The sequence below is a fragment of the Heterocephalus glaber genome, unplaced genomic scaffold (assembly GCF_053883595.1).
Source record: "Heterocephalus glaber isolate CG9 unplaced genomic scaffold, H.glaber_assembly_v1.0 deba00000738, whole genome shotgun sequence".
Classification (NCBI taxonomy): Eukaryota; Metazoa; Chordata; class Mammalia; order Rodentia; family Bathyergidae; genus Heterocephalus; species Heterocephalus glaber.
In genome coordinates, this window is record NW_028258161.1 from 3,879,214 (window position 1) to 4,022,415 (window position 143,202).

Here is a 143,202-nt window from a genome sequence, read left to right on the forward strand (position 1 = left end):
AATTGTGTTGTATACCTATAATGTACCAATAAAAGAATTTAATACAAAAACAAAACAAAACAAAAAAAACAAAAACAAACAAACAAAAATACTATCCTTGTAAGAGAGTTAAACATTATTTTCCTTATTTCACAATCAAGGGCTTAATTCTGAAAAGGTCAAATGATTTATTACAAGTTATTAAGCCACTCAGTGATGAAAAAACACTCTAGGGGTTTCTTATTACAGAAAGATTCCCTCAAAGTTAAATTTATGCAAAGGGTGGAGGGGGTGAAGGGATGGCAGGGGAAGGGGAAAAAAAATAAGAACCAAGATACTCATGTAATGGTACAAGATCCCAATGATGAATGTAACTGAATTTTGTACCTAAAATGTACCAATAAACTTAATGGAAAAAAAAAAAAAGTAGAATTTCCACTTCAACATGACGACAACCATAGCAAACCGTTCAATAAACACAAAGCCATCCAAGACTCCTTTCCTTTTGGCCAAGTTCAAATGATCTTTGATTTTTGCCCAAAACATACTTCTTGATGCATTTCCAGTGGGAATTATAGTGGTGTTGCTTTATTTTATTTTACATATTCACAAAGTTGTTACAGATTTAATTTCTTGCAGTTACCCTCAAATGATTTTTTAAGTCTTTTCCCGTGTAGTACACTCACAAAGTGGATTAACCACAACTTTTGTGCACAACTCTGCACAAAACTTCACCTTTCTAGTTTCTCCAGAACCTCGGACGACGTAGTACTCATCACACATGGAGCGGATTTATGACTGGCCTGGAAGGGAGGGCACTTCCGGCTTGGAGCACGCGCAGGAGCAGTAGGGGTGTTTGGGAACGCCCTCCCGGGTGGACCTGAGCCCGACTCTTCGGGCAGTTCCGGAAGGTGGGCGGGGCGCGCCGGGTTGGGCGGGGCGCGCCGGGTTGGGCGGGGCAACCGGAAGCGCGGTCCCCTGAGCGCAACAGGCTGCGCGAAGGGCCGCGGCCGGAGCCGGGCTCGGGATGGACAAGCTGAAGAAGGTGCTGAGCGGGCAGGACACCGAGGACCGGAGCGGCCTGTCCGAGGTGAGAGCCTTGCGGACGCGGGGCAAAGCGGGGACCCCAGACCTTCTCGGGAAGAAGCTCTGCCGCTTCCTTCCTCTGCCCGGGGGCGTCACGAGGACCCCGTCACTCCTGGGGCTCCTGTGCTGTCCCGCGCTCTTCCGCACTCCGTCCCTGGCGATACCCCGGGACGCCCCGCGATCCCAGCCCCGACCTTCTGCAGCTGGCCCCCTCGTCGTCGTGTCAGACTCCACGGCCCAGCTGTGAGCTCGCCGAGCCTCCCTCGTTCACCTGGGTCAGTACCCGGACTCTGCAGGCGCGCGCGTCTCCGGGCACTCCCTGCTGATTTATCAGGAAGGACTGCCCGAACCGCACAGAATGATCTGCTTCCATTCTGGGTGCTGTCACCGTTTGCTTTTGGTTTTCCCTCCTGGAAGACACAATCACGTTTTACTTTGCGGCGTGCTAGTTTTTCCATCTGTAAAATGAAGGTGTCGAGCAAGATGGAAACCTGTCTGGAAACAGGAAACCTTTTCAACTGGAAACCTGTCTCCCCTCTCTCTTGAATTCAGTGTTTCTCCTGATTTTCTCAGCCTGTTGCTCTCACCCACTTTTGTGACTGATTTTATTCTGAGGGTTGTTTTGTTTAATTCTGGTTCCTCCACTGCTTCTGAAATCTCAACTTGCTTAACGAATCTTCACCTTAACACTATAGGAATCAAGTGTTAGAGAATTGAGGCCCAACTTTAAAATATATATATATTTCACAACAGCTTGGTGGGTTCTTTTTAAATTACTGCCTTTATTCATTGGTCAGGGCTCAGAGGTAGTTCCTGGGGTTCTTTTTGATTGGTTTCTGGCCTCTCTGAACCCTCTTGTTGAACTTCAGAGGGGCTGACCGGTTTGACACACCAGTTGACCCTCCTTGTTGTGCCCCATAGACTGCCAGCAAGGTGTTGGGAGCATTCCGGGCTGAGAGAGAAACACTCTACGTTCTGAAGACTCTTGGGGGTCGAGTGTTGGCATTGGGATGATGCAGGCATTGCATATTTAGAAAATCATCCAGTGAGTGCTGTATTACAATTTGAAAACAGAATGCTGTTTTTTTTTTTTTTTTAACCCCAAATGGTGAATACCCATGTTAGATACAACAAAGGGCTTAACTATTGTAAACGCAGGCAGATGTTACATCTATTTGTAAAAGATTAGGCGCTTTTCTCATGTTCTAAAATTCTGCTGTCAGTTTCCTCTTTTCACGTGAGAGTCTTGTGTGTGTCTCACTGGGTGATCCTTCCGGAGTCGAACTCCTGGAAGCAGTTTGCAGCTGACAGGCTTAATTTTCTGGGCTGTTTTGGCTTAGTTTTCACTTACTAGGTTGGGGTTTCCTTTAGAATATTGCGATTAATGTGATCATCTCACATTTTCCATGGTTTTGAGGTTAGCAACGCTGGAGGATTCTGTGGTGGTATTTATTTGTATGGTAAGGTAAGCTAGGGGAAGGGGCCTTAAAAATCTTTTCACATTCAATTATATAACAACCCCCCCCCCGGAGGTTTTTAAAAATTCTTATTATTTTGATGCAAACCATAGAAGTTTGAGTAGTTCAGACCCAGCTCTCCGAGAGGATATAAAGTTTGCGTGGCTGTGACTAATCATAAACAGCCTTGTGAGGAGTTTTCTAATTGGTACTTCATAGACGCACTTCAAGTCCTAGTTTCGCACTTGTTCTTGAAAGGATGTTTTGTGTTTCCTGTGAAGGATTCTTAGGGCAAGACAGGTTTGAACAGTATCTGACCTTAAATCACAGGAATAGAACAGAATTCCTTTTTTCACCTTGTTGTGATTACCAGTCCGGTCTCCAGAACAATTCATAGCTTTACATCTTGGCAAGAACCCTTCTTCCCTCCGAGTCTTGTCAGCAAAGGGATCTTTGTGCCTGGCTGCCGGTCGGACAGCTTGTGAACACATGGCCTGCACCTTGGATCCAGGTACTGTTAGCTCCTCTAATCCTCCCCCCTCAAAACCAAAACCGAAACAAACCAACCAGCCAACCCGCGGGCACTAGTGCAGCTTCTAGCAACTGCGATGTTTTACATCAGTTGAACTAATTTTCAAAAAGAAGTGTTTTGCTTTCACTGAGTCCATTTAAAAGTGGAACAGTGGCTTCCTGCCTTTGACCAAGTGTTCAGGTGAAAGAACTTGGAACCACATCCAGCTGAAAAACACAATGGTGAAATTACCTCCCTCCCCATATTAGCAAACAAAGGGTAACATTTGGATGGATTCATCTGGACAGGCTCATGGAACCAAAGTGTCACTTTCCTTTCTGAAAGTAGAAACTGGAAATACGTTTTTGGTAGAACTGCTCCTTCTTGCTGGTGATTTGATTTTTTACAAGGGCTGGAATCTCACTGTCCCATCGAGATTATTTAGCACTCTGAATGCCAAGGCCAGTTCAAATGTGATATTTAACCATAGCCTGTTAAAAAAAATTTTGAAAAAGGTTGGTCTCTTTGAGTATGGCAAGCAGAGCTCAGGTACCAAATCCAATCTAAGTCTGCTGCTACTTTTTTCTTCCTGCACACAGCTCCATTTTTGTTTCCACCCTGGCAAGGTAAGTTCTTTGTTGGTTTTTGCTCCAGTGGGAAGAGAGGTTTTTCATTTTATCCTGACCTTGGAGGGCGGTGCTGTGGTTGATGAGAAGTGACTCCGTTGGGGCCCAGGACGGACTGGTAACAGAGCGTCAGGTGTCTCATTCTGGAGCCAGAGAGATTTGAAGAAACACTGTTCAAGGCGGAGAGTCCTCAGTGTGGAAGCCAAGCTCCTAGCTCTGTGCCATCCCCGACTGTGCCATCCCAGACTGTGCTATCCCCGACTGTGCTCTGTGCAGGGTCATCTGCTGCCACAAACTCCTGCTGGTGCTGTGTGTGTGCAGGATTGAGTGTCAGGAACCCGTTTCAATTCTTGTGGCTAGATGGGAGTGGGAAGAGAAGCCTTTTGATGACCCACATACCTTTCTTCTGAGTGGGGCAAAGCCATTCCACAGCAGTACCTGCCACACCTGGGGGAGCCTCTGGCCCTTCTCTTGCAGCTTCCGGTTTCACAGGTTGGAAACAGGTCCCTGAGCGTCCCTTGCATTCTCTACCCCCACCACCTTCCTCCATCAGCAGGGTGGGATGTGGCCGGCAGCTTCGAGCCCTTTGTGGGGTGGAGACTGTGCCAGCCCCCTGGGGAGCCCTGGATGAATACGCTTGGACCTGGCTTGGGCTTGGCTGCCCACTGCAGCTGCTTAGATCCAGGTGGGAGCAGCAGTGCCCTCTTGTGTCATGGGGACGCCTAGGAAAGTGGAGGCTTGGTTGTCATCTTTAACGTGAGAAAAGAACCATTGGCAGCTGCTCCCAGGCTTTCCTGGAAATCTTGGTTTCTTCTGAACTTTGCTCTGGGGAGGGGTTCAGTAGGGATTCAGAGGCAGAGTCAGGATGAACGGAGCAGTATGGAGGCTCTGTCTCACACTTGGGTGATTTGCCTGTGCCAGGACCTGTACAGAGGGTGAATGGCATGGAGGCCCCTGGTAAGGATGCCAGGCTTTGCCTTGAGCTCCCACAGATGCTGTAGGAGCAGCACCTGCTGCAGCTGGGCTGCTGGACCTAGGAGAGGATGATGGTGCCCCCTAGGTGCACCCTGTGTCCTGTGGCCCTGCCCGGTGGATCTCAGGCCTTCCCAATCACGGTTCTCGTCCTGCTGGGCTGTCAGAAGGTGCCCTGGGCCTGCGGGCTGGCCTCCCTGTTTGTGCCCGAAGCAGGGGGCTTCAGCTCTGGAGATGCTTGGCCAGAGGCCTGGGGACCTTGTGTCACCTGCTGGAGAAGACAGGTGGTTACAGTTTTGACAAGAGCTGGATTTGATGAGGCCCTGCCCCTGTCAGTTTGTAGGGTTCTGTTCTCCCTGTCCTCCAGCGCAAATTAACACCACTTCTAAGTTTGATTTTGTGCTTCCTTTGTTTTTGGTAAGTATACATATGTAATCTTTGTTTTGACATTTCAGGTGGTTGAGGCATCATCATTAAGCTGGGGTACCAGGATAAAAGGATTCATCGCATGCTTTGCTATAGGAATCCTCTGCTCACTGTTGGTAAGGTTTCCCTTCCTTCTGCCCCTTTCATCAGTATCCTTTTCTCTTCTGTTCTTCACTAAAATACATGGGTAGGAAGGCTGGGCATGGTGGTAGGTGGTACTCGCCTGTAATCCCAGCACTCTGGGAGGCTGAAGCAGGATTCCTGCTTGCAAGTTCAAGCCCAAGCCGGGGAACTTAGCAATTTAGCAAGACTCTGTCTCAAAATTAAAAATAAAAAAGGGTTGAGGGTGTAGCTCAGGGTGAAGGCCCTGGGTTCAATCCATAGTACTGTGAAAAGACAAAAGAAGAAAGAGAGAGGGATGGGGAGGGTTCCCCTGTGAGTTCCTGTGTGTGGTGTGGTCAGAGGTTGCTCATGTGCAAATGCCCTGTGGTTATCTACCAGGGAACTTTTCTGCTATGGGTGCCCGGTAAGGGACTCTCCCTCTTCGCAGTGTTCTACACCTTGGGTAACATCGCATCAATTGGGAGGTAAGCACTTTTTTACCCAATCTTTGCCAGTCGGTAGATGGAAAAATAGATGTGGATTATGTCTGAGGGAAGTGAGGGAGGATGCTCCGGCGATTGTAAGGATTTAGAGAAGTGGTAGTTGGAATGCATGACAGTGGTGCATATTATTTCAAAATATTTTATGTCTTAGTTTGTCTTTAAAGTGCCCAGGGAAAAAGTGGGGAAACACGTCATCGCTGAGACCTTTCATGGGGAGAGCTGAGGCAGGAGCATCTGGGTGGATTCTCCCTGTTGCTATGGTCTCGCTGCCATCAGAGCCAAGTGGCTGGTTCTAAAAGCGCTTGCCTGGTCATAACTTAGCATCTGACCAGCCCAGCCCAGAGTGTCGGCTCACGCAGCTGGGTGCTTTCTGGAGGCGGCAGCTGTTGTGTACACTGGGGATGCACAGAGCCCAGGTCCAGCTCATTCGCTCTGAGGCTTGAGCCCCACCTGTCCCCTCATCTCCAGTCCCACCTCTCTGGCAGGGCATCTGGCCTGGCCTCTGTCTGAGCGGCCCACAGGAACCTCAACTTGGTCATTTTGTGTACAGAAGTCTGGGGCTCCAGGCTGCCCTACTCCCCATGACGTTTCCTCAAGGCCGGGCATTGACCTCACTTACCTAGCTCCGTGTCCTTTCTCTTTGTCCCATGGCCATTTGTCCCTCACTTACTGGCTTTGATGTTCACTGGGGATGCCTTGATTATGCTCTAGGCTCTGAAGCTACAGAGATAAACAGGGCTCATTCCCTACCCCAGGGAGCTTACTGGCCATCCAGGTGGCAGACAGCTGTATAAACTGGTGCCAATCAGGAGAGGGTGAGGGGATGCCAGGGAGGGCCAGCTGGGCCCACTGAGTGGAGTCAGGCAGGGCCTCCTAGAGAAGGTGGTGTCTGAGCGCTCTTAGCTTTGGCCCTGCTCTCTCTCCCTTGAGCCCTGCAGCGTCCCTCTGCTGGGTTTCTGTGCCTCCTTCATTCTCACATCGAGGCCATACCTGCTGGGCCGTGGAGCTACTCAGTTACAGCCCCTGGGCTGGCTGGATGCTTGCTCGTTTGTCAAGACCAGGCTCAAAAGCCACCTCTTCTGGGAAGCTTTTCCTGATTACGTCCTCCTGGCTGGAAAAAGTCAAACAGATGGTTGAGTGCATGACTGGTCACCTTCTTGAAGTTAATTTATTAATGCCAAGACACCAAGGTGCTGGCCCTGAGAGACGTCTAATGTTGCTTCTCATGGTTTCCCAAATACTAACTTCTGGGCGGTTTGCTATAGGCAGACATCATAGTTTGAATGTACAGTCTAGAGTGAGCATAATTACATGGTATGTGGTATAGTCCACAGGAGCGCTGCAGCGAATCCTAAGGAAACACATTCTCACTGCACTGTGTAGGAAGTCATAAAGGGAGAAAGTGGTTATTTCCCAGGAGTAACTAGGGGTTTGTGGTCTTACCTGTAATCTGTACCATTTGTTTTGTATGTATGCGGCATTTAATTTTTTATTTTAATTTTTAAAATTTGTATTAGTTTATGTTTGCAGTGAATGTTTAAATTAAAAAAATTATTGCAGTAAAAGACATTGCCATTAATCCCCCTCAAATACTCCCCTTTCCTTCAAACACACTTATCCCATCATTCTTGCCACTTTCTGGAGCCGTTCTGGAAGTCCTCTTTCATGAGGGTAGGGTCTTTAGTTGTGCTGTCATGGCTGGATATTCTGAATTGATTCAAAAGATTTATGCCATTTTCTATCAAGTAAAAATATTACAGTGTGTCCTTATCTACCTAATTCACCAGATCTGGCACTATGTGACTTCTGGCTCTTCCCCAAAGTCAAAATGACTGTGAACAGTTAAAGACACTCCTGAAAGAAGCCTTCCAGAACTGCTTTAGAAAGTGACAAGAATAATAGGATAAGTGTTTTCGAAGTGAGGGGGATTCATGGTGATGTGTCATTTAATAGAATAAATTTTTTTTTTTGTACTGAGGATCGAACTCGGGTCCTTGTGCTTGCGCAGCAGGCAGCGAAACCACTGAGCTAAATCCCCTGCCTTAATAGAATAAATTTTAAAAAATCTAAACATTCGCTGTATCTTTTGATCACACCCCCTAAGCACACTCATCGTTCCTGCCCATGGGGCACTGTTGGAGTTGATGAGAGTAAAGCAGAGAGGTTTGTAAGCATGGTGTTGGCCCGGAGTGCGTGCTGCTCAGACGTTCGCTGCCATTCCTGCTCTTCCTGCTGCTGGAGCTTGTGTGTGTGTGTGTGTGTGGGTGTGTGTGTGGGTGTGTGTGTGGGTGTGAGTGATGTGCCCAGAGGGGCTGCTCTGCTCTGAGCAGTGTCTGTGTCTTTGCCTCTTAGCACTATCTTCCTCATGGGCCCCATGAAGCAGCTGAAGCGCATGTTTGAGCCCACGCGTCTGATTGCAACGATCCTGGTGCTGGTGAGTTCGGCTTTTCATCTGTGCTTCTTACATGGCAGTTTTTATTTCTGCTGCATGGAATGTTTTCCCTCTTAAACCTAAGGACCTCCTTTTTACCCCTTCTGTCATCTTATTACCCAATTGGTGAAGCCCCATGGCAAGAGGGAGCATTTTGGGGCTGGGGATTTAACTCAGTGGTTTCGCCACCTGCTATGCAAGCTCAAGGACCCAAGTTCGATCCCTGGTACCAAAAAAAAAAAATCAATCATCAGTGAGTCATAAGGAGGGAGCATTTTCTTCACCTAATACTCAGCCCTGCCTGCCACTGCCTTCGTCTCCTTGGTGTCAAGGCACTGCCAGGTCCATAAAGCACTCACAGAGGCCATTACTGACCACACTTGCCAATCCATATGGTAGTAAGAGCTTGGACACCTTCCCACCTGAGCCACATACAGGCAGAGCTTTGAGGGAATAACTTTTTTTTTTTCTTTTTTGTTACCGGGGATCGAACTTGGGTCCTTGCGCTTTTGAGGCAGGTGGCGGAACCACTGAGCTAAATCCCCGGCCCTTTGAGGGAATAACCCAGAAACCCTTGGTTTCATTCTGCAGAGTGACGTCCAGTCATCCAGGATAGGCTTTTTTCCCTCATCATTGTATGACTTTGGGATCTAGATCTTGTTTTCATCAGTCTTGCTGCAGTGAAGGCTCCACCCTGTACCGTGCTCCAATAGCTGTGCCTTTGGTGTGGCCGTATCTTCCTGTCCCATCAGCCCAGAATGCCCCTCCCATTTTTGGAGAAATCTTCCATGTGGCTGTCAAAATAATTTCAGACTCTATTCCCTGGACTCTTGGTATAGTTATCAGCATTGGGACATTTGGACAACATACCTTGAGTTCATTGTGTACAACTCACTTGTTCAAGTAGGTACATTCTCCAGAGCCATGACCACGTGTGCTGTTGATTTCGTGTCAACAAGGACATATCCTGGACGTGTTGGTTGAATGGTTTCTGTCATTGATGGGTAGAGATGGAAGGCACAGCTGGTGGCTCAAGCTCCAGCTGTTCTTGGCTTAGACAGGTGTCTTGCAGAAAGAGCTTTCTAGGAAGGACTTAGAGGAAGGGTCAGGTGACATGTAAACAAGTAACATCTCATGTTGACCTTTGTCCTCATATATCAGAGCCCATGAGGCCTAAAGAGAAAAAACACATTAGAGGCTTGTGTAATTTCAAAGTGTATGGGGGGGGAGGGATGGGAGTCAGTTCCTCATAGTGGGCAAAGACAAAGACTGTCCGAGCTAGCCAGCATTTATTGGGTACACACAGTAATTGGAAGGAGCATTGGGTGACTTAGCAGGCGGTGATCCTATGTGGATGCAAATCTCAAGCTGATGAGGGCAGAAAGGAGAGCATTCCCAGGACAGTAGGTGGCATGAGTTGAGCTGATAAGGAACTCAGCTTTGCCCAGGGGAAACCTTTCTCTTTTATATTACTGCTGGGTTCTCAAGGAACCAAGATGTCTTCAGCTGGTGTCACCTTGCCTTTGAGCAGCCACAGCTTCATAGTCCATTGAGGCCTTAGCTGTGACCGAGGGTAAAACGTAGTTGTGTTTCCCCATGCCATAGCCGGGCCCTGGGAAAGGCAACATGGGGCCTTAGACAGCTGTGTTAGTTACTTTTCTCTTGTTGCTGAGACAAAATACCAGACACCCAAAGTTAGAGGGGAAAGGGTTTATTTGTCTTACAGTTTGTAGAGGTTTCAGTCCGTAATGAGCCGACTCCCAGGCAGGGATGGCAAACAGGCATCACAGAGGAGAAACAATGTGGGACACACAAGGCAGCAAAGGCAAGAAGAGAGTTAACAGCGTCTCCCTGCCCCTTTATTGTATTCAGACTACTTACTGCGGGCAGCACTCACACCCTTAATCCTAGTGCTCTTGAGCCTAGCATGGCACCATGAATCAATTCCAGCTTCACATACTCTAGATCAATCCTATGACCGCATAAGGGCTTTGGGGGGACATCTAGACCCAAACCAAAACAACAGCTATAGTCATACTTTAATCATGAAATGATTTTTCCCCATATTTATGTAGAAATGCTTCAGACACTCGCATGCGCTTTCACACCAGAGTCCAGTGGTTGGCAAGAGTTAAAATACAGAGACTTGTGTTAAGCTTCCTTTATGTCTGAATGAAAACGGGATGGATGAGGAAAGGTGATTTTATTATCTCTCCTTGCCCTGCACGGTTAGCTAGTTTGGCTAGTTTGATATCTGGAGGATTTTAACTCTGTTGCCAATCGTGGACGCTCGGATGGGTTAAATGCTATGAAATGCTTGGTCTATGACCTGAATACCCCGTCTCGTGAGTGTGCTTTTTGCCAAGAGTGCTACATCTGTACAGGGTTTTTATTCAATATTGTCATCGTCATGTATTAATTAATGCTTCATCTCTCCCTCTAGTTGTGCTTTGCACTCACCTTGTGTTCTGCCTTTTGGGTAAGTATGTATTTTCATTTCCCATCACCTCTTTGGTTCATGCCCCTTGTCACATGCTTTTCTATAACTGTATCTTTCTTTCAGTGGAAAAAAAAGGCACTTGCCCTCATCTTCTGCATTTTACAGTCCTTGGCCTTGACGTGGTAGGTAACCTTTTCAGCTGTCTTCCCCCACGTAGACCTCTGACTAACGCAGCCGAAGGGACTAGAAACCCGAGTGCCATGGGAGGGGGAGGATTAGCAAAATGCAGAAGCTTTTCAGGTTAAGAGTTCTCAGCCATGCCAGGGAAGTCCGGCTCCAGAGCAGAGGCCGCTCACCAACAGGGGCCATTCATTGTCTTGAGCCGTCACAGGAGGCTGTGACGGGCATTTTTGCTGAGCTCACCAGTGATTTTGAGATGTACAGATGTTATTCAGCCGCTCGTGTACCATAAGTGCTGGGGCTGCAGGAGTGTTCTGAGGGCTGGTACAAAGAGGCTGTGCGTCAAATAGACATTAACCAAACAAGGAGAATAGTAAGAAATAATGAGTGTCATCTTGTGAGGGAGTGAATCATGAAACAGAAAGACAAGGGGGGCTGTCAGGAGGAGAGGCGAAGCCGAGGCTGAGACGTGGGAAGCCGGGTGGCTGTGGGCTGTGGGACCAGCGTATGCCCTGGGCCGTAGGCTTTGGGAACTCAGGTGAAGCTAGGAGATTGTAACTCAAGGGCCAAGCCTGGTAAAAGGGCTGCAGGAGACGTGGGTTTTCAAAACCTTGAGTGGAGCTTTAGGTTCAGAGCTGCTTCAGATTGGCGCAGTGTCAAAGGGAAAGGGAAGAAGTGTGTGTGGAGTCTGTAGGCCTGAGACATTTCTGTGATACTTTCACAGTGTGAGAGATGTTTCTGCCAGAACAGTCTCAGGATAGCTGTGACTGTGATCTGTTTCGGGAAAAAAATATTTGTTACAATGTGAAGAAAAGAGAGGACTGGAAGAATCAAAGCTCCCCAGGATCAGGGAGCTCCAGTTTGGTATTAGTCGATCTTGAGCTTGTTAGCTTAACTCCCATCTTCCCTTTCGTAATTCTGGACTTTGAATAGATGCTTCAAACTGCCTCTTGGAGTTTACCTTGTTTACACATAAATGAGCTTCTGTGCATGGTAAGGGTGAGATACAGAGAAAGGGGTGCCCTGAGTTCAGGATGACGCACACATAGTGGTAGAAGGTGCTGAAAGGCCTGCTTTGATGGCTGCATTCATAGTTTGGTTTGCTTCAGGGTGCAGAAATTGGTGCCCACCTGCACTTGGCCCTTTTTGCTTATAGAGTGATTGTGCAGAAGTTTTGAAGGCTCAGCATCTGTAGGGGCACAATGAAAGATACTTCCCTTCAACTCCATCATATTCTGACTCTTTGCTCTTTAAGGCTTGATCTCCTTGCATCTTGTCTGACACAGAGCCTACCTGCTTAGTGGTGAAGCAGCTCCCTCCGTAGTCCCCTTCAGGCAGTGTGGATTTGCCAAGGCACCTCGGGGCTTGGGTTCTTCCAGAATTGTAGCTCAGTTACATTTTAATTCATAGAGTAGTTAGAAGTGTTCCATTGATTTATTTTAAAATTAAAAGGAACAGCAGAAATTTATCCTAACTGGTTTGAAGTTACCTTCTGGTGAGGGTTTATAAAATGATAGGACAGCTGTTCTGGATTTTATTTATAGATCTTTCAGAATGGGGCTCCTGTGCCACCTGGATGTCTGTACTCTGCCTATTTTGAGTGGTCAGTGCTGGTGACAGCAGTCTTTTCCCCTAGGGAGGCCGAGGTTGGGCAGGCTGCCTCTCCATTGGCCTTTTCCCCCCTTCTGTGGCCGCCTGGGATGCAGTGTGTTAGCATAAGCATGTGTATGCATGCGCGCGCGTGCGTGGGTGTGTGTGTGTGAGCACGCGCATGCATGTGCGCACCCCACCCAGGCGAGAAGGGCAGATCTGAAGGAATCACTGAAGGCCTTCAGAGCTCAGAAGCCCATTCTGCTGGGTGACCTTCCACGCCTTTCATTCAGTTGATCTCCTTTGCTTTTCTTTGTAGGTATAGCCTCTCCTTCATTCCATTTGCAAGGTAAGACTGTATTTGGAAATATAATTTCTGTCATTTGTGGGTGACAGTATGTTTACACAGGTCCTTTTAGTTTAGAGAGTTAGTTTCAGAGGGTATATCTTATTTATTAAAATGCCTTGAACCAAATAGCCAAAGGTTACATATCTGTTTTATAGATTTGTAAGCTAAGGGTCACCCCTTCACTCACCCTAATTATATAACTCACTGTGGGTGTTGACTAGGCTACCGGTTCCTGGTTTGGGGAACATTCTACCCTATTATCAAGTGAATAAATATATACGTGTACCTTAGCACTCTTTTAACCTGTGGCTTTGGGTGGGTTTCTTCTTCTTTTTTTTTTTTAAAGGTGAGCATCAGTTTAATGTCACTGAGCAAGAGATGGAGGGATCTCAACTCTACTTGCTCCTTTGCCATAGCCCACTCCGGGAAAGTTGCAGATGAGTTTAGAGTGGGAGAGTAAGGAGGACCAGGGCTCTGGAGCGCGGGGCTTCCTCATTCGCAGTGTGGCCCTGGCCAGCTTTCCTGACTACTCAGACCTCAGAGGAGGCATTGATAACTGGAGTGGGTTGGAGTACATTATCCCTACAGGCCCCTTCCTGCTCAGAGTCTGATGCTTCAAGGCTTTTTAAATAGCACCTTTCACGAACAGCCTCTCAGAATTGGCCAATGATTTTTCCCTCATTTTGATGCAGCCATTTAATTTCCATTCTTCTCTGTCATGACCTTTGAACTAAAAAGAAGCTTTTCCTTAATTTTCTTTTGGTACCAGGGATCGAACTCGGGTCTTTGCACCTGGGCAGCAGGTGGTGGAACCACTGAGCTAAATCCCTGGGCCAGCTTTTCCTTAACTGAGGAAAGATCTTGCATGAGCTGGGAAGAGGGAAGAGCAGTCTTACGTTTTCCAAGTCTGTAGCTGACTGATTTGGAGGTGCCGGGGGCTGACTGATTAGATGAGAAGCTGACAGGCTGTCGCATTAAAGGCAGATGGTGGTTTGTGCATAGAGCCTGGAGCACAGCACCTATAAAACATTCCATGCCGGTTTCAGGGCAAGGTTAGTGGCTTGTTTGAGAAGAACGTGGGCAGGGTGTCCTAGGGAGCTGGTGTCTATGTGAAGTAAGCCAGAACCCATCCTATCTGACACCTGATGAGATACATGCCAACCTGCCAGCATTTTGAATATACCTTGGTACCTGAACCAGCTACATAATTTACAGAGATCAGGGAAAAATAAAATTGTGGGTTGCTTTAAAAAAATATTTAGAATTTTGAGATGAAAGTATAAAGTATGGACCCTTCTGAGTGCACAGCCCTTCACAGTAGCATGGGTCTGTCCCGCGGAGCTGGGCTTGCTGCATGTCTCTCCAGGGCTTCTGGCTTGATCTGGATTGGCATGTGTAAACCTAGTGTGTAAGAATAGGTAGAACAATGCAGTTCTTTCTCAAGTAATGAGTTTCATGGGATGAGCAGATGAAAATTTCTTACTGTGAGGAGGGAATCACGAAGCTAGATCTTACTCCTCTTCCATCTGTAGCTTCTAGTGTAGCTTTTCCCACGGCTCTGTGATCAAGTAAGTTTGGGAAATAGGGTAAGCAAGATTAGATAGGATCCTGTTGCCTGCCTCTCCAGATCCTTTAATGGGTTACATGAGCTGCCATGGAGGGGCTGGGTTATTTGGCCCTAAAACCCCTTTTGTGCTGCCTATCTCCCGGGACTCCAGTGCAGTGCATCACTCAAGAAACGCCACTTTAGAGTCAAGCACTGCTCAGTCGAGTGTAGTCACTCAGTTCTCCCTGCCTCACCATAAGTGCAGAGCCGGGCTGAGTCCCCAGTGCCATGCTACACAGCGGTGTGGTTGTGGAGGCGAGAGGCTTGCTTGGAGAGACAGTAATTCGTGGAGGACACACTCTGTCCTCGCGCTCTGCCCTGAATCCCACAGAGCAAATAGAGCCTATTCATCATTGCTCAGTACCTGTGCTGAGTAACTCCTGAGAGATGTCCTTTTAAAAGCTGCCCACTAGGAATGAAGAGGGCCCCAGTGACAGTGACTTAACTCTTTCAGTGCATTCAGTGATTGTGGCTGCTGTCAAAGCGCTGCAGTCCTGACTCATTTCTTAGTTTCCAGCAGTTTGTCCTTCCTTCCCATCTTCCTTTGATTATGATAGCTATAGTTTGTTAAATACCAATGCTCTGCAGTCCCCACTGCTGGTCTGCAGGGTGAGGGGAGACCTCTCTCCCGTGACAGGTGAGGAATTAGAAAGTCAGACAGACAAGTAATTTGCCCAGGAGAGTACTAGGCGTAACTGTTGAAGCTGCAGTCAGGTCCAGTAGGTCTGACCCCACTGTCCAGGGGTTTCCTCTCAGGAGTGTGCCGCCCTGGTGCCCAGGAGACTAAGGAAGGTCTTCCCCACTCAGAAGTGGAGCCTTTGGCGTGGGTGAGGATGACCCATTCATTCTTATGTTTTTCCTTCCTAGGGATGCTGTGAAGAAGTGTTTCACTGTGTGTCTTGCATAATTCACTGCCAGTTTTGCAAACCTCTGAAGGCACCATGGCTGGAAGTTGGTGGTCAGCTTTGTAAATATCCTCTCAACCTCTGTCTTACAGACATGTGCCTTGTATTTCACACTAGGGTGTCGCCTGCAGCTAGAACATTTGAGGGTGGCCTTTCAAGCATCAGTAGATTCCCAAACCCCGTGTCTCTTAACACCGTATGAGAGGTGGGTTCTGTGTCTTAATGGAGCAGAATCTTCCTCCCACAACTGTTTTCTCTTGGGTTGTTGTCCCACTGAATTCTCATAAATAAAACTTTGCTAAACAGCAGCAGCCGAGCCTCTGGTGGAAGCAGGCAGCTCCATTAGAGGTCACAGGGGTGCCACAGTGAGGGACACAGAATTTTGGGGTCAACGTGGACTTTGCATATTTGTCCCTCCGCATGGAGGCCACCGCCACTACCCCAATCAGTGGGACACACTTGTACTCCAGTGTCTGAGAACAAATGATTCTGCCCACCCCAGGCTGGGGGGAGCCCGGCCAAGGGGCTCAGGAGAAATAACACCTTCTGGTGATTCGTGTTCTTTCCTGATCTGGACCTAGGGTCTGCTGCAGTTCTGAAACACGCCTGACTGTGGAATGTGTTTCTGGTGTTCAACGCAGAAACTTTTTTTCTTGCTTTGTGCCCCTCCCACCCATATCTTTATTTGTGACCTTACGCTAGGTCAAACGAGATCAAAGTTGCAGAAAACACTGTTCCTTCCTTTTGGACAAGAGCCAAAAGGAGGTGAAAAACCTTGCCGCTTCTTCCTGTACTTTTTCCTTTTCATTATGTATAAATATTTGCTTTCAAACTGATTGTATTTTCCGTTCTTCCCTGGACTAGGGCCAGGGAGAGTGGGTAGGAAGACAGATCCCTGGTGTGAGCCAGCAGGAAGTCGCTGCCCCTGCCCAGTGACCTCTGAACAGTGCTGGCATTCAACGTGGGGCCGAGCAGGGACAGAGGACACTGAGCTGCAGGTGGTCACATCGTGGCCGGATGCCTGGCCCCACACACAGTGCTTTTCTGTCCCCCACCTTCCTTCGCCCCACAAGGCTCTTCCTCTTAGAAGAACCAACCTGGGAAGCCTAGACTTAGGGGGAGCAGGGCTTGTTACCCTGCTGTGCAGTCACGGAAACTGAGGCCCAAGTTGGTCTCCACATCCACCCAAAGCCACGGCTGTGGCCAGGCTGAGCCCAGAGCCCAGGGACCCCAGCTTGGCCTCCACTGTGACTGCTTCTTGGCACGTTTCCGGTCGTGCCCGGGTAACCTCTTGGAACTCTTTTCCTTGTTGCTGTCAGCCTAGCTTGTGCCTTTTCTGGTTCCTGTCTTTACGTCGCTTGTGCCATCTCCTACCTGCTCCTGCCTCCACCTCTTTTTTTGGCAGCTACCTGCTGGGTCTGTAGAGGGTTCATGGTTCCTTGTATACCTTTCTAGCTGCTCCCACAGCTTCCAGCTGCATGGAACCGTGGGTTGACATGCTCCTTGCCCCGGGCTCTTGGCTCTGTGAGCTTTGGGAGGTTGCTGCCCTCCAGATGGGTCCCTGCGGCCCTCTCCCCCTTCTCCATGCCCTGAGCCTGCTTATTGGCTATTAGCCAGATTAAGAACTAACTCATGATTTCCTCTCCTGCCTCACTAGCTGAAAGGCTTCTCCTTTTGCAGAGTGAACTCAGGGGAGCCTTTAGTTCTTCAGCTCCTCTGTATGGCTGCTGCTCAGACCCAGCTCGAGGTGTCTCGTTTCTGGGAAGCATGAAGCATGGCCCCTACTTGAGCATTTTCCTGGTGTGGTTATCTCCGTGCTGCAACATCTGACCTTACCCTTGTATGGTGCCTGAGCATTATCTGCCTGGCTGCTACTTCCCTTCCACCTAATCACTGTGTGCTGAGAGAACAAGAAATAAAACCATGAAATGCATTCCAAATACAGTTATTTTTGATACTGCCATTAGAATAATTAACAAGTAGAAGATACCTTTAAACAGTGTGGAGGGCTGGGGATTCGGCTGAGTGGTGCCACCGCCTGCCTTGCAAGCGCAAGGTCCTGAGTTCGATCCCCCGTACTGCCAAAAAAAAAAAGTAGAGAATTTGGCTGGTTTGGCTTCTGCTTCTTTAACCTAAGTGATGAGAAATAGTGAATTGGGAAGTTGAAGCACAGCTCTGTCTACAGACTTTGTAATCTGTGGGGCAGCGGACACCAGGCCTTTATCTTCTCTTGTTAGAGAACTTCTGTCTAGAATCAATTGCAGAATTATAAAAACTAAAATTCACAGCCTAGCTAAAAATGTCCAGAAAATTAAAAGTAATCAGTGTTTAAAGGTATATTAAGTAATTTGCTAGAATTTTTGGCATACTTTTTAAATATTTCAACATCTAGGATTTTTGGGGTGTATTTAACACACAATAGTTTACCGATAGCATTTTAAAAAAATGAATAGACCTGCAGTGGAAATTAAGTATAGATTATGTCTGTGTAACTCCTGATATAAAAAAAAAAAAACACGAGAAGTCTAAATTGTTTGGAAGTATTTGCTAAAATCAGCAGGTGACCTTAAAGGACCTCCAGACTCATACTTTATGAAGTTCTGGGATCTTGTGTGCTTTCAGTCTGGTGAAGAAGAGTGTGGTGGTTTATTTGATCCCAGGTCGCTTGGGACAGGGTATTTGGATCCAGTTTGGTCGTTCCCACTTCTACTTCAGATGCATGGGTGGCGCCCAGCACCTGATAGTCAAGCTTTGCCGTTGGCTCCTCGGGCTTCTGCTGCTGTATGATGGGTGGGGAGTAGCGGAGCCTTCGCTAGTGCAAGTCAACAAAATAAAATCACATCCTTCCCAGCAGGAGTTGAGAACTGACACTAGACTTAGAAATGTACCAAATTATTTTCTCGCAACTTTTTGTTACTGTTTTTAATGCCGGGGATGGAACCCAGGGCCTTGTGCTTGCTAAGCAAGCTCAACCACTGAGGCACACCCCCAGCTCCTGAAAGTGGTTTTCTATAGACTGGCTGATCTGAAACCAGCGAAAATGAGGCCAGTAGACAGGAGAAACTTTGCTCTTTGAAGTGGAAGTTCATTCCACAGCATTGTGACAAACAGTAGTGATGTATATAGTCACAATGAAGTAATGCCATTGTATTAATAAATAGCCACCAAAAAGCAAAGCAACAGCAAAAGAAATACTGTCTCTGATCTAAATGGGCTGGCTGCTTCGACATAACATCTTCGTGAGGCAACCTTTGAGATCAAAAGGAAATTGGAATCTGGACCAATGTGCCTGTCGAAAGTCCATGCTGCAACAGGAAGTGAGGCTGGGCTAAGGAACTATAGTTTATATTCAATTTTGTGGTCTTTCTGCTATGAAAAATGTTCATTTTGCCCCCCCCCCAATATATTTGCTTGACTTAACAAACTTGAATAAGGAAAGGAAAGGAAAAAAATAACCCTCTGAACTTTGATCTTTTGTAAATTCTAATTGTGAAGTTGGGTGTAAGGACATTCAGAAGCTTATGGTGAGGGCTGGGAATGTAGCTCAGTGGTAGAGCACTTAACTACCATGCCCGAGGCCCAAGGTTCCATCCCCAGCACCAAGAAAATTAAAAGCCTATGGTGAATTTGTACAAATACTGTGCCTATTGAATATGATGAACTTTTTAAAACACTGTTAAAATGAGTCACTTTTTGTAATTGTATAGATACAACTAATTTTGAATGCTACTGATTGCATAATGCAATTTTGTATTACAAAATATATTCTTGAGTACTACTTATCCTTTCTTGTGAATCTATTTCATATAATATTGTTTTCCTTTACTGATTTCAAAGAAAAAGAATGTTACTGGTAACTAAGCTGTCTATTCCCTCCTTCCTGTCACATTATTTTTTGCTTTTTTTCCCTTCTACAATAAATGGTAGTATTACAGTCTTTAATAAATCTAGTGTTGTCTCTTGTTCATGTCTCTTTTTTCCAGGAATCACTAAGCCAAATGGAGGTTGTACAATTAAAAGAAAAGACCATATTTTTAATCTGACTTCCTAGTGTGTAACCCACATTGCAATCATTTAAGATTTTTTTCCCCCTAAATTGATAATGTAATCCTCTTTTTCAAATGAGTTGGGGCTGGAGATGGGTCTAAGGACAAGGTAAGAAATTTTCTTAAGTGTTTATTTTAGAATACTCCTGTATACCTAACTGGTTTTGTTATCTATAAACTAGGTTGTCAAGTTAGTAGGCAGAAAGTTTATAATATTTCCTTATATCTTAATATCTGAGATTTTTACTTATTTGTCTTTTTTCATTGCTAATTATTTGTGCTGAAAGAAAAACAGACTGATAGTAAAATTTACTTGAAGAAAAAAATTGTAGAACTGGGCAGCATTCCAGCCCAAAGATGTACCCCAGGTACCATGGATGTACCTACCATTCCAGCCCAAAAAAGTGACACGTAGAATCACCTTGATTGGCTGTAGTCTTACATTTATATGCCTTATGTGAATATGGTTTAACACTAGGCAGCCTGCGATTGGCTGAAAGTTGCTTGTTTATAATGTTTACACATTAAGCTAGGGTATAATTCACTACATGTGGAGACTACTTTGGGCCAAACTTACTGGTCAAGTACAGAAGCTGATTTAGGCTAATCCAGTTCAACATTGGTAATTTAAGTCATCTCTCTTTTTTGCCTTGGATCAGTGTAGTTAGAAATTTTATCTTTTATTTTATTTTTTTATTCATTTTTTGGTACCAGAGATCAAACTCAGGTCCTTGGCCCTTGCGAGGCGGACTGCGGAACCACTGAGCTAAATCCACGGCCCTATCATGTATTTAACAAAGAAAAATATGTGAATGGTCAAAAAAACCCCTAATTACTATATTGTTGATGTATGAAATTTTTTTTTTTAGTTCTTTTATTGGTACATTTTAGGTATACAGGTCATTTACATTTATCATTGGTTGTTTGTACCTGTACATGATGTATCTTGGTTCCTATTTTTTCCCCATTAGCTGTGTGTCCTTCACCCGCTCTGCCCTTCCTTATTTACATAGATTTCATTTCCATTTTTTTTTCTTTTCTCATAGTTTTTCCTTTCCCTCTTTTCCTTTCCCCTTCCCCTCCCTTCACTCCTTTTTCTTTGGACCTTTTTCTATTTCAAATTATCAGTTATTCATTTTAATCATTTTAACCCTTGTTTACACTTTCAGTTTCTCACACTAGAGAAACTTTGGTATTTACACATGTGTGTCCTATTTATTTCACTTAAGAGTATGGCCTCGATATGCATCCATTTAGCTATAAATGACTCTAGTTTTTCATTCTTTATGGCTGAGTAGTACTCCATTTTATTAAAAAACCACATCTTTATCCAGTTTCCAGTTGATGGGCACTTGGGCTATTTCCAAGCTTTAGCTATTACAAACTGTGCCGCTATAAACATGGATGCACATATATCACTGTGGTATGATTCTTTTAATTCTTTGGGGAAGATACCCAGGAGGGGAATAGCTGGGTCAAATGAGACCTCCAGTCCTAGTTCTTTGAGTTATCTCCATACTGATTTCCACAGTGGTTGCACCAGTCTGCACTACCACCATGAAATTTAAAAGTGAAGGAATTCAACTTTGGAAATGAATTCTTAGTTGGTAAAATTGTATGAAAAGCAGGTTATTTGCATAAAGCTTAGAATAGGGCTGACACATTGGGAGAGGGCACGGGATGGGAGGGCACTTCTGGGGCATGTCTTCCTAATCACTTGGTAGTTACATGGTATTTGATAAGTCAGTACAGATTTGGGTTTTTTGTGTGTATTTCCAATGTGTTATGTTTTACAGTAAAAGCTAATTTCATGATTTTAACTCTTGATGGTTATTTGATTTTTTTCCCCCTCCCCGTAGTCTGCACATCCTCTTTTACCTGCCTCTCCCTCTCCTGTTTGCCAAGTTGCCTCCTGCTTAGCCCTCAGATTTCAGAGTAAGCCTCGAATCCTCAAGGAAGCTTTCCCTGACTCCCTGGCTCAGTTCTGCTGTCCTCACCTGGTCTACGGTCTCCTGTGTATGTCCTCCCTAATCAGTTTCTCCTGCACTCAGCTCACCACCTAACTGAGGAGAGACACCTAAATATTTGCCGGATGAGTCAAAGTATAAATGAGCAAAGGACACTGAGCAGACAGACTTTAGCCTGCAGAGATGATGTTGAAACTTCCTTGTCTTCTGATGGCCTTGGGTGGACGTGTGCCTTTTCCGCCTGTGTGACCATCACTTGGTTGTTTGTGCTTAGCCACAGGAGGGCGAGGTGATGTAGGGTGGATAACTACAGACTACGGGGAAGTCGAGGGTCTTTCAACTCTGTCACTTCCTGCTCATCATTTTTAGAGACCACACTGAGCTGGGGCTTTAGAATGATATTCTCATAGATACCTAGAAGCTCATTTTTTGTACAAAATCATCTTCATGGGATGTTTCTGGTTTAAAAAAATAATAGCTACTTGGGGGTCTGATATGTAGCAGGTTGCCAAAAGGCTTGCAAGATCTAACCTTTCGGACACCGAGAGGGACATGGTGTTGACATGAGAGGACATCTTAAAAGGCTCCTAGGATGTCGTATTGGAACTGACCCCAGACACTAATGAAAGAGTAATCCTCCCTAAATCACCCCAAAGCTAGTAATCCCCCTGGCTGCATGTGGGTGATTAGAAAAGAAAGGTAAGAGCAGCTGTCTTTTTGTTCAGTTTAATTATGTCCGAGGGCCACGGTGGGTGTTAATTTCCTGGTGACACTGCTGTGGGTGGAGAGAGGTGTTAGGTTTCTGCAGGCTGCAGGGACTGGATGTACCAGTGTGGCTGCTGGCCTCTGTGTGCCCGGGAGTTGGGCACAGCTCAGGGAGCTCAGGTTTGGGTGCTCACATGGTGTGGCTTCTAATTCCTATCCTTTAAGTTGGAGACGTGGGTCGCCATGTGCAGAGGACACAGCGGTGCTCTCAGGTGTCAACCTGACTGCACACCTTAATTAATAGCACATCATCCCCCACCTCCTGCCTTCCCAACAAGGAGCAGCAGGCTGGCTGTGAGATAGAAGTCAAGTTGTCAAGCAGTGGGGGACATTCAGCCCTCCTAATCCCTTTAGCGTGTCTCAAGGCCAGAGGTCACGGAACTGGGCCCCCCCCTTTCTGGGCTTCTAGTTCCAAATATTCAACTGGGGCCCACAAATATGTTTGCTGCCTGCCTGTGACCTACAGACTTAGCAGGGCAGGTGCCCCTGGCACAGCTCAATGGTAGAGCATTTGCCTGCCATGGATGAGGCCCTGGGTTCAAATCTAGTCTGAAAACAAAACAAAAGCTGAATGTCTCTGGACATGGAGTGTCATTCCTCCCAACTTTTTTTCCTTTGTGTATTCTTTCTACTGTACAGTGGTCCTGTCATCCGTCCGGTTGGACACCTTAACAACCACCTCCGATGTCTTCTCTCTCACAAGCCATATCCAGTGGTGACAACTCTGTGCCTTCTACCTTGTTAGTGGCTGTCCCCTCTGCTGTTCCCTTCCACCCCCTCAAGGATCAGTATTGCTGCTTCTCTACACTGGCTCCAGAGCTCTTCCTAAAGTACAGAACCGATCAGGTTGTCTGTGAGTTTAAGATTATCCAGTGGTTCCTCACCGCCTAATCTACTATCATCTTCTGCTCACCTTTTGTGATTTTCAAGTTTTACCTCCACTATTGTTTGATTGGCATTTTGATTTGAACTGTAGCTCTCTTTTTCAGGTTTATTGTTTACTTTATCTTAGGCAATACTATCTTTTAGGGCACGAGTTTCACAGGCTAGTTGGATTTCTCAACTGAAGCTATTACATTAACAAATGTTAGTCCATATGCCACCTGAAATTATTTCCTTGTGGGAAACACTGAACTTTTGAAGTCCTTTGTTGCTTCCTCTTTAGTCTAACGTCTCCCCTGCTCAGCGTGCTGTTATTCGAATACCCAACACTTTTGGGCCTTTTGACCTCATAAGGAATTTCCTCTTTCTGGAATGTGGTTCCTCCCTGTGAACAGGCTGACCTTCTGCTCCTTCAAAACTCAGCTTACGTTTGCTGAGTGACGTTGCTTAAGTTTTCTGCTCTGTGAAGGTGTCGTCCCCATCTCCTGAAGGGAAGGGTAGACTTTCTCGGTTCTCGGTTCTGTGCCTCTTTAGACAATTTCCCTTCCTAACTTCCCCCACTTTCCTTTCCCCACTGCAGGGAACTTGTCTGTCCCCCAGCTATGACTCTCTCTGCAGTTGAATGTGGTGCCTTGCCCAGAATAAGCGCTCCAGGATGTCCAATGAATGGATGAATGAATGAGTGAGTGAGTGAAATGATGCCAGAGAAGTCGCCTGTCCTTGGCATCATGAGACCCACTTGTAAAATCAGACCATATCTGAGAGATCTCAAGTATTTCCTTTTAGCTCCTTCTCACATGAAAAAAGAGGTACACTGACATTAATCGTCCTTGGACATGGGGTAGTTTGTGGCAAAGGCTAGAACCCGCATGATTTCATTCTTCCCTGTGGACCGCAGCATGTCAGATTACTGCTGACAAGTGGCCCACTGTAGAGAGAGGGTGCATACAGGCCCAAGCTAGACAGCAAAGTCCCCAGGAAGCGGGCTTTCCTGGCCCTGTCTCCACCCTGTCCCTCACTAGCTGGAGCTCTCAGGATAAGCAACTGAAAAAGCAACCTCGATATTTCCCAAGTAGCTATGCTTTTACAGGAATGAAACTCAGTGCTGAGTAGGAGAATCATACATTTGGGCTCTAGCCCAAATATTTATTGTCTCGAATTTTTATCTAATTGTTTAAAATTATAAACATGGAAAATGTAAAATAGGAGAGTGGTTAAATAAAACATGACCCATCCATAAGACTGAATATTTTTCAAATGTCAGAATAATAATGTAGAAAATTACTTGATGACATGGGAAAATAGTCTTCATATATTGTTAAATTTTAAAAATTAGATTGCAATATAATCTTATTAGTGTATAATTTACTTACATGGGTAAAAAAACTTGCTATAAGAAAAAAATAGCATTCGTCTATCCATTCCTTAGAGTCAGTTTCCTCTCTTTTTTTGCTGTTACTTCTGCCATTTGTAGATTTCTAAACATTATATTTACACTGCTATTTCTTGATTTTTCAATTTTTGACATTATTTACTATCTCTCTACCATGGGAGATGAGAGCTTAGTACTCTTTTTCTTTGCAGTGCAAGCTTTCCCTTATTTCATGACTTCCTTCTTTCAAATATCATGATTTAAAAAAAACAATATTCAATATATTTTTACAACTGTGTTTCAGGTGGTTGAACTGCCGTATACTGTGATTATGTTTTCTCTCTTGGAAAACTTGCTTTTCCCTTTGCAGTTCGTAATTGCTTCAGTGTTTTGTTGACTTTGCTTGTTTTTAATGTCCTCTGGTAGGCAGTCTCAGCTGGTGCCCCCATTCCTGTATGCTGATGATGTGCCCTGCATAATCCTTTCCTCTTCAGGATTGGCAGGATCCCTGAATGGCATGGGACATCCCTGCTGTGAATTTGTTAGGTCCATTAGGTGGCAAAAGGGACTTTGCAGACATAATTAAGTTTCCTAATTAGTTGACTTGGAGTTAGTTCTGCCCAAGGCCCAGGTGAGCCCATAGGAGGGACCAGAAGCAGCCGGAGCACTCCCCTCCTGTTCTGGAGGAGAAAGTGAGCAGCCAAGCGGAAGCTGCTTATGGAGGTGCCAACGTCCTCAGGGAGCCTGGAAGAGGACTCAAGCCCTGGGTGAGAGCACAGCCTCAGCTGGCACTTTGATTGCAGCCGGTGAGACCCAGACCAGAGCCCTGTGCCGGGACTTCCAACCCCTGGGACGGTGAGATAACAACGCTGTGTGTTGTCAGCTGCTGCACTGTGGTGATTCCTTAGGGAGCAACAGATAATGAATGCATGTGTCTGTCACTAGCTCAGCCGCTCACTGTCCACCCAAGCTAGGAATATGCCTTGATCAAGTCAAATGCGTCAGGTAATTAGGTAACTCCATTTTTTAAAGGAAATCCCCACCCCCACCCCCATCATGTCGCTTCAGCCTGGGCTGGATGCTTTGCAGGTGAGTTGCACAGTTGTTAGAGGATAATTTTTATGATTTATTTATTTATTGGTGCTGAGGGTTCTAGGGCCTTTGCACTGAGCCACATTCCCAGCCCTTTTTACTTTTGTGTTTGAGACAAGGTCTCACTAAGTCACAAAGCTGTCCAGGGCGGGGCTTGAACTTGTGATTCTCCTGCCTCAGCCTCCCAAGTGGCTGGGATTGTAGGATGTACCACGGTGTCTGGGCGGGGCTAGTTAACATTAATAAGACCCTCAGGGATGTCCAGCATCCTGAACCTGGTCTAGTGCACAGTGCAAGTTGAGAAATGTCCTTGACTCAGAGCTGGTCAGCCCGGGGCTGCAGAGGGTGTGAAAGTCTCCTGTATCTGCAGGAGCATATGGCCCTGGGCTATCCTGGTGACCCTATACTCCACTGTAGTGCGGCTGTGTGACCTCCAGAGCACTGAGGTGCCCTGGCATTACTGTGAGTGCGCATAGCCCTTCTCTCGCGAGCCCTTACCCGTGTGAGCAGGAAGTGTAGGCTCCAAGCTGGGATACTCACACCCTCACTCTGTATCAGCGCTGCGTCTGATGGGGCAGAGCTTTAACATGCAGACACTTGCCTCCTGTCTGTTCTGGGGAATGTTGCTGACCTCCTCACTTCATGTGCTCACTTTCTTTTGTATTGCTTCAAGAAATAAATTATGTTTGATTTGCAGCAGTCTCCTCGTCTGTGGGAGATATGGTTCAAGACCCCCAGTAGGTGCCTGAAATTATGGATAGTAACTGTGTATCCTGCATATGCTATGCTATTTCTATCCATACACAAATATGATAAAGTTAATTTAAAATTTAGACACAGTGAGAGATAAACAATATTTAATAATAAAATAGAACAATTATAATAGTGTACTGTAATAAAATTACCAACATCACTACTCTTGCCCTTTGGGACCATGAGTAAAATATGGGTTACTTGCACATAAGTACCATGGTACCAAGATATCATAACAGTTAATCTGGTAAATGAGCTGGCTGCTGAGTGATTAATGAGCGGGTAGCATATACAGTGTGGATACACTGGACAAAGGGATGAGTCATGTCCCAGAAGGGATAGAACTGGACAGCAGGAGCAGAATGGCATACAGTTTAAAACTTGTGAATTGTTTATTTCTAAAAATTTCCCTTTAATATTTCTGGACCATATTTGACTCTAGGTAGGTGAAACTGGGGAAATGCAACTATGAATAGGAGGACTGCTATATCTCAATGGGCTCAGTGTCTGATGTCACAAATCCTTGCCCACTATTGGCATGGTCCATACAGTGTCACCCAGTCATCACTGAAGAGGATCCCCTTCACCTCACGCTGCATTGGGTCCCCAGTTTCTTAGGTGTCATGTTTGGTTCTTTTATCAACTTACACCTTATTTCGCTTAATAATTTTTTATTTCAATTGTTTTTTTTTAACTTCTGACCAAACTTGTTATTTTTTCTTTTTTATCCAAAATCCTCCCCTCTAGCTTTTTGAAACACACAGTGCATAGCAGTTACCCTACTGTATGCAACAGCACACACGAACTTCTTGTCCTTGTCTAACTTAGTACCCATCAATCACCCTCTCCCTGTGCTTTCTTCCCCTACTCTCCCAGCCCTGCTAACCACCATTCTATTCTCAACTTCTGTGAGATCAACTTTTATACTGCACACATGAGTGAATCACTCAGTACTTCTTTCTGTGCCTGGCTTATTTCACTTACCATGATTTCCAGTTCCATGCGTGTTTTTGTAAAGACAAGATTTCTTTCTTTCTTTCTTTTTTTTTTTTTTTTTCCAGTACTGGGGATCCAGCTCAGGACTTTGTGCTTCCAAGGCAGGTATGGCGCCACTGAGCTAAATCCCCATCCAAGATTTCATTTTTTAATGATGGAGTAGTATTCCATTGTGTATATGTATCATTTTCTTTATCCATTCATCAGTGAGGCTTAAGAACATTTTATGATAACTTCTGAGAAAGTGTATGGAGGTAAGGTTTTTGAAACCTTGTAAGTTGGAAAATGTCTTTATTTTAGTTTCACACTTGGTAGTTTGGGTTGGTAGAGTTTTGTTTTTGCTGTGGTGGGGGTAGGGCTGGAACTCAGCCTCACCCTGTAACACTGAGCCACACCCCCTGCCCAGGAGATGGTGTTGATCAATAATCTCTTCCCTATGACCATTGTGGAGATACTAATCAATTTTCTTATCATGCTCCGGTTGCTATTGAGAGGGCAGATAGCATCAGTCTTTATGATTTTTTTTTTGTCTGTGTGTATGATCTTTTTTTCTGTACATTTTGTGATTTTTCTATTTATCCCTACTGTTTAAAATATCAGGATGGTGTAAGTGCCTTAGAGTAGGTCTTTTTCATTCATTGTGCTGGACTTTTCACTTCATGGACCTCTCAATCTGGAAATTCATGTTTTTTTTAATTCTGGAAACTTTCCCTGCATTGTTTCTTAGACACTTTCTGGCTCTTTATTTTTCCTGTTTTTTTTCTTTTTGTAACTCTATGTCAATTTGTTTTACTTTTAAAGAAATTTTTTCAATTCTATCTTCCAAGCTGTTATTAAATTTTGAATTCATGTTTTGATGTTTTTAATTTCCAAGAGCTCTGTTTTGTCCTTTAACTCCTTCCTCCCTTCCTTCCTTCTTCCCTTCCTTCTCCTTGTCTTATTTCACAAATGCAACATTTCCTCTTTTCTTTGAATAGATAATAATTACAGTTTCTTATTTTTTCTCTTGTTACCTCTGTTTCCTGTGAGGACTGTTTTCTCAGAATTTCTTGTTAAGGTGTGTTTGTTTGCTTTGGTCTCCGACTTCCACATCACATGTCTGATGATGCCTTACCGTGAAGCCTGTTTAAGGTTAAGACATTTACACGTACCCATGGAATGAGTGGGCTCTACAAATGTTAGCTTTCCCCGCTGACTGGTAGCTGGGGAGTGGGTCAGTCCATTAAGGAGTCCTCAAATCCTTTACCTCAGGAGTATGCCATGGTTTAGATCTAAAATATTCCCCAAATTCTCCTATGTGCGGAAGGTGACTGGATCACGGGTCTCTATACTCATCCGGGGATTCATACACTGATGAGTTCAGCGGCCAAATGTGCTGTTAGGAAGAGGGACCTGGGTCACTGGGACCTCGAAGGGTGTGTTCCTGTCCAGGTTCCTTCCTTCTCTGTCTGCTTCCTGGCCTTTAGGGGTTGAGCACCCTTTCCTCTGCCACGCCCTTCTGCCCATCTGTGGCGCTATTTCTATCTTGAACTCTGTCTACCACGGAATGAAAGTGTGACTCAAACATCTCTTTCTTTAAACTGTAGGTGTCAGGCATTGGTCCATTGGCCGGGAAGTGACTAAGAGTCAAACTCTTTATCTTTAGTGTGGTCCTCCCCCTTCCCTCTGTCTCTGAGTTCAAACCTTCTCAGGTCCACTGTCTTACGAAAACCAGTCTCTTGTTTTCTGCCTGGCTGAGGGATGGAGACCTCAAAGGCTAGCTGTGTCTTACACAGAACGTAGCACTTCTGTTTGGTCCTGCTGTTTGGTCACCCCTTCTCTTTCAGAGCTATATGATGCCTCTAATCTCTGGGATGTTTTGGAGCTCTGTGGCATAAATTGACTTCTTTTGACTGGATTCTTTCCCGAAGCCTAGGTTTCTGCTCCACCAGTTACGCCTTACCCATTGGTTTGTCGGTTTCCACAGTCTCGTTGACATTTCTTACCTGCTGATGCTCCCTCTCCTATGCTCTACACTCGGCTTAGTGCCATTTTAGAGAGGTTTCAGGGGAGTAGATGTAAAAGTATGCATTCAATCTGCCATGAATGATCAGAGGGCCACTTTTTAAGGAGAAATCATGCATATATCTACAAATGACAAAAATGTGCTAAATTTTTTTTAGCAGAGGTCGTTTCTGGGTGTTGAGAATTTTTTTTGACATGTCAAACCTTTATTCATTTTAATGGCGGGAGCCATCTGATTATTAGCTTTTCATTGAGGCAGTTTATTTGCAGTTGAAAAAATACTTTCACCGACCAAACTCCAAAATATCTTTTCCCTTGTCAGCAGAAGTGCCTAGTATTTAGTTAAAATAGATTCTTATAACCATAAAGGATTGAATGAATGACTTTTAAACCCATGGGTAAAATTGGTTAACTGATAAATAATTTAAGGACTAAAGTTATCAAAAACTTTTGAAACCACAGTTCTGCTTGGAGGGCTCCACGGAGGAAGGTCCTCACTTCCAAGAAAGGAATGCCGTTTCTTTTGTTTTCGTTGGACTCTTTCCTACCTTTCTTTCTTTTCCAGCCATTTATCATATTGATTGATGCCTTGCTTATCTGTATCATTTTTCTCAGCTCTTTTCAGTTCTTCCATTCGTCTCTCATTTATTTTCTCTTTTCCCTTTTGCTTAAAGCTTCCTTTTTTCATTCTTGTTTTCAACAGCAGTTAAGTTTTCTTTCTTTTTCTCAGCAACAGTTTCCTCTTCTTTATGTTTCTTTGCTCTTTCATACTCTTTCTCCTTTTTATTTCTCTCTTTAAGACAGTCCATCTTTTTCTCTTTCCATTTTCAAATGCTTGCAGGGCCTCTTCTTTCCTCCCCGCATTCTCTTCTCTTCTTCAGCTTTTCTCTTGTTTTTTTCCTCAAGCCTCTTTTTCACATCTAGTTTCTTTGCTTCCTTTTCTTTCATAGCTTTCCAGGCCTCAAATGATGCTATTGCTTCTTCTCTCTTAGCAGCTTTTTTCTGTTCATTTTGGATCCTTAAATTTTCACTTTCTATCCTTTTTATTCTGTTCTTTTTATGTAAATATACATTTTTCTTTTCTAACCACTCCTGGTCAGCAGCTGGCCTGATGTGATCCGTTGTGTCGGGCTCCAGGTTCTGTTTCTGTGAAGGCTTCTGGTCCAAGACTTTCAAAGTCCCTACTTAGGGGAAAGGGGTGGAGGAGCACAGAGCTCGCCCTGCAGAACTGGATTTCCTCACCAACTCAAGTCATTAATCTGGCAGGTGCACTGGATACTCTATCATTAGTTGTTGACTTTTTACTCTTCATGTTTCCATCTTCGATTGTTTTCTGTGCAGGTGCCACTGCACTGGCAGGCACTGAGGCCTCTGGGATTTGGGCAGCAGGGGAGCAGCCACTCAGTCCTCCTCTGGGCTCGGTCCTCCTCTCTTCTTTAAGGTCATCAGCAGCCAGCTCGACTTCCATCAGTTTCTCAAGTTCAGGAGTAACACACTCTATCAAAACCCCATTCTCTGCATTTTCATTTAATTTCAAGGAATTATGGGTTTCAGTGAATTCTCCATTCTGATCAGAAGAGGTGCATTTGATTGGAAGAATTCTGGGTTTCAGTTTTATTTTAATTCTCGCGTTTTCAACTTCTTGATCTTTGTTGTGAGATTCAGAGAAGGAATTTGCAACCGTGTCTTCACAGACATCTGGCGTCCGTTCTTCACTGTTCTTGACAGCAACTTCTGGCTCATGTCTGGTTTCGTCATTGTTTGATTTCTTTCTTTTCAAAAAAGACATCGTGGAGAATTCTCTTCTTCATCATCTGATACATGAAAATCATTCATTTCTTTTCTTAACTAAATTTTCATCTACTGAGGTATCGGAAAAATCACCTAAGGAAACAACATCACTCTCAAAGTCATCTGAGTATTCTGAACTCCTCTGTCTGGCTAAATGCCCTGTAATTACTCTTATGAGTTCATCCTGGAAAACAGTTCTTTTGGTAACTTTTCAACTCTTTGTATATGCCAAAGTTGTGCTGGAAACTTCGTCAGCCACAGTGTATTTGTCCCTCTACCTCTATTAAATAGCTAATAAAGAGTTGGAATAATTCATTCAACCTGTGATGATGGCTGGGGGCCTGGGGAGCCCAGAGCGCCGTGGACCCCTCGCGGGGCCTGTTCCGTGCTGCCTAGGAGCCGCCTGGCCCGGTGGGGGCGACGCCCTCCTGGGGCATCGGGGCGGGGTGTCGGTGGGTGGAGCAGCGCGAGGGAGACCTCATCCAGCGCAGCTGCGGGCCTCCGCCAGCCGAGGTCTCCCGCTTCAGTCCCCGTGAAAAGGGCTAAGCGAGGATCTGGTCACCTCGGGGGTCGCCCCGCACGGATCCGCGGTGCTCCGGCCGGGCCCCGCACGCAGGCCCAGCGGAGCCCGCCTGGCCAGAGCTGCCTCTCTGGGTGTTGAGATTATGGCTTTTCTTTTAAATCTTTTTACCCTTGCTTCAATTTTATCTATACTAATATACTTATAAACTAGAAAATAATCATCTGTGCCAAAAGATAACATAGATGTAGTAAAGGACTTCGTATTATTGATATTGGTTTCACTGTATGACATTGCTGTTTTGCAGGTGAAGGAAAGGCTGAGTGTCAGCAATTTCATGTGGTTTAATGTGACATATCTAATTTAACGCAGAGCCCGGAGGGGATGCTGCTGGAGAGAGGAGCCATTGTCTAGACTGGCCAGTCTGTGAAGAGAGCACAGACCAAGCTGTATTTCCAGAGGGTTCTGTCTTAGTGTTTGCTACATGGCCAGGGCCTATGCTGGTCTCTGTGGGCTTTTCCTGGGCTCACAGGTTGAAATGACTCACATGCTAACCTGGTTAACAGGATGTCTTAGTTGCTTTCCTGTCACTGGGACACAACACCCAACACCCACAACTTACACAAAGAGAGGTTTATTTCCCACCCCCTCTTTTTTTGTAGTAGTGGGGATCGAACTCAGGACCTTGGATTTCTGAGGCAGGTGGTGGAACCACTGAGCTAAATCCCCCACCTGAGGAGAGGTTTACTTTGACTCAAGTTTCAGTCCATTGTCAGCTGGCTCCAAGGCTGGAAGGACATGGGGGAAGGGGCCTGGGCCAAGGAAGGTGCTCACATTATGGTGGCCAGGAAGCAGAGAGAGAGAGACGGAGGAGCCAGACAGGGAGATAGATCCTTCCAGGTCATTCAGCCAGTGACATGTCTCCTCCTGCCAGACCACCTCCTAACAGCACATTCCCCCTGGGATTCATCACAGCATAACTCACTCATGAGTACAGAGCCCTCTTTTGGAAGGTGAAGCCCCACATCTGGACGCATCAGGCTTTTGAGGGACAATCTAGATCCAAACTTTAACCCAGGAGCACACTGCTTGGTACATAGTTGGTTAAAAAAACCACATTACTTCCTTCATTTCTCTCTCTGGTGCTTGTGTATTGGAATTCCCTAGGCATGCCTTTTTCCTCCTAGAGCAGTGAGTGGTGGCAAAACTATGGCACACGTGCCACAGAGGGCTGTTTATCACTGAAAGCTCTAAAAGGTTTGCCATCACTGTCGTAGAGTGTAAAACTACTTGAGGGGACTCATGGCTGTTTACTGCTATGTATGCCCTACGTAGGGGCGTGCTACAGTTTAGATATGAAATGTCTCCCAAAGGCCCACATGTTACAAGCTTGGTCCATAGTCTGTGGTGCTATCCAGAGGAGGTGCATCCTTGGGAGGTGGGGACTAGTGAGAGGAAGTAAGGTCATGGGGAGTGGCCTTGGAGGGGATGTGGGGACCCTGGACCTTTTCTGTCTCCATCACTTTGCACTGGCTGTGAGGTCAATGGGCCTCTTCCACCACCCAGTCACTGTGATATGCTGTGGTGCCACAGGCCGAAAGGCAGCAGGGCCAGTGGCCATGGATTGGAACCTCTGAAACTGTGAGCCAAAATAAACCTTTTCCCTTTTTAAGTTCATTTACCTCAGTTATTTGTTATAGAAAAAGAAAGCTGACTAAAACAGGGGAATCATTATTCGCTACACCAGAGTATTTTTCATATAAAGATTCATGGGAGAAAGTTCCCACAAGCAAATGGCTTGTTTTTATTCTAGGAATACAGTGGAAAGTATGCTAAATTAAATTCTCCCTTTGCATTAGCTACTAGGAAGCTCAGAGCCACAATTTTGCCACAGTTCTAAGCAGTGCACTCTTGAAATTTCCACTTAGGTGTCTTATGGTCTTTCCATTAGTTTCCTATTGTTCCTGTAACAAATTACTAACTTAGTGGTTTAAAATACTAAGGATTTATTATCTTACACTCTGGTAATCAGATGTTCAAAATCAGTTTCACTGGGCTGAAATTCATTGATTGGGAGGCTCTGGTTCCTATTGGAGGTCTATGGTTAGTTTGAGATTATGGATAGTTTTCTTTTCTTTTCTTTTTTGAAGCAGTGAGCCCATTTTCCTCCCTTTTCCAGCTCTGAGAGGCTGGTCACATTCACTGGCTGTGGCTCCTTGCTGTATTTTTGAAGCCTGCAGTGTAGCATCTTCTCTCTCCTTTGACTTTTCCTTTTGTCCTTAATTTTCACTCTCCGACTTTGATCCTCTTACCCTTCTCTTATTATAAAGGCCCTTAGGATTACATTGTGCCCACCCAGATAATCCAAGAAAATTGCCCCACTTCTAGATTCCTAATTTAAACACATGTACAAATCCCTCTGGACCGTGTGAGATAATATATCCACAGGTTCTGGGGATTAGACATGGATTTTTTGGGGTGAACTTACTCAGTTGATCACATTCTTTTCAATATGAACTGCATAAAATTGAAATTTGGTTCTCTTAATCAAACTGTCCCTCTGCTTACCTTTCTGTCCTTCTTTTCCCCCATCTCAGTCGATGGCTTTGCCATTTACTAATCGTTCACATCAGGCACTTGGTTCCTCAGTCTCCCTTATATCCACATCCAGCACCTCATGCCATCCTGTTGTATTTCCTTCTAAGCTTGTTATGGTTTGGATCTTAAATGGCCCTCAAAAGCTCATGTATTGAATGCTTGGTCCCCAGCTGGTTGTGCTATTGAAAGATACTGGAAACTTTAGGAGGTGGGACCTAGTAGAAAGAAATAGGTCCTTGCAGGTATGTTTTGGAAGGACTCTGGCTCCTTATTCTCTTGCTGCTTTTTTGCTTCCTGGCTGCCATGAGGTGAGAAGCTTTCTTCTGCCACAAACTTCTGCCATGATGTTTTGTCTTACCACAGGCCCAGAGCAATGGGACCAAGTGACCATGGACTGAAACCTCTGGAACTGTGAGCCAGGATAAATACACTGTCTGTTAAGTTGCTTATCAGGTATTTTGTCACAGTGGCAGGAATCTGACTGATACAAAGATGTGTCCAGAATCTGTGCACATCAGTTCCTGGCTGCTGACCAGTTCCTGGCTAAGCCACCTGCATCTCTTATCTGAACTGCTTTCATAAAGCTCCCTAATTTGTTTTTTTACTTCAATGCTTGCCTTTTCTGGAGTCTGTTCTCTACAAGTCAACCAGACTTTTAAAAGGCACAAAGCAAATCATGCCATTTTCCTGCTTAATATTCTCCAATAATTTCCTGTGTTACGTTGAAGAAAACCTAAATTGCATGCTCTTCCTAAACTTATCACAGTTGACAATTACTGAGCTGTTCTTTCTATCATTCATTTTCCCCATCAGATTGCTAATTCTCTGAAGGCACATTTCTGTCTTGATTGTCACTGTGAGCACCTCCTAGGTATGTGGCACTTAATAGGCTAAATACATGTTCCGCATCTTCCTCACCCTAACTTTACCTTAACTTCTTGCTTTCATTCTTCATTTATTCTGATTTTCTTAATTTCTATTGCAATGAGAGGAAAAAAAAATCCCTACTCTACTCAGGACTGGAGGTTGAGCTACCTCTGCTCCCTGTCCATCAGTACAGCGTGGCATGGGTAAAATGAAATTATTCTACTAGCTGTATCTTCCCAGAAAAGGTGGGGATTCATCCCAGAAGGCCAGAATAGGCTGTGGGATGTCTAAAAAGAAAGCTGTTTGGGGCCAAAGATTAAAATTGCTTTGCATAGTCATGTAAAAAGTTTATTTTTACCCATTGGGAGCAGGGTGTCTTCTTTGAGAGAATAATATAGTACTGACTGCTTTTTCTCCCTCCCTCTGGCTAGGCTGGAGAGAGGGAAAATTTGGGCTCTGGAATCTGGGGAGCAAAGACAAAGTTCAAAGCTCTTCTGTTTGTTGGAGGTGACCAGGGCCCTTGAGATGAGTAGGGTGTGTGCGCACAGGAGAGGGATAAGCAGAGGAAAACACGCTGGGAGAAGGAGGTCCTTAGCTCTTCCCCTTCTCCTGAGCTTGGACCCTAGAGCAAGGGCCGCAGAGCATCCTAATTTATTCTGGGCAGAGTGTAGTCTTGTTTCTTGGTGCAGTGCCTTTGACCTGCCATCTCTGCAGCTCCATCCAAGGCCTCAACCTTGGCCCGAGGTGCTGAGCACCACTGAGGGATCTAGGCTTCTTCGCTGTCTCACCACAGCCCGGATTGGCTCCAAGTTGGTCAGTTTTCCCCAGGACCTCCTTCCCTGTAGGTGCCACGTGTCTGATTTATACACAAACATGATTTGCCTGATTGTTGCAGTCTGGGCCTGGAATAATTTTAATTAACGGGAAAATGGTCCTCAATACACCGATTAGACCTCTTCAGGTACAACAAGATAAAAGCCTGATAATTTGGATGGAGTACTCTTCTTAAACGTCTACTCTATGCACAGCAGCCAATGGGAAAGCCGGGCTCTCTCCCACCTGATCCAATGAGTAATTAAGAGAGGGCTTTTTCTTCCCTACCTCTCCTCTCCCTCCACCCCGCTCCCCAACTGGAGCTTAACAGGTTGGTGGTATAATTTGGAGACTTTAAAGAGTGTTACAGTAGGAGCTTAGGCAAGAGCCAGGGCATCTCCTTCTGGCTCCCCAGGACCAGCTGGGTTTGGAAAGCAGGCAGGTGAGAGAAGGAAGGAGCTTGAAGCAGGCAAGGTAGGTGACGACGCTAAGCAAAGTTTTCGAGGGACCTGTGGCCATGAGTGAGCTGGGCACACACAAGGCCAGCGAAGGTACCGTTTCTCGCCTGCTCAATGTGGTGGAAAGTGAGCTTCAGGCTGGGAGGGAAAAAGGTGACCCTACAGAGAAGCAACTTCAGATCATCCTGGAGGATGCAGCCCTGTGGCAGCGATTCAAAGAAGTCACTAATGAAATGATCGTGACCAAGAATGGCAGGTGAGTTTATCTGCCGGCCTGGCGGGGCTGGACTGGCTGGGCAAGGGAGCTGAGACCCCCTGAATACTGAAGAGGCTGCCGCTCTTCATGCGGGTGGCAGGGTCTGATTAAATGCGCAGAAGGACCGGCTCACGTGGCTGTCCCCCGGCCAACTTAATTAATTCTCTGAGATCATCAGAGAAGTGGAAGATGAAGCCACCTGCTTTACATGGATTCAGAGTGGAGAAATTCTGAGACATTACTGTAAAGGGGGCACATGCCCCATGGGTTGGGGAAATGCACTCAAATGTCAGCAAATAATATGAATTTTTGACTGCCTGATTACCCTGGAGCAGACTCACGCTCCAACTCTGCTCAGATGAGTCTCAGTTCTATTTGGAAACTGGATGGTTTCCTCCTCAACACTGCCAGGAATTTTTGACTAGTTGAAGATTGGGAGCAAAAGGGCAGATTTAATCTCATTGCCTCTCACTCCATCTGGTTTCCAGTGTGTGTTTGGGGCACGTGTTCGTTTTCGAGTGTGTTTGTGATTATGTGAGGGCCGTTGTTGCAGGAACAGGGAATGCATTCATAATCTACCACCCTGGAGAAGAGAAGTTGCCTTCTTTTTTTTCCTTACTGAGACAAATTAGGGATGAATGGAAACTGAACTCTTGACATTTCTCAGATTCTATTAAATCTAGTCTGCTAATTGGTTGTCCAGGTAATATTAGAAGCTTTTTCTTCGCGGAGGAGTTGCAAATATTTTGAAAGAAAATCTCACTGCTCGCAGCTTGGCCTCATGGCTCCCAAAGTTCGGCTGATGCTCATATATCTTTTGGTTCACATGGGTGCATAAGTGCAAAACACTAACGACATTTCCTGCAGGGTGAGTTTGCGTGGGGCTCTCCTTGAGACACAGAGAAATTTTGCTAAGAGAAAGTTGGGGCCAGCTGAATTTGTGGTGAGCTTTTGACTCTAGGCAAAATGCCCCTCTTCCTGATGTCTTGGCTTTCTATTTTTGAATAGAGCACAGTACAGGAAATGAACAATTCCTTATCCATCTGGGGGAATTACGAACTTGAGAGCTGTCAAATGACACTGAGGTGCTTCATACGTGAAAGCTGTATGTGAAATAAGGGGATTTTGATAACTTGTGAGTAGACTGGCATTAGGACTCTCAACTAGCCTGAGTTTTACATTTTTCTCTCTAACTGCATCCCATATTTATGTCACAGAGGAAATTTATTGCTTATGATTTATAGAATTGCAATTACGCTTGTTCATTCCTCTTGATCCATATTTACACATCATTTCTTGCCCCTTTGGTTGAAAGAAATATAAAGCTTTTCTTTTTTGGTGGGGGGAGTACCAGGAATCAAACTCAGGGATTCACACTTGCCAGACAGACACTGCGCTGCTGAGCTCCATTCTGGTCCTAAAGCATGTTTTTAATTTCAAGGAATTATCCCGAATTCTTTCTTGAATCCACAGCCTTTGTACTTAGCCACTTCTCCAGCCCCTCCCCCTTTTGAGACCGGTTCTTGCTAAATTGCTACGTTTACTTGGATTTAATTTATTTTCTTTCAAAGATGAGTGATGATACAATTGTAAAAACTTTATTATGTTGGAGTATAGGTAAACTTTGGTTTCTTAGTTTTTGTACTTAGTAGTTATGCTAATACCTAGACTCATGCTGTCTATTTGGCTGTCAAAGTGGCCATACATTACGATGAAATAAGTAAAATCACCAATTTAAAATACAGCCCATCAATTTCAACAAGGAAAAAGTAAAAAAAGTTTCCAATATGTTCTGAACCCAATTAAATAGTAAGTTATATCAGAATGCACTTTTACCACTTAAAAGGTGTTTTTTGTCTTTTCTCATCTGAATAAAAAATTTCCCCATGTTTAAAATAATTTCATATGAGCTATGACATGGGTCAGCAGCAAGGAAGAGAAGATTTTCACTGGAAAGTTCCTGTTTTGCTCCCAAATGGGAATCCTGATGGGGCCTTAGCTCCTCCCCATTCTTCCCTCCCTCGCTCCCTCCCTCCATCTCTTCCTTCCTGTCTTCTCCCGCTTGTGCCTTCCTGTTCTCTACTCTCTGGTCTCCTTTTGAGATTAGGTCTCCACGGCCTATGTTGCCCAGGCTGGCTGCACCTCGCAATGTTCCTGCCTCAGCTTCCCAAGCAGCTGGGATTATAGACATGCTTCCCCCCATGCTGCCTTTCCTTCCCCTCTTTTTTTAACTGAAATTTTTAAAACTTTTTTTTATTAGTACATATTTGTCATACATCTCGATCACATTTTCGGGGAATTTGTACCTGTATGCAATATAGCTTAATTCTTTTTTTCCCATTCCTCTCCCCTCCTTTCAACCCTTCCTTCCCTCCCGATTTATACAAGCTTTGTTTCCACTTTTTTCCCTTCCATTCTCTTTTTTTTTCTTTTTCCCTTCTTCCCCTTCCCATGCCTTTAACTGCACTCTCCTGGCTACTTTGATATCCTGAAACAAAAAAGCATTTGCCTTTCATGGTCATTCTGACTTTGGGGAAGAGGCAGAAGTCTCACGGTGCCAGATCCAGTGAATGAAGTGGATGAGGACACAATGTCTTGTTTTTAGGAGCCTGCCTTTCCATTGGATGGCACTCGGTGGCATTTGCTGTATTTTTATCACCCCTAGTAAAGACACTCATGAAAGAGGATTCCAGAACTGCTTCAGAAAGTGGCAAGAATGGTGGGATCAGTGTGTTCAAAGGAAGGGGAAGGATTTTGAGGGGGATTTGTGGCAATGTGTCTGTTACTGTAATGCCTTTTAAATATTTACCATATATTTCCTTCATACCTCATCCTCCCCTTAACTCTGAAAGGTCCAGTTAATCTCTGACGACAACTCTACTTTCCTTGAGAAGTGGAGTTGTTTACAATTAAAACTTCCTGAATTTTGCTTTTACCCTTCTGCTCTTTCTCTCCCTGCAAAATCAGCCCATCTCTGCCCTCTTTCTCCCTACATACCTCACAAGACTCTTGGCTTCTCTGTGGTTAAACCAGCTACACCTTGGAGGGGGAAATGGGGACAAATCAACTTGATGGGAAATGCAGTTCTTCCGCTCAAGCCTGGTGCTGAGTGGTGAGCACAGGTAAATAGTTAAATTGTCCTTAGATAATGCATCAGGGTCACTGCAAGATGAGACAGAGGGAGAAGTGGGGTGGGAGTAGATACTTGGCTTTGAGGCATGCCCAGTCCCAGTTACAAGACCTTCGGCAAGTTTACAGGCCTTTATTTATTCTTCACTGGCATAATGGATGTTAAAAAGTACATGGCATCTCTTAGTTGATTCATGTAGTGATTAAGAAAACTGGAATACTTTAAAAAGTCCTAGGCAAATGGAGTACCAAAGAACATAAAGCCATTAATCATTCTATCATTTTTCGGATATGACCTCTTCTAAGAGACAGAACACTCTGGCTTTTTTGCTTTTATTAATAGCATCACTGTGATATAATTCACATCACATCATGAGTCAGTGGTATTTAGTGTTTCCCAGAGTTGTGCTCCCATCTCCATGAATAATTTTAGAATATTTTCATTACCCCTACAAAGGAACCCTGTCTCCCTTGACCATTTTCTCCTTTCCCCAGAACTTCCCACCTACTTCCTGCCTCCATAGAGTCATCTGTTCTCCTCATTTCCTATCAGTGGGATCATAAATATGTGATCCTTGTGAGCGGCTTTTCTCACTGTAATGGTTTCCAGATTCATCCATGTTGGAGCATGTATAAGTACTTCATTTCCTTTTTGTGGCTGAATAATATACTACTGAATGGATCTAACACATTTTGTATCCATCCATCAGTTTGTGGACCTTTGCATTTTTCTACCTCTTGACTGTTATGAATAATGCTGTTATGAACATATGTGTGTGTGTGTATGGACACATGTGTGTGTATTTATGGTACTGGGGACTGAACCCAGGGCTTTCACACTGAGCTACATCCCTAGCTCTTTTTATTTTTTATTTGAGACAGGATCTTGCTATGTCATTAAGTTGCCTGGGCTAGGTTCGAATTTGTGAACCTCCTGCTTCATCCTCTCAAAGTGCTAGGATTACAGGCATGGGCCAGTATCCTTGGCAGTGTACAAGTTTTTGTGTGGGACTATGTTTTCATTTTTCCTACACACCTATTTAGGAGTGGAATTGCAGGGTTAGTAACTCTGTTTAATAAGATGAGTAACTGCCAGGCTGTTTTCCAAGGACACTGCACCATTTTACATTCCCACACCAGCAAGGCGTGGGAAATGTCCCTGTATCCTGCCAACACTGTTATTGTCTGGCTTTTCTCTTACAGCCATTCTGCATGCTATGAAGTGGCCCTTGCTGCAATTTTGTGTTTTTCTGACGCTAGTGATGTTGAACATCTTTTCATGTGATTGTGGCTTCCTTAAAACACCTAGGATCCGCAGGGTGTAGTGGAGCACACCTGTAACCCCAGTTCTCGGCAGACTGAGGCAGAAGGATCCCAAATTTGAGTCCAGCTTGGGCAACTAGTGATTTGACGAGACCCCGATTCAAAATGAAAAATAAAAAAGGGCTGAGGGTGAAGCCCACAGTGAAGGCTCTGGGTTTGATCCCCAATAGTGGTACAAATAAACAAACAAAAAGCAAAGTAGAGCTGTGTATGCAGAATGAAGGAAGGAATGCCATGAAGTGCTTTCTTATCCTGGATTGGTGTCATGCTGCGTCCTCCTGGGACTCAGTGCAACAGAGCTGAGGGGGCAGAGGGCCCCTCTACCTACTGGAAGGGAATGGATATGTGAGTGTTTCCTTCATCCGCTCTGGCCTTCTCACTCAGTTTATCTGGAGACCGGCCTCTCCACCCCCAGGCCGTTGTGTGTGCTCTTCCTTTGCAAGCAAGTGCAGCTCCTGGGGCAGCTCGCTTGACATTTCTTCTTATTTAGGTCTGAGCTCCAGTATCACTCCTGGACTTTCATCTCTTCAGATCTGCTCACAGAGCTCTTCACCCTTTACGTCCTGTGTGACATTACCAGTTTGGATTCCTGACAGAAGAGTTCATGCACTTTTGCAAACTAAAATGATCTTATAAACTGGGCATGGTGGTGCACACCTATAATCCTAGCTCTGTGGGAGGCTGAGACAGGAGGATTGAAACTTTGAGACCAGCTTGAGCAACTTAGTGACTTAGTGAGACCCTGTCTCAAAATAAAAAATAAAAGGGGTTGGGGTTGTAGCTTAGTGTGAAGGTACCCCCCCCACATTATCTTATACATTAACAATAACAATTCATTTACATTTTTGTTGTCTGATTTCTTTGTTAGAATACAGGCGTCATAGGCAAGAAGACCCTGGACTTGTGATTGTTTTGGTCATCATAGAACAGTTTCTGGCATAGAGTAGGCATTAAAATCGTTCCTTAAATAAGTAAATGAATCTCCAGCTAGGTATTGAGATTTGGGAAAACACGGAGGGGACTTTTTTTTTCACTGTGGTTCAACTATAATAACTTTCTAGAAGTGTCAAAAAGAGAACATAAAAAAACCGTGTTGTGAATGTAATAGAAGAGGAGGCACTAGGGCTGAGTAAACTGGCACATGCTCATTCTTCCTGAGTCTGAGTGTCCTCCTCTGTGAAAGGGGCATGAGATCGGCTTCCTTGGGAGGAAGTAAGGCTTAGATGAGGGGTGACACACCCAGGCCTAGGTGCAGAATAAACTGCTATTGTTGGAAAAACTATTTTGCATTAAAGCCATCTCTTAGATCCGAAGTCAGAACTGTATGAAATTTCCCAGTGTTTTGTGTCATAAAGACCCCAGCCTTGCTGTCATCTTGAGCAGTCGCATTGTCAGGCTGGGAGCTTAGTGCACGGGGAGTGAGTGTGCTTTTACAGCTTCCTTCCTTTCTTTTTAAAAATTTACATGCACTGCATATTTTTATTGAGAACAATTTTGACGCTTTTAAACTTATTGTGATAAATGACAGTTATACATGTGTCACTGTTGTGTTTTTATAAAGTGAAATAAAAACAAAGTAAAGTTTTTAACACTTTAGACAGACTGTTTCCCTGTATACCTCCTAGAAGCAAGCTGGCACTTGGCTGTCAAGATGACCCCATGCGATCCCCATGACAATTTCTGATGGCCACATTTGCTTTTTGTTTTTTTTGGTACCAGGGATCGAACTCGGGTCCTTGCGCTTGCGCAGCAGGCAGCGAAACCACTGAGCTAAATCCCCAGCCCTGATGGCCACATTTGTGATTGCAAATGGCACTTGTGTGTCCAGGGGTTTTCTGTTGTCTACACTTGGGTAACATGATTAAAATAATTGAAAATGGTAAAATATACAGTAGAGAAAAATCCTTCTGTTGAAGAAAGCACAAAGGAAAATACAAGGGGAAGATTTTGCATTATAAACACAGCCTCCCTAAGGGAGGGTCCTCACTTCAGTTCGTGTGAAGATCCAATCATGTCTGTAAAGGAGAGGGTGTAGTTCTCAGCCAAGACTTCGATTTGGAATGAATCATCAGGTGCAATTTCCCACCTAGAAATTTCATTTAATTCACACACGTGGCCTAGTCTATTTAAACCACATTGAGACAGTTTCGTAAAGTTGTTGAAAGAACTCAGTGAGTTACTTCTTGTAAGGTGCTGTTGCTGGGATCACAAAAGTGCCCTGTAAGTGTCAGTGCATTGCCGTTATACCCCGGCCCTTCAGCCTGCCAGCCCTGCTTCTATTCTGCAGTCTCACCTTAGGAGTGACTTTGGAAGCTGGAAGTACACGGGACATCAACTCCATCTCCTCTCTCCTGCCTGGCTGGCAGATCCACTTTCCTCTGCTTTGCTTTCTGGAAGTAGTCTAGGTAGAATGAGGAGTGACTGCTCCTGGCTGTCGGTTTCTTTTGAGGGTGGTAGAATTGCTCTAGAACCAGAAGCCAGCCATCTGGGTAGCTTCTCCAAATATTTGTGCCAGGAACTTATTGGTGTTATTCTAGAGGGTGGAAGAGGACCAATGAGTCCAGATCTGTCTATCTCAAAATGTGATTCTTGAACCCAAATTCCCACAGAATGCTCAGAGAAAAGCTAGCTCCATTGGCTCTGAGCAGTCCTGGAGAGAAGGAACTGGACTGCAGCTCCGGGCCCTGTAGATGTGGCTGAGCTTTCAGGCCACTCCATGGCAGCTCTGCCAGGGCTGACCCTTGGGCAAGGCGAGGAGGTTCTCTAACATCCTTCCGGGCGCTAGGTCTCTGCCTTTTCTTTTAGACGGATGTTCCCTGTCCTGAAAATTAGTGTCACAGGACTGGACCCCAACGCCATGTACTCCCTCCTGTTGGACTTTGTCCCTACGGATGGTCACCGCTGGAAGTACGTCAATGGGGAGTGGGTGCCTGCAGGCAAGCCAGAGGTCTCCAGCCACAGCTGCGTCTACATCCACCCGGACTCCCCCAACTTTGGGGCCCACTGGATGAAGGCTCCCATCTCCTTCAGCAAAGTGAAGCTGACCAACAAGCTGAACGGAGGTGGGCAGGTACGTGCCACCTCCCCACAGTGCCAATCAAGAAATATCAAGGGTGCATTTAGGCAATTAGAGGGGTCCTCACCAACCTCTTCTCCCACAGAAGCCAATTATTCCCTGGAGTCCAAATGTAAACAGGAATAAACAGCTCTTAATTGGTGCTTTCAGTTTTTAATGGACTTCCTGATGTGAAGAGAAAGAGAGAGAGCAGTTGTTTACTTAATCATCAAGCCTCTTTTCATAGTTTTGTCTTGTGTGCTTTTTACCAGGCCCCAGGAGGGAAATGTTTGTGGGTACCAGGGTTTTGTTATTCTCTTTCCCCTTTTCTGGTGTAAGCGGCATGTTGGCAGTAGACAACTCCCTTAATAAAAAGCTGCTCCTAAATGAAATAATTACTTCCTCCGCTTGGGCATTATGATAATTATCAATAGAATATTGAATCAGCTTTGGTTTTTCAGAAAAAAAAATCCAAACAGACCTTAAATAAGGAAGGTTTTATTAAAGGTCTCCAATTACAGTAAACATGATTTGGGCTTTTTTCTCCTGGTTTCTGTGGTAGGGCTGTGGATACTAGTCTCCCGACCAGGTTGTTAGTTTCCTTATAAAATGAGGCTGTGTTGGGGGACCAGAGACTTGGCTGAGAGGAAAGGCCTTCATTCTTTTCTCTGTCCCACATATTTGGCTTCGTGGGACCTGTTGCCCCAGGCTTGGGCCTGCTCCGTTCTGTCAGTGCTTAACTGTCAGGCAGCAGGAGTCTCTTTTCTTAGGAGAGGCAAAGAATACCATGGGAGTCTGTGATTCCAGAAGGTTCTAGTAGTTCTTCATTAAAACCAGAAATTGAAAAGTAATTGTTATTGCCTACCAGACTTCACAGCAGGAGACTTCCAAAGCCTTTCCTTTGAATCGTAAAGAGTGGATTGCACCTAACCAGTGAGTGTCAGATCTCTTTTAGTCACCAGTGAAGTGCAGCCACCATTTTGAGTTGTTATTCTTCATATGAGATAGAAAATGGGGTAGGGCTGGGGATTTAGCTCAGTGGTTTCGCCTCCTGCTGTGCAAGTGCAAGGACCCGAGTTCGATCCCCGGTACCAAAAAAAAAAAAAAAGAAAGAAAACAGAGAAGGAGGAAAATGGAGGGCCGGACACGGAACACTTAAGAACAACTCCTGGCTCATAGGCCTCACAGACCCCTGTGTTAGCCTCAGTGCTCCATTCATTGTGAAAAGCGAGCCTCGTTCCTTTCTCAGTGGTGCGGAGCAGGTGACCCAGGACATCAGCCATGTGTCCCTGACCGGTGGGTAGGAGCTCACCACAGGCGAGTCTGTCACCTGCCGCACTCCAGGCTTCTCTGCATCTTCTTTCCCCTCTTCAACAGATAATGCTGAATTCTCTGCATAAATACGAACCCCAGGTTCACATAGTGCGCGTGGGAGGTGCCCACCGCATGGTAATGAACTGCTCTTTCCCTGAAACCCAGTTCATAGCTGTGACTGCCTATCAGAACGAGGAGGTAAGAGAGAGAGAGAGAGAGAGTGAGTGTGTGTGTGTGCTCACGCGTGCCTCAGGGAGAGCGGGCAGAAGGGCCAGGGGGATCCTTTACTGCCACGAGCAAGCGCAGATGAAAGCTACATTTTCCAGGATTCAGACTCTCGAAGCAGCGAAGTTCCATAACGGGGTAGCTGCTCTCCCCTCGCTCTTCTAGTCTGCCGAAGACCCGAATGTTCATCGGCTTTATATCACTCTCACCAATGCCTGGTGTAGTCACCTCAGGAAGAGAAAGGGTTTATTTTGGCCTACAGTTTTGGTTCTGGGCCTATGGTGAGGCAGCACCTCAGGACAGGTACAAAACCACTCACTTCCTGGCCAGGGAGCAGGGAAGAATGAGGATCAGCTGTGTGTGGTGGTGCAGGCTGTAACAAGTAATCCCAGTTACTCAGGAGGCTGAGGCAGGAGGATTGCCAGTTCAAGGCCAACCTGGACAACTTAGACTGTCAAAAGAAGAAAGAAATTAGAAACAGTCCTGGGTTCAATATGCAGAACACGCTCCCCTTGTGCACAAACACACACACACACACACACACACACACACACACACACACACACGAGTGAGGATGGACCAGGGCCTCACAGTCTCCTTCAAGAGCCCCTCACCCCGGGGCCAAGTGTGGACCCATTGTATGGACCCCTGGGACACGAATATAGCAGCAGCCCAGTGGATGCTGTTCAGGTATCAATAAGACACCAGTGTCCATTTAATAAAACTCGAGTTTCGTTAAAACTCAGGAATTTTGGGGGGTCCTGGAGGGCCCATGGCCTGCACAGAGCGGGGTGAATCTGGCGTGGGTATCACCTACTCCCTCCAGCTTTGGAAGCTAGTCTGTGGAAATCGATGCCAATGTACTCCCTTGTTTGGGGGTTTGTGATGTGACCTGTCTGGTTTGTTAATTTCTGAGCACTGTTAGGTCTTTTCCTGCACTGTAACTTAACACTGTGGCTGAGTAGTCAGAATTCGCGATGTCAATTGGGTGTGATGGCACACTCTGAGAGGCTGAGGCAGAAGGAACTCAATGTGTGCCCAGTCTGGGAAACTTAGCAAGACCCTCTCTCAAAATAAAAAATAAAAAGAGTTGGAGGAATAGCTCAGTGTGAACTCCCTGGGTTCTATCCCCAGTACCACACCAAAGAAAAAAAAATTCGTAGTCTTGCCTCTCTGAGAACTGGTTTGGGTCCATTCACATCCTCAAGGTTTCCAGCCCTGCTGACCATCAGGAGCACCTGGGGAGCATTGGATTCTTTCTGATTAAACTGAAAAAAAAATTAAAGGTAACACATGTTTACTTAAAAACCTTATGGTAGACTAGTAGCACAGAAGTATGAAATGATCTCAGGATCTCACTGACATAAATATTCTTTCCAATATTTATTTATTCAACAAGTGTTTGTTCACTATTGTTCTGGATGCTGGGAAGAGAGCAGTGGGTCAAAGAGATGAACCCAGACCTCAAAGCGTCCTCATTCCATTGAGGGCAGAGGGAAACAATATTCTGTATCTGGCTCTGTCCCTGTCTGACCTTGTCCCTGTGTCAGATAAGGCTGTGGGGGCCAGACAGTGAGAGTTCTTGGGAGTGAGGGTTTGGTTTTCAGACGAACAGTCCAGAGGGCGATTATTTAAGAGCCAGAGAGTCAGTGCCAGACTGTGCTCTCCATCTGGGATGGGATCCCGACCGGACTGCTTTCCGCTGTGTCCCAAGTGACAAGAAAAGGAGCTTACATGTAAGTAGTCAGTGCTCGGTGACTATTGAAAAAACGCCAAACCAATAAAAGGCTCAATGCCAGGTTTGCGCAGGAGGGCTTGGCTCATTTCTTTTCTTTCTTTTTTTTTTTTTTGTTAGTTCTTTTATTGGAACATTTTAGGTATACAATTCGTTTACCTTTATCATTGCGCGCTTGTACCTGTACTTGATGTATCTTGGTTCTTATTTTTTTTTCCCCATTACCTGTGCACCCTTCACCCCCTCCGCCCTTCCTTATTTACATAGATTTCATTTCCATTTTTTTTCTTTTCTCATAGTTTTTCCTTTCCCTCTTTTCCTTTCCCCTTCCCTTCCCTTCACTCCTTGTCTTTGGATCTTTTTAATTATTTCAAATTATCAGTTATTCATTTTAATCATTTTAACCCTTGTTTACACTATCAGCTTTTCACACTAGAGAAACTATTTGGTATTTACACATGTGAGTCCTATTTATTTCACTTGAGAGTATGGCCTCAATATGCATCCATTTAGCTATAAATGACTCTAGTTCTTCATTCTTTATGGCTGAGTAGTACTCCATTTTATTAAAAAAACACATTTTCTTTATCCAGTTTCCAGTTGATGGGCACTTGGGCTGTTTCCAAGCTTTAGCTATTACAAACTGTGCCGCTATGAACATGGGTGCACATATATCACTGCGGTATGATTCTTTTAATTCTTTTGGGAACATACCCAGCAGGGGAATAGCTGGGTCAAATGGGACCTCTAGCCCTAGTTCTTTGAGGTATCTCCACACTGATTTCCACAGTGGTTGCACCAGTCTGCACTCCCACCAGCAATGGAGAAGGGTTCCTTTCTCCCCACACCCCCGCCAACATTTGTTATTGGTTGATTTCTTTATAGCAGCCTTTCTTTCTGGGGTGAGGTGGAATCTCAGTGTTGTTTTCATCTGCATCTCTCGAATGAACAATGATGTTGAACATTTTTTCATATATTTATTTGCTTCTTTTATTTCCTTGTCTGAGAAATGTCTGTTCATTTCAGATGCCCATTTTTGAATTGGGTCTTTGAATTTAGGGGGGGGGTCTGATTTTTTTCAATTCTTTATATATTCTAGATAGTAGTCCTTTGTCTGAGGTACAGCTGCTAAAATTTTTTTCCCATATTGTAGGTTGTCTGATAGTTCTGTTGGTGGTTTCTTTTGCAGTGCAGAAGCTTTTTAATAAGATGAGATCCCAGTTGTTGATTCTTTCTGCTAGTTCCTGTGCTGCTGAGGTTTTGTTCATGAAGTCTTGTCCTATGCCAATGTCTTCAACAGTTCTACCTAACTTATCTTCCAGCAAGTTTAGTGTTTCTGTCTTAATATTTAGATCTTTAATCCACTTTCATCTCAGCTTAGTGCATGGTGGTAGGTATGGGTCTAATTTTAATCTTTGGCAGGTTGAAATCCAGTTTTTCCAACACCATTTATTAAATAGGCTACCTTTCCTCCAATGAGGGTGGTTGGCTCCTTTGTCAAACAGGAGGTGGCTGAGTATGTCTGGAGTTGCTTCTGTATCTTCTAATCTATTCCACTGATCCTCAGGTCTGTTAATTTGCCAGTACCATGCTGTTTTTATCAGAGTGGGCTTAGCTCATTTCTAACGCTTTGCCAATTCTTTGCTCACTTTAGATGCCACTTAGCACTTTCTGCTTTTTTGAGACAGGGTCTCTCTTTGTAGTTCAGACTGGCCTTGAACTCATCATGTAGCCCAGGCTGGGCTCCAATTTGCTGCAATCCTTCTGCCTCAGCCTCCCGAGTGTGAGATTACAGGCATGTGCCACCTGCCTGGCTGCCACTTAGCATTTTCACTGTGAGCCATAATAAAATATCCTTTGCCAGGGACAGTGCATTAGTGATTTAGTGCAAGAGTAAGTGAAGAAACATGGGGAGAAAGAAAAAAAAAGGAGAGAGGGAATTACCCTATTTTACAGAAATTTGCAGATGAAGATGGAAGGTTCTGTCTGCTCATAAGTGTTCCAGTTTGCTAACACCTCTTGTCTTTGCAAATGCAAGATCACAGCTCTCAAAATCAAGTACAACCCTTTTGCCAAGGCCTTCTTGGATGCCAAGGAAAGGTGAGTAGATAAATTTCGGGAAAATCTTATGAATTCATCTCTGAAGTGTGAAATTTGTGTTCAGTCTAAAAAGAACTAGCCTGGTGGTACTTGCGTTATTTTTAATAAAAATCTGGTTCAGGATTCAATTCAGTGTTCAACAGAATCAACAAAATTCAACCAAATTATAATTGTTCCCAATAACAGTGCTTCAGAGCATCTAGCTGGCAATATTGTGTCAGTCTTGGGTTTTTTTTACAGATTTTTGAAAGTAGCACAACCACATTAAAAAAATGATTTAGACTTTCAAGAATTCACTCTGTCCTTTCCCTGTTACCTCTGAGTGATATGGTTTTAATAAGTTCTGTTTTTTTTTAACAACACTTAGCCTAGAAAAGGTCAGTTATGGCAGGAAGTTCCTATTTCCCAGCAGAGACTTCTGGGGTTGCCATTCTATCATTTTGGGTCATTGAGCTGCCATCTCTAGCTTTCTTTTCTATATTCTAGGACAAGATGAAAGATACTGGTGCTTATTGTTGACTTTTCTCTTGACAAGAGCTAGAGTGTAAATATATTACCTTTGTAATGTTCAGATTTTTTTGCCTGAAGTTTGAATCTTTTCACTTATTTTTATAGCTGTCTGATCTTTCTTTTTTGCCTTAAAGACTGTTAATTAATAGACAGATATTTATAATGATTTGTCACATGAATCTGTCCTGTTCAGTATTTTAATAAATATAGACAAGGGCCGGGAATTTAGCTTGATGGCGCCATGTCTGCCTTGGAAGCTCAAGGTTCTGAGTTCGATGCCTGGTACCACCAAAAAAGAAAAAAAAAAAAATGATATGAAGAGCATACTTATAATTTTTCAGATAACAAAAACCCTAAGGGAAAAGCACATAAGTGAGATGACAGAATCTAGAGTCAAAATAATAGCAGCATGATACCACAGGAATTCAGAGCTTTGAGTAAGATGTCCTGAGTTTGAGTACTGACCGTGCAATTTCCCAGCTCTTTGACCTTGCAGAAGTCAGTTTACTTCCTGAGATTCACTTTCCTAATCTGCAAAGCGGGGATAGCAATATTTCCCTCATAGGGTCATTGGTGGACCTAGCATGGCACAGCTGTAACTGTGTTCTAAAGTCCCATGCAAGGCTTAGCTGTTTTACTATTGCCTGAATCTTGGCAGGCAGGAGCAATAATCACAAGTCTGTAAGATCAAACTAAGCAGGGGTAGCTATAAATGTGGGAATGGGGGTAAGAGTAAAACTGCAGCTCACAGAGCAGTTGCACAAGTAGAAACTGTCCTGGGGAGGGATGGTAGCTTTGGGAAAAAAGGTTTGGTGTTCTCATTCCCATAATTTATTACTCTCCAATGAGAATTTGGGGTGTGCTTTATCCTGGACTTGTACAGTGAGCTGTAACTTCATTACTTTTCAGAAACCACCTAAAAGACATTCCAGAGGCTGTTGCTGAGGGCCAGCATGTGGCCTATTCTCACTGTGAGTTGGGGGGACCCTAGGTGGGCTGTGTGTGGGGTTCCACATTCAGACTTTTTACCTTCGTGACTGCTTAGGGCCTAGGCCAAATCAAGACCCCAAGGTATTTCTTCTACGTACCACACACTTAGGTCCTTCCCAGAGTTCACAGGGACAGCCGGCATTCCTAGGCTTAAGGGGCCCCAATACATCTTAGCAGGACACAGAAATGGCAATGATTAATGTGACCTTGTTTTCATGTGAGTGAGGCTTAGAGTGTGCTCAAAAGTGCATTCTGGGCTTATCTCCTACCTTCCCACTGGCTGTCCTGGATTTCCCCCTGTTCTCAGTGTTTGTGAATTTTGGCATCGGTCACCATGGCACTGCCTCAGGGAGACTGTGGCCTGGCATGTAAGAAGAGTCTGCCTCTGTCGCCTGGCAGGCCACAGGGAGAGCTGGAGTGGTACTGGGAATTCTGAAGGTAGAGCTGAATGTCCTCAGCAGGTTCCACCTTCTCTGAGTCCTCCTGGGGGAGGGAGTTCCCTGGAGCTGTAGTAGGAAACCACGGCCAGTGACCTCAGAGTAGCAAAATTAACCCTGGCATCTGGCACACTCTTTAATTTACATTATAGAGTATTGCTAAGATTCCAGCTATGGAATTCTTCACTTCCTCCTAACCCTTCATGCATCTTGTATGCCAGGAATGGCCAAGTAACCATATGGAGAAGCTGCTCTGGAAGAACACTTTTAAAAGTGACCTGGAATAAAAATTCCCCCTGTTTAGGTTAGGACCACACACAGAGACACACCTTCTCTGAGCTCATGTGTTGGAGACCTTTCAGCAGGCTTCTTGGGGTCTGTACATTACATGTGACAAAGCAAATGGTCCTAGGGCCTCTTGCCTGGTTTTGCCCATTGGACACTTGGATCTTGATTTTCTTAATGTGCCCGGAAGTTTTAAATGTTCTATTTTCCCTCTTGAAGTTTGATCATTTTAGTCTGTGAAACAAAATAACAATAGAGTAATAGAAAACAAACATGCCTGTTTATAAATGTGCATCAACACGAGAGTCAGACACAAAGTATGAGACTCAAAGACAGTGCCAGATGATTGATGCTTAAATAGCATTTGGAGATGCAGGAAGAGTAGGGGCTTGAGGCTACTGCTGGTGGGGGAGATTGTGATGTGGATTATGGAAGAGTGAGGGAAAGATGCGTGGACAGAGGCTCTTTATTATGCAGATGAAGTTGCACCTCAAAGACTACGTGACATCAGGCAGAAATCTGGATAAGGGGAGCCTCAGACAGCCTGTCTGCGTGCAAATCTCCCCTGAGAAAGGAAAGCTTTTCTGAGCCACTCCTGTGTTACAGCCTTGCTGAGTACCATCTCATAAAAAGCTGAAGAAATGTATGTTGGGGAGCCTTGTTTTTGGCCCTGGGGACTGAACTCAGAGCCTTCACACTGAGCTACATCCCCACTGCTTTTTAAAATTAAAAACAGATTTTTGAGACAGAGTCGTGCTAAGTCGCTAAGTTGCCCATGCTGGGCTGGAACTTATGAACCTCCTGTCTCAGCCTCCTGGAGTGCTGGGCTTACAGGTGGGTACTACCACATCAGGCTGCCCATTTGGATCTCCCTTACCCAGCAGGGACCACTTTGGTCCTATGTTTATACAGCAATAGGAAAACAAAGATGACAAAAGTGTTTGTTGGGAATGAGTGGGCCCGCACTTTGTAACATGAATTCTGTGCAGTTTCTATTTAAGCAGTGACAGCGGTTCTAACTCCAAGCTCCAATTTCTACATTGCTGAGGTTCAGGGAACCATCCTGGAGCAGCCCAGGTTCTGTCTGACTCCATGTCTGTCACCTCAGCTGACATCTCGTGGAAGGCCATGCCTCTGGTTTTAGGAGCCTGCATTTGCATGCCTGCATTGCAAATAGCAGCCTTTGCCCGGGAACTTACTGGAAGTAGTCTTCTGTTCAGGAGCTTCACTAATTCCTATGAGATATTTTGTAAGCTTCTAAAATATTCTGCAGAATCCTTGCTGCCAAAATGCATGAGTCCAGCTCCCTTGTTCTCTGTGCCCCCCAGAATCCTCTTTGGGGGTTGGTGGTGGGCAGTGTCACTTGGTATTTCAGACTCCATGACTTGACTGGGCTTTTAGAGGTCAACCTGAAACTGCCTGTCCACCAGCACCCCGGGATGGGGTATTCTCTAATTGTTAGAAACCAGGAGACTGCGTGTTTCACAAGATCACCACAAAACACCGAAACTGTTTCTATGATATTAGGGTATAGTATTCTTGTGTGACACAATAAACAGCCCCTGCCGGTTGTGGCTCAGTGAGTTGCATGTACATCTAAGGCTTCCTAGACTGACTTTTTCTTGAATTAAGCAGAAGCATCTGAGCTTTTGCATTTCTATGGGTTTCTGCATTGAGGCTGTATTTTGTGCAGCTGTCTGTGTTCCAGTGTTCAGAAGAGGCTTCCCACACTTTGCTAGGACCTACGTATCGCCCATCTGCAGGTCACTGCTCATGGGGAAGGGAATCAGCAGTGGGATGGTGGTGGTGGGGTCATCTCTAAGGGGGCAGGTGTCAGCGTCGTTCATAAGACATGGCCGTGCAAGGTAAGTGTCACCTGACTTTGGTACAAAGCCCCTCTGTCCTTCTCTGTCTATCCTAGTGGGAGGCTGGATCTTCTCCAACCCGGATGGTGTGTGCACAGCGGGAAACAGCAACTACCAGTACGCAGCTCCTCTGCCCCTGCCTGCCCCCCACACTCACCATGGCTGCGAGCACTACTCTGGCCTCCGAGGACACCGGCAGGTGCCCTACCCCTCTGCCTACGTGCACAGAAACCATTCTCCCTCAGGTGTGTGGCTCTGCTAATGAAGCCCTTGGGATGGGCTGGGTTTGCAAGGTGGTGGGAGGAGGGGGGAGTTGGGGAGAAATAAACAGCCAGTAAAAATCAGTATCTGAAGATAGAACAGCTTTCATCTACTGTACATGCATGACAGTGTATGTTACTATTTTGTGTTATTTCATTGTTATTTTGTGTACTGCTGTTTGATGGTCTACTTGTAATAGTTTTGGCGTTTTGTGGTGATTTTGTGAACCATGTAGTCTCCTGGTTTCTAACGATTAGGGAATATCCCATCCCGGGGTGCTGGTGGACAGGCAGTTTCAGGCTGATCTCTAAAAGCCCAGTCCAGTTACAGGTCTGAAATACCAGCTCACCGCTTTCACGTGGCTGTTTCCTACGTGGCAGTTGTGGCTGGGTCCAGGGTTGGAGGACTCTTAGGAAGGTCTTGGGAGCCACATCCTTGTATGTTTAGGTCTTAGTTTGACTTGGTGGGAGTAGCCCAACCTTATAATGTCTGCAGTGTGGTTTTTTGTTTGTTTTACATTAGTGCTGTTATTTACATGCTTTGTTTCTCAGTTACTGCTGTCTTGTCTTCTTTGACCTTTTGATACTCTGACTGTGGTTATTTATCAATTTGGTAAGAAAAAAAAAAAAGAAAGACTAGTGGTATAGGAGGCATAGCTCAGTGGTATAGCACTTGCCTGTTATACTTGAAGCCCTGGGTAATAGAGAGAGAGAGAGAGAGAGAGGATATATGGATATATATCATTGAGGATCAGGCTCTGTTTGAGCCACATGGACAAAATGGTCAAATACCCTAATATGCAGATCCTGTTCTAATATGGAGCGATCGATTCTAAATAAAACAAAGGTAAAGAGTTCATGGGTCAGGAGGTGGTGGGGATTGTTTAGATTCCAGCCTCCTTCCTTCCTCTGTGACACCCTCAACTCCACATTTCTGTAGGGCTGTCCTGGATATCTGTTCTTGTCCTCCTCAGCTGGTGGCTTCTGGTAGCCTCAACAGCTGCCCCCAGAAAGGGAGGACATGTGGCTTCATGAGAGGCCACTCAGCAGTGCCTTACTCTGCTTCCTGCTCTTTTTCATGTGAAGCATCTGCCCTGCACACTTGCACAGGGAGGTGATGGAGACATATGAGGGGTGATCGAAAAATACAGTGTGGATTTAAATTAAAAACAGTGGATTACAGTGAAAGACACATCGCCGTGAATCCCTGTTAAAATGCTCCCCTCCTTTCAAACACTCTTATGCCACCGTTCTTGCCACTTTCTGGAGCAGTTCTGGAAGTTTTCTTTCATGAGTGTCTTTAGTTGTGCTGTCCTGGCTGCGGTGCTGTGATGTCCTGAATTGATTCAGAACATTTACCCTTCGTGGTCATTTTGACTTTGGGGCAGAGCCAGAAGTCACATGGTGCCAGATCTGGTGAATAAAGTGGATGAGGACACACAGTGATGTTCTTACAAGACTGCCTTTCTGTTGGATGGCACTTAGCAGCAGCATTCACTGTATTTTTCGATTACCCCTTGTGGTTTCTTCCCAGGAGGGTCTAGGGGGTATACAAATACATGTGTAATTAATCATCATGCAGTGCGGTGAGTTCTCTGATGTGGCCTGCGGATCTGCAGCACCCCCTGGGAACTTGTTAGAGCTTTTGACTCTCAGGCTTTACCCCGGACCACAGTCTGCACCCCAACAAGATCCCCGAGTGACTCAGAGGCACATTAAGGTTGAGAAATCATCGAGATCACACACAAGCCAGGGTGCTGTGGGAATGAAAAAGCAACTAAATCTGCCTGGTGGGTCAGAGAAGGCTGCGCTGAGGGTCAATATTTAGATTGAGCCTGGAAGGGTGATAGAAAAGGACAGGAAGAAGTGGGCAGGAGGGGCGGATGCACGGTGTGTGTCACAGTGGAGGCGTGGGTGTCCCAGTGGAGGGAGCGAGGATGTGGAGGATGGAAGAGCTGGAAGACCAGAGCTGCGCCCAGAGAGGTGGCAGATGCCACTTCACACAAGGACGCGACATGGCGTCTTTGCTCACTTTGTGCCTCTGTAACAGAGTACTGGGGACGGAGTCATTTGTAAAGAACACATCTATTTTATCACAGTTCTAGGGGTGAGGAAGCCCAAGATCAAGGGACTGGCATTTGGTCAGGACCTTCTTGCTCTGTCGTAAGAAGACAGAAGGCATCTCTTGGATGGCAGAGAGGGAGGGGGCTGAGTTCATCCTTTCATGAGAAACCCACTCCTGTGCCACACCCAAAAGAATGGGATTAATCCAACACTGAGCTCTTAAGGGTCCCCCCCTCAGCACTGTGTCACTGGGGATGAGGTTTCTAGCACATGAACTTTAGGGAGGCATTCAAACTCAGCACCCGGGGTGTATATGGGATTGTCCTCTCTCTCTTCCTTCTTTCCTCTTCCTTTCTTTCTCTCTTCTTCTTTCTTTATATGCATGCTTTATGCAAATGAAGGCTCAAAGAAATAGAAAATGCTATCCCTTTCCTTCATTTATGTGTACAACATGATCTATCATCTATCTCTCTATCATCGATCTAGCTATCAAAATTACTACTACAGCAAGCATATCCATCTCATGTAATTATCATTTCTTTTTAGCTGAGAGCACCTGAAACCCACTTCCATAGGACAATTTATTCTATAGCACAATATTATTAACTATATTCCTCACGCTGTATGCTACATCTAGACTTACTCATCCCACATAACTGCATCTTTGTGTCTTTTGACCCAAGCTCCTCACCCCCCCCCCACTGTTCCACCCTCTGCTTCTATGAACTCAGCTTTCCTAGATTCCACATACAGGTGGGGTCCTGTGGTCTCTTCCTTCCCATGAGAAGATGCCATTCTTGAGATGTTTAAATTCACCTGGGGATCATTGGGGGAATAAAGTCTTGGACCTCAGGAATCTCGGCTGGGCACCGGTGGCCCTTAAGCCCAGCTTGAGGGAAGGCTGTTCCAGTCCATTCTTAGAGGGGAGAGAATGTGGCAGTGGGAGTGAGACAGGTGGGTCACAGGGAGCCAACATCCCCCTTACCTGAGCCTCCTGTGTGAGCTGGAGGTGGGCAGTTGTGAAGACTGAACTACCAGCCTTGCCTGGCATGTGGATGGCATTCAATCAGCCTAAGTTCCTTCTTCTTTTCTGTTTTCCTCCAAAAGAGCTAGCAAACTTGGTTATAGACTAGCCATGGTTATATTCTGCCCTTGGATAATGCTGTTGGTCACTACCTTCACAGGTTTTGTGTGTCCTGTCCATTGAACTGTTGTTATTTTTCCTAAAGTGAACTTGATAGAAAGTTCAAGCAGCAATCTGCAAGTCTTCTCAGGACCTGACAGCTGGAATTCCTTGTCCTCCACTCCCCACGCCAGCATCCTGTCTGTACCCCACACCAATGGACCAATCAACCCAGGGCCCAGGTGAGACCAACACTGTTGACTTGCTCACAGGTGGTCCTGGAGGCTTCCGGTAGTCCCTCCCGGACACTCAAGTGCATTCTTCTCCTAGGATGGCTGAGTCTAAGCTATTGTCCTGACTCCTAAGCTACTAGGAAGTGAAGGTGACCACAGGATGACTTTCGTAGCCGGAGAAAGGGAGGCAGGGAAGCACCGATTCAGCTCCATGCTCTGTATTTTCCAGTGCTGGCATTTCATACTGAAAAGGGAAAACACCATGGCCTGGGGTCAGTGGTCTTGAGCCAAGCAGAGTCACTTTAAACTGGGGTTGTAACAAATAGACACCGAATACTGGGACACCAAAAGGAAATATACACAAGAAATTCAGATTCTTGATCGTCCATATTCTCATAAGTCTTCCCCTCTAAAAAGCAACCCGTTGGGTACCTGGCTCACAGCCCCGGTCATAGGGCTGAGTGTAGCATGTGGGACCCATGGCATAATTCTCACACCAGAGACCTGCATTTAGCACTGACTTCCGGAAATCAGAACATCAGCATGGTGGAGAGGAGAGAGGAGGCCCCTTGGAACCTGACAGGTAGGAGCTGGGGTACCAGTTCCATCTCATAACGACTTTGTGTCTTTGGAAAATATTCTCAGCTTTACTGAGCTCCAGATTTCTTATCTGTAACCCAGAAATAGTATGGTGAGCACCAAAATGAGAAAAAGCTTTGTGAGCAGTCATATTCTGTGGAAGTGTCAGCTACTATGTTCAGTATGTACATGCAGAATTCTGAGCAGGTCCAAAAGGGATTCAAAATTGAAAGATGGCACCTGAGGAGACATCAGATGATGACGACAACTTGTAGGTCTAGAGAAAGTAGGAGAATATGATGGCTTTTGGTCAACAGTGGGGCTTTCATAATTTAATGTGTCCCGGAAGCAGGCTGTAGTCTTGGCTAGGGCCTGAGCCATTGGATTTCTAACAAGACTTCAAGTGTTGCCGATGCTGCCAGGCTCACAGGGGTCTAGAACTGTGCTGTCTAATGTAGCAGAAGCAGCCATTGCGCTACTGAAGACCTGAAATGCAGTTTAACCATACTGAGAGGTGTGGGAAGTATAACAAACACACAGGATTCTTAAGACAGTATGAAACAATGAATAAAAAAATATCAAATTTTTTGACCTATAGTGCCTATTGAAATGATAATATTTTGAATATTTTCAGTTGCTCAGAATATTAACAGGTTCATATCTTTCCTTTTTCTAAATGCGGCTACAAGGAAATGTAAGCCTGCATGGTGGCCGGCCCTTGTGCCTCACATCCTGTTTCTGTTGGGCAGTGCTGGCCTGTGGGACTTGAGTAAGCAGCAATTTGGGCTGTGGTAGGAAGTGGGAAAGAGAATGAGCAGGGGAACCCTGAGGATGTGGAACAGGCATGCGTCAGATGCTGTGCTAGATGCTTAAGGAAGTCAGCTGTATTCCTCGAAGACATCTACAAGGCAGGTGTTAAAACCCCTACTGTCCAGGGCTGGGGATTTGGCTCAGTGGTTTCGCCGCCTGCTTTGCAAGTGCAAGGTCCAGAGTTTGATCCCCTGTACAAATAACAACCCCCCCCCCAAAAAAAAACCCTCCTACTTTCCAGATGAAGGCACTAAAGCTCAGCAGCACTGAACTCCCCTGAAGTCATGCAGCAGGTTAATGAGGAGTGCATGTTTCTCCCACGGGCTGGGAGGCATGGAGAGGTTTCTAGGGAATACGGTATGAGAGCCTCTGGTGGAGGGCATCATATGGTTTAGCGTCCAGCAAGAGGGCAGCTCAGAGAGCCAAGAGGAGGGATCCCTGCAGGTTCCCATGGTCCCAGAAACTACACAGCCCCTGCTGTGTGGCACAGGGTGCAGGGTGGTCTTGCTAACTGGGTTTCCTTGTTGGCGCGTTTAACCCATTTTTTTTTTTTTTTTGGTTTGGTACTGGGGATCAAACTCAGGACCTTGCACTTGCAAGGCAGGTGGCGGAACCACTGAGCTAAATCCCTGGCCTTTAACCCATTTTTGACACCCTAAGAACTTTGTTAGAGGAAAACAAATGTGTTCAGTACTGTCATGGACCAGGAGGCAGCACCAGGCAGTGAGGAAGCTAAGAAGTCAGGACCTAGTGACGACCGAGGCGTAGATCATTGGCGGTTATTCTGTTTCAACTGCAGTCATGTGCATACGGGCTCTGTATTAATGTGCAAACTTCACCACACATAAAATCAACTGGGAAGCTTAAAAGAATTCCTGAGAGCCCGGCTGCGTGACAGACCAGTTAACCAGAAGGTAGGATGTGACCCAGGCATCTGCTGCTGTTTTTAAACACACTAAGGGGTTCCAGTGTGTCACCAAATTTGGGAATCAGTGCAACAGCCGTGGAGAAGGTGGAGAAAGTGGCCCAGCTTTTATGGCAGGGACCCGAGCTGACAGGTGGAGATCAGGGATGGGAGAGTTAATTATAACTCCCACCTACTGTGTGCCACCTTCAGGGAACCATACTCACCCTCTTATTTCGCCTTCACAGCTGTCTCCAAGGTCTGTAAAATATCACAGCAGATCTTGAAGAAGCTGACTCACATATGCGCTAACTTGACGAAGGCCCCAGAATACGTAGCAGAGATAGGATAGAGATAGTAGAGATAGGATGCAAACCCAGGACTTCTAACACCGAAGTCCCAGTTCTTATGTCTTCTTTGGGACCTTGCACTTGTGAGGCAGGCAGTGGAACCACTGAGCTAAATCCCGGCCCTCTTATGCCCTGTCTTGGCCAGGGAGACACCAGACTCACAGATCATGTGGTTCAAGTATCTACTTTTCACTGCCTTATCTACTTTATACGGGCTGCAAGGGTGATGTTCCAGAGAGTGAAATGCTATGTTTCAGATCCAGCCCCAGAACCCAGGTCACAGGACGGGTGATTTTATTCTCTCCTGCCATGCCTCCCTGCTTCTCTCGGCTTTTCTGCAGGAACAGGGCCTGTCTGGGCACTGCTTTCTTAAAGCATCACCAAACATCCCCCTCTCTCTGTGTCTTGCAGCCCCTACCCATGCCTGTGGACGATCAGCAATGGAGGCGGAGGTCCTGCAGGCTCGGCCGCGGAGGTCCATGCCAGCGGCGCTGGGGCCTTTCTCCTGGGAAACCCAGCCGTGACTTCGCCCCCCTCAGGGCTGCCCACGCAGGCGGCCGCTTCGGCAGGTGTGGAGGTCCTGGGAGAGCCCGCGCTCACCAGCATTGCGGTGTCCACCTGGACGGCGGTGGCCTCGCATCCCTTCCCAGGCTGGGGTGGCCCGGGTGGGGCTGGGCGCCACTCTCCCTCCCCTTTGGACAGTTAGGAAGGATCCGAGGAGCCCCTGTTGGCGGAGGACCCCGGATGTGTGTAGTCTGAGAAACCCCATCTGCCGACTCCAGCGCCTCCAGGTCAGCGTGTCCTGGAAGTCCTCCCCGAGATAGGCTGGTGTGGAGGATGCGAAGCACATCTCCCCTCCACTTTCCTTTGCACTCGCATGTTCTCTAGGCTTCTCCTTGCTGCACTTAGGCGACGAAAATCCACCAAATCACTTCTTGGTTCCCTGCCCCTTACCTGCAAGTGGTTGCTGAAAGCCTCCCTTCCTTTTCTCTGGAAGTGGTGTGAAGCTGTGAGCTCAGAGTTCACCCAGCAAGGCCACTCTGTCCTGTTTTGTGCAGCCCTGGAAAGTGTGTGGCCACGGGGCCTGGGCTGGCTTCTGCTCTGGGACTGAGACAGATGTGAGCCTGCACAGTGGATGAGAAGATGTAGCAGATCCTGTGCTACGGCGGTGTGCGTGGAACTGAGGAGATGAGCCCGCATCACTCCCCTGCTCAGACACCCGAAGCAGCTCCCCATTGCCTGCAGATCTGCTTCTACTAAGGAGATTCTGGCTCTCACCCTTTTTCCAGCCTTGGTTCCCTCTGTCAGCCTCTACTTCCTGTTCCACCAAAGCGTTTGTGTTCACTGCCCTTTCCTTCTGGACGCCTCCCCTGTGCCTGGGGGTCCCTCTCTCCCCAGTTCACCTGTGTGGCCCCCCTCCCCACCCGGGGTCCCTGCGAACTGCACTTCCGTTGTGAATCATCGGAGCTGGCGAATTTCACCTTTCCCCAGCGCCTGCTCTCCCTGCTCTATCTCAGAGCTCACCTCCCTCTGTTTTGAGTTTTTGTTACCTGTGAGGTTGCTGCTCCCCACCAGACTGTGAGCCTCTCAAGGGGGAGGCCTGGCCTTCCCGTCTTTGCGCCCTTCAACACTCTGCACTGTGCCTTGCCTGTTGTAGGTGCCCAATAAATGTTTGCTGAGCTGAATTGAAGTGTGTGTGTGTGTGTGTGTGTGTGTGTGTGTGTATGACAGGGTGGTCAGGCACAGTGAGCACACCTCTCAGTACTTTGGGAGGCTGAGGCAGGAAGATCACAAAGTTCAACCCAGCATGGGCAACTTAGCCACTTAGCAAGACCCTATCTCAAGATAAAAAATAAAAAAGGGCTGGGGATGTAGCTCAGTGCAATGGCCTTGGGTTTCATCCTTGGTGTATCAGTCAGTGCTCACTGGAGAAACAGATTTAAATAAGATATATAAATATATCTGGATTTACTGGGTGGGCTTACGATGGCCACCCACAGTCAGGTGTGGGAGAGTGCAAAGGGCTGTCTGCGGGCTGGAGATCTGGAGGACCCAGTCAGAGCTTATAGGGCTGGCGCTCACTGTAGAGTCCTGTGCGAGTCTGTATCAGGAAGCTGAAGAGTCTGTGCTGGAAGCCAGGAGAGGGACATCCCAGGTGAAGGGGAAGAATGGAGCTCTTCCAAAGAAACCAAAGCGAGTTTCCGTCTTCTTTCCCTTTTTATTCCATCCAGGCTGCAAGCCTATTGGTCGGTGCCACTCACACCAGGGTGGGTCTTCCCTCCTCAGTAAGTCCATCAGCCACACCCAGAACTGTGCTAAGCCAATTAGTTGGGGGAAATACCAGGACAGCATGGAGCGAGCTCACCAATGCAGGCTCCGTGACATGGCACCACACCAGTGTGGGAGCTCTGGGACACACTGGTGTCCCCTCGGCCTGCCACATGAGGCACAGCCACCTCTCGGTGGTTGATAATTTATAAGGAGGTAGGGTGTGCTAGAGGTGTTACTCCTTAACATGGCTTCTTGGACCCTCTGGGCTGGGATTGCCTGGAAAATCTGATAGGAACCCAGATTCCTCAGTGCACCCCTTACCTGTTGGGTCAGAACATTTGGGGTTGAGGTTCAGAAGTCTCATCTCAGATGCACTTGAGCCTCTACTATCCAAGGTTATTGCTATAACCAATGAACCAAGCTGTTGTTTCCTCAGTCTTGGTTTTTCCTTTTCCACCACCACTGGATGTGCCCCTAACCGTGGGAGGGGGGCTTCCAGACTGGAGTGGTGAGCAGCTTGCCCAATGCTGACAGTGCAGCCCCCTCGGGCTGCCACAGAAGGGTCAAGGAACTTGGGGTTTCACTCTGTGCCTGGGCTTGATGGCTTCCATTCCTATGTCATCAGCCGAGCCCAGGGAAGTATGCTCCTTTGTTTAAATAAAAATGAATTACAGTAAAAGGCACATTGCTACTAATCCCCCTCAAACCACTTCTCCGCACTTTGAACACCTTTACCCTGTTGTTTTTGCCATCTTCTAAAGCAGTTCTGGAAGTCCTCTTTCCTGAGTGTCTTTAGTTGCATTGTGGTGAGTGACTCAATGTCTTGAATTGATTCAAAACATTTACCCTCGACCCAGTTATATCCCTTCTAGGTATCTTCCAGAGAGTTAAAGACATCATATTTCAATGATATATGCATATCTATATTTATAGCAGCACAATTCATAATAGCTAAACCTTGGAAGCAGTCTATATGTCCATCAACAAATGAATGGATAAGGAAAATGTGTTTACACACAATGGAGTGCCACCCTGCCATAAAGAAGGATGAATTCAAGTCATTTATAGTCACTTTGAGACCATAATGCAAAGTGAAATACATCAGACACAGAAGGCTAAATGTCACATGGTTTCTCTTATATGATCGGTGAGTGAAAGACTGAGGCTCACTGTACTATACAACCGTTCTCTGGGAAGCTGCCTGGACAGCGTGTCCCCCACCTGTTCCTGGTTGCTCACTCCCTCTGTGATACCGTTAGAGGCCATGAAAATATTACCACATTAGCATCTCTAATATGTACCTTGGTAAATTTTAAAATGTGGCCCTATCTCATTCTGTTAGGAGTTAAGGATTTGGTGGCCTCCAGCTGACTGGCAAAGCACTTGCTGCACCAGTGAGTCACGTGCCAAGTGCTTACTCAGCAAGTGACATTAGGTCTGGAAAACCCATCCATAGCTTTGCCCTTCACACTGCTCCCCCAGCCCGGAGCAAGCAGAAGACTTAGTCCAGAGGCTCAGGACAGAAAGAAGCCAGTGGTCTTCATTCTTTTTTGTCATTTATGCTGCTCAGGTGGATTGGGCTGGGTCCTCTGCAGAGCAGAATATTAGCTGCCTCTGGGTGATTGTGTCACATCAGTTTTATGGGATGCTTAGCTTGGAATCTATGAAGATTCTTAAGCACACAATGTGATAATCTGTTCTGCATATTTGCTGTTAGGTATTCATCTAGAGCCATTTACTCTCTCCAAATAGTCTTTTTTCCAAATAGTTCAGGGGTAATTTTCTAATCAGAAGGAGCAACATTAATGACTTAAGTCAGTTTAAATAAATGACTGAATCTTTGCTGTGCTGGGCAAACTTTGGGACCCGTATCCCATCTCCTTCCTCCTGTATCTTCTTTACTCAGCTTGTCACAAAACTAAGACAGTGCCCCTCTCAGTTTTCAGGCCTCTCCCATGACATGGATCCTCCTTCAGGGACAGGAGTCATGCAGTTCTTTTAGCCAGATGGTGAGATTTCAAGTCTCCATAAAGCCTTGTCTATTTGAAGAATTTTTCCTTGTTGGACTCGTCTTTGGGTTTTGTGACCATGCCAGCTCTTCCTCCTCAGGAGAGCCAGCCTCGTTGTCACCTACCTCTGCCCATGTCCCAGAGCCAGATGCCTATGGGAGGCTGTCACTTGGTGGGACCTTTTAGGATTAGGAGGTAGTTGTGCAGAGGTGGTGATATGAGGGGAGCGATGTTTGCATTATCTGCACTGTTAAGGAAAAACCTTAATAAAAGATATTTGCCATTGGCACGTGTTTGTTACTCTCTCTCAAGACTAGAATAAACATAGGTGAATATGAACAAGTTGAAATAATGCATTCATGAAGAATATGAGCTCTATCTTATGAATTGTGGGTCTGTTAATGTTGGGGAGTGGTGACTGGGGTGTTCAAGTGGCATTTCTTTCAGCTTCCTCTTAATTTTCATCCCTATCCCCATGGAGGCAAAAGAGAAGAGCCTCATGGTCTGAAGATGCCAGAATGTTTCCACCATCTTCACTGTGCAGACGTCTGTGATGTGTATCCACTGCCCTAACTTTCTTCTGGGAGTAGGACTGCCCTACACACTTTCAAACTGCCCCATTCTCCCACATCTGTGTCTTTACTGGGGACTGTCACGCTTGGACTTGACCCTGCCCCTCTGAGCAGTATCCATTGTTCAGAGGTTTGTGTCACTTGCACTAAAGAGTCCCATCAGCTATAGGAAGAACAAAGGGCCCAGCACCAGGAAATGCACATGGGCCCATTTGCTTCAAGTTTCACATGTGAAGGGTTATCTGAGACCCAAGGAAATGTACTGAAAATGGAGGCGATGGAGTTGATACCCAAGGCTCATTATAAAGCAAACCTCAACATTATCATCATCATCATCATCATCATCATCATCATCATCATCATCATCATCATCATCGTCATCATCGTCATCGTCATCATCATTGTCATCATCAGACCATACAAATGGTCATTTGTGGGGCTGGCTGGGCGGGGATGAACTCTGTAGGGCAAGGTCAAGCAGGAGCTGATGCTGCTGTCCAAGGTGAAGTTTCTTCCTCTTCAGAGAAAATTTAGTTTTGCTCTTAAGGACTTTCAGCTGGGTAAGGCCCACCTACATTAGTGAGCGTAATTTTCTTTATTTCAAGTCAGTTGTGATGGTTAATCTTAACTGTGAAGTTGATTGGCTTGAGATCTGCCTAGGAAATCAGCAAAGCACACTTCTGGGTATGTCTGGGTGGGGCATAGGCCTTGGTGACTATGTATGGTGGTCTCTTGTCTCTTCCTCTGTGGCTCTTTCCCTGCTCTCTGCTTCCTGGATAGGATGATGTGAGCAACTTTTCTCCACCATGCAGTTTATGCTGTGGGGCCAGTTGGCCATGGACTGAAACCTTTGAAACCATGAACCCAAATGAACCCGATTTCCTTTAAGAAGTGTATGTCAAGTCTTTTGGTCACAGTGATAAAAAACTGACTAATACATCAATGGGCAGTAGATGTTGATCACATCTGCAAAATACCTTCGGCCTAGAACGATTGACACATAAAAATAACCATTCCAAGAACCCAAGTTTATTGTTCATTACCTTTGCTTCAGCAGAGTTGGAGAGAACATCCCTGGAGCATCACTTATGGAGGACAAACAAAATACTGTGAAGATTTGGATAAAAGTCTTTGGAGGAAAGTCTGCCTTTTGGTCCTCTGAGAGTCAGTGTAGAAATTGTCCACAAGCAGATATTGTTCAGTTCCAGAGGCGAAGGTACAGAGGTGCCACCCTTTGCCACAGGCCTGAGATGAAGGAGGACCAATGCCGAGGACCCGGGCTACTGATGGAAAATTGGAGTCTGGAAAAGCTGGAGGCCAGAGCAGCTTATCGGACCCACATTAGGACTTGGATGGAACTGCCGGGGACGGAGGTGGGAAGCTAGTCAAACGTGCACTCTCAAAATGGCGAAATCTGAGATTCACATTCCCTGGTTGTGAGCACTCTAATTTGGAGTGCCTTGTAGGAGTAACCTTGCGTGGGTTTAAGCGGAAGTGTGTGCATGAGTGTATACATTTGGTGAGAAGTTTTCTGTCCCAAGAGAAGTCAGTAAACCTTTGGGATAGAATCATTTTGTGTTGGAAGAGCACTTTTTTTGGGGGTCGGGGGGATGAGGTTGTGTGGAAGAATGTAACAGGGAGTTTGGGGTGAATCAGGGCTGTAGATAGACCTGTGATACCTCCCATTCATCTGTGAGATAGGGAGACCTTAGAGGTTGCAAGAGGGGTCAGACCTGTATAGTAAGGAACATAGTGATGTCTTCTTAGAGGGAAAGGGACTCAGATTTTGACCTTTCCTCTTGGTGGTTCAAATTTAGTTGCCATGTAATATTCCATTGTAGCTAGGATCACAGGCGTGTGCCACCATGCCTAGCATTTGCATGGAGTCCTGTAATGTACGGTCTTTTGCAACTGGCTTCTTTCACTTACAGTATCAGTTTTTTTGTTTTTTGTTTTGTACCGGGGATCGAACTTGGGACCTTGTGCTTGTGAGGCAGGTGGCAGAACCACTGAGTGATATCCCCGGCCCTTACAGTATCAGTTTTGAACCTCACTGATGTGATTTCATTCCTTTTGGTTTGCTGGTTGATCAGATGATGGGCATGGGGATGTTCCTATTTTTTGAACATTCATATGCAGTTCTTTGTGTGCATCAGACACTACTATTATTCCCATTTTCCAGATGAGGAAACAGGCTCTGAGGGCTTAACTGGGGTTTCCAATGTGACACGATTGCTAGAGGGCAGGATTTAGACCTCTCTGATGGTAAAGCCACGCCCCTACAACTCCATGGCACTTGGGTACTGAGAGTGGACCCGACCTTGGCTAGGTACTTTATTCTGTTGGTGCCTCCCTTGGTGTCACCAGGTCCCTAGGACTGCTGTGGCAATTATGCGTAGGGTCTGTGCTCCTGCAGGGAGGAAGCTGGTGGAGGAAGCAGGGAAGGCAGGACAGGGAGAGTGGTTCTAGCAGAGCCACAGGGGCCACAGTACCAGAGGGCTGGTGGCAGATTGCTGATCTTCCAGGAAGGAGTGGGTGGCAGGGAAACATTCGAGGGGATTCCCAGAAACCCTTTAACACAGATTCTGTGAATAAACTGAAGTTTCCTGGGGTAGTAAAATGTGGGTTGGAGTCCATTATAATTTGGATTATTAATGAAATGTGTTCTCAAAGTCTGGTGAATCCTGGCAAATATTGTAAATAGAAAAGAAGTGATTGATTTTAGGGTAGATTTTTAAAAAGTGCACTTATTGACACAAAATAAAAATAAATAAAAATAAAAATGAGTCAAAGCCCAAATCTTCAAAAGTCTATGAATTAACTTAACATTTTAGGAATTCACAAATGTGATGAAATGGAGAAGGACGTTGTATTTATACTGAGTAGAGTTTGGGGGCCTGTGCTTAGCAGTCCACTGTGGTGAGCCTGCTGCCAGGACGGACAGCCCCAGGGGGTGAGAAGCGGACCTTGCCTTTCCCATGAGAAACCAGGACAGCCTGGCCTTGCCGAGGTGACTCTGTCAGCCTGTATCCCTGGGACATCGACTCGCGGATCCTGCTGTTTTGATCACATGGAGGATGAATGGTCTGGAATGAAGCAGGGCAGGACTGAGCAAGAAGGAGTAGGAAAGCTAACAGGTGACTTACCCCGCCCCCCCCCCCCCCCACCTTACTGCTGCACTTTTCTCAGGGTCCAGCAGGTGGCTCTGTGGTTCAGCCACACCGCTGCCGACAGCAGCTGGACGTCTGGATACAGTAAAAACAGCTGCTTGCTTATGTCAGACAACCCTGTCCTAGCTCTATCGAATTGTACTTATTTCACTTTAAAAAGTTTTAAATTTTCTTTTAGGAAATATTTTAAATTGTCAAATACTTAAAACATTTAGAAAAGTACATATAATAGTTTAACATGTATATATATATGTCACCACCAATATTAAGTAAGTGTTATCATTTTGTTATATCTACCTCGAATAATTTTTATTCTCTTTTAAAAAATATTTTCTCTCTCTTTTCTTAAAAAAAGCAGAGATTCAGCTAAGGCAGCACACTTCAATCCCTTTCTCCCACTTTCTCTCCCTGAGCTAACTGTAGGGAGAGGCTGCTCATGCTTCTGCCTATCTTGTGAGCAGAGGCCCTGGAGGCTTCTGTTGCAGACTGTCAGCCTTGGAAGGTAGAGCTAAGTTTCTCCCTTGGAGCAGCGCAGGTTTGTTTACTGTCTGCTTTCAGGAAGATAGTGTCTCAGTGGAAAAGGTTCCTTGCAGCCCATTATAAAAGCCTGGGATTTCTCAGCTCCGATACAGATACGCTGTGTAAATAGCATCTGCCTGGCCACTCTGCAGCAGCCCCTGTGGGGCTTGGGGTAGGAGCTGAATTGAAATGCATGCTGCCCGTGTACTGCGAATAATGAGGTCCTTTGTCTCTGACCCAGGTGTCTCGTGTCTTTTGCCAGGATCTGTGAAATTGTGGCAGGCTAACCTATGAGCTTGGAAGGGGGGCGGAATCTTAGGTCTTTCACAGTTCTTGGTAGTAACTGAAACCTTGAGGTTGCTGCTTGTAGTTCTCTTGTAAATATTCTAATACATGTAAGTCTACCATCAATTTGCATGATCAGGTCTTAAATTACGGGTAACTTCTACATGTCATGTTTAAACTTATTTTTTCAATTCTTCAAATGTTTTCCAACTATATTCATGTTTATAAACCTTGTTATAGTTAATTCATTTTAATTGTTCTAGGATTATCTTTAGCTTTTCATTTTATGAACATGCTTAGTGTGTGTATTCCCTTTCCTAAAATAGTGAGTTCACTTCCACGTGTTCTCTGTTACACACAGCTGCCATGGCACCCTTGCACACATCTGTGGTGACTGTGTGTGACTCTGCAGCACAGGTATCTCAAGGCAGAATCCCAGTATTGGGATATATGCAGCCCAGATTTTGCAGGTGTTGCTAAGTTGTTCTCCAAATTGGTCATATACATTTGTGATCCCAGCAGTAACATGCAAGTTTCCAACCTTGCTGACACCTTATGTTGCTCAGCCATTGCTATTTTAAAATCTGAGTGGTATAAAGTTCTATCTGGTTGATTTGATTTTCATCTTAGGTGAGGATGAATATTTTTTCATCGCTTTATGGCCTTTGGGTCCTCTCTTCTCAGAAGCCTCCTCATTTCTTATGGTCATACATTTTTGAGTTGTGAGTCTTTCTTTATAGGTTGTGGATACTTCTTTATTGGCAGAGATGTGTCCAGTGGAAAGTCAGTGGAATAGCTTCAGGGCCTTTGGCTTGTTGCTGTTCTTCCAATGCCCTGGGAGGGATCCATAGCAATAGGCTTACATGAGTCTATATTTTAAAAAATTTGCAAAAGAGAGCTATTTTAACACTGTTCAGTTGTGACTAATATTCTTATTGCTCCTACTTTCCCCTGTAACACCTCTTGATGTTGGGTGATGGGACGTTTGGAATCTGACTTAGGTGGGAACTGAGTTGGGGATGCATTTAGTTTGGATTTAGTGAGATACGTTCACGGGGTTCTCAGTCTATGCTACTACTGGCTCTTCCACTGTAGAAATGCTTCTTGTGACATAGTCCTGTGGCACCAGAAGAGTCTAAGTGGGGAAGGTGGAATTGTATAAGCTCCAGAATCTGCAGTGAGGGATTTTATTGATGTAATCATCCAATGTGTAAATCTGAGAACTCAAAAATCATTGACATTTTGTCAAAATGGAAATTATCTCCTGCCAGGAGTACACCCAACAGAGCAGCAAATATAGTCACATATACACCTTACTTTATTTCTCTCTTGATGGGAATTGTCAAAATGGAATGTATTACATTTTCTGTTTGTAAGGCATAAGCCTGTAGCAGTTCCATAAACAGCAAATGCATGTGAGAATGACTCAGATGTAAAGGAAAATTGATACAATTTCCACATGTTTGACAATTCTAGATATTTACATGGTAAGTAGTTATGAAGCAGGAAGAAATTGTTCTAAAATATAGATATCAAAACCCTCCACAACACCAAATTTTGATTAGTCATGTTAGAGAAAAGATCATTGCTCCAGTTTTTCTATAGAAAATGGTATTATAAAAATCATTGTATGAAGAAAAACAGCATGGTACTAGCAAAAGAACAGACATGAGGATCAATGGAACAGACTAGAGCATGCAGAAACAACTCCAGACACACTCAGCCACCTTATCTTTGACAAAGGAGCCAAACACCTTCATTGGAGGAAAGATAGCCTCTTTAATAAATGGTGTTGGAAAAATTGGCTTTCCACTTGCCAAAGATTGAAACTAGACCCATATCTTTCACCACCACTAACCTAAAATCAAAATGGACCAAAGATCTAAATATTAAAACAGAAACCCTAAACTACTGGAAGAGAGAATAGGTAGAATGCTTGAGGACATAGGAGGAGCTAAAGACTTCATGAACAAAACTCAGACCTCACAGGAAATACAACAAAGAATCAACAGCTGGGACCTCATCTTATAAAAAGCTTTTGCACAGCAAGAGAAACCACCAACAGAGTGAAGAGACAACCACAGAGTGGGAAAATTTTTTTACCAGCTATTCAGATAAAGGGCTATTATCTAGAATATATAAAGAACTTAAAAAAAAAAAGAACTAAAAAAACCCAAAAACAAAACCTAAAAAAAAAAATCAGAGTCCCCAAATTTAAAAAACTAATGCAAAAATGGGCATCTGAAATAAAAAGACACTTCTCAGATAAGGAATTGGAAATGGCAAATAAATATATGAAAAAATGTTTAACATCATTAGTCATTCAAGAGATGCAAATGAAAACAATGCTGAGATTCCACCTCACTCCAGAAAGAATGGCTGCTATCAAGAAATCAACCAATAACAAATGCTGGTGGGGCTGTGGGGAAAGAGGAACCCTGTTCCACTGCTGGCGGGAGTGTGGACTGGTGCAACCACAGTGGAAATCAGTGTGGAGATTTCTCAAAAAACTAAAACCAGAGGTTCCATTTGACCCAGCTATACCTCTTCTTGGTATCTTCCCGAAAGAATTAAAAGCATCATACCACAGTGATGTATGCACTCCCATGTTTATAGCAGCACAGTTTGTAATAGCTAATTCTTGGAAACAGCCCAAATGCCCATCAACTGATGAGTGGATAAAGATGTGTTTTTTTTAATGCAATGTAGTAGTACTCTGCCATAAACAAAGATGAGCTTCAGACATTTATAGCTAAATGCATAGACCTTGAGACCATACTGTTAAGTGAAATAAATCCGATACATGTATTTAAATACTGCATTGTTTCTCTGGTGTGATAAACTGAAAGAGGAAATAAGGACTGAGATGTATAATGGATGTTGGGAAATGGGAAGAAAGTGTTCAAATGGGAAGGGGAACAAGGGAGGAAGAGGGAGAAAGGAAGGAAGGGACAAGAAAAAAAGAAAATGGAAGAAAAAAATGGAAACAAAGGTTTTGTACATAGGGAGGGGAGGGGGCTTGAGGGAGGAATGGGATAAAATAAAATAAAATTTACAAAAAAATCATTGTATGAAGAAGCCATCAGAGGTTATATCTAAAAGTAGTTATAGCTATAAGTACTTAATGTAAACATTGCATCATTTCTGGCAGTGTAGAATCAAGGCATCTCCTGCAGATGTGTGTGCCCACATAGCTAAATTCTGTCCAGCACGGTATGTGTTGGTTTCTTAGGACTTCCATCATAAAGCTCCACAAATTGGATGGCTTAATGTAAAAGAAATTTTGCTTGCATTGTTCTGGAGGCTAAAAGTCTGAAATCAAGATATTGACAGGGTCAAGGTTTTTCTGAAGGCTCTAGGAGAGCATCCTTTTATCCCAATCCAGTATGCTCTTATTTTAACTAATTACATCTGCAAAGCTTGGGGGGACATTACTCACATGGTTCAATTCAATACAGGGTGTAAGCTAAGTGAGTATTGCACTATTCAGAAGAGCCAAATGCCGGGGCTGAACCATTGGAAGGTTTTTCCCTCCCATGTCTGGTGGTTAACACTGAATAATGTCATCTGGGACCTCAGCTGTAGCTGTTGGCTGCAGTGTCTATGTGTGCCCTCTTCCAGGGATGGCTGGGTTCTGAGTGACCATGTAAAGAGGACCCGGGAGAGAGCTTTCATGCCTTTTATGTCCTGCCCCTGAAAGTCATATGGCATCACTTCTGTCATGGCCACAGCCCACCCAGGTTCAAGGATATGTGTGAGTGTGTGGTGCACACGTGTGTGCATTCTGCCTTTCATTGTAGGTGTATCAGTCTTTATTACAATATAGATTTTTTAAAAATCATGGTTTTAAAAATAATTGCCTCAGTTTTATTTTTTAAAGCATCTGTCTCCTTCACTGGATGAAGCTTCCAAAGGCAGGTCTGTATTGCCTTCATCTTCAAATTTCTCGCAAGTAAACACGTGTACCCATTACACAGCGGAGGCTTCGTGAGTGTCTCCACTGTGAACTAAACTGACCTCCCTTCTGTTTCGATATCACGTTTCTGTCCATTCACTTCTGGTGTTGGAATTATTTCTGAAGTCATTTGTTGTTTAAGGGCTCCCTGTGATTCCTGGAGACACAGAGCTATAAATGTCCAATAAATTAATAATGTTCTGAGTTTAGCATTTATATGATTCTTTGTATTTGCAATTTAGCAAGCATAAATATTTTAGTGTAATGGACTTCAAAGTCATCTCCTGGTTCTGTGCTCCTATGGAGTGATGTTTCCATTCTTGTTTCCGCCCAAATACCAAAGAAAACACATCTTCCATCCTCCTTCTGATCTACCCTCTATAGACACTGGAGGTCTTGTAAAAAAGGCCAGGCTCTCCACTACTGTGCCAGACTTAGGGGTGTAGAGTGGTTTCCTCTCCATCCTGGCTGAGTGCTTCAGTTGTAATTTCAGCAAAACCACAGGATGTGTCTTTTATGGTACAACTTGTGAATCTAAAAAGCAAAGAAAGGGAGGATGGGTGAAGTTAGGAGAAGTAAGCAGCACAGTGCATTTTAACTAAAATTGTATGAGCGGTAAAGATATGATCACCCGGGGCAGGGGATTTAGCTCAGTGGTTCCGGCGCCTGCCTCGCAAACGCAAGGTCCTGAGTTTGATCCCCAGTACCTCCCTCCCCCCAAAAAAGATATGATCACCATTATTTATGGGTGAATCTTCTTTTCAACAATTCTTTGCACATCTTTCCATGTCTATCAACTTCTCATGTTTCCTCTGGTTCTGAAGTGGCTAACTCTGAATTTTCCATATAATGGAGAGAATGGAAAAGTTAAAAAAACTGATAAACCTCACTCTAGTCAACAGTTTAGGCTTTTCCTCCATCTCCAACTTTTTAAAAACAGATTGCCTGGTTAGACAGTAGACATTGGCTTATTGGAATTTCATGTCCTTCCTTTATATTTATAATGTTAATAGCAATAAAAATAACAGCTGCTATTTGTATTGTGCTTTGGTGTTTCAACACATTTTCATGCTATCTTGAAGGCTGAGCTATGAGCGGCCCATAGAGAGCTGTCTTGCAGTACTGGTTTTGCTCAGATGCTCATGACACGGCCTTGGGTTGTGCTTAGGGGTTTCCTTCCCTGCCTGTCAGGTTATTAGTGTCACCTTCCTTAAGTCCTGCTCAAAACCTGCAATCAGTCACTCAGAGCAATGCAAAGGTCAAGGGCAAATTCCTTAGTCTGCTATTTAAAACTTTTCAAAGTTGAAAAGGTACCACTCCAGTTCAATCTCCTGTTTTGTTTTTGCATAAAATGTTTGCTCTATGGAGTACTATTCTGGTATAAAAAAGGACAGGTTTGAATCATTGGTAGGAAAATGGATGCAACTTGAGGTCATAATGTTAAGTGAAGTAAGCCAGACACATAAGCTTAAATATTACACGGTTTCTCTTATACGAGAAGCCCAAAGCATAAATAAGTTAAAGAAGAAGATAGAAAGCAGATAATAGGAAGTGGGAAGATGGATCTTTTGCAAATGGAAGGGAGACCAAGATAGAGAGGGAGGGGAGAGAGAGGGAAGGGTGTGAAAAGATTGCGGTGTGTTGTGTTCACACACCAGCTCTCCGCAACGAATGTACTCGATGCGTACTGCAAACAAGTCCTAACCAAAATAAGAAAGAAAGAATTGCTGGGTCGGGGATTTAGCTCATGGGTGCTGCACCTGCCTTGCAAGCGAAAACTCCTGAGTTTGATTCCCTGTAGGGGGCGCGGTTACAGAAAATTAGGCTCCAATCAATCTACTGCGACCCTTTTCACATCTTAGTTTTGGGTGTTATTGTTCTTTTCACGAAGGTCTCTCTCTCTCTCTCTCTCTCTCTCTCTCTCTCTCTCTCTCTCTCTCAATATTTTCCTCTTAAAACCTCATCTTTTTTCACTGACCTACATCCCCAGCTCTTTTCCCCCAACCCATTAAGTTTATCGGTACATTTTAGGTATAAAGTACAGTTACATTCATCATTGGGATCTTGTACCATTACATGAGTATCTTGGTTCTTATTTTTTTTTCCCCTTCCCTTGCCCTCCCTTCACCCCCTCCACCCTTCCCTATTTTCAAAGACTTTGTTTCCATTTTTTTCCTTTTCTCACATTTTTTCTTTTCCCTTTTTTCCTTTTCCATACCTCTTCCACTTCCCCTGCTCCTTTAGACCTTTTCTTCCTGTTACACAACATCAGTTATACATTTTTCAAATTACAATATCAAGATCTAGGAGACATTACCCCAGATTTTACAGAATTTAAAAGGATATAGAAAACATATCACAAAAATCTGTTTTGAAATAAATTTGACTTCTAAGAAGTACCTTGGAAGACAAATTAATGAAACTAACTTTGGAGGAAATATAAAATTTGAATAGCACCTATTAAAAGAAAGTATATCCCTAGCTTGAAAACCTATCTATATGACAACAGCAGGCTTGTGTACATTTTAACTGATAAATTATATCAAACATTTAAAGCAGAAAAAAAGAGAAACACTTCTCCCCTCATTTTAGGAAATCAACATTGTGCTAATCCTAAAACTGGACAAAGATAATAGAAGAAAAAAGTATGAACATAGATAGAAATTTGTTTAACAAAACAAACTATTATTAGAAGTCAGATCTGGCAAGATGTAGACAGTGGTTTTGTTATAGGGATGGCAGTGTTGCTTCAGCATTGGAAGATCCACCCCCAAAAGCCATCATTTTAACAGAGGAAAGCAAAAAGCCATATGATCCTATCATTAGTTGGAGAAAAAGTATTGGACTAAATTCTACAGCTGTTCATGGTAAAAGCTATCAGGAGACTAGAAGTAGAACAGAACCTTCTCAACAGATTAAAAACATGTACTCCATACTTCCAGCAAAAACGCCTTATGTGAGTGGAGAAGATACAATGCTTTCTCCCTAAGGTGGGGAACAAGAGCAGATATGCTTACTCTTTATCTGTCCATTAAACTTTGAAACATAGGCCCAAACCAAAACAGTCTGGCAATAAAATGACACAATTAGGATGGGATTGGCAAGGTAGAAGTAAAATCTTTACATGTAGATGAAATGATCATCTACACAGAAAATACTAAGAAATCTCTAGGAGCCCCTAGAACTTGTACTTGAATTTAGCAGGATTAGAAAACACAAGGTATATATAAAAATTCAGGTCTGTGTATACTTGCTATAAATGAAGAATTTGATATTGAAATTTGAAAGTTATGTAGGAGTACAAAGGACCTAGAAAATTAAAAAAAAGAAGAAAAGAAAACAGTGTTGGAAGACGTTTAGTACCTAATTTTAAGACTTTCTCTAAAGCTACAGTAATCAAGGCCGTGTTGGTGTAAGGAAAGACATATAGATCATTGGAATAAAACAGAGAATCTAGAAATAGAACCACACATATATGGTCCATTGAGTTTTGAAAGATTATGTAACATTAACATTTTATAGAATATAAACTCAGTTCAAGCCCAGCTCTTTTTTTATGTTTTATTTTGAAACAGGGTCTCACTAAGTCATGAAGTTGCCCAGGCTGGGCTCAAGCTCAGTCCTCCTGCCTCAGCCTCCTGGAGTGCGAGATCACAGGTGGGCACCACCATGTCCCCTCTGCGGCACTCTCTTTGATGAGAAAGCAGATATTTCTTTCCTTAACGCACGCTGCCACATTGCTCATATGATCTCTATTTCTGATTTTTATAAAAAATAATTTAAAGTATGTTCAATTTCTCCTACTATTTCATACAGGTGTGTATCTTTATTAAGGGCCCTACCTGCTGTAATAGATAAAAACCCGACTCTCAATGCCTTTGCACAATAAGGCTTTAGTTTTATTTATTTACGTGACCTTCTCATGTGGCTTTTGGTTGAAAGAAGTCATTTTTTTTTTTTTTTTTGGTACCTGGGATCGAACTCGGGTCCTTGTGCTTATGCAGCAGGTGGCGAAACCACTGAGCTAAATCCCCGGCCCCAGAAGAAGTCATTTTTAACAAAGGCTCTGAAGTTCCTAGGGGTGCTGGGGAGTTTTTCTCCCTCTTGTCAGCCAGAGGGGAAGCACATGGACGATTGTACGTGGATGATTCTTAGCAGCCCAAGCTAGAAACACTACACACTGCTTGTTCTCATAATGCAGTAGAAGTAGGCCCCAGGCCACAAGATGGGACAGAAATGCGCAGGTCTGCGCTCACAAGGAAGAGCAAACAAGTCTGGCAAGCAGCTTCTTATGGGGTCTCTACCTCAACTACCAAGTGAGACAGAAAACAAAGGCACAGAAAATGGTATTGTGGGGTGACACGAGCAGTAACAGATGGGAGCACAGAGGCTGAGTGGGAACATGAGGGTTGTCTGGTGTGGATGGAGGACGTCAGGAAGGTCTCCCAGAGGAGGGGAGCCCGAGCGGGGCCACTGGAACCTCAGTGGGAGTGGCTTTGAGGCCATCCTGACTTCCTGACAACAGTCAGGATCCTGTGCCTGTGAACTCTGCAGACGCTCAACACATACTCAGGACCTTGGACCAATCAGAAAAGGCTTGGTTGGTGGGTCTCGGGAACTGCACTAATACACATTCCTTGCTCTTCAATCCGACCTCCTTCTTCTAGAAGGGTGACTGATTTTGTTCCCACAGATCTGACCTCAGCTTGATGAATAAATAATGCAGATCATAAGGTAAATCCCATAAATGATAGTTTCTTTTACCCCAGTCTTGGCTCCCTGCAGCCAAGGAAATTAGTGAACAGAGTTGTTGGCCTGACGCATTTACACATGCACAGCCAGGCCATCCTGCCAGTCCTCCTGACTGCTGTGTTCCCTGACTGGGCAGGAAAAGGGACTACGGGGTGCACCATAGCAGGTCAAGTTCAAAGGTCACCATATCCAGCGGTTCTTCCTAAATGCTCGGACACACAGCGAGCGCCTGTCCTGGTGAGTGACACAATACCAGAAGGAAAGTGTCAGTTTAGATTTTCCCCAAAATGAAGAAGGACTTTTTTTCTGTTCATTGCTGCATCTCCTGGTTCTGGCACGTAGAAGGCCCGCAGTGCACATTTGCCAAATGAATGAATGACGCAGGAAACTATGTCACCCTGAGTAGTCTCTTCATGAGCCTTTCTGTATGTTTTGGTCTTAAGAGACCTGGCTTGTGAGAGAGGAAGGGGCGGGAGGTGCCTGTTGACAGCTTGAACTTGGGACTGTGCTTGCATAGGCTCAGGGCGGAGTCTACCCCTGGCCAACCAAGGGACTTAAGAAAGTCAGTGAACCTTTTTCATGCCTCAATGTTTTTTTCCAAAATTGCATCTGAATGTCATTAAATGAACTAACACTGTTAAGCGAGAAAGAGTTCTGGTTACATAATAGAAACTATTTGCTAACAAAAATTAAAGTGTTACAGAATGAGAAGTATGTGCTGCCCACTCCTCCCACACGTGGCATTATTATTATCTCATGTAGCCCCTAGGGTCAGGGAGGCACTTGGGAAGTACCCTGTACTCCTTCTTTATGACTTCCTTAACCATTACTCCTCACAGAGCATGAGTTCTAGTCTTACTCAGGGCTTGCTTTCTTTAAAACATCTCTGAAAGTTACTGTGACAAATGGCAGTGAGATGGGGTAGGTGGCCCCATCTTTGGCAAGGAGGCAACTTCTTTTTTCTTTTGGTACTGGGGATCAAACTCGGGTCCTTCCGCTTGCGAGGCAGACAGCGGAACCACTGAGCTAAATCCCCGGCCCAAGGAGGCAACTTTCGAATCGCACCCACTCTGGTTCCCTACCTATGTGAGCAGAAGCGAGGTGATTCTATTTGTTTTGTTTTTTTGGTACCCGGGATCGAACTCGGGTCCTTGTGCTTGCGCAGTAGGCGGTGAAACCACTGAGCTAAATCCCCAGCCCATAAGAGAGGTGATTCTAATGAGCTCTCCTTGGTCACCCTCCTTGGCTGTTGATATTGCTGAGCGTAGGCTGGGATTCCTCTGCCATTGAAACTATCAAGAGAAGGCCAGTTCTTACCACTCAGAGCCAGATGGAATAGGGGTTGCATCTTTAGCCACTTGGAGAGTAGAACTGTAAACATGAAGCAAATCAGCAATTTAATGAGAAAACAAGAGAGCAAGACTCTGGGGTGTTGAGTGACTGAATGAAAATTTAATTAAAAGTGTGCTGTAAATAGTGATTATATCAAGAAATATCCCACTTGATTGTGTCTGGAGGGTGTTAAAAGCTTTTTGACAGTAAAGCTTGACTTCCATGATAATTAGTATAGTGACAATTACAGAAACAATCATCAGGTGGTTGGATATTGCCTAATTCAAAAATCATTGATTTTTTATTTGAATATAGTTTCTTTTACACTAAAAGTCTAACTTCAACTAACTGAACAAGTAAAAGAAACAAGTCCTGTCCCTCCTCCTGCCCCTCAATAGATCAAAAGAAACAAAGAAGTAAGAGAATTATTTCCTAGAGATCAAACTTGAGTGAAGCCACTTTTTGAGTAATGGATCTTCCTAATAGGCAATGATAATTGCATGATTTTCTTCCTTATTCTATAACTAGCACTTTGTTATGAGGACAAGTTGAAAAGTTGATACAGATCTTGAGTCACCTTTAACTCAAGTTTAGAGAATCATTATAACCTAGAACTGAAGAGTGATAAGCGTAGTTTTCATCTCTGATCAACACTGGCCAGAATCTCACCCACCATGGATGCCACTGAAGAGAGACCCAGTTGGGTCAGGATTAGAGCATCAAGGATATATTACCATTCCCTATATAATGATTAGGGCTCAGAATCATTCTTAATAATAAATATTTATTAATTACAGCATCTAAATGAATATGAAAGACGATAAAGACAAAAATACAATAACTTCACTCATGCAGCACTTTCGTGAAAGGTGAAAACACCCTAATTAGTCCATGGCCCTGTGGGGGACATGAGCTAGGCAGCTGTGGAGGGCACAGGATGCTGGAGGGCCTCTATCAGGCCAGGGTCACCGCTGTGTGGGTGGTCTGCTGGGCTCCTGTAGGGCTGGTCTGCATCCTGGTGCTGGACCTGCTGTCTACGCTTTTGACTGCTGCTTTCACCCACTTGTCTTGTGGATCAGCACAGACTTTGAGGCCACGCCTGGTAATAAAGCTGCAATGCAAGGAAAACACATGGTGTTAGCCACATTCTCCAAGCCCGGGGTAAGGAGCTCAGATTCGACCACACACAAGGAGGCTTGCCCAGAAATTAGGCAGAGAAAGAATCCTTGAGAACTCACAGACCGTCCTTCTGCCATCATTTTAACACAGAGGAGGAAAGTCTCCAGGTAGATTCTGCTACTTTGTCCCCCACAATTTACAGACTCTTTTCACCACCAGTTCTGTCACGTGTTGTAACTAAACTGGACAATTAAGGCCATCTAGTTCAGCTATCCTACATATCCTATTCCTTTTCAAACCTAGGCAAACTTATTTTGGGATTCATTTCTTAGGGTAAAGCCTATAAATATGTATTGGGGGAGCTGCTACTCCTAAAAATGAGATCAGGAAGGAGAATGACCATTCCCTCCACAGCCACCTCCTGGCACTGCATGCTCTGCCCTCTACCTGGCTCCCACCCTCATTTGGCTCTGCAGGCAAATCCTGGCCTGGGCAGCCCTGCCTAAGCCCCCAGCTCTTAACTGGGCACCGTTTTCCTGCGGTTACCAGCCAGACTCTTCTGTTAGGCAAAGTCGCAAGAGAGGACTTATATTCTTGATCTGGAGGCTGAATTTTGGCAATAGTCATTATGTAGGAGGGCTGCATGGAGACAGGATGTATAGGGAGAAGCCAGAGGGCTGGAGGGTTTCTTTCCTCCAGGCCGACCCATCCGTCCTGAAGGGGGCAGCATTGCTCTCTCCTTTGTCCTCTGTTTCTCTACACCAAGCCCAGCCGTGGGGAGACACTCACATCACCGCCCTCATGGAGCCCTCCTTGATGGTGTAGGTCTTGATTCTGCTCACTGGCAGTCGCTGGGTTGTTAGACTCACACAGATACTCCTTTCTGGGACTTCACTGCCCACACCTGGTTACAGGAAACATGAATAAAAATGCAAGTTAACAATGACCAAGTTCAGGAGAACCATCACCTGTTAAATGACTATAAGAATGTTGGAGGAACATCAGCCACTGTTCCCTTTTGGGAGAGATGGTTCTTATTGGCATCCTCAGTCTCCTGTACATCATGCAGGCTTAGTCAGTGTTTGACCGATTTAAAATATTAGATCAAGTGCATAGCTTCAGGCACCTCGCCGTGGTGAGACAAAATAACAAGGCATTATCCGAGCTTGTATTTTCAAGACCTCCGCGATGGGGGGCCGATGCCCCCGTGGCACTCGTTCATTTCTGCAGCAACTGCTTATCCCGTGCCTGTTGTGCCCTTAACACCAAGGCTCTCATGAGGACGGACACGGGCCTTGCTGCCCTGGGCACGTCTTCTAGTGAGAGTCAGGGCAGCAAACGAGTGGAGGCCGGAGACAACTTCAAATAGCAAGAGTGTCACCCTCCGTGCTATAAATGAGAGAACGTGATGGAGAGTAATTTGGCCAAGGCAACATTCAATGGGGGAAGCAGCTCACTTCTGGCTGAATAAATCAAGTCTTCTCATTTTAATGGTAAAATGTGAAGTATATAAAGGGAGGGTTTCCTGGAGTGCTCATCCTCAAAGGAAGGGGCCAAGGGAAATTAAGCTGTGAAGTTGAGAGAACCATGTTACATTGCAGAAGGGAAAAGTGCTTGAGGGAGTTAATAATATTAAGGGTTTGGCAAAATCTAATCCAACTTTCCAAGCACTGATCTTCTCCTTAGCTTCAGACGCTGGCAATGATGACCCAGTTTGGTCTGTAATGTTGCTGTATCAGAGGGCATTTTTAAAAGCAAGTGGCCAAACAGAAGTTGCTCCCCAACACTGCCTCTCTCCCTTGCTCCTTTCCGCTGCCCTCACTGTCAGTCTGCACCTTCTTCACCCTCTGCCTTTGCCAGTTCATTTTCCTGTTGAGCAGGCTCTGGACTCCCTGGAAGGGAGCGCTGGCCTCTTTTCTCCTTCTCTCACTGCTTAAGAAACAGCGCTTCTCTGACTACCTAACACGGACCCCACCCCAGGCGCCCGCCTGTACCCCAAACCCAGTGCTCATCCTGCGAGTCTGGGAGTCTGTGCCCTCAGAACTTTGCCTTGGCACCGGGGGCAGAGCTGAGTGGAAGCAAAGATTGTTGCACCCCGGTGTCTCCTAAGAAGCTGAGGTCCACTGGGGTTTATAAAGCTCCTTCCTGGAGCAAACCTGAGCCCTGGACGCCAGTGGCCGCAGTTCTCAGAGGCTTGCGAAGCAGCACTGTGCCCGCCCCGCCCAGATCTGGGTCTGCGCCTGGCCGCTCAGCAGAGACCCAGCCAGGCCCTAACGCCTGCCCAGCTGCGCCGTCCTAAACTCCTACACTTCCTCGCTTCATCAGCATCCTTTACTTCGCCCAATCACAGAGTTCCAGACTTTGCCACTTCACACTCCGACCCTCTCGGGATCCGCTCAAGTCACGGTGCTGTTGCCTCAATCTGCGCAGTGACTGCAGCCCGCGGGAAAAGCGATCCTTAAGAAAACTCCGCTGAAGGCTCGGGGCGGGCTCAGCGGATCTGGATCTCACCAGGGTGTGGCGAGCAGAGGAGCAGAGTCATTCGACTGTGGGGAAGGTGTTGCTCTGTCTGTTAACAGCTGTTACTATGCGATCTCTTACAAATTCAAGAACTCCATCATGAGCTGTGACATTCACGGCAGTAATAACAGACTCCCGCACTTCCTTGAAGGTACTATTGATTCTGGATATGAAAGTATGCTCTTCCAGTCATTTTTCATTTGAGTTTTAAATAGAAAACATTGATTTGCTTCAGGACATACATCCTCTAACTCATTCCCGTATTGTGGTGGAACTTTCAAAGATTTTCAGAATTTATCACAATCAGCATTAAACGAGCAAAACCCACAAATGCATTTATCATCGTCACCACCACCCTATCACTAACAATGATTTTAAAAAGTTACTATTTGTAAGATTTGATGTGATTAAATAATCCATAAATCCATAAATCAGAAAATGTATTTCATTTTAATCCTGGTAGCGTTTTAATATTGATTTTATAGATGAATAAGCATAGGCCCCGAACGCTAGGAAATGTACCCCAAAGCACCCAATCAGGAAGCGCTGAGCGGATGCTGACCCGGTTCTCTGTCCGGGAGTCCACCCAGCCCGGCGTCACACTGCCATTCCCAGTGCGCACTTGGGGCTCCCAGGCTCACCTTGGGGTGCAGTTTCCTGCAGCCAAACTGAGCGAACCCCAAGCCCGAGAGCCACCTGCCTCGCACCCCTGCTGCTGGTCTCGGAAACAGCGCCTCGACTTACCTCCCACGAGGCAGGCGGTGAGGCAGCAGGAGCCCAGCACGGCCAGGAGCAGAAGTCTCATGGCTGAGGTCCTGCTGCGCTCTGAAGGCCGCAGTGATCAGGGCCTCCTGGCCGCGCTCTTTTATTCCTGCAGGGTCAGCGCGCTTCCTGTGGAGAGAGGGGGCTTCCGGGTGGGTGTAGAAGAAGGGCGGAAAGTCTTCGCAAGACTCATGCTCTTTTCTTGAACAAAAAGTTCCTATGCCCTGCTCGTGCTAAGCCCGCGCTTTGTGGCCTTCTCCTTCCTCTTCCGTGGTGAATGTGTGAATGATACTAAGTCTGTGCATGAAGCAAACGTGGTTGTCTCATCTCCAGCCCCCAGAGGCAGACCTTCCACTGCAGATGCGCCCACAGCCCTGTCAGTACCGCGGCCCTGCCTGGGGACAGTGGAAAGGACGTGAGGCTTGGGGGTCACCAAGGTCCGTCCCACCTGCCTCCTATGTATATTTAAAGTGCTATCAAAAAGTTGTCTTACACCAACTTCATTTTTAAAAAAAGAGAGAAAATTCTCTATAACCTTGCCATTCTGACAATTTTCATTTTTAATGCTCTTCCAGATTTATCTGCTCATATACTTATATTATTATGATCATTACAAATAATGTTTTAACATCAATTTAAATATCCATGTTTCTTCAGTGTTCATCTTTCCACTTTGAGGAAATATATTCACATAAATATTAAACTATCTCATTATGGTAATATACATCATATTTGTAAGGTCAATTTTCATGACTATGTACTGAATTACACCCCTCTAATAATCAGGAGTACTGGTTAAAATCATATAATATCTCTGTAATTCCTGTGTTTGCTATACAATTTTACCAAAATGTAGTTTCAATTTGCAGTTCCCCAGCAGGATTTCAGTATATCAGTTGCAACCTTCCTGGAACTCATTTTTTTGTTTTTATTACACATAAATATCAATAAAATATATTTATTGGATATATGTGTAGTTAAAGGATTTGCCATTACTACTACAAATATGTAAATAAATTCCTTTTTCCATGGTAATTACAGAGATTTTTCATTAATGACATTTAAATTTCTAACCAGGCTTCACTCTAAACTTTAGAATGGGTTTTATGGGCCAGGGATACAGCTTAGTGGTGCTGGGCCTGCCTGAGCTGGATCCCTGGTACTGGAAAAAAAAAAAAGAATGGGTTTTAAATTATTTCCACCTCTACAGCATTGGGTTTTTTTTTTTTTTTTTGGTACCGGGGATTGAACTTGGGTCCTTCTGCTTGCAAGGCAGGCAGCAGAACCACTGAGCTAAATCCCCAGCTCCTATAGCATTGAGTTTTAACCTGTAACTATGTCTTCCATTCGAACTGCTACTTCTCTTTAACATGGAATAATACTCTCTCTTCAATCCAATTTCCAAATCTGATGGAGATGTGGGAGTTGTCTTACACTTGCTGAAGAGTTGGACTCTGATACACTGGTGGGAATGGAAATTAGCATAGCCAATGTGGAGGACAACATAGAATTTTCTCAAAAACCCCTAAAAAATAGAGCTACTATATGATCCAGCTATCCTAGTACTGGGTATATCTCCAAAGGAAAGAAAATCAGTGTGCTAAAGAAAATTTAGAGATTTGTTGGACTTTTATAAATTGAGTACAATCTTTTCATCAAACTACCTGTTACAATAAAGAATGACTTTATAAAACTATCTGCAAAAATATTAAAGGTTGCACCAATATAAAAAAGTATGTCAATACATCCATTATGTTTTCCAGTTAACATAGGAATTACCAGATAAATACTGTTAAACTTTTGTTCAGTAACAAGAGTTTATTTATATGGGCAGTATGATTTATTGTTTATTTTTTTAACCAAATACCTCCTCAGTAATTTATAATGGCTTTGCAGTAATGTGTATCAAATAAGCACTGGAAAACGGATTGTCTCTAGGATGATATGCATGTTTCAAGTGGTATTGAAAGTCGCCTTGATGGATATGTAATAATAAACATATCTGTTATTAATATGCTAATGACTCTGCTCATTTAATGAGAAATAAAAGTAATTTATGGATGGATACTTTAAAAAAAATAAAAGGGATACTAGCGTGTCCAGGTTTATTGCACCACTATTCACAACAGACAAGATGTGAAACTAATCTGTGTCATCAGTGGATGAAATAAAAAAATGTGATGTATGTACACAATAGAACACTATTCAATCATAACAAGTAGAATATCCTGTCTTTTGCAACAACATGGTTGAAACAGTAGGGTATTATGTAAAGTGGAATAAGCCAGGCAAACAGAGACAAATGCCACATGTTCTCACTCGGATGTGGAATATAAAAAAGTAGATCTCAGGGCTGAGGATGTAGCTCAGTGGTGCTGTGCTTTCCCAGCAAGTGAAAGGTCCTGAGTTCGATTCCTGGTACCAGAAAAAAAAAAAAGTGACTCTCCAGAAGGACAGAAGAAAATGGTATTTACCAGGGGCTGAGTCAGGCAGGGAGAAAGCCAGAGGGCAACATTAGTCAAAGGATAACAAACTTCAGTTAGAAGGAAGAATAAGCTCAAGAGATCTGTTGTACAAAGATAGCTATATGAACAACATATTGAATTCTTGAAAAATGCTAAGAACTGTGAGGCATATTCATTAGCTAAATATAGTCTTTCTACAAATGCCATACACATATACTTCAAAACATTATGTTGTACATGATAAATATAATTTTGTCCATCAATTTAAATAACAAATAAAAGAAATGGTAAAAAGAAACAAAGTGAAGAGATTATGGCTTTGACTTCTTAGACTTTCAATTAAGTAGACAATTTGACTAAATGCTGAATTTTTATTTAGCATATTGAAAGGAAATTTCCTAAACTCTCAGTGTGACTTCTTCACTTTCAGTTTGTCAGCACAAAGAAGATTGTATTAAATTAAAACTAGTGCACATAGGTATTCTGAGGTTTGAAACTACATTTCAACCTTAATAGAGTTCCTGATTTTAAGCACTTGATTAAATGGCTCCGCATCATGGCATCTCCTATTTTAGTATATGTGCTGCCGAAGTGAGCAAATCATGGCATCTCCTATAAGCCCTGTCAATTCCTAGTTTACACCTCTAGAGCGTGGAGAAATCAGATCGCTGGATTATTCCTCTCTGTAGTTTTCTCCCACTCGTTCTAGGTTGATCCAGGGGAGCATATAAAGTACAGGTGATCCCTTCCCGGTGCTTGAAAATCAGCCTCCTTCCTGAGTTCTCTTTGTTTTAGGCCAAAGCTTCCAACTTTTCATCCGTCCCTCTGAGATATTTACTACCTAGGGGTGGAATTGTATTCTTTGGTAACATTTTATTATTGAGAAACCTTACTTACTCCCATGGAGGAGTAAGGACAGCATGAGAATAGGAAATAGGGAAACGTAATCTAAATCTGTGTCTCAAGCAAAGAGTAGATAAAGTTTACCATGTCCTGCCGTAGCTGGATATTCATGATTAATTTAGTTATTCTCCTAAAGTTCAACTTTTTTGTATATCCTTTTACTGGTACATTTTAGATATACAATATAATGACATTCATCATTGGAAATTTGCACCTTTACAATCTCTCTTGGTTCTTATTTTTCCCCCTTCCCCTGCCCTCCCTTCAACCTCTCCATCCCTCCCTATTTACACTTTGTTTCCTTTTTTTCATTTTCTCATATTAATTCCATTCCCTTCTTTCCTTTCCCCCACCCATCCCACTTCCCCTTCCCCCTTGCCCCTTTTCTTCCTATTTCACATTATCTATTATACCTTTTAGTGCTTATTTACACTTTCAGCTTCTCACACTAGAGAAACTATTTGGTGTTTACACATGTGTGTCCTATTTATTTCACTTAAGAGGATCACCTCAATGTGCATCCATTTAGCAATAAATGTCTCTAATTTCTCATTTTTGATGGCTGAGTAGTACTCCATTTTATTAAAAAAACACATTTTCTCAATCCAGTCTCCAGTCGATGGGCATTTGGGCTGTTTCCAAGTTTTAGCTATCACAAACTGTGCTGCTATGAACATGGGTGCACATACATCACTGTGGTATGATTCTTTTAATTCTTTGGGGAAGATACCCAGCAGGGGAATAGCAGGGTCAAATGGGACTTCCAGTCCTACTTCTTTGAGGTATCTCCATACTGATTTCCACAGTGTTTGCACCAGTCTACACTCTCACCAGCAGTGGAGCAGGGGTTCTCTTTCCCCACAGCCCCGCCAGCATTTGTTATTGGTTGATTTCATGATAGCAGCCATTCTTTCTGGAGTGAGGTGGAATTGCAGCATTGTTTTCATTTGCATCTCTCCAATGACCAGTGATGTTGAACATTTTTTCATGTTTATTTGCTATTTCTACTTCTTTGTCTGAGAAATGTCTGTTCATTTCAGATGCCCGTTTTCAGGTTCGGTCTTTAAATTTGGGAGGTCTGATTTTTTTAAGTTCTTTATAGATTCGAGATAGTAGACCTTTGTCTGAGGGACCGCCAGTGAAGATTTTTTCCCACATTGTGGGTTGTCTCTTCACACTGCTGGTGATTTCCCTTGCTGTGCAGAAGCTTTTTAGTAAGAAGAGATCCCACTTGTTGATTGTTTGTGCTAGTTCATGAGCAACTGAGGTTGTGTTCATAAAATCTTTTCCTAAAGCTCAATTTTTTAAAAGAATAAATATGAAAGAAAGATTACTGTGATTATTATTTTCCCTGAGACATGCCTAAATATAGTATGTCTTAACAATGTAGTACGTTAGTTTTTTCCCCTAAATTAAAAGCTCTGCTGTGTTTTTTTCTGGTAGAGTGTTATTATTGTAAAGAAATTTAGACACCACAGGAAAGTGTTTTTTTAAGTGACATTCACCTAAATCCTGTTCCCCAGTGCTAACCACTATTCGTGCTCATCTCTGAGTGAATGCGCTGAGCATCTTCATGCCGTGATTTTCTCCAGTGGCCCATGGCTGTGGGCATAGTGTACAATGCACGTCGCGAAGCTTTGCGCTAATGACCAACGGACATCAACTCGTTTCATCCTTATAACAACATAAAATTAAGTAAATTATTATTTACATTTGGTAGGTGAGAAAGCTGAGGGTTGAAAAGGTCGAGATTGAGGGACTCACTCACACTCACACTCACAAAGCTTAGTGAAGTATAGTGAAGATCTGAGCCTAGGACTGCAGACCCCAAGGCTAAGCTATAAGCAGTGCCCTGTACTGAGATAAGCTCTGCACATGCCTAATCCCCTACGGATGGATCCTCAAGGCCTTTCTTTTTGTCAACCTGAGCCACACAGCATCGAGCATATGCATTTCTTTGAACTTTTTCTTCTTATCTGTACATCTTTTCAGTGTAATTTCTAACAGGAAGTTTGCTCAGAGTGTCTGTGTCCTCCACTCATGTGACTCTCTCAAAAAGGGTTGAAAATGTTGTGCGAAGGTGAAGCTGGCTGGCTGTATATAATGCATGGAGTTGCAGTTTACAGTAGGCCAAATAGGAACCATTTTAACACTCCCTCCAATAAGAAATAAAAGCAGCTGTTTTCCCAAATTTTTACCAATATTTGGTTTCACCAATCATTTTACCTACTGCCAATTTATGGGTGATAAGTTATAAGATGTATCTCATTGTTGTTCAATTTTATAAGCTTTGGTTACAAGTAAAGCTAATAATTTTGAAAATGTATTATGAATTCCATGTTTGTCGTAATGTTTGTTCCTTTCTTCTTCTTTTTGATAACTATTTTTCTATTAAATTTCCAACAGCAGCAATGCTAGTAATACATAAAAGTGAAGGTCCTAGGTATAAGCATGTCAGTGCAATTCTGACTTTCATCATCAGGAGATACGAACATATTCTGCAAACAGGAAGTGTCAGGCTTGGTGTCTGGTAGTCCTGGGTTCAAATCTTCACTCTACCTTCATTTTCTATCACTCTATCTTTAAGCTTTGTGCATGTGAGTCCCTTAATCTCTTAACCTCGTCAAGCCTTAGCTTTCTCATCTACCAAGTGTAGATAATAATTCTGCTTAATTTCTTATATTGTTTTAAGAACAAAATAGGTCGATGTTCATTAGTAATTAGCACAAAGCCTTACACATTGCATCTGTACACTATGCTCATTTTCCTCAAGAAAGTCTGTTCTAACAGAGAACTTCGACCTTAAAAACACAGATGAAATCTTTTCATTTTCTTGTTTCTTGCCTAAGATCTAGACTAGAGAATTCTGTAAAACAGGAAAGGATCCTGCGTCTCTGACATCTGGGGGAAGATTCCCATCAAATCACTAATGAATAGAAGACTGCTTACCTACTCAAGGCCCTTTTCCTGTTAGTGAGTAGGTGACTCATCACAAAGGACATTGCTGAAAAGGGAGGACAAGAAACTCTCTGCCACGGACACCAGGAGAAGTTCTACCATGACCTAGCTTCTTGGAATCAGCCAGTCAGCTTTCAGCGACTCTGTCCTCACGCATTTATATTGGGGACAACACTTGTCAACCTCATGGAAAGCGAGAGCTCATAATATTGTGTCTGCACAGTACTCGGTAGTGAGATAATACAGGAGCACATCAGTTTGCAACCATGCTCTTTCGCTTTTACCGTGTAAAGTAGACCACAGACTGTGTCAGATAGACAACGATGCAATTGAGGAAATGAAGGTAAGAAAATTGGGTTGTTTGTGGATTTATTTTTATCTTCAAGTTCAGAATAACTAAAAAGCAAAGGAGAGAGAGAGACAGAGAGAGAGTGAGGAGAGGGAGGAGAGAGGAAGGAAATGGGAGAAAAGAGAAGAAATAAGATCTGCTAAGAATTGAGCAAGTGGCCGGGTGTGGTGGTGCCCATAATCCCAGCACTCAGGAGGCTGAGGCAGGAGGACTCTGGGAGTTTGAGGTCAGATTGGGCTACAAAATGAGTTCAAGGCCAGCCTGAAATGCATAGTGAACCCTGTCTTAAAAAGACCAAAAAAAAAAATTAAGCAAGTAGCTCATGGAACATGTGTTCGATACTGTCTTAGACACAGTAAAAAATAATAAGGCATGACTCACGCTCTGGTGAGTGAGATACATATACATATATATCCTATAGTAACACAGACTATGAATGTTATATTAATATATGTCACGAATGTATAATATTTATATGCATATATGTTCACTGTAATGTGACAAGTGCCACTGTAGCTTCACTGATTACTTGAAATGCAGCACCGAATCTGTGAGATTTTGGGATGATGAGGCGTAGACTTGCTCTTGGGCATCGACACTGGGGTCTGGTTAATACTTGGATAATAGATTGTCACCTTGTGGAGCAGAGAAGGAACCTAAGGGAGGACGTGGGGAAGCTAAGGACATGGGGAAGGGTGGATCAGTCGGCGTTTCCCAGGAGTTTTATATCACAGTCCAGTCCTGCAAGTGGGCTAGGTTCATTTCTAAGGAACCTGGGACACATCCTATGTTATGAAGTCATGGTACACCTCACCATGTAACTGGGTCTGGGAAGTCTTGCAGAAAGATTTGGTTAACTCAACATCGCCCTGGAACAAGGGAGATCAGAAATATTTTGATGGTGAGCTCAACACAGGCGGAGACAGCTTGATGCTTGGTAGAAATCCAATTGGATTATACATTTTTCAGTGGAATTCTCAGCCTGAGATTTTGTGGTACTTTTCTCCATGATTATCATTCTGCTTTTCCTTTTTTTGTCCCCAACACTAGGTAAAGTGTATTTGTCTTTCTTGTCTCATAGTTTAGAAAAAAAGTCTAGTTTTACTGTCTAAACAGTTACAGCAGCAACTGAAACTGTTTAGTTCCAGAAAGTGATATTAATAAGTGATTTGAACATTTATACTTTGATTTCTTTTTACTTTTACACACGATACTGTGCAAAGACAATTAATTTTTTCACCAAAAAAAAAAAGAATCAAGAGCCATATAGACGAAAAATGAAATAACAATTTTGTTGTCATAGACTTTGACTAACAAGAGTCAAATCTGTAAAATTATTTTTAATGACTTGAGTCACTGGATTTGTTTAAATGAAGTGATGATATCTGTATCTGATAGATGTTATCTACAATAAACTCATACTAATATGAGCAGAAGTTTCAGCCTCCCATTTTTTTTTTTTTTGGTACCAGGGATTGAACTCGGGACCTTGTGTTTGCGCAGCGGGTGGCGAAACCACTGAGCTAAATCCCTGGCTGAGCCTTTCATTTTTGCAAATAAAGTTTTATTAGAACCCTGCAAGTCCATTAGCTTACCGATCAACTATGGCTGCTTGTACACTACAACAGCAAAAAATTTCTGCCACCTCATTCATAACAGGAAAAGTTTGTTGATTTTTGTTATGTTCAATAGGATATCAACTATGTGAAATATGCAAAGAGAAGAAACAGACTTAAATAAATATACCAAACAGTTACAACTAAGAACTCCCTTAGGAAGTACCCAAGTTCATGGTGAGGCTGGAGGAGGGAAGGGAAAATCCAGTCAAAGCTAGCTTCTCACATCGTGCATTAGCTGATTTAGTGACTTATTCCCTGTGAGTGGAAGTATAACATATTAATATGAAGGTGCTTTCTTATCTGGTAAGTGCATAGTTACCTTGGTTTTTTGATAAAGGGTCCACAGTCACTAACAAAGAACTCAAAGAAATTTCTAAAAAGGTTTGTGGTTATCAAAATGTTCAAAACTGGCCAGGGATTTAGCTCAGTGGTTTTGCTGCTTGCCTTGAAAGCACAAGGACCTGAGTTCAATCCCCAGTACCAAAAAAACCCCCCAAAACAAAAAAAACCCCAAAATGTTTAAAACTATTGCTCTGCATCGTGTAGGTATGTATTACTCAGGGCCAGGAACGCACAGGATCAAGCGGAAATGCTGTGTGTTGACCACTACAGAGAAGCTGCTTAAAATAGCCTTGGTCACATTGTTCACATCAGTGGAGAATTGGAACACGTGATGGAATCAAGGTAATCTACACTTCATGGAAGGTTAGGTTGGGAAGAGCAAAGGCACCTAGCAATTGATGTCAATCCAACCACTTTGTCCAGACATTAATTTTGTAAGTAGAGGAATATTTTTCTCACAGGACTTCCACTTGTGCCATGAAGTCTACCTTAAACATGAAATGCTCTGTGGTGCATGATTGAAAGCATTTCCCGATTCCCTAAACCTGGTATCAGTGAGACTCAAGCCGTCTGACAAGGGAAGATGCAGCAGTCAGCACCTGACACTGACATTCGTGGGCGGGAGAAGTCCGAGGAGCCAGTTCTGGAGAAGCCACGTACTGCACGGGGACCCCGACCTGCGCAACCGGATCAGCCAGACCCTGGCCTGGCTCAGACCACTTGAGGAGAACCGCAGTCATCCCTGCTCACAGCTCCCGGATCAGGGACAGAACGCACAGCTCGTCTCTGTCATAGGAGGGACTCAGTAGATGCAGTGACTGTACTCACAGACAGACCCTGCCACCAGCAGACCTAAACCCGCAGCCAAGTTGGGGACAAAGGAGCAACACATAGTTTTCGTCAGATGACTTTTTATTTTTACGAATAATTTCTGATGTTTTGGGAGCCAGCCAGGCCTATGGCTCTCTGCTTCCCCTCTCCTGGCTTCCCGTGCATATCTGCAACACCCAGAGGGTGAGGCAGAGGCAGGCAGGGCACTGCACACCTGTGACCTCTACCTGGAAGACCTTCCTGTCCTCCCAGTGAGGAGATCAGTCACAGACAAGACCGCCTGACTGCAGAACAACGAGGGCACAGAGAAGTGGGGACCACCCACTTTCAGGTGGACTAAAATGACTTTAAAAATTTTAAAATATTTATGGGAAAATTTTCAGTGTGTTTCTTCCTAGTAGAACAGAGTGGAAAACCATGTAAATCTTTGATGGCAGATGGTTCCCTCGTTTTAATGCCTCACCAATCACCTGGTGCACAGATCCTTGGGCTCTCAGAGCACATGTGTTAACTTGAAGGGTGCATGACCCTGGGCGTCTGAAAGAGACCCCAAAGTTGATACTGGAGTCAAATTCATCAAATGTTGCCTTCTGAGAAGCCTCCTCACTGCCTGGAAAACAGCAGCCCCTACTCACTCCTCAAGTTTCCAGTCAGCTGCTGTGCTGTAATTCACAGCTCTTATGATCACCACCCAACTGCTTTGTGTGCTGTACCCCGGGCACCGCTGCTCTCTCCCTACTAGAATGTAAAGTGCTCGAGAGTTAAGACTTTGCCTCAGTACCGAGTCCTCAGCGCCAGTGTAATGCAGGAGCTCACCACGCATCTATTGATTGAATAAAGATGGACCACTTCCGGGCCATTTCCCCTAAGAACTAAAAGCAGAAACAGGGTTCAAAGCACTGTTTAGTTTCACTGGGCGTTGCCCTTGCACAGATATTGTCCTAATATAACAAAGAATAAAGAGGCAAAAGGCCAAAGGACACAGGAGCTACAGTGGAGCTTAAAAATTACCCAGTCAACCCACCATCTTCTAGAGACAGAGAAGAGAGTTGCAGGCAACACCACGCAGCAAATGTCTGTTCCGTCACATCCCCGAGGGGCTCAGTGCCAGGCAGAAGGCAGACGCCAGGGCACGCGTACAGCCTCTGAGGAGAGGGCGAGGAGCCTTTGGGCTTTGCTTTCCCAGCCACTCGGGGCACAGCCTGCTCTGGAAAGGGGAGAAGGGAGGATCCCCGCGCAGGCCGTGGGCCGGCCGGGGAGTCGTCGTCATCCGCCTTGGGCTCCTTTGCTGCGGGGCCTCCCCGCGCCGCGTGGCCGGAACAGGCCTTCGAGGAGCCCGGGGGCGGCCCGCACGGTGACCCGGGGGACCCAGGGGTCCAACGCTGCCCTTCCTGCGTTCCGCGGTGACTCCACTCAGCAGGACCTGAGGAGCTTTTTAAGGAACTATGCAGTGTCTTCCTTAATTTCATCATAAGGTATCTTATTATCTTTCTCAATGAACCGTAGCTTGAAAGCTGTATCCACACTAGCTTCCAACATCTGTTAATGTTCCGTATTCTTCTTAATTCCTTAGGCTGAAATTATAAACATCTTTCTTTATCTCTCTCTTATTTCACACAGCCCAGTGTCCTCCAGGTTCATATATGCAATCTATGTCTATTAAATATATATGAGTTATATGCATCATTCATACCGCATATGGTATTTATCACATACCATGTGCATCATATATTTACCATATATCATATATATCAGATGTATAATATATAGCAGACAAATATATGTCGGTTCTAGCTCAGGAACAATAGAGAAGATAAATATTTTAGGGGAAAACCAGGACTTTTAGCATAAGTAAGCTGAATTTTTTGAGTAGTATCAGCTTAATAATTTCAAGATAATTATATATTAGTAGCACATCCAATCCAAAGAAAGGATCAGTAGACTGTGCAACTAAAATGGATCCCTGTAAATTTTGTGATTAATCTAGGTACTGTTGGAAGAATTTCCTGTATAGGTCTCAGTTCATTAAGGATCACTTCATGGTGGAAATGGTATTTCTAGTAATAAAGATAAAATCTACTTACTTCTGATAAAAAATAGCTTTATTTTTCCTTTTCATAGGAACAGTTTTTGACCATTAATTATAGTAATTTAATTAAGGCTCAAAATGTATAATAGATAATATGGAATAGGAAGAAACGGTGCAGAGGGGAAGGGGAAGTGGGAGGGATAGGGGAAAGGAAAGAAGGGAATGGAATAAATATGAGAAAAGGAAAAAACGGAAACAAAGTCTTTGTAAATAGGAAGGGGTTGAAGGCAGGGCGGGGGAAGGGGGAAAAATAAGAACCAAGAGAGAGTATGTAAAGGTGCAGATTTCCAACGATGAATGTCATTATATTGTGTACTTAAAATGTACCAATAAAATTAATTTAAAAAAATTCTGAAAAAGATTATAGTAATTTATTGATACACAGATAAGCAAAAAGTGAAACTAAAATTAGCAATAATTCTACTGACCAGAGATAGCAATTCTCATCAGTTTTGAATGTCTTTTAATAATATTTTCTATACCTTTATGTACAGAGAGGAAGATGCAAAAAATGAGAATAAACAATATAGAGAGTTCCTTAGCCTGTTTTCCTTTCACCTAAAAACATTCATGAGCCTATTATAGGTCTATAAATGTACAACTCTATTGTATTCAACCACCATAGATAATTCCCTTAAAATTTATTTAACATCACTCCTACTGATGAACATTTAAGTAATTTCCATTGGTGGGAGGAGGTTCTTCCCGAGGCCACAGTGAACTCTCTTCCCCATGTGCCTTTGTGCATTTCCACTCGTGTCTCTAGGCAAACTCCGAGAAGCACAACTTCTGGGTTAAGTAGATGGTAGATGTTGGTTTCCATAGACAAGAATCATTACACTCCCAGTACTAGCCTCAGGGAAAAGGAATAAAATAAGTCTCGGTTTGTTTTTGAGAAAGTGGCACAAAATCATGGTAGAAATGGGCATACTAAAGCGCTGGCAGTATTACTACAGCCTGGTTCAGCAATATGGAAGCAAGTCAGCTGTTTTTTTTCATGCGTCTCTCTCTCTCTCTCTCTCTCTCTCTCTCTCTCTCTCTCTCTCTCTCACACACACACACACACACACACACACAGACACACACACACGCACACCTCCCCTGTTGCAGTCTTGCTGGGATGTGCTGTGTTGAGTGCTAACTGCATCACAGTAGTGGAATCCACAGCCGGTCTGTGTGGTTTATTGAAAGTAACCAAAGCTGCAGTGAAATTTCGTCACTACTGATGATGAATACTTTCAAAACCACTAGGCCTAAACTCAGGCCCCCATCAGACGCTCCTCCAAGGCTACACTGAGTCACATGTACCCAACTTTCTCCAGCCATCGCTCGCAGTGAGCAGTAAGCCAGAGTCCTTGTCTCAAATTATCTGCTCCCCCCAGGCATTTCTGTAAACTGTGATGTCAGGTAATAAAGCAGAAGTTAAAACAACCTGTTCAGGTGCAAAAACTTCCTTTGAAAAGGGAAATCTGAAAAGACAAAGGGGGAATTAATTGAGGAAAGCACCTTAATTTGGCGCACAAGTAGGTAAACATAAGGACTTAATGATTTACTTTCATTATAACATCTCGCCCTCTGCAGCTCTGCTCAATCCGGTCCCTGCACGGGAGAGCGAGCGAGTCCTCCCGTGTGCGAGCGCGGAGGTGGGAAGCGACTGAGTCTCCAAGGCCCCTGCTCAGGTCCCAGGAGGCCCTGTTCTGCCAGCCTGTCGGGTTCTTGCTGAAGCTGGATCACAGTGAATTGCGCCACAGACTGGAGGCGGCCGGCCGGCCCACCCACGCCCGAGCGCCCGAGCCGCAGCTCGTCCCCTTCCGGGCTGCCTGTGTGCGCAGGTTCCCGCCCCCAGCCGCTAGCCTGCGCTGCTCACCACGGAGGTCGCTGCCTCCACACTGTGAGACCCCTGGGAGTCAGGTCTACAGGCCACGGAAAGGAAAGGTCTCGGAGATAGGAAGCCAGTGGGCTCTGTCTCCTTTCCAGATGTGAAGCTGTGGTGGACCCCAAACAGCACAGAGGTCGCTTTGACCCAGCTTTCCGAGTAGATTAGTAAATAAATTATTTGTGAATACCTAGAAAAAAGAGCCACGATTAGCAGAAATCAGATTAGATTCACTAAAAATGTCACACCAGCCTAATTATATATCCTTTAGAGATTTTCACTGTAACATAAGAATGTCATTTAAAAAATGTCAAATAGTGCTTAAAGGCAAAGATTTATAATGAAAATAAGAATCTATTCTGCTGCTCCCATTCTTGCTCCTGAGAATTACATTGAACTCTTTTAGCTTCTTCTTCTACAATTATAACCTCTCTCTCTTGCCCTTCCCCCTTGTACTTATGTACTCGACTTATATTGGTATTTTTCCAATGTAAAAACTTTAGATATTGTCTATTGATTTGCTATTGTAACAGATTAGGATTTCCTTTTAAAAACTATTTGCATTACTTTTCCTTTCTGTACTCTATGTCCCCAACAGGGAAATATATGTTGATTCAGCAATTAATGTTTATTTTATTATGAATATGTAGGCATTGTTAATGTAACGAGAAACAATGTTCAATTATTACATTTCTTTCCAGTTTAGGGTTTTTTCCTTGGAGCTTTTAACTGCTCTTTCTATTGAATTTCTCCTGTCTTACGTGCAATCCATTAATCCCAACTTTCACCCAGTGTTGACCGTTCAGTTATCCTCTCCCTGCCTCCACTGCTCCTCAGGTATTATTTTGGGACTTCCCATTTCTGGCATGTGGGATTCAGTCACTGTTTCATGGGACCTACATCTTCTTCTTTCATTGTTTACTTCTTTGTTTTTCTGGAGTCCTTCCTCAAAAAGATTGGTAAGTGTACATTCATGGGGAGAAGGAAAAAAGATGCAAGGTAGCTATTTCTGAGTTGTTTTCATGAAACATCTCTGCAGTAGTGGCTTAAGTATCTTATGCTGGGAGTTACGGCTTTTTGTGAGAACACAGTGAAAAATGTGAGGTGCTGTGTTCCACTTAAACACAACATTACCAAATTGTTGCCATCCTGAGATGCCAATTTCTAACATTCTTAACATTTCTATAACTGGGATCCATCTTTACATATTCACATTGTGTGTGTAGCACCCTTTTTTCCCTTAAAAATCCCATAAATTATGTGTCTTAACCATTGGTTTTACTTTGGAATGAGACAAAGGTGACATTTTAATGAAGCACTTGTACACTTTGGAGCATGAAGAGCCTCTGTGATTCTCCTCTCAGCCCCTCCAGCCAGCCAGGCCTCAGAAGTTGCCCCACAATGTCAACAGGGGCCCGAGGTGAAAACACTTTGCAAGTGCAAAGAAATCAGGTAAAGAACAGAAGCAAGTAACCTCACTTCTGAAACCAGGGAGTTGAGTGACAATCAGAACCATTGAGAATGCAATAATAGAAAACCCAGTTGAAGTAATTTAGAAATTAATACAAGGGCATGACAGTAGCTCAGACATCATGGGCAGAGATGCATTCAGGCCCAGGACATACTTTGAAAGCAAATTTGAAGCAACTGGGAGACCTGAGGTATCTTCTCTCTTCATCTCAGTTCTCTCACAGCAGGGTACCCCCTTTCCCCTAGACAGGCCACGTGCTGTATCACAGCCAACCTGGTTTCTGTTTTCTCTGTTGAGGTCCCAGCCAGGCTGAAACTGGAAGCTCTTGGGTTCCAAAGTTCCTGTGAGTCCCTTAACCAAATACTCATTCCTGGATCAGTCAGCTGTTGCCAGGGGACTGAGAACTGAATCTTAAAAACATGATTGCTTGCTGGGGATTTATCTCAGTGGTTCCACCATCTGCCTTACAAGCGAAAGGTCCCAAGTTTGATCCCTGGTACCAAAAAAAAAAAAAAAAAGAAAAAGAGAAAAAAAGATATGTCACTGTCCTCTATGAACTTATAAACTGGTATATGTGATAAGTGCATGAAAATAACAAAAGGATAAATGGTATGATTCCATGGCAAAAGGTAGCACAAAAACATGACTGCTCTCATGGAAACATTTGTATAGGGTTGTGGGATAGAATAATTTTTAAAATATTGGAAGGAGAACCAAGAAAACAAATAAATATACAACAAAACTAATTTATTAAAGACACCCCAACTCCACAAAATCAAGGAGGATCATAAAGGCACATTCTGAAACTCAAATTCAGATATGCACAGATTCATCATGTAACAGACAGCCACAGAGCAAACCCTTCCTGCCCTTCCCTCCATAAAATAAAGGCAATCGGAAGGTTGATTTACTTCAGAAGAAATCAAAGGTGATAAATGTTTCTGAACCATTGTTGAGAGTAGGGGAAGAGAGAAGGTTAGGAGGCCAAGTGGAAGGGTGTCAAAATCTTTAACCCAAGCTCTGATTTGTAGGCACCTCTTCTCAAAAGTTCATCCATGATCCCGTCCAACTAGGAGGGACAGAATTAACTAATATATTTTTAACTTTGGAGAGAACTTCTTGTCCCAGTGTCTAAGGTTCATTGCTTCTTTGGATCAGAGGTTGCTTCTAGACATTGTTCTCTGCTCACTGAGAGCTTTCTGGAATCCTGTTCCCTCTGCCAGGATCATCCTTCTCTCAAGTGGCCCCTGTCATGATGACCTGCTCCACAGTGAGTACAGTTGCCCAGAAAATAGGACGATCACTTAGTGTCCAAGCCCACAGCCTTGAAGAAGTTGTACCCTATACCTGTTAGGTCTTAATCATACCTTAAAGCAGCAGTCCTCAAACTTTTTGACACCAGAGACTGGTTTCCTGGAAAATATATATATATATTTTATGGAACCAGGGTCAGGAGTTGGCAGCTTGGAGATGTTTCAAGCTCATTACTTTGTGGACTTCATTTCTACTATTATTACATTGCAATATGTAGTGAAGTAATTATACAACTTTCCATAATGTAGAATCAGTGGGAGCTCTGCAGCTATATGGTCCCATTAACACACTTGCCACTATAAATTCTGCCACCAGATGCAGCTTAATTGTTGCTTACCATTCACTGATAGGGTTTTTATCTGAGTCTGCAAGCAATTGATTTATTATGGTCTCCATGCAATCAAACCTCCTTGGTAATGTAAATTTGTATATGCAGCCACTTCTCAGTGCTAGCATCTCTGCCTCAGCTCCACATCAGATCATCAGGCATCAGATTCTCATAAGGAGCACACAATGTAGACCCCTCAAATGTGTAGTTCATAGTTCATGCTCCTATGAGAATCTAATGCTGCTGGTGATCTAACAGGAGGCAGAGCTCAGGCAGATGAAAGGGCTGGGGAGCAGCTGCAAATACAAGATGAAGCTTTGCTCCCTCACCTGCTGCTCACCTCATGCTGCGCAGTCCGATTCTTAACTAGCCATAGATTGACAGTAGTTCATGGCCTAGGGTTTGGGAATCCCTGTTGTACAGGATTCCTGTTCAGTAGTGCCCCCAGTTCCTAAGACAACCCCAAAGACCATGTAGAGTGGTTTTGGACTAGTCGAGAGCCATTTCCTCTCAGTGGGTACTTGAAAGAGACTTTCCTGTTCCCTCTGAGTAGGTGAGCTCCCTTGTTACATTATTTCACATCCACTTACCAGAGTTTAAAATATTTACTTTAAATATATAACTGTTTAAAATATGAAACATATATATATTATTAGCTTGATATTTGTGTCCCCCATTGGAATTTAATTTCCATGAGGGCAGGTGTGAAGGAGTAAAGATAAGGTCCTTGTGTCTTATGGAGTCTTAAAGAAAATTATAACAGAAAATGATGTGGGTTTTATAGATACAGAAAAATTTTAAAGGCAACATATATAAATCAACAACTTCAGAGGACTGTTGTAACATATATGGTTGTATAAGTTTTCTGCTGTCACAAAAATGCTGTGTGATAAGCAAATCATCCTCATACTCCATGGTTTTTTTGGTTGAATTTTGTTAGTATATATTTGTAGTACACAGTGATTGCATTCACTGTAGTGGGCAAACTCCACAGTTTAAAACAAAATCCACTTGTTATTGCTGTGGTCTGTGGCCGAGTGGATGGCTCTCTTCTCACACGGCCTCACTCATGCAGAGTGCTGGGTGGCTCTGGTGACTAAGCTCCGTTTCCTCTGTGTTAGAGATCAGCTAGATGTCATGTGGCTTGGGATGGCTCTCATTTCCCAGCAAGCGACCTTAGTCTTATTCCAAGAGAGCAAAAGTAAGAGGTCTCAACACGAAGTGGCCACATCACACCTTTCTCCACATCCTGGTGGCCACAGCAAGTCACATGTAGCCCAGAATTTAAAAACTGGTAGGAAAGAGGCACCCCCTCTTAAAGGCAGGGATCACAGTGTTATACTGCAAGGCCTATGGACACACAGAGGGGTGACAAATTTGGGTCATTTTTTGTTTACAAAATCATTACCTTTTACTTCAGTAAAACAGATATAACAAACTTCTCTATTTTAATCATTTTAAAGCATACAGTTCAGTGGTATTAAATACATTCATAATACTGGGCAATCATCCCTGCCATTCATCTCTACTACTCTTTTATTCTTGCAAAACTAAAACTCTGCCTCCTTACATCATGATTTCACATTTCCCCTCCACCTAGCCCTGGAAACCAACATTCAACTTTCTGTCTCTATGATTTTGACCACTCTGCCTCATATGAGCGGAATCATATAGTGATCGTCTTTTTGTGACTGGCCTGTGTCCTCAAGTTTCATCTATATTGTAGCATGTGGCAGAATTTCCTTCCTTTTTTAAAGTTGGAAATGTTCCACTGTGTGAGTATACATTTTTATATAGCACATTTTGCTTGTTCATTCATCTGTGAATGTCAATGGGCACTTGGGTTGCTTCTACCTTTTAGCTATTGTAAAGAACACAATTGTGAACATGGTGTGCAAATACCTCTTTGAGATCTTGCTTTCAGTTCTTTTGGGTAACTATCTAGAAGCAGAATTGTTGAGTCATATGATAGTTTTATTTGTAATTTTTTTGAGGAGCTGACATACTGTTTTCCATACCAGTCGCACCATTTTACGTTCCCACCAGTAGTGCACCGGGTTCCATGTTTTCCCAATCTTTGCCAGCAGCTCTTCTTTTCTTTTTTTTTTTTGGTACCGGGGATTGAACTTGGGTCCTTGTGCTTGCACAGCAGGTGACAAAACCACTGAGCTAAATCTCTGGCCCCAGCAGCTCTTATTTTCTGTTTTGTTTTTTGCAGTGCTAGGGATTGAACCTAGGGCCTTGTGCATGCTAGGCAAGTGTGTTCTACCACTGAGTACCACATCTCCAGTTTTTTGATAGTTATTGTAATGAGTGTGAATTGACATCTGAATGCTACTTTCATTCAGGTTTCTCTAATGAGTGGTGATGATGAACATCATTCCATGTGCTAATTGGCCATTTCTATATGTTCTTTGGAGAAATATCTATTTGTATCCTTTGTCAATTTTTGAATCAGTTTGGTTTTTTTTGCTAAATTTGGGTCACCCTAGTTCTCATTGTATTGTAGTGAGTATGCCTCACATCAAGAAATTTAGCAAAGGTTCATTCATGTGCTCGTTTTGCAACTGAGGCTTCCTCTGTTCTTAGTATATTTTCTCTGTCCCATGAAAGGTCTTTGCTCTAAGCTACTTGGCAACTATTGTCATTACAGGGTTTCATAAAGAGCAGCTGCAATGGTGACAGGACCATAACACCACTTGAAATACAAACTCCTGGAAATAAAGAGGAATGAGATCTAAGTGGTTTGTAATATCTCCACTTGGAGGCCCTTCAGTCCTAACAGAGGAATGGATGGCTATCTTCTCGTCATGGTAGTCTGGTCTAGGCAACAGTGACATCAACTTGAAGTGTCTTCCCTACAACCATAATGGATTTTCCTATAGACCTCTGCCCCTCTCTCTGTAGCCATTAGAATCTACTAAAAATGCGATCTACTAAAAAAGGACTGTGTTTTGTGAAGAATATTATTTATTTGTCAATTCATTGTCCAGTGGCCTTTGGAGACGCCATAATTAGTGTGAAATTCCAGAAAAGATTGAGGCTTTTTGATCCTGAAAGGGGAAAGAGTTGGGACAGAGTTCATTTCAATGAAGCATAGCTTGTAAACTGTGGACCTCACAAAAAGACCTCCAAGGTAAGCCTCGTATGTGTTGCAGTAAGGGAGTTCACCATCCTGGCAGCATTGTAGCAGGTTCTCCTAAAAGAAAGGTCAAAGGCACTAGCTGTGATTTGAGGGTGTGGTTTAGGTTGTGTGTTTCAATGATCATAACAAAGATTGGGAACATTCATGCTATAACAGTGTAGGGTTGGCACTTATAGTGACATGAGGGTTGTGAAGCAGGTTTTGAAGAATAAACGGTTCAATAAACTAGTGTTAGCCTGGTTGCCTGGGCAGAGGGCTATTTAAGGGATCTATTATTCAGATGCATGGATCTTTAGGAAGCTCCTGAAACAAACAGTAAAGGAATTTGCAATGTTAACCCCCTGGGAAAGGGATCTTGGACCAGTAAAATGATGCTAGTGTGGAAACTCTTAGTTTCTGATCCCAACATGCTGGGCCCTCTTCTTCAGTACGATGCATATTTACTGAACATTGATCTGCACCATCGATCTGCCCCTGAGTGGAAGAAGACTGGAACAAATGGATTGGGTAGCTTTCATTAACAGAAGAAGAAATCTCTTTAGCAAGCTGCATTGAGCTCTAAGGAGATGCACAGGGACTGGAAATAAAGCTGGTATATGTACAACTTGTAAGTTGGCATCTCTTGTTTAATACTCATTTCAGCTCAGTGCAATACAGTAGCGTACATGCCCACTGGGTACTGGGTCTGCCAGGCACAGTGCTAGGGATACTGAACTGAAAAAATCCGACCCTCTCCCATGTGGAAAGAGAGAGGCACATACATGATGAACATGGTGTATCAGGTCTGGAGTTGATCTATGTGCCATATGGTGAGTACTAAAGAGGGGAAAACCAGGAAGGCTGCCCGTCTTGGGAGGGTGAGATTCACCCACACATTTCTAGCCACCAGATGGACATGTTAGCCTGAATATCAGCCATCTAGGTGGTCAAAAATTCTAACATCTGGAGGGTAAGGGGGTGATTATCGAAGATCAAAGCCTAGTTATGGCCAAGGACAAAATGGACTTCTCATGGGAACTTTGAGAAGGGAGTTGAGATTTTATGGGAGGAATAAAGGAGTTATAAATGAATTGAGATTTGGATCTATACTCTTTTTTTAATCTATATTTTTATTGAACAATCCCTCAAGGATTTTCTGTAGCAGGAACCCAGTGAGATGGTTTGCATGAAGTGCTTTTGATGAGCAACTACTCTGAAACCTCCTGGAGACAGGAACCATGCCTCTTTGTGTCCCCAGGTGTCCCATCAGCATTCCCTGCACAATACCCAGGGCCTTTGAATCCAGCTGGAAAGGCATTCACGGCAGGAGAATCAGGCTCTTTCCCCAGTTGTGTTGTCCCTTGATGAAGTTCCAGTCATTGAGCAATCGCTTTAGCCTTGGTGCCACAGGGATTTGGCACTGTCCCAGCTTTCCCAGGGTGCTGGGGAGGACCAGGCATAGGTCAGTTCCTCAACTGGATGAAGGTTTTCCATGAGCTAGGATGCTGTTAGCATGGGGAAAGGGTCAGCTTTATATATAACACGCTGGTGTCCTGGGGAAAGACCTGGCAGGTTCTCTGCTCTTAGGCTGCATCTACGTGGGTGAATTGAAGACAGAAACCAAGAGAGATCCAGGAAATGTGTCCGGAGCGGTGGCGGAGATTCCGAGGGCTATTAGGAGGGTTGGCAGTTGCATAATGAGGGGAAAAGAGATATGTGAACCTAGGGTGATTGACAACTTGAGAATGAGCTTGATCATCTCATGAGTTTAACTCCTGAGTCTGTGTAATCTTTATGTTGAATATTATATTCAGCTCTCCCCTTTGGCAATGTTAGAAGTCAACTATGGTAATGAGAGATATTTTTTTCTCTGCTTTTCTGCTCCCTTCTTTCTAAGTATCAGGAGCCCTGTATGTCTGATTTCTGAGGGAATGTACCTAGAGTTAACAACGCTGGGGTGAGATTGTATAACATCTGCCCCTAAACCCCTAGATGATCTCTGATTGAGCAGACTACAGTTGTGAGGTTCTTTGTTTCATCCCCACAATCCCTGAAGTTGCCACAGGACCTTTGTGACACGAATCACTCTCTCTGCCCCCTCACTTAACACAGAACAAAAGCCAGAGTGCGTGATTCAAAATAGGCCTTTACAACTAGTAAAAGGTAGGTTTTTTTTTTTTTTTTTTTTTTTTTTTTGAGAGGAAAGGGTGTTTGACTTGAAAAGACCAAAAGACGACTTAACTGACCTTGGTAGATAGTGAGAGGTTCACACTGATTGAGACAGGTCTCACTTTAACTTGGTCTTAAACATCCAGCCAAAAAGAATAACCAAAAGAGGTATAAAATAATGCCAGAGTAATAAAGCTAGATGTAAAAAGGGGCTCCAGTCACCGACCCCTTCTGGCAGTTTCCAGCTCTACCAGTAGCTGACCATGATTATGGATCATTAGAAAAAAAAACTATGGTAAAATCTATAAGAGCTCAGCTAGGGTTTTATATTTCTTAGTGGAATTTGTTCTTCAAATTGTCTCTTTTCTTCTTACAGCTGAAACTAGAGAGGCTTATGACAAAGTATCAGACTTATAGATAACCTCATCAATAAAAGAATCTAAGAGTCAGCAGGTTACAATCACTATTTCAGTTTCTAAGTGTGACTTTCTCCCCAACCCGCCCTTCCATTCCAGTGTGCTCATGCTTAGATTTGCTCTAATTTCTTTAAAGTTTTGCTTATTCTTGCCTAGAGGCTGCCAAACTCCAAGCAGTCATACAAATGGAACCAATGACAAATGTGCTAGACTTCTTTTACTGGGATCCACCAGATCAACCTTGTTGACAGCTCATATTCTAAACTATACAATAGGACTTCTGTGTTGGATTCTGAGTCCCCTGGACCTTCTCCTTATCCTCTTTGTGGGAGGCTATTACTAGTTCCTCCCAGTGGAGACTCTTGTTGGTTATATTCATAGCAATCCTGCTGACCTTATAATTTGGCCCATGTATTAACTGTTTCTTTGGCTTTGTCTCCTCCAGACCCAAAGCTGTATGGCTCCCAAGATGACAATGCCTGGCACCTGTTGAGGGCCTTTAGGTAGGCTCTCTGGAGAGAGAGTAACTGCGATCACAACTATGACCCTCTTCAGCAGGAAGTAGCCAGAACGGTCTTCGCCCTTTGCCCCCTTACAGCAGTTAGGGGTAATTCTTCAGAGGGGGCAATATTGTAGATAGGTAACTTAATTAGATATCTTGTAGGCAGTTAGACAGGGCCAGCCCAGGAGGAGCCAACATGGAGGACAGTCAAGGAGCCAAGATGGAGGACAATCAAGACACATTCACTGAAGGCCAGAATTGTAAGAGGAGAGAAACTACACACCCTTGTGGTTTCCCTGGGGATAAACAGCAGTGATTGATATTCTAAACAGGGATCAATCACCTGGATGGGGGGTCAAGGTCTTAACCCAGCCTCTCCAGGAAATATCCCTGACCCTCCACCCTTACTGAAAATCCTTGTATGCTTACTACATGACTTGCTCCCCCATTTGACCCCCATTTAATCAATATAACCTGGATGACTGTACTTGTAATCTTATTGGTTGGTCATGGTTTTGTCCCACCTCATGCCCACCTTGGAAATTTCCATTGGGTCTTATAGTTTTGTCCCACTTTGTACCCGCCTCACCATATAGCTTTGCTGTATAAAACATCTTTGAACCATGGGGTGGGTGGGCAACCAACTTTCTGGTCCCCCTTCTGTCTCTCTTAGGCAGAAGCTTTCTTTCTTCCAAAAAATTCTTCCTACTCTTAAAAAAAAAAAAAAAAGAAGACCAAAAGACTACAGCATCACCATCTATATCATGAAAGTTAGTCAGGAAGACTGGACAGAAATCACACAGAGTGGACAGACAACGTCGTTCTGAGAGGAAATACTTATCAACTGGGAGGGGAAAGGGGTAGAGAGGGATCATCTAGAAGGGGTCCCAGATAATGGTCCTCCCCCAGGGTTGAAACTCTGAGGAGGGGGTCACCGGGCCAGCCAAATACCTTCTCGGAAATAAAGTCCTGATTTGCCTGTGAGGCAGTGAGATGTTCTGCCTTGGAAGGCATCAGATGATTCTTTGCTCCTGGCTGCCCTGAGAGGCCAGCAAAGAACACAGTTCAGCCTAAATGACTTGTCTCTCCTGGCTGAGGATGTGCCTCGTGCCCTTTGACTCCTTTGTTCATGGTGGAGTTAGGAACCCTGGACAGTCGCTTCTCGGCCTTTTGGCTAAGATCAAGTGTAGGAACCCTGTACAGCCTTGTGTCTGCTACATCACCTTCTCTGGTCCTCTTCATCCAGGCTAGGCTGTTTGCCTTCTTGTTCCCAGGAGTTTGGAATTAGTGTTCAGATTCCAGTCCGGTTTCGGCTGGCCTATCGTGGGAAGAGATCAGCCTTGGTTGCTGAGAAGTGGCCAGCCTCTCTGTCCCCGGGCCCTGCCTCATGTGGACTGGGATCTGAGGCAGAGAGCTCCGGTCAGCTGGGAGACAAGCAGAGGAAGGGGGTGGTGTGTGAGATCCTGAGAGCCTTGTCCATCCTGGTTGCTGTCCCTTGTTGGAGATCAGAGAACCCCTGACAGTGGTCCAGGCTGGCCTTGATCTTGCAACTGTCTTGCTTCTGCCTCTGGAGCAGAGGTACAGTCGTACCTCACCATGCATTCCTGATCTTGGCTTCTAAGGGATCCTCCTGAATCCTTAACCCAGTTTAAACTGTTTTCTTTTACTCTTCACCAAAGACTCCTAATACCACCGGTGGAACCATTCCATACACTACTTACGCATTCCAGGCACTCTTCTAAATACCTTACATGTATTAATGCATGTAATCCTCATAATAAGCCTGTGAGGTAGGGCTATTATGATCCTCATTTTACAGATGAGGCAAAACACAGAGAAGTGGATTCTATCAGTAGCAGAACTGGGCCTGAAGTCCAGACAGTCTGGGGCCCCAGTCTGTGATCCCTCGCTCTGGGCTATAAATTGTCTTCCCATCACTTTTGGGGAGCTTCAGGTCATCAACTCTCAGTGCTGGTGCTGGAGTTCACCTATGGACACTTGCCAACCTGACAAGTATCAGACACAGTACTCATGTTGTCTTATTTAGTTGTCACAACCATTCTGTGACATTATCTCCATCATTTTCTTATAGGCCAGGAAACCAAGGCTTAGAAAGGCTTCGGAACTTGGGATGACAGGTAGTAATTAGCTGAACCAGTCACAGACTTTCTTGGGATGTGTGCATGTTATAGGCCAATCCCTAACCCAGGGCACGAATCATTTTTGTGACATCACACAACGGCTAGGTTCTGCAACTCTGTGGTACCCTAACTCCCACCCCTGCTTCGTCCCAGTGTGATTTACTTGAGTGTTTGAACAACTCTATCAGAAAGTTCTGTTAAAGATTTTTAGAAATGATAAAGTGAGACTGTTAGTCATGATGTGTCAGTTTGGATGGATTAAGATCTGCCTACCAAATTAGACAAGAGAAAGAAATAAAAGGAATAAAGATAGGAAATGAAGAAGTCAAATTGTCATTATTTGCAGATGACATGATACTCTATATAGAAGACCCCAAGAACTCCACCAAAAGTCTTCTAGACTTAATACCCAAATTCAGTCAAGTAGCTGGTTGCAAGGTCAACACACAAAAATCAATAGCTTTCCTCTACACCAATGACAGACTCACTGAGAGAGAAATAGGGCAAATAATTCCTTTCACAATAGCATCCAAAAAACTGAAATACCTAGGAATCAACCTAACAAAAGAAATCAAAGACCCCTTCTCTGAAAACTATGGCACCCTGAAAAGAGAGATTGAAGATGATATCAGAAAATGGACAGACATCCCCTGCTCCTGGGTAGGAAGGATCAATATAGTGAAAATGGCCATACTTCTAAAACTGTATATAGATTCAATGCAATTCCAATTGAAATCCCAGCAGCATACTTCACGGGCCTTGAGAAAACAATCCAAAAATTCATTTGGAAAAAGAAGAGACCCAGAATAGCAAAAGCAATTCTAGGTAACAGAGACATGGCAGGAGGTATCACAATCCCCAACCTGCAACTATACTACAAAGCTACTGTGATAAAAATAGCATGGTACTGGCAAAGAAACAGACTTGAGGACCAGTGGAACAGATTAGAAGATGCAGAAACAACGCCAGACACACTCAGCCATCTCATCTGTGCTAAAGGAGCCAAACACCCTCACTGGAGGAAAGATAGCCTCTTTAATAAATGGTGCTGGAAAAATTGGGTTTCAACTTGCCAAAGATTAAAACTAGACCTATATCTCTCACCATGCACTAATCTAAAATCGAAATGGATTAAAGATCTAAATATTAAAATAGAAACTCTGAACCAGTTGGAACAGAGGTTAGGTACAAATCTTGAAGACATCGGTGTAGGAAAAGATTTTATGAACAAAACCTCAGTTGCCCATGAACTAGCACAAGCAATCAACAAGTGGGATCTGTTCTTATTAAAAAGCTTCTGCACAGCAAGAGAAACCACCAGCAGTGTGAAGAGACAACCCACAATGTGGGAAAAAATCTTCACCTGCTCTTCCTCAGACAAAGGTCTACTATCTTGAATCTATAAAGAACTTAAAAAGATCAGACTTCCCAAATTTAAAGACCCAGCCCAAAAATGGGCATCTGAAATGAACAGACATTTCTCAGACAAAGAAGTAGAAATAGCAAATAAATACATGAAAAAATGTTCAACATCACTGGTCATTGGAGAGATGCAAATGAAAACAATGCTGAGATTCCACCTCACTCCAGAAAGAATGGCTGCTATCATGAAATCAACCAATAACAAATGCTGGCAGGGCTGTGGGGAAAGAGGAACCCTGCTCCACTGCTGGTGGGAGTGTAGACTGGTGCACGCACTGTGGAAATCAGTATGGAGATACCTCAAAGAACTAGGACTGGAAGTCCCATTTGACCCTGCTATTCCACTGCTGGGAATCTTCCCCAAAGAATTAAAAGAATCATACCACAGTGATATATGTGCACCCATGTTCATAGCAGCACAGTTTGTGATAGCTAAAACTTGGAAACAGCCCAAATACCCATCAACTGGAGACTGGATAAAGAAAATGTGGTTTTTAAAATAAAATGGAGTACTACTCAGCCATCAAAAATGAGAAATTAGAGACATTTATAGCTATATGGATGCACATTGAGGTGATACTCTTAAGTGAAGTAAATAGGACACACATGTATAAATACTGAATAGTTTCTCTGGTGTGAGAAACTGAAAGTGTAAATGGGGACTAAAATGTATGATAGGTGATGTGAAATAGGAAGAAAAGGGGCAAAGGGGAAGCAGGTGGGAGGGGTAGGGGAAAGGAAAGAAGGGAATGGAATTAATATGAGAAAATGGAAAAATAGGAACAAAACCTTTGTAAATAGGGAGGAATGGAGGGGGTGAAGGGAGGGCCGGGGAAGGGGGAAAAATAAGAACCAAGAGAGATTGTGTAAAGGTGCAAATTTCCAATGATGAATGTCATTATATTGTATACCTAAAATGTACCAATGATTAGAATGAAGAACTGATCATGTAAAATAGGAAGAAAAGGTCCAAAGGGGTAGGGGTAGTGGGAGGGGCAGGCGAAAGGAAAGAAGGGAAAGGAAAAATGATGAGAAATGGAAAATATGGAAATAAAGTCTTTATGAATAGGGAAGGGTGGAGGGGGTGAAGGGGGGGCTAGGAATGGGGAAAAAATAAGAACCAAGATGCATTATGTAAAGGTACAATTCCCAATGAGAAATGCAATTGTGTTGTATACCTACAATGTACCAATAAAAGAATTTAAGAAAAAAAAAAAGATCTGCTTACCAGGTTAGCAAGGCACAGTCCTGGCCGTGTTTGTGGATGATGGGTGTGTACACCAGCAGATGAGGAGGGAAGATGCCCCTCAGCTGTGGGTGGCACCAAACAGTAGCGCTGAAGCCTGGAGGGGATGAAACCGGAAGAAGGAAATGTGCCCATTTTGAAGCCCTCAGTCTTCCTGAGTGGGCCCATCCTTTGGTGCTGTCATCTTTGGACGTCATTCTCTGATTTCTTCAGCCTTGCACTGGCGACTCTTCAGTGAGCTGCCAGGCCTTTGACCTTGTACGGGTGCCACATCTTTGACCCCCGTTGTTCTTCAGGCTTCCATCTTCTTGGCTGAGAGGCCACTGGATCCTTCAGCTCCAGCACACAGCCAGTGTGGATCCTCCTGGCTCATCCTACAGAGGCCACTGTGGGTTATCTTGCCTCTAATCCTGCAAAGCTACTTAACCAATCTCATTGCATAATGATACACATCTTTTCTTTTGATTCTGTTCTTCTAGAGAACCTTAACTAATATAGGAGGTCATATTAGGCTGGGTGGTCCCAGGGCTTAGGTTCCTACATAAATAAGCAAACTGATGTCCACCAGAAACAGTAAAATGATGGGAACTTTAAATCAGAAACTGCAAGGGCCGGGGATTTAGCTCAGTGGTTTCACTGCCTGCCTCGAAGGCACAAAGACTCGAGTTCAATCCCCGGTACCAAAAAAAAAAAACCTCAACAAAAACCAAAAAATCTTTGGACTGGGGATTTAGCTCAGTGGTTCCGTCGCTTGCCTTGCAAGTGCAAGGACCCAAGTTCAATCCCTGAAACCAAAAAAAAAAAAAAAGAGAAAAAAAAAGAAACTGCCTTTTACTCCATATCTATGGTCTTCCCACATGCATTTTCCCTGGGCCTCACAGTACAGGCTGCTGTAGAGCTCTCGGAACTTCTTCCAGTTCTAAGTACTGACCAAGTCAGGAATGTTTTTTGCTCAAATAAACTCTAATAATGTTTTGTTGAAAGTTCTTTCATAGTTCCAAATGTATTCCTTTCCCATGACAATAGTTCCCATGTCTGAATATAGCTCATTTGTTTCCTTGGGGTCTTCCATTCTTTCTAAAAGGCCTCAGAATTCCTCACATGACACAGTTTGCAGAATTTCCCTTAAGTGTGGCTCCCTTCCTTCTGAGCTGATGCAGGTAGAACTGAATGCAGCATTGCAGACAAGAGTTCACTCTTGCTCCAAATACTACCTTCTTCTACTGCTGTTGCCAAAGACTGTGTTGGCATTTTTGAGGGCAGACATACTGGGTGACTAAGGATGCCTGGGTTTTTCTATACTCACTACCATTAAACCAAGTTTCCATATCCTGAATCTGTGTGGGGAACCTAATAAAAAATTGCTCCCAGGACTCTGGTCCTGTAACTTAGGCCTGTGCACTTATTTTGGAATAAAATTCTGTCACCTGGTGCATTAACAAACCATCCCAGCCTGTGCCGTGTAAACTGACAAGCCTGTCTCAAAGTCTTCTTCTCATCCATTAAAAAAATACTCAACAACATCCCAGGCTCCTAGGGCAGAGAAGCTCAGCTGGTCCCAGAACCTGGAAGGAAGCTCCCCGCCTCCATTCCAGGCTCCTAGGGCAGAGAAGCTCAGCCAGTCCCAGAACCCAGAAGGAAGCTCCCCACCTCCATCCCAGGCTCCTAGGGCAGAGAAGGTTAGCTGTGTGGGTGCTAGAAGCACCCCCTCCCATGGAAATGAGAAGACACTTAAACAAGCCTCAAAAACAGACTCCTGGATCACCTACAGCAACCCCAAAGGGAAACGAGATGGATCAATCTGATACTCAACCACCTAGATTCTCTGAGCTGGCAACAAAAGAGGATCTGGGAAAAATGAAATCAGAAATAATTACTCAGATAACAGCAAAGATTGTGCTCATGGTGCAAGACATGATTAATAAATCTAGAGAGGACACAGATCAAAAAATAGAGGATCTGAGGAACATGATGGAATCCCAACATAGGAAACAAATGGAATCCATAAAACAGATACAAACAGATTTCCAAGAGATTAAAGACTCCATCGAAAGTCTGCGCAGCAGAATGAACCAATGTGAGGATAGAATTTCACATATAGAAGATAAAATTGCAATTAGTGAGGGGGAAAAGAACAATTGCTTTTAAAATTGTAAGGGAACATGAGAAATTAATCCAGCAGCTGCTAGATGATGCAAAGAAGAATAACATAAGACTGATTGGAGTCAATGAAGAAAGAGGAGAGAGTGCAGATGACATAAAAAAACTCTTCACAGAAGTGATGGCAGAAAACTTCCCAAGGAGGGGAAAAGAACTTGACATACAGATAAGTGAGGCATATAGGACTCCAAATAGCCTTGATCAAAAGAAATCTACACATAGGCATATAATAGTTAGGATTCCAGAAATCCAACAGAAGAACAAAATTCTACAAGCAGTGAGAGAAAAGAAACAAATCACATACAAAGGAAAGCCCATCAGAATCACAGCAGACTTCTCAAGGCAAACCATCAAGGCAAGACGAGCTTGGAGTGATGTATTTCAAGCCCTAAAGGGAAACAGCCTCCATCCCAGATTGATGTACCCTGCAAAACTATCTTTCAAAATTGATGGAGAAATAAGATACTTTCATGACAAAGAGCACCTCAGGAACTTCATGAATACCAAACTGGCACTCCAAAAAATTTTAGACAATACCCTAGGAAAAGACGATGAGGATCACAACCCCAGGAAACCCAGCAGAATGAATCCATTGTGTGTGACAAATTAAATGCAAAGGGGGAGAATCCAACAAAAAGAAAAAGTCATGACAAGGCTTTTAAAACTTTTGACTTCATCTCCCTAATGAGTGTATAATTCAATCTTATTATTGTACTGATTAGTATTTTTCTGATTCTAGAGTTGCACACCATTCCTTGTGCTATACTGGCTATTTATCATCTTCTTACGTCTACATTTTAATTGGGTTGTCTATTAATGAGCTCTAAGAATTCTTTATATATTCTGGTCATAGGTTATATGTATTATAAATATGGTCTGTTTAAGGACTACTTTTCATTTTAATGATGTCATTTAAAGTTCTAAATTTTGATGGAATCCCATTTATCAATTTTTTTCTTTTATACATCATGTTTTTTGTATCCTAGGTAGTTCTTGCCTACCCTGAATTATAAATACTTTCCCTTATAATTTCTTCTTAAAGTTTTATACTTTTAGGCTTTCTTATTTAGGTTCAAAGATCCCTTCAAGTTATTTTCATGTATGAAAAAAAGGGTTGAGGTTAATTTTTTATAGATGGATACCAGGTGGTCTAGCGCCGTTTGCTGCAAACTCTATCTCTTCCTTGGCTCTTGAATTGAGTTTATATTCTATAAAATGCTAATGTTAAATAATCTTTCAAAACTCAGTGGACCATATATGTATGGTTCTATTTCTAGATTCTCTGTTTTATTCCAATGATCTATATGTCTTTCCTTACACCAACACTGCCTTGATTACTGTAGCTTTAGAAGAAGTCTTAAAATTAGGTACTAAACGTCTTCCAACACTGTTTTTGTTTTTAACTTTTCTAGGTCCTTTGTACTCCTACATAACTTTTAAATTTCAATATCCAATTCTTCATTTATAGCAAGTATACACAGATCTGAATTTTTTATATATACCTTGTGTTTTCTAATCCTGCTAAATTCAAATACAAGTTCTAGGGGCTCCTAGAGATTTCTTAGTATTTTCTCTGTAGATGATCATTTCATCTACATATAAAGATTTTGCTTCTGCCATGTCAATCCTATCCTAGTTGTGTCATTTTATTGCCAGACTATTTTGGTGGCACCTAGGTTTCAAAGTTTAATGGACAGATAAAGAGTAAGCATATCTGTTCTTGTTCCCACCTTAAGAAGAAAGCATTGTATCTTCTCCATTTATATAAGGCATTCTCACTGGAAGTATGGAGTACATGTCATTAATCTGTTGAGAAGGTTCTGTTCTACTTCTAGGCTCCTGATAGCTTTTACCATGAACAGCTGTAGAATTTAGTCCAATACTCTTTCTCCAACTAGTGACAGGATCATATGGCTTTTGCCTTTCTTCTGTTAAAATGATGACTTTTGGGGGTGGATCTTCCAATGCTGAACCAACACTGTCATCCCTATAACAAAACCACTTTCTACATCCTGCCAGATCTGACTTCCAATAGTTTGTTTTGTTAAACAAATTTCTATCTATGTTCATACTTTTTTCTTCTATTATCTTTATCCAGTTTTAGGATTACCACAATGTTGAATTCCTAAAATGAGGGGAGAAGTGTTCCTTCTTTTTTCTGCTTTAATTGTTTGATACAATTTATCAGTTAAAATGTTTATGAGCCTGCTGTTGTCATATAGGTAGGTTTTCAAGCTAGGAATATACTTTCTTTAATAGGTGCTATTTAAATTTTATATTTCCTCCAGAGTTAGTTTCATTAATTTGTCTTCCAAGGTACTTCTTGGAAGTTGTCAGATTTATTTCAAAACAGATTTGTGTAATATGCTTTCTATATCCTTTTAAATTTTGTAAAAACTTCTCCTAGATCTCAATATTGTAATTTAAAAAATGTATAACTGATATTGTGTAACAGGAAGAAAAGGTCTAAAAGAGCAGGGGAATTGGGAGGGGTAGGAGAAGGGAAAAAAAGGAAAGGAAAAAATATGAAAAGAGGAAAAAAAATGGAAACAAGGTCTTTGCAAAATAGGGAAGGGTGGAGGGGGTGAAGGGAGGGCAAGGGAAGGAGAAAAAAAATAAGAACCAAGAGACTCATGTAAAGGTACAAGATCCCAATGATGAATGTAACTGTATTTTATACCGAAAATGTACCAATAAACTTAATGGGGGGGGGGATACTCAACAGGACACAGGGGAGCGCTGAGAGTTGTAACCACCAGAAACCAGTTTCCTGGAAAAGAGGGACAATGCCCTCATTAACTCCCAGTTAGCCAGGAAACAATGAACCAAACCTTCCTGGCTCTGCCCCTTTGATAAACGGACTGCATCTCACAGCATCGGTATTTAAGGTTTGAAGAGGTCTGCGCGAAAGTCCCTGGTTTTGCATATGTAACATAACATCCACCAAGTGCTACTGGGGGTTTGAATTTGAAGAGAATCACAAAGGACACACAGAGTTGTTCAGTAAATGCTTCCGCTGTTCCTCCTGTGTGGGTTCCTCGCTGACTGACAGCTCTTCCTTCTCTTGCCGGGCCAAGCCCCCGACTCGGTGCGTGGCACTTCAGGGAGACTTCAGGACTTGCATTTAGAGATCGCTTTCTATCCCTCAACAGTCTTGGCTGAAGTGCTCAGCGTTCCCCTAGGAGCCGGAGGGAATCAGCGTCGGTTTGCGGGCCTTTCTTCCTCTCTCCATCTGTTAACCGGGGGGTTCTTGTGCAGAAAAGATCTGCGGGGATGGGGAGCCCTGTCCGGGCCTGGGACTGTGCAGGGGCAGGTGCGGGGCCTCCTCTACAGCCCCCCTCCCCCACGCCCGCACTGCGGTTCCTGCCGCGTCCCCGCTGCGTCCTAGTAGATCCGACACCAGGGGGCAGCAAAGCCCGACTCACCAGCCGCTCCACCCTGCGTCCAGGTCGCTCTGCCGCAGAATTTAAAAAACGTGACACTGCAGATTTTCCTTTTAGAGAAAGCGCTACCCACGCAAGACAAGTAGCTGACGGACAACCATAGAGACAACCCGAAACGTGGTCAGGGTGAACGCTACCTTCAGGGCAGGTTAAGAAAAACAAACAGCAACAAGAACAACAAAATCAGTAACATCCAAACAAAACCACCATTTTGGAAGCTTCTTTGAGGAGGTTGTCACGCAGTGTTGGACCTGGTGCCTCGGAGCTGACAATCGAGTATTGGGAGTGCAAGGAGACACAGCTATGGCTTTCTGAGGCCCCTCCTGGCTGCCTGGCAGTGCAAATGGAAGTTTGGCTCTGGGGAGATGGTTCTGCTAGCGTTGCTAGCGTTGCTAGGGTCTGAGTTCTGAACCAAGAGTGTAGGGTCGCAGAGTTAATGAGGGTCTTGTAGATAATGTATGATCCCAGGCAGATGTCGAGGAGGGGCGGGGAAGAAGCTTTCCAACTGTGAAGGATTAGGCCCAGAGGAAGAATCCCCCTGCTTCTAAGGCAGACAGAGCTTCGGAAGGTAGACGATCAAGCCTATTGCACAGCATCCCCCCGTCAGCAGGGCTGCTCTCTGGAAGAAAGGAAAACACAGTGGTAGAGCAGGTAGTGAACCTGAGAGTAGTCTCTTCTGGCTCAGGGCACCTAGCTTTGTCACCATGAGAACAGCTGGCCCTTGGAACTGAGAGCCCTGTACTCGCATAGCCTGCTACTTCGGTCGGATTTATTTTTATTTTTTATTAAAAAAATTTTTTTTTTGATACCGGGGATCGAACTCGGGTCCTTGTGCTTGCACAGCAGGAGGCGAAACCACTGAGCTAAATCCCCGGCCCCAGTCGGATTTATTTTTAAAGAGTGCTCACACAGTGACAGGGGGAGCACTTGGTGCACCTTCTCCTAGTCTTCCTCTCCCCCGCCTGCCTGCCTGATGGGGTGAGATAAGTCTGAGCTCCTGTCCTGGCTCTGCAGACCGCTTACCCCACGGAAATGCATCATATGCTTCTCTTTCTGATATTTAAAAATGGCCCCAAATCCTTTCTTCTTTAGGAAACCTTCTTTGGCAAATGAGAGTTGGTCAGTAATTAGTCCCTGTATTCATGCACCAAAATCAATTAATGTCTTTACTTACAATACAAAGAATTTCCTGGTAGATCTGTTTGTTTATGCTGGATTTGCTCATAATTTGCATTTCTCTGTGCTTCCAGAGTTATGTTATGTGCTGCATTTCTGTTTGCATGCAAATGAGGCTGACAGGATGAATGTTGAGTGTAAAGCATAATGTGCAAAAACCTGGGCATGGTGCTTTGCAACTTAGAGATTCCAGATATTAGGTTTGGCCTTCAAGGCTCTGTGAGCTTAGATTCTCGCCTCTTGCTGCTGATGGGAAGGTGAGGTTTTGGGGGGGGGGGCTACGTGGGGCGCTGTCGGCCCTGAGCTGGGCGGTGGCGGGAGGGTTTCTGATTATGAAGCTATAGTTTTCCTGCACGGCTTAGATGGTTTCATGTTGCGCATGCTTAGTTGCTGGGCACACATGTGTGATGATTAGGGACGAAACTGCTGTGAGCTAAGGCAGAAAAAGCCCAGCTGAGCAGGGAGCTGTAGGGGGCTTCATTTGCTGTAATGTGTTCCCTTCTGTTCCTGTTGTCTCCCAATTTTCAAACATAGCTTATTTTTTTCTGGATATCAAACAGCATGCTTAATTGTGCAAAAAGTGGAATTTTTCTTACGAAAAGCCAAACAAATGCTCTCCAGATTCAAAGGACACCATCAAAGTGATCAACAAACCTGGTAAAAGAGTAGACTTAAGTGGAAGCCAGTGGAGTCTGGTTTTTATTCTTGGGGCTCTGAAGAGCTGGGTCCTACCAAGGCCCAAGCTCAGCTTCCATCCCAGAGTCTCACTGCTCAATGTCGGGGTCAGGCAGGGTGGGAGACAGGAAAATCACCACCATCTTGGGAGCTGTAGTGAGCTGGTTGGAATGCTGGTCCTCCTTGGCTCAGCAGGGCAACGACGCGGCATCATATTTAAAGCTGGCTGAGCCTTGGCCCCCTTACCTGCAGAGTGGGGTACAGTACTATTCCCTTTCAAGGCTGTTGTGAGAGAGTAAGGGAGATGATACCTGTCACACACCTGTCACTTTGTAGATGTGGCTCAAACAGAAACAAGTGAACCCAAGCTCCTGTCTCATCTCAGAGCAATGCCAGGCTCTCTAGAATCACCTGGGCCTGAGGAATCACTGTGCTCCTACAGACAAAACTGGCCAGTGCTAGGGCAGGGGAGAGAGAATCTCCTCTCACGTCCACCACTCACATATGTGCCACCAGCTCACTCGTGCCCTCCTTCTGCCCTGAGGCTGAGAATGGAAGCATTCTTTCTCATGTCCGCACACTCCTTCCTGGTTCAAGGTTTGCACTTCCGCCTCCTCTAGCTGAGGCACCTTCCATGGCTGGCTAAGCCCGATTGTCTTGTTTGTTTAAAAACGTGCTTTCTGCGTGTGTTTGAGTGGGGAGAAGATACCCGGAAGGCCCAGTGCAGCTGCACCCTGTTCTGTCATCCTCGGGGACACCTGACCTCAGTCTCCCCTTGTCCCACACGGTCCCTGCCCTGGTGAGATGACAGACAGAGGCCACCCCTTTCTGTGACCTTCTGGAAGGGAAGAAGAGTCCTGCTGAACACTCAACTCGCCCAGGGAGGTGGAATGATAATGTTAGAAAGAGGTAGGTTTTACAAACAGTGTGAGAGGCTGGGGCAAAGGAGATGGTTCAGCGTTCACTTTATGGCGACATAAGTCAGGTGACTTTAGGTTTCAAGGAGGAGTCTTGTTTGAGCAATTCTAAGTCAGACGCCTTTGATATCTCCCTTCAAAGCAGCTCTTCTGGATACCGGCATGCTCTGCACAGTTCCCCGGCAAGGGTCATACAAAACGATCATCGATGGGAAATCATATGGAGGTTTCTCAAAAGATCAAATGCAGAACCATCATGCCATCCAGCAATCCCACTTGTGGTATATCTGCAAAGAAACTGAAATAAGAGCATGAATTTTTTGTGATAGCCAAGATACAGCCTAAATGCTCAATAAAGGATGAATGGATACAGAAATAAAATGCATACATTCAATGGAATATTATGCAGCTCTAAAACGGGGAAATTCTATCCTATGTAACAATATAAATACATAGATCTGGAAAGCATTATGCTAAGCGAAATAAGCCAGACTCAGAAGGTCAAATACTTATGATCTCACTTACATTTAGAATCTAAAATAGTCAAACTCAGGGAAACAGAGAGTAAAATCATGGTTTCCAGGGCCTGGGGAAGACTGGAGGGGTGAGAAAGGCGGTGATGGTTAAAAGGTACAGCGTTTCCCTTATGCAAGATAAATCATTGTGGAGATCCACTGTACAACGGGTGTCTCACAGTGCTGTATTGTATACTTAAAACTTGCCTGGAAGGTAGACCTTATTATTATTATTTTTTTTTGGTACCAGCGATCGAACTCGGGTCCTTGTGCTTGCGAAGCAGGAGGTGAAACCACTGAGCTAAATCCCCAGCCCAGGTAGACCTTATGTTAAGGGTAGATCTTCTGATAAGTGTTCTTACACACACACGTGCACACACACACTCAGTACTCACAGAATAATGAAGGGAGTGGGAAGAAACTTCAGGAGGTGACAGATGTATTTGTGATGGTGATGGTAGTGACATTTTCATGGATGGATACTTATTCCCAAAGCTCGCTGAGCTTTTTGTATGTCAATCATACCTCAAAAAAGTGGTTTTAAGAAATAAAAATGAAATGCTTTTTTGTAAAAATTCATGGAAAAATTTATTCCAAAGACTAAAAAAGCACTTTTGAAGTGGCAAAGAAAATGTGAAAGGATTAAAGAAAATTTGACAAAGGTACAAAAATTGGTTTTTGTTCTTTCGTCTTGCATAAAATTTTAATTTTATCATATTACCCTTTATGTATACATATTTATTTAATGGCAATAAATTTGTCTATTATTTTATAATATAATGATTTGTACTTTTATTTTTTATTTTTTTGGTATCGGGGATCAAACTCAGGACCTTGTGCTTGCGAGGTGGTCACCAGAACCACTGAGCTAAATCCCCGGCCCTATATACTTTTATATTATACAATCTTTCCCATATTTCATAACATTTCTATTATAATTTTAGTATCTGTAATAGTCCATCTCATTCATGTTTTGTTAAATTGAATTGTGGCCTAAAGCAACCCCTATACGTATTTTAAAATCTGGCCTAACGGTTTCTCTGTATATAGTAGACTACAACCTAACTTGATATGTGAACAGAGTGTAACCTGTAACAAGTAGTTGAGTCTCAGCCAATCACAACCAGCCAGCTGTTCAAACCATGTTCAAATAAGATGAGTGCAAGCTGTAGCCAATCCACTGTCTCTGTACTTTGCTTCCTTTTCTCTAGTTATAAATACAGCCTTTCCCTGTGAGCAAATGAGCAGTTCTGATCTGGACTGCTGTCCAATTCTCAACTCACAAATACAGCAAAGTAAGGTCTACAAAATTAGATTTACTATAATTTTCTCTTTTAATAAATGTTTGTAATTTATTCAGTCTTAAATATGACTGTTGGGCTTTTCAATAATTATTTTGAGTATGGATTTGGGACTTCACAAGAGTGACATTTATGCTAAAAATTTCTGTGATATATTTATATATATATATATATATATTTTTTTTTTTTTCTTTTCTTTTTCTCTGTGTCTTCAGGGTAAGTTCCTCGGAGTGAGATGACTGTGTCAAAGGTTATAAATTTGTTGTTGAGCCTTGCTTTTCATTAGCACTCCAAAGCAATCGTACCAGTTTATCTTATGACAAGCAATAAATGAACACATTAAATTTGCTATATACTTACCAGCATTAAGTATTACTTTTTTTTTTTTTTTACCATTTCCCAATGGTATTATTTTCTTTCTCTTATGACTTAGAGCTAGAATGTTTCTCCAGTGTCTCACATGTTCACAGTTGGGGCTTCGGGGAGGTGATTGGATCATGGGAGTCCTCTGCTGACATCCGTAGCTGCATGTGGTGTGATGAGGTGGGATTGGTCTGGTGGGAAGAGAAGAGTCACTGTCACTGGATGTGTGGCCTGGATGTGTTTATCTCCCTCCGCAATTCCTCCCTTCTCTTTCTGCTTCCTAGCTGCCATGATGCAAGCAGCTCTCTCCCACCCAGGCCCTTCCACCGTGCCATTTCTGCTTGGGGACAGCTGACCAGGGACCATAACACCTCAGCTCCTTTAAGCTGTGGGTGTCAGGGTATCTGGTATTGTGTCCGAGCGACAAGAAAGTGACTAACCCAGTTTCTTGCAAAATCTTAAAAACTGGCTAGGAGAAAGCAGCGTTTATTCTTAAGAGAACTGTTGTCAGGTCATGCTTCCCCTGGCAGAAGGGTCTTAATTAGGCAGCTATACTGTTTCTTATTGCCTTTGCTATAGTGGGTCCCCTCTTAACTTGAGGGGAAGTACTCAGCCATTGACCTGGACCAAGTTCCTTGAAGACTGACCGTGGGAAGGGAGCAGGAATTGCAGTGGAGTGGGCAGCCGTAGGTAGAGGTTGCACAGTGAATCGAACCAGGCCAGGCACCAAGTCAGGGAAGGGCAGGTCTGGCACCCCCTCTGTGCCCCCACATCCAGGGTGCTGGATGCAGGAAGAGCTTTAAAGAAAAGGAAAAGATGTCCACCACATAGTGAGACCTCGTCACAAACAAACAAATCAAAACAAAAAAAGAAAAAAAGTGGGACTTACTAGTGTAAGTAGCCCTAAAGGCAAGAACTAGTGCTCTAAGCCATTCTTCTCCAGTTTCTGGGTTTTGTTTCTTTGTAGTTTTAAAACCCTAGGCACATTTATTAGCCTTTTTCAACTCTTCTTCCGTATCTACAAAATGAGGGGTAATAATTATACCCATTTCACAGGACAGTTGCAAACATTAAATGAATGAGTTCTTACAAAGGCTTGGAAGAATGCCTAAGTACTAATTAGCCATTTGTTGTTGTTTTTGATTACTACACCAGAGTATAACCTCTGTGGGGGCAAGAACTCTGTTTTTTGTTTATACCCCAGGACAAAATAGCTGCTCATTAAACATCGGATTCATGACCAGGCCTCCTGGGTAGAAGTTTCCAGGGTGTTATTTTGATGTAAATGGGAAGCTGCCTCCACAGAGCCCTTCTAAGAGCAGAAGTGCTATCTTGGGAGGTAGTGGCTGCAGGTGCCCAAGGTGTTGAGCGGGGATGTTGGAGCTCCAAGGTGCTTGCGGCTTCTGAGTAGGGAGGTGGGCAGGAAGTGCAACTGAGGAATGACACCAGTCACTGGCCAGAGTGCAAGGAGTCACAGAATGGGGCTTGCAACTTGCTGGGAAGCTGGAGAACCAGAGCTGGCAAACAGGCAGGAACCACGTGGGCTCCGGGAGGCCATGGGCAGGGAGCACAGGGTGCTTATTTGTAATTATGGGTGATCGAATTCAACTGGCTTTGAGGTGTGCAGTGGATGGGCTTTCTCTTCAGAAATTTTCCTAACTAGCAAGTGGGAGGTGCTATGTTTGTACCTCCTCCAAAAATTCAGGTACTACCAATGTGATCTGATAGGACCGGGAGATAATTAGGCTGTGAAGGCTCCTCCCCCGTTAATGGGATTAGTGCCCTCGTGGCCAGGATTCTCACAGTGCGAGCCTGCTAGCTTGCTCTTCTGTGCTGTCTCACCTTTCTTCCAGGTAAGCGTGTAGCAAGAAGGCCCTGGCTAGAACAAATGCAGGTGCCTTGATCTTGAACTTAGCTTCCAAAATTATGGAAAGTCAATTTCTGTTCCTTATAAATTAACAAGGCTCAGGTATTTTGTCATAGCAGCACAAAGAAACACAATTAGTGGATGGACGGCTGGCAAAGGTCCCCGAGTAGCAGCAGTGCCGGCTACTTCCCCGCCTTGTCCTAGTTTTTTGTCTTCTTGTCTCTCTTTCTCTCTCCCTTTCTTTTCTTGTCTTCTTTCTCCCCTTTTTCCATCTTTTGCATTCTTTCTTTTCTAGCTTTATAATATCCCCCCTCCTTTTGCCCAGGTACCTCAAGAAAATCTCTTCCACTTCCTTCCTTTTATTCTCTTCCTTTTTCCTTTTTATTTTGTTTAGCTCATTTTTAAACCCAAAATATTTCTACCAATATCTGCAGGAGGGAAAGGAAAGTTTTGTATCTGAGGTGAAATTAGGTATCTGGGGCAGTCAGATCGAAAGTCCTGGAAATCATTTCAGAAAATCTGCACAAGTCTCTAGATATTTCCTAATCCACTTTTTCACAGAATCTGATTTATTCTGAAGCACTGAGATGTGATGAGCAGAAACAGTCAGTGATGGGCAATGCACAAGACCCGAAGGCAGAAAAATAATTAAATAAGGAAAAAGTTATATTTTTAAGGAACTCCCAATCTAATTTCGCTCATTATTAAAAAATCATTTTTTTTTGGTATTCACTCCTAAGAGCAGACTTATTTTCCCATCTCTAGATTCTTTTTGTGAAAGTGTACAGTTTCAGCCTCTGTACACAGAGCTGCCTGTGCCAGCTCTGTGGGAAAACTTCTCTGCAGTCCTGGGCTGACTTGTGGCCGGAGGAAGTCTGTATCCGGCACCATCTGGTGTCTGGGGTACAGGAAGTGCTGCTTTCGGAGTTTGTTCCAAGAACTGGCCTTATCATGACAACTGGTAGCCCCTTCACTAGAAGTGACACCTGAAGAGGCAGATACAGGTTGCTAAACGGGCCTGTTATCTTGGCGGACCTCTCCCTTTGATTTCTGGGTCTCAGCTTTCTGCCCATCCCCATTACAGCCCTTCCCTGCCACCTCTCTTGGCTCCTGCCTCTCTTTGTCTGTCTAGGACACTTTACCCCATCAATGAGCTACTTCACCCATGGGAATCATGAGGGTGTCTGGGAATGGCTGTCGATACGGAGGGCCTGGGAGCTTGGTTCCCCACTGACAGCAGCCAGTACAGAGCACTGTGAGATAAAGGCTGTGGAAGGTCTTTCTCAGCTGTGGCCAGCACTGTTAGGACACGATCGAAAGCCTGAACAGGGAAAGAGGCGAGGGGAATGCTAGGTTCTCCCTCTCTCTCTCTCTCTCTCTCTGTCTCTCTCTTTCATAGTACTGAGGGTTGAATCCAGGGCCCTTGCACTGAGCTCCCCAGTCTTTCGCTTATTTTTTGAGATAGGATCTTGCTAAATTGCTAAATTGCCTGGGTTGGGCTCAACTTGTGACCTTCCTGCCTCAGCCTCCCAGAGTGCTGGGATTATAGGTGTGCACCACTATGCTTGGCTTCTTCTTCTTTTAAAAAACCTTCGTTTCCAAACTTAAGATCTTCGAATCTGAGACTGCCTGCTCCGTGGAAGGGACCTGGTGCCCAGGTGGGAAGGAAAGAGACTTTTGATACCCACGATCCCAGTCTCTGGGGCCAGGAATAGGTCACAAATGAGCCCCGCCTGCCCGTTTCTTGTTTTCTCACATGCACTCCTCTCACTTGGAGGTTGGGCAAAGGGCCCTGGGTGTCCAGGCCAGGCACACTGAGGTCGCTCGTGGCACGGACCAAGGTGGCTGTGGAGGACGGGCTGGGTGTGGGGGAGGGCAGGCCAGACAGCGAGGCCATGGCGCCTCCTCAGAGGCCCGGTGTGAGTCTGAGCCTGCCGAGGTCTGGCTTCTCTCCTTGTCCTGGGAACATTCAGTTGTTGGATCCTGCTCCACAGTGGAGGTCAGTGCCTTCAGGTACCTCTGAAGCCTTGGTGTCAGCTCAGGCTGTGACCAAGGACACGCTGTCCCATGAGTCCCTCTAGGCTCACTCGGGGTCTCTCCCCTCCCACATCCTCTAGCTGTCTACATGCTCTGGGCCACCAGTCCCTGAAGCCTTGGTGCTCTCTGTTGTAGATGCTGGCAGGCTGCCTCTCCCCTGGCTCTGGGATGCTCACAGCTCTCTGCCTGCAGCAGCCTTCCCTCTTCATTCACCTGCTCAGTTTATTTCCGCATTTGAGGATTACTAGGTTGACTCTTTCTTATCCAAGGCTCACCTCCTTTGCAAAGCTTTTCTCTTTTTCCCTTTAAGGGATCCCCCTACCCCCACAACTGTACTGTGGGCCTCTCAGCCCCTAGACTGTGGTCTGTCCCTTGGGCACAGAATCGTGATTCAGTATGGCTCATCATGGAGTACAGAGATCCTGCTCAGCTCTCTATGGCCCTCACCTGGCCTTGCTGGGCACTGGGCTGAGCTCAGGCAGCAGCTGTAGAAGGTGCCAACTCCTAGGGGAAGAGACTCTGCTTGGGATCCCAGTGTAACTTGGCCAAGTCCCTTTCTTACCACCTGCTTGCTGGTCAGTAAAATCCCCCGATGAGACCCAAATGAGGTTCTAAGTTGCCTGGTTGAGTTGCCAGGATAGTCATATTTCCCTCAACTCCAGGGAGAGCAGGGCAAGACAGGCCCCTTAACACCTGGTACTTGGAAACCCCACTTCCCTGGCTAGATTGGGAGAGGAGGAGAAGTTATGGTGGGGTATGTCCTTCTCTGCTCCAGACTAATGTCATCTTCTTCCAGCCCCAAGTCATCTAGAAAACAGACCCTAACTCAAGAACTAAACAGTCAGGTTTTACTTGGTAGGTACAAATCTAACACAGTGGAGTGAGGAGACTGAGCAGACAGGAGGAAGATGGGAGGAAGTGGGAGGCCATGAATTTCCAGTCTGGCAAGCCCTGGAGGCAAAGCGGGTGTGTCCACCAGCTGCCCAGGAGGGCTCCCCAACACCAGGTACTAAGGGCCTCGTTCAGACCAGAGGGGAGCCAGCATGGCTGCTTTGGAGGTGTGACAACATCACCACCTCAATTCTTCTGCTCCTCAGGAAGGAATCAGCAAATCTGGGTACTTTAGAGTAGATGCCGCTGTGTGAAGAAATGCATTTCCCAACATTATTGTTAAAAAAAGAAAATCAGCAGTCAAGGGAGTCTATTTCTGATAAAATTAGTCCTGAAAAGCAGACCAGACCCACAGAGCCAGAGGAGGACTTAACTCATGCAGAAGGTCCAAAACGAGGCGAGCAGTTTGATAGATTCTTCTTGTTTGTTGTCCTTTCAGCCTTGATTACTTTCAAAGCATCAGTGTTGAGGCTAAGGATTTGTGGGATGAGTGAGGCAACTGTAGGGGAAGAGCGTTTAGAATGACACGCAGAGCTGTTAGCTGCAGGAGCCCCAGGGCCACAAGGGTGGGTCCTACTTAGGTCACCCGCAGAAACTATCAGCAAACACAGGCATCCTGGGTTGTGAAAACTGTCTCCGTGGCTGATCAGTCAGAGCTCCCTAAATAGTATGACATCGAGTGCTGTCCTCCAAACACCAAGGAACTCTTGGAAGATGATGCCGCAACCAGGAAGATACTGATTTAGCCAAGCTGTGTTTGCTCAGTGGAATCCTTTCACTTAACAGTGCAAAGTGGGGTGAGAGGAAGACATAGTGAGAAAGATGAGACCTCTTAGTGAAAAGCTCAGGCTCCTTGTGAGAAGAAAATGTTAATCCGTAGAATCAATGAAGGCAGAATCCGAGACAACAAATACAGCAGATGAGTCACAGATGCAGACCAACCAGGAAGGGTGAGGCCCCCGCAGGTGGGATGGCTGGGGCTAGACGCAGGAGAGTTAGGAGAGCAGAGGGAGAGGATGGCAGAGCTGCAGGGAGGAGGGGGCTGTGGGTGGAACCACAACCGCTGAGGCTGAGGGAGGAGCAGGGAGTAGACCTGTCAAGCTGGCCAGAAGGGAGGGCTTCAGCTGGTGGGAAGTTGGCCAAGGTGAAGGCACACCGTCCTACTAGCTAGCGGTGTTGGCTCTTGATTCTGAACGCGATGGGGAGCCACTGATGATGTTTGCAGTGGAGGAATGACATGGCTGGAATCACGGACTCTAACACCTTTAGAGTAGGGAAAATCCTTAGAGAGCGTAAAGGTTGAATCTTCTTTTTCTAGGTGAGGAAACCGAGGCCCAGGAAAGACAGAGGATTTGCCCACTAGACAGCCAGCAGCAAGGCCAATTCCGTGACTGCCTGGCTGCCAGTCCCTGTACCCTTGGCACGTACCACGCTGGAGGGGAAGCTCAGTGGACTCTTCCTTGCTGCCTTCTGCTGAGCCCGACACAGCCTCACCCATCCTTACCATAGCCCTTGCTGTCCATTTGGGATTTGGACGTGCTTGGAAGAGAAGCTGCATCCTAGTGCTGGGAGTGAAGTCCAGGCAGTAGCAGTGATTGTGTGCAGAACAACTGGGGGAGCTGGAGATACAGCTGATGACTCACTCATTGTACAGCTTGGACATTTGCTTTTTGTCAAATATTTATAGAGCAACTACTGTACTAGGCGGTTGGCACTGTGTGGCCTGCAGAGAAGACAGTGGGTTTCTTTGGCTGTGGGAATCAGGCTGGTGCGATACAGCAGGGAAGTGCCTTGAGGGAGGTGAACAGGGAGCTGTAGGAGCAAGAGGGAGGCCACTAACCCTGTGTGTGTGTGTGTGTGTGTGAAGGTGTATTAGTCACTGTCCTATTGCTGTGACAAAATATCCAACACCCTGCAATTTAAAGGGGGAGTGGTTTATTTTGGCTCATGGTTTCAGTGTGTTCAGTCCATAGTTGGCTGGCTCCGTGGCAGAAACGGCATGGTGGAAGGGCCTGGACAGAGGAAAGCTGCTCACGACATGGCAGCCCGGTGGCTGAGCCAGACGGCAGGAGCCATAATGAGAATACCCCCTTCCAGGCCACATTCTCAGTGACCCCTCTTCTGACCAGGCCCCACCTCTAAACAGCCCAGCCAGTGATGAACTCATCAGTTGATTAATGCATTGATAGCTTAGCACCTCCATGATCTAGTCACCTTCCAAAGCTCCACCTCCGAACATAAGGCTTTTGGGGGACACTTTTGATCTCAACCACAGCAGAGGGTGATGGGGATGGAGCAGGAGGGCTAGAGGGAGGCGGGCGGGAGCGGGGCCACTCAGGATCTGCACAGGCTCGGTGTGTCTGTCGGGCCCTGCTGACTCGGGGGCTGGAGGGGTGAGCTCAGTGGAGCAGATAATAGACATTTTTAAAGTCTGTTTTAAAATCTTGGATGCTAAGTGGCTGACAGCGGGCCATGTACAAACACTTGCAGAACACTTACTGTGTGGCAGATATTGTTTAAGCCCATGCCAACCGCAGTCAGTCCTTAAAGCATCTCTAGGAGACAGGACCTATTATTATCGCCATGTTACAGAAGAGAAGCCAAGGCACAGGGTCACCCAGATATAACAGGAGAGTCAGGACTGAAAGCATTAGTCTGGCTTAAGGGTCTGAGTCCTTCAGTAGAGAGCCCTGGGCTACGTGGCCTCAGGGCAGACACAGCTGTCCCATGACCTCTTGGGGTGCAGGGCGCTGCAGGTGAGAGAGGCAAGAGAGGCAAGAGAGGCGAGAGAGGCCGGGGGTGGCAGTTGCTCCCACACAGCCAAGACTCATGACTGTTTCCTTCACGCAAAGGCTTGGCAGTGGCCAGAATAGAGGCTCATGTGGATGGGTAGTGAAAGCAGCAGGAAGTCTAAGGAAAAGGAAGACCATGCTGGCAGCCAGGACTATCTGTCGCTGAGCTATGTGCCACCTGAGGCTGCGGCAGGCAGCACTGGAACAAGTCAGGTGGACAGGAGGCAGGAGGGAGTGGGGCAGAGATGCAGGGCACAAAGCCTGACGGGTGGAAGCTCAGGAACATAGTGCCCAGGAAGGGTGGGACTGGGAAGACAGGGTGTGTTGGGGTGAACACTAGGAAACGGCACAGCTGTGAGGGAAGCTAGAGAGGCTGGCCCTGGAGCATGGACTTAGCTCCTCCACAGGCCACGAGGAGGGTGGGCTGAGAAGCAAGCAGGGCTCTGTGCTCTGGGCACACTGAAGGTGCCTGGCTCATGCCCTTGTGGCTCGCTCCTGGGCAGAGGTTCTGGAGAGTAACTGAGGGAAGCAGCAGGTCAGGAGCAGGCAGGAGTCCCTGTGCCTGGTTGCCTTTGCACCCTGTCATGGGAAAGAAAGGGACATGGTGAAAAGTGGCTGAGTGAGCCTGACCCGGGAACCCCCAGGGCCTACACATTCACCGCTTAATTCTCTACCACCAGGCACAGGGTTCAGCCTGCAGTTCATGGCCCATAAGCGTTGGGGAGGGGTGGGAGGACGCCTGCAGTAGAGGAGGAGGTCCTTCCCAGTCAGTCAGATCGGTAGCTGGGAAGGAGACCTGCAGGTAGGGGTCAGAGGCCTATTCGGAGTTTTGCAGTTTGCAAAGCAGACTTGGGCGGGGGGGGGGGGGGGCTGCGTCCCTGCCTCCGTCATGATTGGAAGCCTCGGAGAGCCTCTTTAGAACCACAGAGAAGGGAGCTGGCATTTGGGCTAAAAGCTCATCTTGCTGAAAAGCCCCGGTTGGCTGCTACGGCACAGTGGGGAGTCCTCTGCGGATGTCCTCACCTCCCCCTGCTGCGGGCTGACTCAGTCCCGCCGCCGACACAGACAGATTGCGTCTTGGGTCTTGCGTGGGAGCTGCTTGGCAGAGCTAAAGCTGCTCCCTGAGAGTTACAGGAATCGCGATCTTCAGAAGGAGTGATTGTTCTAAATGTGTGCTTCTAATGAGACTTTATTATTATTTTATTAATGAGTTCCTAAGAGGAAACAGTTGATACCACTGTGTTCAGAAAAATGTTTGCTTTTCTCCTCGTGGGAACTTCTCCATCTACTGGCTCTGCATGCTCAGCCCTGCAGTGAGGTCAGGCATGGTTTAGCGGCTCTGGGTCTGGCTGAGTCCTGGACTAAAATCCCTCTTGCAGCAGGTTGCTGCCTTGAGATCATTCTCTGGGTGTCCTCTGTAGCAGATGACAGGATGCCGGGGGATCTGATGATTTAGCAAGGCCCCGATGAGGCTTCAGTGGCTCGTTCTGGTCAGGATATGTCAGGGTATGTCAGGATGCAGCTCACGCTGCCAAGGGCTCCAGGGCAACAGGGAAGAGCAGGTATCCTGCGCATTATTTTTCCAGGTGCCTGGGCTGAAAGCTCACCTCTCCAGCGGAGGCTTGCAGGCAGGGGTCCTCACTGTTTGTGTGTGGCACTGCTGACCCCCAAATGATTGCTTTTGACTCCGTTCTCTGAAAGATGTGGCAAGAACTTGATTTTCAGCCATCCGTAGTTTGCAAAAGTCCAGTATTGCTGGTGGCTGCCGATAAAACAGGAGGCATCCAGGCCAATTTTTATTGCACAGCGAGGGCTCCTTGGGATAGTAGGGGGCAGGCTGTGCAGTGCCTAGCTGGCTTGTAATCAGAGCCATTCAACAGCAGTTTGCTGAGTGCCTGCTGGAGGGTGGGGTAGAAAAGTACACAGTAGGACTGGCTTCAAGGAGCTCTGGGATCAGCACATTCTCGTAGTTCCCAGAGAATTTGATAAAAGTGTTATAAGAGCTCAGCTTCTTCATACATAAAACAGGTAATAAAAACCCTTGGGGGAACTTGAAAGGATGCTGGGTGTAAAGAAAGTGTTTTGTGCCTCGCCTGCAGCCTGGTAGATGCACATTATTTGTTGCAGGAATAAAAGCAGAAAGGCGAATTGAAGGACCAGGACGGAAGCAAGCATTTCATGCTGACAGGTGAAGTACGTGGTCTAAGCCAGTTTCTCAGCTCCCTTCACGGGGGAAGGTGGAGGTTCGATGGGGATGGGCTGACCTACGCCAATTGGGGGAACACGAAGGCTAGAGGGGAGCTGCCGTATCAGAAATGCATCGCACAGTGCTGTGGGGCTGAGCTGGGGATCAGAGCCAACGGGTTAGCGGAAGAAGAGCCTCGAGGGAGCAGTGGGATCCAGGGTGCAGTCCTAATGAGGGTCAGGAGGCAGCCCGGGGCGGGGGGAGTACGTGTGGACCCATCTGGGTGGATGATGGTGAACTTGGAGCCCCAGCGCCCTCCCCACTACTAGGACTTCTCCGAAGGAGATGTTGGCATGGCTGGCCTTGTCATTCAAAGGTACCAGAGGAAGGAAGCTCCTCCCATAGGTGTTTACTCTCCATTCCGTCCCCCTGGTGTGAGCACAGAGAGCATTAAATCAGTGCGTGCTGAATTAAGGGCTGTTTCTCTTTGCCCCATGTCCACTGGTTTCCAGTGTACCCTGCTTGTAAGAGCATGGACTCTGGAGCAGGCCCCTCTGCTTACCTCTGCCTCGAGTTACCATTTACTAGATGCCTTATTAGGCACTTTCTCTTTGGCTCGCTTTTCTCATTTTTAAATGCGAATAATACCTCATGGGGCTACTGGGAGGACTGGATGGGTTAGCATAAGCCAAGTACTTAGAATAGTGAATGACACGCTGTAAATTCTCAAGATTCTTAAATTATCATCTTCACCATTGACAAAAAGGAAGCCTGTATTTCTGGTGGTTAATTGAGCGAAGGAGTCCTGATTTGGAGGAAGGATTTTTGAGTCTAATCCTGCAATGCTGTGCCTGACACCTAGAGCCTGGCATATAGTAGGTGCTCCCTAAATACTTGCCATTGAATTGTGGAGGGTGGAGTTGCTGGTAGAGGGTGAGGGAAGGGAGACAAACCCAAGTCCTTTAGGCAACTGCCTGGCTCCAGGAACATGGGGGAGAGGCAGACTTGGCCTTGGGCTTGTGGCAGAGGCATAGCAGGGATCCTTGGGCCACAGACTTGGGGATCCATCGATCAGGTATGGGACAGGAGAGGCCAGGGAGAGGGAGGAATGAGAGTGACCCAACTGTAGCCAGAACTGTTCTTGGATAAGCAGAAATCTGGGTTTGGGCCTGTGTTCAGGTTGTTACCCTGAGCAGGATGGGTGTGCGGGGGTCAATGTCTGGGGTCATCGGGAGTCTCTCTGTAGAATGCAAATGATGTTACTAAACTATTTCCCACTTTTCTAAGTAATGCTTTGTTAGTGAGAATCAAACGAGGCTGTATCTGTGAAAGTGCTTAATCAACTGTAAATTACCCTGGAAATGTTTTGAGTGGTACAATTTTCTGTCTTATGGAAACCTTGATTCTCTACCATGTCCTCAACTGTTCCATCCCAGGGATATTTGCACGTTCAGTGAGAGTCTAGGAAAAATAAACCTTGATGAAGTCCAAGGAATGAACAGTGAATATTGAAATATTGGAGAGTCTCTTCTGTCCAAGAAAACCTTTCCAACCTGAGCATGGGACTACAAAATCTGGGTGGAAAGGGCAGGGGAGGGATGGGGGATAAACGAACAACTCAGATTTCCATCACTGCTAGGTCCCACGTTCTCTTCCTCCTCCTGTTCTTTCTCCTCCTCCCCTTCCCCTCCCTCCTCCTTCTCGTTTATGTAAGTTGTAAAGACTCCCAGAAGGTCAGGATGGGAGCTGTCTCCTGGCTGCCTAAGTAAAAGATGAGGTAGGAGAGATGACCTTGCGGCCTGCATGGACCGAGGTGGCAGAGCCATGGTTGCTGACCTGGGATTGAGGGTGGAGCGGGGGTTAAAGAGCTATGGGCTCTGCGATTTCTTTGGTTGTGTTTTCCTTTCCCTACTCCATTAACTGGAAAGATGCCCAGGAGTTGATGGCTCTGAAGGAACAGACTTTCATGGAAATGCTGCTAACATTCAGTTACTACGTTCATGTCCAAGCACAGCGGAGTTTGTGGAGTGAAGATGCACTTTGGTTATGCCTTCGCCCTGCGGGAGGGAGCTCAGCCTTTCGGGAGATCACACACTGTCTCTCTGTCTGTCTGTCTCTGTCTGTTTCTCTCTCCTTCCCTCCACTTCCTTTCTTTTCCTTCCCTCCCTCCTTTCTTCTTTCCTTCTTTCCTCTCTCTTTTTCAAAAATTTAACTGATGAAAGATACATAACATGGAACAATTACTCTTCAATATCAACCAATGCTCTGTTCTCAGAAAGTAAAATTCCTGTTGCTTTTATATACATCTCATAAATAAATTGAAAACAGTACATTGTGAAAATATTGGCTCCACTTACACACACACACACACACACACACACACACACACTCCTCCACTGAACAGGGAAAATTCATCTTCGATTTCTTTTCTAGTGTACAGAGAAGCCTGCTCTTCCTTATCCATCAGTCCACTGCAGTCAGTGCCCTGATAGGCGAGCAGGACTTCTCTCTCAGAAGAGGGACTGGCTTCTCTTACCTTTGGGCAGATGGCTGCGAGAGAGAAGTTTGACTCTTAGTTCCCAGAACACAGTGAGAGAGGAAGTGAATGAAGGAAGGAAGGCTGTACTTAGGGAAGGAGCATATGGACATCCCCAGGGCAGTTGGTTGCATTTAAGAAGCTGTTGGGCTAGACAGAGGAAGAGTGAGTGAATTCAAGCACTTCTGTGTAGGTGAGGGGCCCCGCTCTTTATCCTTACATAGAAATGTTTTCCATCCTCCTTGCAGGACAGCTGGCAATCCAGGGGAGCGGCTCCTCTGCGTAGGACCCCTGCCCCCAGCTCCCTCTCTCAGGGATGCTGATTCATTCTCGTGTTCACTTGCTTAAAAGTATTAACGGAGCAGCAGTTGGTTTAACGGTAACAAAGTGTGTGGGTTCTATTAAAAATGAGCCAAACACAGTTTCCTTCCTTTCTAGACTCAGTTTTAGGAAATCCCATTCACATAATGGTTAGGGACTAGATAAGTGTTCTGGAAGATCCAGGATGGATCATGGATAGGGATGCAGCAGGAGGGGACAGATGTGGCTGGGAATGGGGACCAAAGGCTACCAAAGGGAGGAAGTAAAGAGCTCAAGCTACTGAGAAACAACTTAGGACAAGTTTGAAAGTGGTGGGAAGGGGGAGGTCCAGTGCACATGTAGAGATGGGGTGCAGACTCACGGATTCCTTGTGTGGCATGGCATCTTGAACCTAAGTGGGGCTTGCCCTTGGTTGCAGACAGGACAGAATGCAGGAAGGACCAGTGAGGCTCTTTAGGCAGGAGGAAGTGCATCTCCAGGTGCACACTGTCACGCCACACAGAGCATGGTAACAAATGCACCACGCACTGAGCTACACCGGGGGCTGCTGTGAAACAGTGATCCAGCCCTCAGTTCTTGCCCATTAGTCACAACCCAGCAGCCCCAGAGCCTTCCAGAGACTTCTTCCAGGACTCCAGGGACCTATTGGTAGCATGCTGTCTGGGAAGCTTTAGGTCCAGGAAACAACTTATTTTCCTTTTATTGAAAAATGCCTTAGAGCTCGAGATAAGAAACAGTGGGTCCCTTTTCAAAACAAATAGCACGTGTTTTCCAGGACTTCCTCAAGCCCATGGCATCACCAATTAAAAAGTATCTGTTGAGAGCTAGCAGAGGTCCGTGCCCTGTGCATTGAGCAGAGGCCCTGTGGAATGGTCCTGCATTCCGAGGAGGAGGAGGACCGTTGGTCTGGCTTTAGAGACACCCTGGCCCTAGAGACACCCTGGCCCACAGTGGGGTGCTCCTGCTGCTGCCCTGGCTCAGGACACTGAAGCCTCTGGCTGTTCACATCTCTAGCTCCGCACCAGGAGCAGGTTCTCAGGGCTGGCTTGGCAGATTACGAGGAAGCAGTAAGAGGAGGCAGCAGCCTCCGCCATGGCTGGAGACTTTCCTCCAGGGTCTCCGTGAAGACTTGGTGCCGTGGCCACACGTTTGAGCTTCAGAGATGTCAGCGTCAGAGCAGGAGGGATGGTGTCTAGGAGAGGAGCTGGGTGAGTGCCTGGAGACGCAGGGGGTGATGGGAAGACACAGCGAATGTTTACATTGAAAGAAATGATTGCAGTAGAAGACACATTGCTAAGAATGATGGGATAAGTGTTTTGGCTTCAAGGGGGAGTGTTTTGAGGGGGATTAATGGCAATGTGTCTTTTACTGTAATAAATCTTTAAGATTTAATATTCAGTATTTTTTGATCACCTTTCATAGATCAACTGTTTATGGCAATTTCAGCCAAATAAAAACATTACAGTTTGTTCTCATTCACCTTATTCACTGGATCTGGCACTGTGCAATTTCTGGCTCTTCCCCTAAATCAAAAATGACTGTGAAAAGTAAATGTTCTGAATCGATTCAGGGCATCAAGGCAGCCAGGACAGTGCAGCTGAAGATACTCATGAAAGAGGACTTCCAGAACTGCTTCAGAAAGTGGCAAGCATGCTGGGACAAGTGTACTGTAAGCAAGGGAGAATGTTTCAAGGGGGATTAATGGCAATGTCTTTTACATATTTAAAACATTTTAGTTAAAAAATTTAAGCATTCACTGTATTTTTTAATTATACTTTGTGCATTTTGGTGATTCCTCAAAACAGATGTGGAGACATAAGAGGGAGTTTGGAACTCTGCAGTAATGAGTGAGAGCAGTGTCAAGTAATGTCATATTATGGGCCAAATGTTTATGCTCCTTACTCCTTGCCTCCAAGCTTATATGCTGAAGCCCTGATACCCACTGTATTGGTATTTGGAGTTGGAGGCTGGGGGAAGTAACTGGGATTAGATAAGGTCATGTGGGGAAGACCCTGGTCTGATGAGATTAGTGGGTTTACGAGCACAGATAGCAGAGGGTTTGCTTTGTTTCTCATGCACAGCCAATGAGGAAGGGCTGTGAATGCTTCAGAGAGGAGGCCGCTGCCTACAAGAGATGAGGCCTCAGAATGAAACTTCCTTTGCTGGCACCTAGATCTTGGGTTTCCTAATCTTCCAAACAGAAAATACTCAGCCTGCGGTGTTTTGTTACAGCAGCTGGAGCAGACTCATACAGCCACAAACTCTGCCACCCCTGTTTTGTTTGGCACAATGTGTAGTTCAGAAGAGCATATACATATTTGGAGACAGATCCCACCTTCCTATAGCAAGATTCCTGAAGCCACACTGGTTGCAGTGGGTGGGCAGGGAGTGGGGGGCGCCTCTGCTGGCCTCTGTTGGAGCCACTCAGAAAGCATCACTCAGTTTTCACCAGAGCCTGCAGAATGGGTATTGTGACCTCTGATTTACAGAAGACCAAGCTGAGACTCAGTCATTTCCTCTAAGCACAGTATCCAGACTCAGGCAATGGGAGAAAGGTGGACCTTCAGCAGAAGAGGTGGGTGTGTCCGGTTGGGCAAAGGGTAGGACACTGGGCTTAACTGCACGAGTGAGTCTCTGGATGCCCACAGGACCTGTCAAGAGGTCAGGGTTAGTGGGGGAGAGATGTGGGCAGCAGCTGCAGAATGGTGGTAGTAGTAGCTTGGGAAGTGTCAGCCCTCAGCACAGGCTCTGAAAGCCCCAGGGTCTAGCCTCTGGCCTTGCTTTTGAGCTTGGCTTTGTTCATCCCACTCTTGTAATTGAGAGTCTGTCACCCATTCTTCCTCAAACATTTTGCTGATATCTTCCAGAAAATTGTCAAAATAACTGTACAGGGCTCTGGTGATTGTGAGTGAATGGCATCCCAGAGTTGTGTGATGCACATAATCATCTATGCTTCATTGCTCCCACAGCCCTGGTGCCTGGCCACACGTGTGTGCTTCTCCTTCCAAGCTTCCAAGCTTTTATAGCTGGGCACATCTCAGCCAGATCAGATCCCATGGGAACTCTGGTGACCTGGGCCCATTCTTCCAGCTGCTGCAGCTCCTATCCAGGCCCTTCAGGCGCTCACTGGCCAAGGCCATCAGGGAAGAAAGGTTGAGATAGTAAGAAGATAGCCAATGCCACAATTTTAGCGATCACCACCATCAGAGGCAGGAAAACAGGAGACAAGAACTTGGACCTGAGCCACTAGAGCCTCAGTCTCTTGCTTCACATTCCAGTAATTGTCTCAACTGGCCTGGGCTTTCTCAATGAGGCCCACGCAGTAATGCTTGATCTTAAAACAGCTTTAATGTATGATAAAGTACAAATGCCACGTACATAATATGTATGCATTTATTCTGTAGCAATGCTTTTATGTCACTTACCTAATTAGCATAAAGTTAAATTGCAACTTTTCAGCTAAGCTGCTTATTCTCCAGCTAGTTCTTTCTGCCACTCCACACCCAGATGTCTTTTTGAGTGTAAGTATGGGGATTTTTTTTCTGCTTGATTGGTAGGCATCTAGAGAGCACGCACTGGCTCTGATTAATTTGCTTTTTATAGCACTTAGCATGATGAAGCAGGCAGATAAGTGCTAATAAAGGTGTCGGTGATCCCATCACCTCCCTGTGCAGAGTGTTAGGTGGCCTCAAACCTAGCTATTTATTAATTTTAGGTCAATGGTAAGGATGGGAGAGAATAGGATGGTGGGGAGGTGAGTCCTACAGGATTCTGGGAAGTCCTGTCTCTGGAAATGGCATATTATCAACTCCTTTATAGTAGAAAGTGATTGGAAACATGATAAAAATTAATGCCGGTATGTACTAATACACGTTATGGAAAATTTCTTTCTAATATAATTTGGTTCATGATAAAATATCAGGGAGAGACACCAAATACATCTTTAAAAAGACAATACAGTCAGCCAAGTAGCAGAGCTTTTGAAAAGCAAATGATTTGAAGCTAAATTGATTGCTCTTTTGGTAAAATGATAGTGGTTGTGCTGGAAGAGGAGAAGCCAATCTTCCAAGGATTTGTGAAATGGATTAATAGCAGTCCCCTCTCATTTACTAAGTTTAATGAAAAGCTGTCACAATGAATCTATTGCTTTGACTGCTTGCCTGGAAGTGTTTGATCAACAAATTTATGATCCAGATGAATTTACCTGGATGAAATTATGTTTTTTTTTAAAATAGGAAATTTAAACCCTAAACTTTTAGCTTGTCTGTTTCAGAGATTTATTTCCTTCTTATTTTTTTAAATGTCAGAAATTGCCTTTCCATACTTAATCAGGGCGTACAGTATTGTATATTTATGAGCTGAGTGAGTGTTTTATAATGAACATTCCCTTAAATTGTAATGCTTTGAAATACCATATTAATAGTTTGCAAAAGGAAAATTGGAACATTATTGTAACAATTTATTTTTATAGAGTCATTTGTAGGTCTATTGTGACACTGGCCTTTTCTTACTGCTTCCAAGTCACCTTGGGCTATTACTCCTTGGCAGAGGTTGTTTGAACATGTTCCATTTCTGAGAGAAAAAAATCCCTTAGCTCAGTGTTCCTTAGTCATTTTTTTGAGTGTCATGAACTTGACTTTTGTTTGAAAAGTCCATGAAAGGTATACATAACCTCCCCAGAAAAGGGCTACCTGTAATATCAGGAGCTTCAAGGTATGGACCACAAGCTAAAATATCTAATTTATTTCATCTTGAGAATTTAAATTGCTCACACATTGTTTTCCTTCCCTGGGGACTTTTCACTTCCCCCAATAGATATCACTGTAGGCCAAAGCAGTTCTTTGCTAATTTTACTTGTAGAATATTGGGCTGGCGAGGACAAGAGCCTAGATGCAATCCATGTTGAGTTCAGTCATGAATTCATTTAGCAAATAGGACTGGACACACATTGTATACTGGGGTTTGTGACAGCTCTGAAAATGAGCAGTGACTCAGGTGGGGTCCCTGCCTTTAAGGGACTCGTGTGTCATGGTGTAGGTCAGCTAGAAACAAAATATCAGGTCTTGCCTCCTTTACAAGGTCAGATGACATCTTCACTCTTTACTGAGTCACCTCACAGATGCACAATGTTTCTCATAAAATGAAATGATTGACAAAGTTTCATAGGCAAAGCACCTCAAAAATACATGTCTTATCAATGATAAACATCTTTGTACAGGTTTTGCTATACATTTCCAAGACTGGGATTATTGCTGTTGATTAATTTCCTAGAAGTTGACTTGCTAGGTCCAAAGGCTTGAATATTTAAAATAAGGAGACCCAAATCACCTTCCAGAAAAGGTCATGCCAGTTTCCTAGATTGGGAAAATTCCTGTCTTTTATGAATGATGGTACTTGCTCAGTGATTAATTTTGCAAGAAATATTGATATTTCCTTACAAGGAGCTCTGTGTAAGGTGTTGCTTGAATCCTGCAGAGCCTTCCTTACCTGTCTTCCCTGGGGAACATCACCCTCTTCTGAATCTCTGAAGCATTGTTTCTGGAACCCCATTTGCCCTCCTCCTCTTTGCAACCTGTCCCCAGATGACATCCCCTAGTTTCCTTCCCATTGGCTGCTCTGCTTCTGCCCTGCTCTGTCCTTTCGCAGCAGATCAGATCCCCAGGGCAACAAATCCAATGTGTTTTCTCTGATTCCTTGCAGCCGAGAGCATTCCTGGCTTCTCCTTTGTAGGTGAGAAGTAAATGTGACGAAGGGTGGATGAGAATCCAAGCTGGGGAGGAGGAGAGAGTGAGGAGGGGAGGAAGGTGACAGCCTTTTTTGATTTTGTTTTTTGGCTACGGGAATGAGCTTTTTAGTTTTGTTTTGTTTATCAGCTTTTTCTTTCTTTGAATGTGACTTCTTGTTGAGGCTGGCTTGAAGGAAAGGACTCTGTGGCCTGGCCTTGGTGGAAGTCACCAGCAGCCCACAGCCTTAGTGTACAGTACATACAGTGCTACCACACATGCAAGCTGGTAGGCCCCAGGGGCCTGCAGCTTTAGGCCTTTCCTCTAGGGGGACTGGGCTCAGAGCTGGAATGTCGGGCTTAGTTCGAGAAGGGCAGGTTTAACTTCAGCCCCGTTCAGGTACTCTTGGCCGTGTGCCACAACACACCAGTCTCAGCAGTGGGTTACGTTTGCAGCTGCTGCTCTGAAGGCCTTCATGGCAGTGGTTCTGGAAGACACAAACACAGCCCATGATTGAGCAGAAGGCTCAGCCTCTGCAGAGTCATCTTCCTTCAACTTTCTGCCTCTACCTACGCCCCCCTGCCTCGTGTGCTTTACTTCTCCAGTGTCCTGGAGAAAGCCAATATTGAAGGATTTGGCTAAATCGTGACTGGCTCCAGTTAGAGCAAGTTTTGTTCTCAGATTCGGCAGGTGGCTTTTCACTCTGGCCTCAGCTGCACTGGCCCCTTGGATCCTAAAGTCCTCGGTGCAAGGCATAGTCTCATTGGCCTGACATTGCTGGAGAGAGGGCTGAATAGGTTAATGCTCGCTGCTGTAACACAGACGCCCTGAAATCCCCACTGCCAACTTCTGACTCAGAGGCAGTTGAGGGCTGTAGTCAATGTAACGATTTAGGGACTCATGCTGCTCTGATCTTACTGTATTGCCATCTTAATTTTAGGCTACAGAAAGGGAAAGAGAGGGGAGAGGAGATTTTGTTTTGATTTGTAAATTACTTCGAATCCACATCACTTCTACTCCCTTCCATTTTGGGAGCTGGTCACATGGGTCTAGGGACAGAGTGCTGTGGTCTGAATATGGGCAGTGTCCCCACATATCAGAGGCCTGGTTCACAGCTGATACTCTTGGGAGGTACAGCGGACTTTGAGGAGTTTGCACCTACTGGGAGGTCTTTAGGTCACTGGGGCATGCTCTCAAAAGGCATTATAAACCCTGCTTGTTTTTGTTCATCTTTGACCTGGGATGTGATCACTTATTCCAATATGTACTCTTTCCTCTGCTGCCCTTGCCAGAGGCCCAAGCCTATGTGACCACTCAATCTTGGATTTGGATTTGTACCTCTCAAACTGAGCTCAGTAAACCTTTTCTCATTTAAAATTAGTTGCTTCAAGTATTTTGTTACAGTAACAGAAAGCTGACTAATACATAGAGATTGCTGGGCAATGTAGTCATTGGCTGGAATTCCTCCAAAATAGCTCCAGACAATAGAAAGGGGAGCCCTAAACTTCAGTGGTTGGGAAGCTGCCACTGCCAAGCTGAGATGGCATCAGAACCCCTGACTTTCTTTTCCCTGCCAAGTGCTTACCTTTTTTTTTATGTGGAAAGAAACCCTCACACAGTCATCTGCCACTTAATAAGGGAACTCGTCTGAGAAATATGTGCCTAGGTAATTCTGTGGCTGTGGTGACATCAGAGTACATTTCCACTAAAGATGGCCACAGTGTCACCAGGTGATAGAATCTTAGGGCATTTCAGCATCATTGCCCAAAGCATTCTATGTGGCATGTGACTGTACATTGCTAAGCAGCTGGCAGTGTTCAGAGATCAGTTAGTTGAGGTTAGCTGAGGCTCAGGTGGAAATGGGTGGAGAGAAAGGGCTTTACATTTCTTTCAGAGAGGTTTGCCTGTTTCTTCTCTGTGCATTTATCTCTTCCCTGGAATCTCAAAGCAAAGTCACAGATAAATTGGCATGGGGACCATTCAAGATTCCCTCCCTGCTTCTGTCTCAATGTTTTTTGATGGTTTTGGCCAGAGAGCAACTAGGGAGAGAAAGAATTTTCAATAAAGGCAGGTTCCTCCCTTCCTGTGTTTGATGAGAAGAGCAGGGGTAGGAGAGCAGCTCTTAGAGTTCTACAGAAGCTCAGAGAATCTATAAAATCAGACAAAGCTAGCAAGGCACTGAGCTGGGAGGCCAGGACTGCTGCTTTTCTGGGGAGGTGTCCTCCCCCAGTGACGTCAGAGGTAGCAGCCGTTGCCCTGGCAACTTCACCTGATCTCAATGCTGTGAGCACATTCGCTGATTTTAGGGATCTCTTCCTAAATGATGAAGAGCTAAAAATGAAACTTGCTATCTTAAAAAAGCAACTTAATCATAAGGAGATACTATCCAGCCTCCTGCAGTCTGTAGGTGGAGGCAGATCTAAGGAGTAGATGATGTTGGAATAACCTGAAGAACACGTGGGAGACAAGAATGCTCTCTTTGTGTACAAAATCTTTATGTTCTAGAAAAAAGAAGCTGCAGGTCCATCTGTGAGTGCTGTTCACTTCCACCTGTGTCACAGGGAAAGTGTCATGGAATTACATGGTTAATTACCCACGAGTCCTGCTCTACGACTGGGTGGCTCTGGCAACATTACAGAGAGGGACACCATGAAATGCCAGCATGGTAGAGAAAGGGACATGTCTCCACTCAAAGCCTAGAATTTCTCATCTACCCACCTTCAACAAATGTGTTCTTTCTCCCCCATGCTCTTTCTGAGCTGCTGAGATGTTCAAATGGACCGATTTGGATTATACCAGAGAAGCAGGTTATAAGAAGTAGGGAAGGAGGAGGAAACATTGTGCCAAGGCCAGGCTCACAGGCATTTCCACCTGACTGACCTGGAGGCTATCCTACTTCCTGGTTGAATGGTCTTGACTGAATTAATTGTCATCACTGAGCTTTAGCATTTTTGTAAAATGATAGCAATGTCTACTCCATGGGACTTTAAGTAAGAAAGGGCATACATAGTGTATGTAAAATGCTTAGCACACTGTCCAGCATATAATAGGTGCTCAAATAAATGAAGACTATTTCTCTAATTAGGACAGTTTGTAAAGTGCTTAGTTCAGGGCTGATGTTAGCATATACTGAGCTTTTGCAGAAATTAGAAAATAGACAAATTGACAAAAGGTATTTGCCCCTCCAGCCTGACACAGCCCTCAGAGGATTATGGCCTTCACGGCAGCATGCGGCCAGCCTGGCTCTGTCTTTTGTTGAGGGCTCAGAAAATGATACCTCAAAGCATGCTGTTTTGACTACTGGTTACTTTGAACTACAAAAAAATAGTAGTCCTAGGACCAGCATCTCTCTGACCTTCTCCTACATCCTCTCTCTCAACCCTCTGCCTCTCCTGAGGTGCAGGGAGGGATTTGCTCTAAAGTTCTTTTAGGCCAAGGGTAAGTTTTTCCAGAAGGACTGCAATTGTCTTGAGCCTTTTCCTTCTAATATCATCAGATATGGCAGATTAACTCATAGAAGAAGAGATTGAAATTAAAATGCTGTGCCCAGAGCCTAGAAGAACTCTATCCTAGTCTATTTTAGTCTTTTCTTCTGGCCCACTTATCTCCCTTTAAATCATTTACTAAAATTGATACCACTTCCTTTTCCCCCCACAAAGAAGGGTGTATAGGCTTCTAAATCTTATTGGATTATTGGTACTATGTTAGTCAGCTTTCCCATCACTGGGATGTAATACCTGAGACCCACAACTTAAAGGAGGAGAGGTTTAATTTGGCTCACGGTTTTAGGGGATGCAGTCCATGGTGAGCTGGGTCCGAGGCAGAAAAATCATGG

General features: G+C 44.7%; 3 protein-coding genes and 1 pseudogene across 3 annotated transcripts; 2 read left to right on the forward strand and 2 right to left on the reverse strand.

The window, feature by feature from the left end:
- The first annotated feature begins 913 nt into the window (after nt 1-913).
- Nucleotides 914-19,126, forward strand: Sft2d2 (SFT2 domain containing 2). Its single transcript, XM_004865219.3, has 8 exons — nt 914-1,069; nt 5,087-5,173; nt 5,559-5,644; nt 8,015-8,096; nt 10,537-10,572; nt 10,657-10,715; nt 12,623-12,652; nt 15,126-19,126. The coding sequence occupies exons 1-8, from the start codon at nt 1,007-1,009 to the stop codon at nt 15,163-15,165; spliced, it is 483 nt and encodes a 160-aa protein (XP_004865276.1). The 5' UTR covers nt 914-1,006; the 3' UTR covers nt 15,166-19,126.
- A 10,338-nt stretch (nt 19,127-29,464) lies between these two features.
- Nucleotides 29,465-33,943, reverse strand: LOC101715687 (microtubule-associated protein 9 pseudogene; annotated as a pseudogene).
- Nucleotides 31,391-61,319, forward strand: Tbx19 (T-box transcription factor 19). Its single transcript, XM_004865220.3, has 8 exons — nt 31,391-36,343; nt 43,601-43,865; nt 45,228-45,362; nt 49,163-49,224; nt 50,644-50,705; nt 53,368-53,556; nt 56,865-57,000; nt 60,046-61,319. The coding sequence occupies exons 1-8, from the start codon at nt 36,147-36,149 to the stop codon at nt 60,338-60,340; spliced, it is 1,341 nt and encodes a 446-aa protein (XP_004865277.1). The 5' UTR covers nt 31,391-36,146; the 3' UTR covers nt 60,341-61,319.
- Nucleotides 61,320-79,269: 17,950 nt separating this feature from the next.
- LOC101716020 (cytokine SCM-1 beta) lies at nt 79,270-83,055 on the reverse strand. The gene is made up of 3 exons (XM_004865252.3): nt 82,883-83,055; nt 80,408-80,522; nt 79,270-79,610 (listed from the first exon to the last, which is right to left on the reverse strand). The coding sequence occupies exons 1-3, from the start codon at nt 82,941-82,943 to the stop codon at nt 79,454-79,456; spliced, it is 333 nt and encodes a 110-aa protein (XP_004865309.1). The 5' UTR covers nt 82,944-83,055; the 3' UTR covers nt 79,270-79,453.
- Between the last annotated feature and the right edge of the window lie 60,147 nt (nt 83,056-143,202).

Excerpts from the sequence above, each read along its gene's own strand:
- Sft2d2 (XM_004865219.3), top strand. The coding sequence starts at position 1,007 with ATGGACAAGCTGAAGAAGGTGCTGAGCGGGCAGGACACCGAGGACCGG. Across the intron at positions 5,645-8,014 it reads AACATCGCATCAATTGGGAG|CACTATCTTCCTCATGGGCC; the intron begins GTAAGCACTTTT and ends TTTGCCTCTTAG. Across the intron at positions 10,573-10,656 it reads CCTTGTGTTCTGCCTTTTGG|TGGAAAAAAAAGGCACTTGC; the intron begins GTAAGTATGTAT and ends TCTTTCTTTCAG.
- Tbx19 (XM_004865220.3), top strand. The coding sequence starts at position 36,147 with ATGAGTGAGCTGGGCACACACAAGGCCAGCGAAGGTACCGTTTCTCGC. Across the intron at positions 49,225-50,643 it reads TTCTTGGATGCCAAGGAAAG|AAACCACCTAAAAGACATTC; the intron begins GTGAGTAGATAA and ends ATTACTTTTCAG. Across the intron at positions 57,001-60,045 it reads CCAATCAACCCAGGGCCCAG|CCCCTACCCATGCCTGTGGA; the intron begins GTGAGACCAACA and ends TGTGTCTTGCAG.
- LOC101716020 (XM_004865252.3), bottom strand. The coding sequence starts at position 82,943 with ATGAGACTTCTGCTCCTGGCCGTGCTGGGCTCCTGCTGCCTCACCGCC. Across the intron at positions 80,523-82,882 it reads CACCGCCTGCCTCGTGGGAG|GTGTGGGCAGTGAAGTCCCA; the intron begins GTAAGTCGAGGC and ends TCCTGTAACCAG. Across the intron at positions 79,611-80,407 it reads GGCTCCATGAGGGCGGTGAT|CTTTATTACCAGGCGTGGCC; the intron begins GTGAGTGTCTCC and ends CTTGCATTGCAG.